The sequence below is a fragment of the Agelaius tricolor genome, unplaced genomic scaffold (assembly GCF_023055355.1).
Source record: "Agelaius tricolor isolate 1412-34295 unplaced genomic scaffold, bAgeTri1.0.p SCAF_26, whole genome shotgun sequence".
Classification (NCBI taxonomy): Eukaryota; Metazoa; Chordata; class Aves; order Passeriformes; family Icteridae; genus Agelaius; species Agelaius tricolor.
In genome coordinates this window covers 2,908,112-3,052,290 of record NW_027269286.1, presented here as the reverse complement: position 1 = coordinate 3,052,290, position 144,179 = coordinate 2,908,112, and the positions used below count along the sequence as shown (strand labels likewise).

Here is a 144,179-nt window from a genome sequence, read left to right as displayed (position 1 = left end):
TAACATGGCGAGTTTGGCTCTGATATCTGTTCTGTGGCCATCCCTGGAGCACTTCAGTGAGGAATTTAGAGAATGTTGGAGTCAGTGTTTTCAGATGATGTGGAGAGGGATGGGCTCAGAAAGTAAGGGAAAGGGGCTGTGAAAGAGGTCAGCACTGAGTGCTTCATCTGTGAAGTAATTGTAGGAAGAGCTGGAAAGCAGACATTTAGGCACTGAGGCTGTGTGTGAAGCAGTATGGGGTTTGGGAAATATGAGAATCAGAAATCTGTTACCTGTATGGGCTGGGGGTCTTGGCTTGGGGAGCTGGGTTTTGAAGAAGGGTAAGAAAAGGGCTTCCACCAGAACAGGAGAGGAAAACAAGAGAGGAAAGGGCTGTTATGCCATGAGCTTTTTGGTGTTAACAATGAGTCTTCTTGACTACTCCTAATCTGTGTGGAATTTCTTGGAGCCCTAGGGAAAGTGCTGTGCTCAGGCTGGGATGTGTCTGCACACCCCTGGGTGCTGTACAAGAAGCTTGGTCCTGCTTGTGAAGCAGGACTGAAAGCTGTGGCTGTTTGTGCTGTGGCCCTCCTCTCAATACTGCTGTCAGGTCTGCTCTCCTGCCACTTCAGCAGCACCTGGCTATCTGGTGGCCTCCCAGAGCTGCACCCCCAAGGAGTGGCCTGCTAAGGACTCTGCTGAATGGTGACTCATGAATGATGGTGACATGTCCCCAGGAAGTTAAAGTGATTATCCCAGTGTCACTGAGTAAAGAAAAACAGTAAGTAAGAGATATATCAGTGTTCAAAATATGTGGAAAACACAGCACAATGAAATTCAATGTAGGTAAAAATAAGCCAGTCCTGTAGAGGTGATGCAAGGTCTCCTCCCACAGAAATGAGAAACTGGTGGATTAGTAAGCTTGAAAAACTGGGATGGGGGCAGGTAATGGAGATGAGACTGCTCTGATGAACCTCGTCTGACAACTGATCAGATGTGAGATTAGGTACTGTAATGTAGAGCACAAACAAGACAGGCCAATGAACTTTTCAGCTGAAGACTCAGAAGCTGTAGATCACTAAGAAGGAAAGCCCTGGTTTCGCACTCTTGGCTTCTGGCATGGAATAGACTGAACCCCTCCTGTGCCCCAAAGTACAAACATATACATGCACCAAGCATGTTACAAGAACTCCAAGGCTGCAAATTCCAGCTCTTCCAAATTAGGCCAAGTGTGAAGGCTCCTTCTGGGTTTTAATTTAATAATAATTTTCTGTGTCTATTTCCTGGCACAGCCTTTAACTTCCTGATGAAGGGCTCAGAAGCACTGCTTACTTTAGTGTACAGGATCAACATATCCTTCTGCCTCATCCTGTGCCAAATCTGGCTGCTTGTCCCAATCTTTCTTTCCATGACCAGCCAGCTTTCTTTCCTCATTGTAAATTCTCCTGTGTCAAATTCCCGCTTCCTCATTCAGCAGGTGCTCTAATGACCTCCCAATGCAAATTCCCCAGTTGGTTTTGACTGGAACTAACCTGGTCTAGTGGAAGGTATCCCTGTTCATGGCAGAGGGATTGGAACTAGATTGTTTTAAGTCCCTTCCAACCCAAACCATTCTATGATTTTATGATTCCCACCTGGCATTGCATCACTTTTATTTTGTCATCTGTTTCTCTTTGCTGAGGATTTCTTCCCTTTCGACATTCCCCATCTTCTGTTGTGCTCCTGGTCATCTCTCCAGATTAGCTCCAAGGGCCAAACTCCTTCTGGGGCAGCTTGTCTGATGGCAAAGTTTTGCACAGTATGAATCTGCCCAGTTCTCACATACAACACATCTCTTTCTCAGGTTGTCCATTGACTTTCCCTCAGCAATCTGTCTCATAGTCAGTCATGGGATGTGAGGAACTTTCCCCATCTCTTTCTCCAGACTCAGGCTTTTTTGTAATTCTCTCATTCCCAGTTGTCTTTCCTATTTTGCTACACACTTTCAATTACTGCCTCTTGATCTTGTCCAGTTATCAAGACATGGGAACTTTTGATAGAACCTTGGAAAGGAAATAGCAGGACTGTTTATAGTGGAGAAAACAAGAGGTGAATTTAAAAAAAATCCATGCTCCACTTTGCTTGAGAGGGTAAGTTTCCCACCACACGTGGGTTCCAATGCTACTCAGACTCCCTGATTTCCTTGGGATCTGAACCCATCTGGGTGAGCTGCAAGCAAGAGCCCAGGATCCTGGTCTAGTGTGGGGTTTGTGCAGAGCAGCTGCCTGACATGAGCTCAGCAAACGTGTGCACACCTGTATAATTTCTACCTGCAGAAATCACCCATGTCAGAGGCAGGGGCCACGTGGTCAGTGAAGCCTCACATAGCATAAGAGTTGCTACTGATTAAATGAAAAAGCTCAGCCAATTACAATGCCCTTCCTCCTGCACTGCTATCCAAAGCCTCCCCTCTGCAGGGAGAAGTGGGGACCATCTATCTCCTCTTGGCTCTACATCCTTCTTTATTCCTGTCTGCCCTGCAGACCTGCTGCTTCTGAATTGATGCTACTGGTTGTCCACTCATCACCCAAAAGTGTCAGTGTTCTCCTCTGTCTCTTCTTTTCCATGTCTAAGCTGGGGTAATGTTATACCTTGTGGCAATTTTGAGGGGAGAGCTTGGAAAAACAATGATTCCAAGACAAAGCATGTGGCATTGCATCAGTTTTGGGAGTCTGAAATCCAATTGCAAGTGAGACTCAGAACTGAAAATCTTCTCTGTTTTTGCCTATGTTCCTTCCAGTTTTTGCTGAAGTAATGAGTGTATAAACCAATCTTATTATAAGGTTCATATTTTAGTTGCTGTTCTTGTATTTAACAGTTCCAAAAGGAAATTCATTAAACCTTGGTGGAAGAGGGAAGAATCACAGTTTTGTACTTGTTGATTGTGAAAGCTGAAAGCTGAGGTTGGAGTCAGGTTTCATGTACTTTTGTATGTAAAGAACATAGTTTAATTAATCAGAAATTGCCATGATCACATAAGAACTGTTTGACTTCTGAATCTATGCCAATAATGTAGCAAGATGGCACTCAGCAGCTTGAGTAAATTCTCTAAATTGCTCTGAAAAGGTTTTATAAGTGACAGACAAGCTTTAATGATTCTAGATACAAACTTAGCTAAAATTCTACTCGCTCTGAATGGGACCCTTCAAGGAGTACCCTGTCTACTTTTTAGAGAGCCTCACATGAGTTGCGCTTACATACAAATCCTAAATTCAAGGGAACAGAAAGCTGAAAAAGCCACTGGTTCTGAAGGGCTACAGAGCTGGCTTTTTGTCCAGCCAACAGAGATATAGGGGCTGTGTTCTCTAACCAGTACTTACACAGTGCTTAATGTGGACACTGTGACTATTTGTCTCCAAAGGCTCTGTGGGGAGCCAAGCCAAACTGCTCCTGTCTCCCTGAGCTTTGGCTCCAAAGCTGGAGTGTTAAGGCTATTTTAGGTAGTCTGAATATAACCCTAAGCATGTGTTTATTATATTAGCAGGTAGCAAATGGTTGGAATTAACAATGGTACTAAGTGTAAGCTGTGGGTTTTAGAAGTTTTCAGAACTCCACTATTAGACTAGTACTGTTGGAATTAAAAAACCAAACATAACAAATATGCAAATATAGCCATACTATCAATCAGACCTTTTGAGAGGGTGGGCAAAGAATGAAGACAAGGATGAAGTGCTTGAGTTAGTGTAGCCTGAGAGATAAACAACAGGGCAGATGTGTCAGACATTACCTGCTTGACAACCAGAATGTTTACTGGGTATCAAGAATGATGAATATACAACCATCAGTTAAACTAATCATTTTTATTTATCAGCAAGAAAGCTTACTGTGCTGTTCCATGTCAATAGGCTACTGATGTAACATAAAGTGAGTTCTGTTTTCATACATGAGTGTTGACTTCTCCCACACTCCTCCAAAGAAGCAGCGGCAACAACAAAAGGGAAGGTCTGAGCAGGTCTTCACATCATGGAACTCATTTCTGCAGAGGTGACAGGTGGGGGACACAGGGGGGACAGACAGGTGGGGGACACAGGGGACACACAGGTCCCTGCCATGTAAGGTCACCCCTGAGAGCAGCACTCTCCTTTTCAGGGACCTCCACAACACAGACAGCTCTTGAGCCAGCCTGAGGGCTGGTGGCTGAGAGCCAAAAGCAAGCCAGAAACCATCCTGGTGGTGCAGGTGATGGGGAGGGTTGCCTGATACATAGGTGCAACCTGCATGTCACCATTGGCAGGACTATGGAAGTCCTCAGGACAAAGGAAGCTCAGAGAGCACCTCCCTCTTATGTGAAGCATCTATATGAACCTGACTCAGAACTTCTTGAAACTGGAGTTATTTAGGTCCGAGGTTTTGCCTTGGGCCCCTCTCAGTGTTGACTTTAACTTACATTTGGACTATATAGGTCAATACTATATTTTTTAAACCCTAGAATGCACCTACTTTTAGCTACCAAAGGAGACAATTTTGATCTATTTTTCAGAAAAGGGTACAATAAGGATAGGCTTAAACCTATTTATCCAGATACTGTCCTTTGGAATTATTACAAATACAAAAATGCTCCATGTACTGAATTTTGTCAGCCTTTCTGATGACTTGTTAGCAAATGAGCTGCTTCTTCACAGACTAGCATCGATTTGTTCAGCAAACTTCTTTAAATGCAAGAGATTTCAGGAATCTCCATTTTAAAATTCAGTTTTAGGTCAGTCTGGCTTATTATTACTTTACTTTCATAAGTAATGGTACTAATAACCAGTTGGAGTATTGATAGAATAGCAATATAATTAGTAACACTGTTAGCTTTATTGAAGCATATTGCTATTTTAAGTATTTTAAGTATGCTATTTTATTTTCAGAGCATCTGGAAGTCCCAGATATATTGGGACCTTGCAACATAGAGTAGTGTGTAGCCAAACAGCAAATTCTGAATTCTGCTACACAAATCTTGTGATCTTGGTAAGGCTTTGTCTGGCAATATCTATAAATTTGTACAAAATTCTGACTATAGTATTTTTTTCGACTGAGGAAACATATTTGCCTTTAAAAAAAATCTTACTCCATTTGAGGCAGGATAAATGCCAAGTGGAGGACAAAACTCCAATCTACACCTTTGTAAAATTGCTTCTGGCCAGGATGGGAAGTGTCTCATACAACCATTAGGTGTGTTAGCACTGATGGAGCCCTGGCAGATGTGCATCACAGGATCCCCCGCCCTTGCAGCTGGAGCTGCAGCAGAGCAGAGGAACCACAAACTCTTGTTGCCACATGAAGCAGCACTGGTAGGACACTGCTACAATGCCTCTACTTTGCTGAGGTCCCCAGGTGCAGAAGAGTCTGATTCTTCTCCTTGAAGTCATCTTCAGCTCCTTCTGTTTCCAGGAGCTGCAGTTTGGGATTACACATTTCCTCTCCCTTCGCCTTACTGTTTGCATTATTTTTTTGTGAAAAATAATTTTATAACTGAGAAATGCAGTTTTGAGCTAACTCAATTTAATTTAACTTCAATTTAATTTAACTAAGTTTAACTTAAATTAGTGGAACAGATGTGATTGAAAACTTCCCTTAGAAAGATACACGAAATAATGGGGAAGCAATATGCAACTCTTCATCTAGTAGATTTGGATATGTGTTTCTTTGCTTTCTTATGGGTCCTGAATGTTCCTTCCTGTCCTTCAGTTGCCAGGTGGTTTAACATTTTGAGATGGCTTCTTCCCTATTTCTCATGATTAGCTGTTGCACTTTGCACAGAGTGATTAACCAGAACAGTGAAATGATGTCTGGATCCCTCTGTCCCAGCTTTAATGATCTGCTGCACAGTCAGTCCCTGGGCCCTGTTTCCCTCCATGGAGCACTGAGCTGTTCCACAGTTCAGTGGGAGACTGGGGAACAGCTCCTCATGGCTCTCCAAGGACCCTTGGGCTGTGGAGCATGTCTTAGCCTCAAACCCCACACACCACCTGACTGCAGGTCACTCCATCTGTGCAGCATTTTCATTAGTTTCATTAGCTACCTGCCTTTCTGCCACTGGATTTTATCTATTCAAGAACTATCCATGACAAAACTGACAAACAGCAGGTAAGTTCTCAGCCTAGTTTGCTGTCTGGTCTCTCCTCCATTTGCTTTGCCATGTGCCAGGTAGTAGCTACACTAAAGAGACAGTTGACCTAATAAAAGTATTCTTTATCTCTGCTTAAGGGGAGATTAAATAGAGGTGTATACATCCCGTACTGAAATGGAGTTCATCACATATTTTTTGGAATGATAACAGATTCACCCTTGAACAAAGACTTTAAGGTGCATCTGAGTATTTTTGTTGACATGGCAGTCACTGTGTTGTCCCTCCTGCAGTCCTGTTGCACTGACCTTTACTGTACTCTTACTGATGTTCTCTCTTAGCTGCCTGCATTGCTGTTTGGCACATTTATCAATAAAGTGACGTGAATTCTAAGAGTTTTATGGGCTAGAGTCGTGCTGCTATTCCTAAAAGTACGTTTTCCTCAGATTTGTAGAAAATGATAGCTGCAAAATGTCAAATTTAGAAGGAAGTGGGTGGAAACCTGAATTTTGTCACTTACTGCTTCAGCTGGCACTAAACGAGAGTTTTCAGCTCCCCGCTCCCTCCCTCACCTCCTTCATGGCAGCAGAGTGTGATTGTGCCTAAATATGATGCTGTGACAGGGTCACAGTGAGCTCCTCTTCCCGTGCTCCAGGTGGAACACGGTGTACAGAAATGCTCATGCACAAACATGAGCGCTTCACACTTGCAAGCGTTACATCCAGCCATGGTTACAGGGGAAGGGTTTCCGTGATGCATTCCTGCTCTTCTGACACAGTTGCAGCAATTTATATGCATGCTGAGGTTGAGGCGGGGGAGTCTGGGGGAGCAGCAGGTGCTTGGGGAAAAGCTGCTTCCTCTCACACACCTCTCCAAGCCCTGCACAGAGGGGATGATGTGGAATGGGGCTGCCCTTCACTGAGCAGTGGGAACCCGGTCCTGTGATCCCAGTGCCTGTTATGGTTCCTTGTTGCTTGAGAAGGGTGTTTTGCTTTAAGGCAAAGGTTTTGTGTGTGGTTCACAGAGACTGTGAAAGCCAATTTGGGAGTATTATATAAGCAGAAGTAGAGATATTCCAGGCTCTGTGGTTTGAGAGGATGATGTGAGGAAAGGCTTGAAGCCTGCTGAAAATTGGTGAGTGCAGCCACGCCAAGTATATGGACACCCTGAAAAAAACACTTGGCAGGGTGCCCTTCTACGGTTTGTGGTACTGATGCAGGAGCCTGACTGGTGCCGTTGGGTGGGGATTACCAGCTCCCAGGAGAGGTCTGGTGGGTATCCTGTCTGCTGGGCACTTGTTCCACATGCCATGAACCAAAAACGAATGTCCTCCAACTGTTCAATCATGAGTCACACCTTTGGGCCTCTTTGTCAGCTCTTTCTCACATTGTTCCAGGGTGCACTCTGCCTATCCTTATTCATCCCCTCCTGAATGGCATGTCTTATTTCTTTTTCCACCTGGGCAGGCTAATTTAAGAGCCTCAGTCAATATTCTAACTCTATTTCTGCCATACAGCCTTGAGAGAGCTGTAAGGACCATGGTAACAGCACAGACTTCATCACACAGCCCCTGCTATGAACTACACTCTGTGACCAAGTGTGGCCTTCAGTACCTGAAGGGAGCCTACAAGAAACAAGGTTGGAGAGATGATTTATAAGGGTATGTAGTGACACAACAAGGGGGAATGGGCTCAAGAAAGAGGGTAGGTTTAGATTAGGTATTAGGAGGAAATTCTTTACTGTGAGGGTGGTGAGACACTGGAACAAATTGTCCAGAAAAGTTGTGGGTGCTTCATCCCAGAGACTGTTCAAGGCCAGGTGAGATGGAGCTCTGAGCAACCTGGTGGAAGGTGTCCCTGCCCATGGCAGGGGGGTTAGAACTTTAGATGATCTTTAAGATCCCTTCCATCCCAAACCAGTCTATGATTCTGTGTGCATGGAGAAGTCTCGCCTGACATGCTCCCTCAGTTGTCCATCCTGCCCAGTGTTAGTGGATCCTCAGCTATGACATAGCTGGTTGTGTAGACTGGGCTTCATGACAAAAGTCAACCTGTGGAAGGTATTCAGAAGAGATCCATGCCAGTGCTCGATGATCTGAAAGCCTTGTGCGAGCAGAAAATCTGAATGACAGGCCTGATTTAATGGAAAGAAAAGAGGGCTGGGAATTAGTGTGGTAACAGCCTTCAGATATCTGTAAGATTGTTGTATTATGGAAGAAAACCATCTGCTTTCCAGGTCCATGGTGGGGAAATAGGTTCTGAAAGAGCAGCAAGGAAGGTCAGGGTTAGATCAGTGATGGGGAGAATGAAATACTGCAGGAAATTGTGTGCGGAAGCTGAATCCCCAGCTTCTAGGGTAGGTTGGACCTTCACAAGTATGCAGAGGTGACTTTGCTTTGGAGAAACTTAAGGACTAGCTTAATTATTCTATGTGAGAAAAATAGCTTATGTGATACTGAGTGTAGGATTTTATAGGTGTAGGAAGTGAACAGAATCTGTACAAGTGTGGAGGACCAGAACGCAGGGAGCCCATTTGCATGCTCACATACAAGAAGAACTCCTTAAAAGTATATTAGGATATACCCCTAGCTTTTCAAAGCCCTTTTCTATGTCATCCTTGCACTCTGAACAAGTTTTGGGAACATTAGTGTGGTTTCTTTGGGAAAGGCATGTTACAAACCACCATGTGTGGGTACTGAGCTGAACTTCCTAAAGGTATGGACTCCATATAGACTCAGTGTTTCAGCATACTTACATCTACTGAATCAGGACCAGGAATAAACCAGATGAAGATCTGGTGTGAGCAAATTTTTTACCTTGTTTATGTAAGATTTGGCATGGTTGTCAGTAAAGTCCATCTCTTTGTGAGAGCAGAATTTGTCTATTGGAAAGCAGGCATGGAAAGTTTTAGAAGCAGTCATATGAGCTTCAGAGATGAATGAAGTTTGTGAGTAAATGATGCTATGCTGTGTTTTATTAGTTGGGAACAGCCAGTGGGAACAAACTCACTGTTACAGAAGTTGCTGGAGACAGTCTTCATAATCATGTCAGAATTTCCTCACCTGTCTCAAGCGTTTTACACTGATGTGGAGAAATGTGAGAAAGGAAAAAAAAACCCAGCCAGACTCATCCATTTCCAAGAGGAACAGTGGGGAAAATAAATGTCAGTATTTAAAAGCTCTGTTGGCCTTTTATCAGAGAATTTTTGCATCCCCCACACTGTGACATGGATTCAAAATTTGGCAGGATGGTGGTCTTGCATCAGGGATGTACCTTAGTATCTGTGTGGAAATCTGCCAGTGCTTGCAAAACTCTCATCTGTTTATAAATGACTGGTTTTGTGACTTACATCCATAAAAGCTTTGCTCCTTCCTGCATGGCAGGAGCAACTGAGGGGAGCAACTGAGTGAACAGGAGTTTTCCTCCAGCCTGACTGCTGGTTCCCCTGTCACATCCATGTCTGAGAATGGACATTGGGACTGGACTCCTCTTGCAGTCTCAATGCTCTTGCAAAGGGGAGCAAGGACAATGGATCGGATTTGGATTTGGATTTGCTGAGCGAGAGGGCTGGTTGGGGAAACTTGGGGTGGGAGGGCTGGATAGCCAGTGGGAAGGATTGAAGAGGAAAGGGACCATTTAGGAGGAATCACTGTATGACTAAGAGGATGATGGGGCTCTGGGGAGGGCTGAGGTAGGAAAAAACATAATACAAAGAGGCTTAGGAGCTAGAAGGGAAAGCAAATGTGTGTTGTGGTTCTCATTGCTGGAGGAGAATGTGATTACTTCCGTTCTCTTGCTCTTATGCAAGAAAATAAATTAAATATAAATAAATGCATTTCCTGAATATGTGCATAGGAAACAGAGATAGAATTATTCTCATATAAGTATGTACCTTCACCTGAACTAGACACCCACAGTCCCTTAGTATGCAATGGAGGCAATTGGCACTTGTTGGGACTGACTCACCTGATTTACTTTAGACACCTTGTTGAAGGTGAGGTGAATCTCACCTTAGAAAGGCTTGTTTCTCTGCACTGTCTGCCAAGAGCATCCCTCAGGTGACAATTTCATCTGGAAATGTCTCCTCTGTAGAGATTCACAGCTGGGTGAAATTAATTCCATCCCTCAGTCAGGACAGCTGCCAAAGACATGGCAAAATGTTGACCTGAGCCTGGGCACTGTGCTGGGTGGGATAAAACACAGCAGACCCAACAACCTGGCTGTGCAGAAGCCTGTCCTCATGCCTGGCTGGAGGATGCCATTCAGGGATGAACACGCTCCATTTCAGGCTTTTCCCTGAGAGGTCCTGAGCTCCAGCAATGCAGGTCTCTCTCTCTGCAAGAGCTCAGAGCAGGATTCAAAGGCAATCACATTGACTTCGTACCTAATTCAGTAGAATGACTCTACCAAGTCAAGAGCATTCAGAACAACAAAATTTAGCTATCTTAGTTCAATTGGCTTACAAATAATTTTTTTAACTACAAACTCCAGAATTACTGGGAATGGTGCTTTCTTTTTCTTTCTGTCTCTGTATGCATAATGGGGGAAAGGGAAATGGAGGCCAGTGTGCAGTCTTCCACTCCTTGTTTTTCTTACATTTGCCTGATATTTTCCATTAATTCCTGTGTTTAATGTTTCAGTGCCTTTGTTTTCCTTTCCTCTCTTTTGGGGAGGCTAATGGTGAGGACTATGTTATTATTAGGTTTGGCATAAGTTGATTAATCTTTTTCTTCTCTGCCTCTGTGTGATTGGGATTTGGTTTTTCCTGCCTCTGCATTGTAATGCTGTGTTTGTTTTTACAGTCAGTACCTTGCTGTGCAGTTTCTTGAAGGAGAAGGAGAGCAGGCACGTTCCTTGGCCTTTGTTTTGTGAGACTCTTTTGGTTCCCTTCTGTTTTAGTAACCTGGCCTGCATCTGTCTTCTGACCTTTTCCTCCTCCTCCTCCTTTTTCTCTTCCATTGCTGTTGGACTGATGAGAATTAGTCCCCTCTCTAGGACTGTGTTAGTGCTAGGATTTCAGGTTGGATTGGGTTGACTGAGAATAATGGTTGCTGAGGGAAATGTTTGTATGGGAAATGCCAACAGCTGATACCAATGCCCCCCAAAGCACTTTGTAAGTAGTAAAAACAGGTTTGGTCCTGGTGAGATAAAAACTGGGACATTTGGTCATTATTCACTTCAGCTGAGACAATTATGAGAGACTGCAGCTGGCTAGAAGCTGCATTCTAAGGGTTAAACAAATGAATTTGTCCAGTTCAGCTCCCAGTGTTGCAGTTTTGGCTTTGTTGGGCTTGAGGGAAGGGCTCTGCCTGCATCACCCACAGCCCCCGGGGAAGCATGACCACCCCAGCTCCACCCAACACCCAACTTTTTCAACTCCACATTCATTTCACACTAGAGAACAACATGTTCCCTCCACCAGCCCAGCCCTTGGGTCTTTGTTCAGACTTTCACTGATGGTGGTATGAGTCTCTTTGCATAGAGAGTGGGTGATAGAACCTTCTACTTGAAAACCTCTGGATTGCTGGATCCATGCCAGCCTCCTCCATAAATCACGTCTTCCTCCTCCCCACTCCCCACCCCTGGAAAAGCAGCCTCCCTTCAGACTGCCTGAGTGCTGCTGGGGGCTGAGCCTGCCCTGAGCATCCAAACAAGTTGCATCAGTGCTGGTACAGCCCCTCTTGTCATTAGGAGCAGGGATACTACCAAGGTCGTCTCCCTCTAGGCACTCTGAGGGCTGTGCTGTCTAGGAGGCAAGATGGAGGGGGAAGAAATTGTTGTCACCAGAGCAAAACTTCCTGGATTTGCAAGTCCATCTACCTACTCGGATGACCCTAATCACCATAACATCTGTATAATTAAATCCTATTTCTAACTTATCTTTTTCTCAACCCACCTTAAACTCCTTGCCATGCTTGATTTCTCTTCTTTGCCTATCAGTTATCATTTGGCTGTATAAAGTATCTGGCAACCCAGTTTTTAGAAGGTGAAGTGTTTATTGTCCCCTGAAGGGAGGGAGCTCTGGGAGGCAGGATGGCAGCCAGCTCTTTCCTGGCAGTCATGGGAATGCCGATGTGGAGCTGCCAGTCGGTGGGTGGGCGTAGCACAGCTGCCTCCTTAGGCTGGGTCCAGCCTGTTTGCAAATCTGAGTGAGGGGAGGAAGCTGAGGGTGACCAATTCTCCTTCTGTGCCACAGTCAAGTCCCATCTCTCCCTCCAACTCCTTTCTGAAAACAAGCTGGCATCTGTGCTTTGGTGTATCAGAGAGTTATAAAGCCAAAGCTAACAACAATTTTCAGAAAAAGTTCTTTGCATGGTGCACGTGAGCGGCACAGATTTTTCTCCCATTTGTCCCAAGCTGTATGTGTCAGATGTGATTTCCATATGGCACCTATATCTCTCCTACTCCCACACTGGATGTATGCATTGGTATACCAGTGTCTGTGCTGAGCCACAGATAAATGCGTCGCATTCCTTACTCAACTGGAAACTGTGTGTGCATGGTGTGTGTGTGGAGGTGAAGCCTGAGGAATATAAAAACAGGCATATGGCATTTTTAACTTATTGCACGGATAAAAAAGAGAAATAAATATAAGGCAGCATTCTAAAATGGCATCAGCCATTGAAGCAAACTTACTACTGAGAGAAACCAAAGTGGAGGCTGCTGCATCAGCCTACAGTTCCAAGCTCAGCACCTTGCCCCTGTAGCTTTTGGTGCTCCATGCATGACAAGATTTCAGACTGTGTCCCCTCAAATGAAGGGATACGCAGCTCATTCTACCACACTGGCATGGCTTGGACATCCCAAAATGCTCCTTCCCAAGCATGTGGACATCTCTGGTTTGGTTTACTGAACTGAGGTTGTAGTTGGTTGAGCACAAGGCTGGCACTTTTGCCCAAGGCGAGAAGTGTGCTTTGTACTTGCTGTGGACCTGATTCAGTTGCCTAAACCCAAACGTGTAGTGCCATTTGAGGCATTCTTGGGTGCTTGGTACAGCCTCTGGCTGTCACTTAATAGCGTATAGTTGTCACTGTGCCAATGCCTCAGATGCTGTTGGCAGCTGGCAGTGCCTTGTTCACCTGTGCTTAGGCAAACCAATCTAGCTCTCAGCCTTGAAACAGCAAGTTGTGCTAATGGAGAGGCTGACACTCATCAGACAAATGGTCCAGTGAAGTGAGGGTCCACAAGTGTTTTATACTGAAGACCTTCAGTGCAAAGAAGGTTTTGAGCAACCTGTTCAGATGGAAAGTGTGTCCCTGCCCATGGGAGGATGTTGGAATTAATTATCTCTAAGGTCCTTTTCAACCCCAAACCATTTTATGATTGCATGAAAGAAGAAGATATAAGAGACCATGGAAGTGGCAGGATTGGTCCCTTACATGACAGTGTGAGTTTTTCTATATTACACATGAAATTCTGGTGCTGTAGTCACAGCACAGAAGAGCTACTCTCTCTGCCAGGAGGTACCTTCTTTCTTGGAAATACGTTCATCACATGTCGTAGTAGATGCCCCTAAGTATGGTCTTGGATCAAGCAGATTGAAATGTGGGGAAATCTCTTTCTCCTCCAGCAAGGAATTAACCAGAGAGACTACTTACAGATAATGGAAAGGAAGTAGCCTGAGAAAGGGCAGGGGAATTCCAGGGCAAGAACATCCTTATGGGGTTCATGGGAGTCCTGATTTGCCAAGGCAGTGGCTACAGATGGGACTGCACTGCTTGCACAGGGCTGGGGCACCTGCAAAGGAATGCCACCAGCAGCAGACACCAGCAGGTTCAGGTGCCTTGTTGAGTGGTCACACAATGAATGACACAGTCTGGGAGATGCTCTTCTGACCAGTGCAATAGCAACACTTACAAGAACAGCCCAGAATAAGGCACAGCAGCTGAAGAGCCAGCCTGAAGAGCAGCTGTATATCTTTGGGAAGTAGACCTTGATCTTTGGGAGACTCCCCTTTTTAAAAGGAGGATATTCAGCCTGGGTCTTCCCCCTGCATGGGAGACAATGGCTTTTTCTGAGCTCTTTTTTCTCCTAGTTGCCCAAAGATCTTTCTCTTGCTGCTTTAGAGAGTACTTGGTCCAGGCTAGGTTTTACTGGCTCAGGGCTTGAAAGAGGGAGAACTGCTTGAACAAAGGCCTCTTAACCTAGGAAATATTAAATTCCTTTGGTCCCTTTGGAACAAGTGAAGCTTTTGGTATTTGTTCAATGGATTTGAAATAGCAAAGGGAAACCTTTTCTGCTTTTGCCCTGGAGTTGTTTTTCTAGGCAGACAGTTTGAGGTTCAGATATGGGGTGCCTATGTGAGGAAATAGGCAACTCATGTGATAAAGTACTGGTCTGTGTTATGATAAATGCAAAAATATTAGGAAGCAAGAGCAAATAGATTTTGGCACCTGTCTTTATTTATTTTGAAATGCCTTGGGGGGGAAAAAGAAAGACAATAAGAGACAAGAGGTCTGGCTGTCTTGGGGAAAAATGGGGCAAGGTGCCAAAACTTGCATGCTTTCCACCATCTGAGTAGGGAAGAAAGCTCCCAGAAACTTGCTGCCCAGGGCACATTTGTCCTCATTTGCGATGGAAGTTGGAGAGGGAAAAAAAGTGTGTAAGAGATGAAAGATGCACAGGTGAGCCTAGGATCTGATGTTCATTGAGACCCATGGGCACCTAACTGGCTGTGAGAGTAGAGCTGGGCAGGGCTAGCCTACCCCACAGTAGCTGCCAATGCTGCCAGAGTACATCTTTCCCTCCCCAGATGGTCCCTGTGCTATTCAGACTTCCAGCATCCCTGCTTTGGCTGGCCCAGTGCTGCAGCCTGAGAGGAGAAAACTTTAATGGCAGTGTGGTCACACAACCAGGAGCAGATCAGTGCTTGTGGGGTGACCACACATCACTGCAAAGCAGGCTGAAGAGGGAAACACTTCCAAAATAAAGGCTGTGTTGCAAAGGCTGTAATAGGACTTGGGGTTCCTGTCCCTTGTTGGGAGCAGTGCAGTGCATGTGTCAGAACCCAGGACATTCCTCTGGCTGCCCTGGAGGACTTGAGATCCTGGCAAGGGGCTCCGAGACCTTGGCACGGAGTCAAAAACACCTGTGCCTTTGATTTCAGCCCACGGAAAAAAATTACCAACTTTGTGTGAAGATTTACAAACCATAAGATTTTGAGTAGAATGATAGCTAATTTTTCACAGGGTGAAAAAGTAGAATTTTGGGGATTTAGAATGGGGGTTCAAGAGGCAAGATGGAGGAATCTGGGCGTGTCCTGTCCTTCTTCTCCTTCTTCTTGTCCTCCATCTTCTGCTGTGATGGTGACACTTCTGGATTGGTTTGGAGTAGAGACAGACTGTCTAACATAGGTGATAGGTACTGGAAAATTATTGTAAATAAAGTACACGTAGTTCTTAGTATAAAAAGCTAACACCACCCCAAGGGTGGTCAGCGTGCCACAACCCAACCTGCCAGACAGACCTCTGAAGGTCAGAGAAAGAATAGATAAGAGAAAATATCAACCTCGAAAAGCAGAACCGATGAATCTCAACTTCTTCTTTGGTCATGGGGCTGGGAAAAAAGAGACTTTCTAATACCTCGGGAGCCATTTCAACCACAGAAACTGGAGATGAGTGAGGCTGGAGACAGCCCTGCCATGCTCAGGGTGGCAGCACGGCTGCTTGTCTGAAGTCATGTGGCGTGTTGCTTGCTGCTTGGAGCAGCTCTGGTATAACAAGGTGTTGCTTCCTCCCAGTGGATCTACAACCAGAATATGCAATTATTAACCAAAGGAGTTTTCCTTGGTTAATGCAATCAAAAATAATGCATTGAAACTTCAAATACGAGGTGCTGAAATGTTAACTAATTGTTGTTAGTCTGTAAAACAGCATGGCTTCAAATGCACTGATGAGTACATGGGCCCATATGGGCCTCTTTATTGGTTAAATGTCTAATTGTTTTTCTCTTTTTATGGTATGTGAATTGTTTCATTACAAGCAGCTGAAAGATTTGAAAATCACAAAGAAATCTCTAGGCTTGGATGCAAAGCCACTCAACAGTGCCATAACAAGTTACTGCAAGCCATTGAAGGTCCATGAGTGCACTTTCAGCATTTGACAAATGCAATGTATTTTTATTATCTAACCTTAGCTCACTATGAAATAGAATTCAGTCAGATGACTTTGCATGTGCCATTGGCCAATGGGCCCAATTTAACACACTGGAGGTCACTTAAACTTGGGCCTGAACTCAGCTTTCACTCTCTAATATTATGTGGAAAATTCAGTGCTTCTTTTATTTTTGTGCAAATCTGCCCAAGGGAAAACTTGCTTCTGAGTTTTGAGTTAGTAGGGATGGACCAAGAACTGTTCCTTCATGGAAGTTGCAGAATGAGTTGTAAAATTCAATGTACCCTGAAATGTTTTCCCAAAGGGTCTGATCTTTTCAAAAATGCACCACCAAAAACTTGGTATTGAACTCAAATACATTCACTGCAAAAATCCCCAAGAGACCAACACTCAATATAGTAATTTCACAAAGAGCAATGCTCCTGGTGGGAATTTTTCTCACATGCTGTGAATTCTGTGTTTTGCTGGAGCAGGTCCAGGACAGACGAGTTAATGCCCTGTGTAGTCTGTTTTCATATTGAGCAAACCCTGCTGAGAAGCAGAAAAATAGTGATTTAACCTGATAAGCTTGCAAAAGGGAGCTGACTCACTAAGTGCCATGAAAAAAGGATTCCCACACTGTGATACACCTGAAAGTCTTGAACCTGTACAAGCTCAGTTCCCCACCCTTTTCCTGGAGGGCTTGGGGAATCACCAGATACTTCTCTGGGCCAGGGTAGAAGCTGCTACCTTTATATCACAATACAACTCCTTCCTTCTCATGGTTGTGACCATGCAGATGAAGATGGCCTGTGCTGGTGCTATGTTTACAGGGCCAGATGGGACAAGACATTCCAGCAAAGCTCCATACCTACTTTGGATGAGAGCAGGAACATGGTCATGTTATTTAATTTTAGATTTTATCAAGACTTAGAGGAGGATCAACCATGTGGAAGGATTTAGTTCAGGATATTTCCCAGTGAGGATACTAGATTGCTGCTTTGAAACTAGACCCAGAAAATGCTGGTCTTGCCCTCCACTAGGAAAAGAGCAACACAACAAATGTTGGTTTGGATCTTACCTACAGCACAGTTTGAAGCTCAACAAGAGTCACTCTCTCTATCTGCTAAACGCCCCTTCCATTTCCTTTACCTGTCTAGAGCAGACCAGCTGCTCCAATGACAGGGGACAGATGGACAATGTTCATGGTTGTGATCAAGACTGGACTTGGCTTTGCTTTTGCTAATCATAGAATTATTAACATTGGACAAGGCCTCTAAGATTATCGAGTCCAACCTTTAGCACAGCATGTCTGTGTTCACCAGTAAACCATAGCACTAAATACCACATCCAAACATCTCTTGAGCACTTCCAGGATGGTGATTCTGCCACTTCCTTGGGCAGCCTATTCCAATGGCTGGCCACCCTTTCAGGGAAAATGTTTTTTCCTTTTATCTAACCTAAACCTCCCCAAATGACCAAAATGGTCACTGATGGTACCTTGCTTCGGTACATGGAGCATGATGGGCATGACCAGGCCCAGGAATTTTCATGTTCTTATACTCTGGCTTTTTCTCAGAAGGGGAGCAGACACTTGTCTGGCTTCCCATGGGTTGTAGTCAGGCTGTGGTCTCCTCACCAGCACCTGGAATGTTGTAACTTGGTCTTGCCCCTTTGTCTGGAAATGTTGCTAAAGTGAAGGGGTATATTGAGGCATGTTATAAGAAGGTTTACCAGAAAGTATATGAAGAAAGTTTGGACAGTGCATTTTAGGCCAAAGAGTAGCTTCATCTGACATGCTCTTTGGAAGTCTTCCCTGTGAAATTACGGGTACAGGTAAATCACAGTTCTGGACAGAACACAGCTCTTGGGTAAGCTAGAGATTTTCTGCTAGAGATGATTCTGGCTGTTTTCCTAATTACAAGTGCATTTAAGCAACTTGCCTCACAGCTTCATGATCCAGCATGAAGCTCAGTGGTTAGTTCTAGAGGAGGCCAGCAGTCAAATGCCTGTGAGAGGAAAAGTTACAAAAATAACAAACGAAGCAATTTTTACTTGGAAACTGTTCTCTGATTGAAATTTTCGCATTGAACTGTATGCTGCTTGTCTTATGCTTCAATAAGCTTGTCTTGAGCTTGAATATAATCTTCCTCTGCTTGGCCAGAACAGCACCTGCCTAATAAACACCTGATGATGGGTGATTGCCTGTACCTTCCCCAGCAGCACCTGGTTATCAGCAGTTTGCTGTGTATCTGCCAGGCAGCTGGCAGGCTGCTGCAGAGCAGACCCTGCCCAGAGCACTGCTCTACCTACCACGTGTCTCACTTGCAGGCTACCAAAATGGTGAAGGGCCTTGAAGAGAAGTCACACAAAGGGTGGCTGAGGTCACTTGGTCTGTTCAGCCTGAAGAAAAGGAGACTGAGGGAAGAGCTCATTGCAGTCTGCAAATTCCTTGTTAGGGGAAGTGGAAGGACAGGCACTGATCTCTTCTCTGTGGTGCCCAGTGACAGGAACAGAGAGAGGCCTGAGGTTGTGTCAGGGGAGGTTTAGGTTGGATATTTAATAAAGGTTCTTCACCCAGAGGGTGGCTGGGCACTGGAACAGGCTCCCCGGGGAAGTGGTCACAGCACCAAGCCCAGGAGAGTTCAAGAAGCATTTGGACAGTGCTCTCAGGCACCTGGTGTGACTCTTGGGGTGTCCTGTGCAGGGCCAGGAGTTGGACTTGGTGATCCTGTGGGTCACTTATAATTCAGGACATTCTATGATTCTGTAATTCAGTGGGAAGAGAAAAAGAGAAATTAACTTCAAAAAAAGCAAAACCTGAAATCTGACAGAACTAATATAAGTCTTGTTTCAAGACGTGTTGAGTGTTTGTAAAGGAAGCAGAGGCCAGGGACAAAATTGTGGCACTCACACAAGGACCCCCAGAGTGAAGGCAGCTGCTCTGGCTTCAGACCTGTGCTGCTGCCTCAAAGTACCCCCAGCCCCCAGCTTGTTAGTCCCTAACCAAGGTAATCCACCTATGAAAGTCAAGTATGGCCCGTCTCTATAACGACCTGTTGAAAGAGAGAAAAATGAATCTTATTTTGTAAGGTATGTTTCTGAGTCATCTGCACAAGAAGGTATAAGAATCTTGGTGCAATTTGTGCACACATTCTTCTGGCTGTGATATAAGGTGCAAAGTGATGTTTTTCTCCTTGTTGTGTGCTCTTACCTCTAACAAATCCACAATACTTACTGCATAAGATTGGGTCATTAGGTTATCTAAGTACTTTGTTGGAAACCCAGGGCACACTGTCACATTACCCAAGGCTAAACTCAGTATTTTATACTCTGCAGTCATCTCTGGTCTTGTTTTACTCATTAAGCCCAAAGAGCAAGGTGTTCCCACAGTTCATAACCCTGGCAGGATCCTCAAGCAATCTGGCTTGGATTATGATAATTCAAGGAAGAGCAGCAAAGTTGGTGGTTCTTATGAGATGTCTCAGGGTTGTCCTCTGGAGCAGACAGGAGCAACACTGTTGTCATACTCTGACCCAGCAAATACATCTCATAGATGATAGATATTCATTAGGAGCCAAACCCAGGCTGAAGTCATTTGGGACAAGGACTGAACTGCTGCAAAACAGTCAAATGACACTTGAAAGTGGGTGAGCAAAGCCAGCAGCCTGTGTCCTGAGCTTTGATGCTGCCATGGCAAGCCTGGCACACTGTGTTGGAGATAGAATGTGACCCTCCAATAGGCACCTTTTGTCTGCAGGTCCTGATGGGACATGTCCTTTGCTCCAGCTGGCTGGCAGAGGCTCTGGAAGGACAGAGGCCCCAGTAGTTCACTGCAAGCAGAAAAAGACATGACTTCCCTTGGGGCACTGTGGCATTAGGTGGCAAATGATCATGGGTGCTGTAAAAAGATTTTCATGGAACTGCCTTTGCCTCTGTCCCAAGGAAGAAGCTGCTAGATGGAAAACATTTTGTTTCTAATCTGTTTTGAGTATATTATAATACATGCATACTTGAGACTTGTAGTTCAGCTTTCTCCAGGATACTGGAACACATGTTTAAAAATGCACAAGAAGGGGGAAATATCTGTTTCAATGTTAATGCAGAAAATGTGCACAGAATTGAATTATCTAGGGGATTAGGAAATGAGAGGTTCTGAGAGGTTTAAATACCACTGTTTGGATTCACTTGCTGACCTGTTGCCAAATGGACTGAAGAAAACTGGAATGGGATAAGATGGGAACTTGACCAATTGCCTGTGCTTGTGCCCAGAACTGCGGATCCCTGTGCTTCAAGAGAGAGATGTCTGTCTTGGAGGAAGTGTCTCTTTTGAACTAGTACAATAGGACATTGTCTCATGATGATGAAGTGAAGAAGTAGGTGGAGATTATGCATAAAGAGGCTACATCAGTAACCAGACAGCTGATTCATAGTCTTCCTTTCAGTCTCTTGTTGGTGCCTCTAGTCAAGCCAAGCCCTGGGTTGTCTGTGTCACCGTGTGCACAGAGCACTGATGTTCAGCTAAAGCGTCAAAATTACTGTTGAGGGAACCCAGACACTCCAGGGTCTCAAACTGTCTCCTGAAAGGTTCCTAAACCACTGCTGGCTTCTGACTGCTTTCACCAATGAACATATTTGAGCACTGGCCTGCAGAAACTCACAAGCTCTTAAATAAGGGAAGGTCCTCTCCCTTGGGAGGGTTTCCTTTTGACATCATGCTTCTCTGTAGGAAAACCCCTTCAACAATTAACAGTAGTCAACAAATTATTTGATTTTGGGGTGTCTGTGGACACCAGCCCTAATAATAATCCAGCCCTAGCTGATATTTCTGGAGGTTTTGTTCCCATTTTCTGTACCATGGGTTTCTCAAGGGAGAACAGGTCATCAATATCCCCCCCACTCTTCCTTTATGCTCTCCTTGTGACAGCCTGTGTGTCTCAAGCCATTCTGTGGGTGGGAAAGGCAATGTTTTAGAAATGCAGCCTAATTATAAGCAGCTGATGACGACTGGACTCTGGAGTTGTTTTCTTAATTGGTTAGGGCTCTGACTTTGAAGGTGGGTGGCTTTTGTGTCTGCTTCTGCCCGGAATAATTTTTGTGTCACAGCAAGCTCACTCCAGGGTATGTCTTCACCAAGCAAAGCAGTGACAATGTTGAAAACAGCACACAGCTGTTCCTGATGATGAGCTGGCATGGTCTCTCATAGGCACCTACCCTTTAACTCTGCAGGTAGCACAGAGGGGGAGCAACCTTAGTGTCTAGGTCCTAGAAGATGTGTGTTATGTATGTACCCGTTTCATCCTTCTACTGTCTTCAAAGACTGATGAAGACATGTGCTGTTTTGTTCTCATAAAAATGCCCTAGAAGGGTGCAGTATAGCATGAAGACAAGGTGCTGGAGACAAGAATATGGATTTTGGTGCTTCTGCTCAGTCAGTATGAGTGTATTAGCCTATGCTGAAAGAGCACAAGAGGTTTCCACAGACTTAGGGCTGCTACAGAGGGACAGTGACTACTGGCACAGGGCCCACGGGAGCTGGTGGTTCATCTTCTCTCTGTCACTTATCAGGGAAGGACACTACAAGCTGAACAAGGAGAATGGTGCAGCGCTGCAGCAATACCCAGTGGAGTATGTATAAGAAAGGATCCCAACCTGTGTAGTGTTGGATGTCTGATACCTGCACTTTGTGCTGGATGTGGCTGGACAGGCCAATTTCTGACAGTGCACAGCTCCTTGGTGCCAGGTCAGGTGCAAGGAAAGCCTACAGCTAAAAACCAGAAAAGGTGTTACACCTGGTGTGAGGGCCCCTTCTAACTCAGCTTTTTCTGAGATTCTGTGTGTTCTGGGTTTTCTGGTGGATGAAACTCGATGGAATTCACCATCCATTATAACCACTTATACCATTGGTGTTTGCTGTAGCAAAAAAGGAAAACTTAGCAGTAAAACCCCCTCTCATTTTTTTAACAGAGGTAATTTGCTTTTCTGGGAAACTTTGGTGATCTGTATTGGAAAAAAAAACAAGAGCAAATTGTGCAAGAAACCCAAAAGAACACTAGTCCAAGCTTTCTGACACATCATGTACTCAGTGACTGCAATGTATTTTATATTTTACACAAAACCTATTAGAGAAATGCTCATAGTCTGTTTAAAAATAGCATTTCCCCACTTCTTTTTTTTTTTTTTAATGTGCCTTACTTTCTAAGACTGAAATGTTTTTCCCCTCAGGCTAGCTGTCTCAGTCTGGCAGGGAATAATAGTTTATGGCCAGTAAAAATGTTAGCTGAAAATATCCATCAAAACTTTACATGTATATAATAAGATTGTGGTTTTAAAGTCACTATATCTGTTACCTGGAAAAGTGTCTTCCTTTCTTAAAGACATTACTTGTTTGTGAGAGAGAGGGTGCTTCTGATCAAAATCGACTTGTAATTAATTTAAAGAATGTTCATTGTATTTTGGGAATTTCTAGAAGGGAAATGGGCAGTAAAGAATTTGCATCTTTCACTGATGTCTGATCTCAGCTCTGTGGAAGTTCTAATTCTAAGTGTCAATTTTCAGCTTATGCATGGTGGGTTACTGGATATTCTGTATCACCTGACTTCTATGGCACGGTGAGACACTGAAGTGGGGAAAATCTTGTCAGGTAGTTATTTTGCTCTGTATTTGTATGGCTGTCAACATGAAATTTAAGTACTAATGCTGTGTAAGTCAACTATTGTAGAAAGAGCAGGTGAGGCAGTCAAAATCAAGTGGCTTACTACATGTTGCATTATTAAGCAGTATCTGCCTTTTTCCTCTGTAACCACAAAACATATGCTTAGAAACCAATTAATCACACAAATATTTGTGTTTAATTTTGATATACATATATACACACACACATGTAAACATGTATCTCCCTATAATTGGAGATGTATGTATATGCGCTTATTTATAAATGTACACAACACAAATTCATATCTGTAATATGAATTGAATGATGAACTTCATAACTGGTAATATATTTACCTATGCCATCACTATTTCTTCAGCCTGGCTTACTTGCTTTTCCATGATGCAGTGCATAATTTTTAACAAATGTACCTTTCTCTACCATTTCTGCTTTAAAAACCCTCAAAAATATTTGTGAAGTTTGATTGAAGATAAAAGCTCCTGGCTGAAAACAAGTTTCTGGTACATGTTGTTGAACTGGGCACTACAGTGCAGTGAGTGGTAACCAAAATTTTGCATTCCAGGCATAGCACGTCTTTCAATTGGTGGCAAAGACGCTGAGGAAAAACCCAAGAGGTAATGGGGGGAAATAGCTTAAAACTAGAACAAATTGCTGGATGACTCTATTGTCAAAAGGTCACATTCTTTCTGTAGGCAAATGTGTGCAGCTCTGCTGAGGTCAGAAGAAGGAGTATGAGGAAGAGGAAGGCATACTGAGGAAATAATCCTTCCTATATGACCTCTGGGAGCTGCTGCTTGACGTATGTGGAGCACAGAAGAAAGGAAGAACAGGAAGGGAGCACACACAGCATTCTCAAGTGGAGAATTTTTCTGAGACACTTCCAGCCTCCCACAGAAATGCTGGTTGGAAGGGACCTCTTCATCTCATCCAGTCCATCTGCCTGCTTAGAGCAGGACTGTTGCTAGTGCTTTGTTAGCTTGGTTGGCTTTCTTCAGTCAAGCCTTGAAGTCTGTCCAAAATGGAGACCCCAAAACTCGTCTCAATAACCTGTTCCAGCACTGCATGCCCTGCCTAGTTGATTAAGCCTTCCTACTCGAACCTCCCAATCTATGCTTCTTGTTTGTGACCTCTCTTGCTACAATCTACCAGTACTAAAAACAGTTTTGCTCCATCACCTTGGCAGCTGTCCTTCCAGCAGGTGGATATTGGATTGTCTCTTATCCCGGTCTTGAAAATGGCTGCTGTAGGCAAGTGCAGAAGGCGGTCATGGGGGCAGTCTCAGCTGTGTAATAATCATTCCTGTCAGCAGGTGGTTTCTGCAGCTGAACCCCTCTCAAGTCATGCCTTGTGTGTCAATTAAACTAGGCTCACCTACCCCATGAGTGTGACTGCAAATGGAAGAGAATGATGGCTGGCACCAACAACACGGATCACAGCCATTGATTTCTTCCAGGAAGTCCTGTCCAAGGTGTGTCAGTTGGCAAAAAGGTAATTCATTAACAACAATAATCTGACTCAGCAGCGTGCTCTCCAAACTAATCATCTGCATTCCCTTTGCAATCAAGAGATATGTGTATCTCCAGGGGGTGGTTCATCATCCCCTAAATGGAGTCTAATGGAGACAGAATGAACTACCCTCTTACAGTATTTCTCTCCATCATCTGCAGAAACTTTTGTTCAATTACATGCTGGAAGTAGCTACTTAACTTTTAGGGTGCTAGCATTAAAGTGAAACTGGTCTCTCCCAGTAGAGCTGGATGTATACCAAAGAAAATATTTATAGACAAAGACTTGCAAACTTGCTTTGGCTTTCAGAACACCTTTTATCTGGTTTCCTGAAACACTATTTCAAGCAATATTTTATATGAGAATATTTTACAAGCAAACGTGTTATTGTGGTGCACGTACTCGTGTGATCCCTGCCAAACTGCAGGTGAAAGCTTGGCAGGTGGTGAAGTTTGCAAACTCTGATACTGTCTCTAAGAAACTGGTTTCAGTCCTACCTTCTGAAGAACTCTAGAATTGTTATCATCCAGGTCAGGGAGTGGGAAGACCATCATATGTCTCTGAAGACCAGTCACTCTCTGCAATTTGCTTATACTGAATTCTTACATCCTTACCCATAGAAAGCAGGCTGGCATTTGTTTGTGGAAAATATTTGCTGGGGTGTTACAGATAACATGCTATTTTCCAAAAATCTATTCCCTTTTAGTGATTGCAATTCAGGCAGAAGAAGAGGATAGCTTGGTTAGATAGCATGCAAATGGCTCACCTCACTCTTGTTCTTGATAACCTCAATTCTGTCTGAAGTAGTTACTGGAAAAAGATGACCATTTCCTTGACTTCTAAGCCATCTGTCCTTAATCCTCCAGCTAGTATTTTTATTAGCATATTTTATTTTAACCTATTTCAGTTTATTCTGTTTTATTGCATTTCAAAGCAAGTGAGTCAAAATCTGTGTCAAAGAGATTGTTCTCAAAAATTGATTATTGCATTTTAAAAATTTTTTTGTCTCTATCACCCAAACAAGCTGGAATTTAAAGAACCTTCCATACTTAGGATTAATTAATAAAATTTTTATTATTTCTGAATGCATGTCAGTGCTGTGACAACCAAGGAAACATGACTGTTTCTACTACTACATCCACCACTACTGCTTATGAACTTTTCTGTAACTAGCTCACAGCACTATCTACCTGGGTTTTCATTATGTTATTATTAAAATCATGGAAATAGCTCATGCACAGAGAGCTCAGCTTGTAAATGACATTAAAATCATCACTATTAGAATCAGTTTAGAAAAGAGATTTCATTTCCCTTGTGACCAAACAAACCCTAAACCAACAAACCAAACCATTAAAAAAGTGTAGTCTCTTGACTTCTGAAAAATTTTTAACTGCTGTTGAAACCTCAAAAACCAAATACCAGCATATTCTTATTCTGAGCTGTGGAAACCTCTTTCTCATTCTTTTTTCAATTAACATTGCTTTCTTTTTGGGAATTATGTACATTTTCCATGTAAGATCTGATAGGCTTTTAGGAAAATCTTCTCAGGTATGTTTTCTTGCACTTGCCAAGTTTTATTCCAGTGAAAAATAACGTAAAAGAAACTCTTAGTGTGGGTACTTGAAAATAAGTATTACCATTTTATAAGAGGTGTTCATCTTGCTTCCCATTTTTCTTAAGCTGTGCACACTGAAAGCTATTTTCTAGCAAATTGAAACTGTGTTAACTTCCTCAGCCACATATTTCTTCTGTATTCTTCTTATTCCTCTTCTTTTTCCCTCCTCGTTATCTTGCCTCTTGGCTATTTCAGATAACCAGTGTAATCCTGCTCATTCAAAAGAAATAATTTCTCAAAAGCAGTGGAAAATCTCAGTTTATCAGTCTTCCAATAGGAAGCCTTATAGTACATGAAGCTCCTGGATCTCCTCAGCTTCAGAGTCACCTGCCAACCATCCTGGCCATCCCATGATTGTACTCCTTCCCAGGACCTGCAGTTGTGAGGAGGTTCATGCCCTAAGAGGTCCCAGCAGCCCAGTGGTCCTTTTCTTTTGAGATGAAGATTTTTTGTTGTTCTTCTTCTCTATCCCAATCCCTGTGGTGTCCTCCTCCTCTTTTTCAGTCCCGTTTCTTCTCTCAGGGGTTTCATCCATGTGGTGCACACTGAAGGCATGCTCTGTGGATCCAGATCTGTGCTCAGTGCTCAAACTGCTGTAGCAGCAGCTCTCTAGACATGGGATGGGAAAGCTACTGGCTGAGACAATTCCATGAATTAAGAAAAGCCCCAACCATGTCTGAGAACTTTTCACAGAGGGCATTTTAGTCTTGAACAACTAATCTGCACTTGAGGCAGATAAAAAGGCATGAGTCTCATGTTTTTAGTTTTTGCCAGCTTCCTCTTACTACTTAGTATGCTTTAGAAAAAAACCCAAAACCATCACAAAACCCCAAACACCATCAAGAGAGGTTCAGAATAGTAGCTTCACAATATTGAGGTTTTTGGTGGTAATCTCTGGAGACAGTTCCCTCCACAGCCACTCTTTCTTTCACCAAAGCTTTCCTCCCCTTTTGCCATTTTCATCCCTAAAAGCCAAAAGCAAGGAAAAAGAAAAGAAGGCAGTTTAACCTGAATTATGTCATTTATCCAGGGCATCACACTGTTTTACAAATAGTTGTGTTGCTACAACCGAGAGGTCAGTGACCTGCATGGCAAAGGCAGGAGAAAGGAGAGAATTTCTTAAGCTGATTCTGCTGCCAGAACCAAAGTATTGTGAAACTGTCACACTCTGTAAACACTTTCTTCCAAACATTAACAAGTGGTGAAAATCAGTGGAGAAGGCAGCTCCAGACCAGAATGCTTTTGAAGGCTTGATGGTAGTTGCAGAGGCTTGTGAGAAGCACCCCTAAGCCTCAGCCATAGTCTTTCAGTGCTGTATTAAGACAACAGAGATTCTGATCCTTTCAGAGCAAAGTCATGTCTCACACCAGTCCAACAGCTGCAAAACTGAAAAGTGTGGATTATATTCTTTAATACACACATGACCACCCAAGTGCAGTAATCCTACTGGTTGGAACTGTGCAAATGAGGCTAACATCTGACCACAAGGGCATAAGAACTGCCAGCATATCCAATTAGGAGGATAAAAGTAACTGCCCTCCTGGATCACTAATTATTTTCAGTGCACACAGTGTGATGAAAACCCTTCCAAAAGTCAATTCTGTATTACAGCAGTTTGACTTACAGGTGGTACAGAATGGAACATTACCAAGTGCATTGCAATTAATCATGCTTTCAAATGCACCGACTAAATCTGGCTGTGCAATTAGACAAATAATAACTGAAGGGAAAGGTTATATTTTGGAATTACACATTAGAATAGATAAATATACCTTTTGCCTTAGCAGTTCTTGTGTCATGGCAGGCATCTAGTTATGGTGCCTTGTCTGTTGCAGATAAAATGCTTGTGTAAATGCAGTTTCCACATCCATTTCAATGCAAAAGTGCCATTTTCATGCACTCAGCATAAATAAGCCCTTCCTTTAATTTATTTGCATATCTGCCTCAAATGTCAAAGGGAATGACATTTCAACAAGATAATGACCAAGCAGTAACATCAAAGAGCCTGAGTTGGTAGCCTCTGCTCTTTTCAAACAATATTGACTCAAGCCATGGATGTCACTGATTTCAGTCCAGGTGTACCAAAGTGACCCCTGCATGGTGAGAAAGCAGGTAAGTGTGACTGACACATTCACAAAAATTTGAAAAAATTCTTTTTTTGGTCTCCAAATTACCCTCCCATTTATTCTGCAATTCTTGAACCTAGCCAATATTCAAAAATGTCCCACATATGTTCAACAAATTATCTTGAAAATATAATTTGAAATAATTGGTTTAGCTCACAAGTTTGAAGCAGTCAGAATAGTTGGGTATCCTTGGGTAAAGGAAATGGTGCAATGATGGGAAATTATATCCCTATCACCAGGCCCTTTGTTGGTGGTTTCCCACAAGAACTATTCATTTTCTCAACTTTTTTAAATATTCAGAATGTGAGTGGCCACATTAATTTTAATTCAGGTGCTAGCAACAAGGGATTGACGCCAGTGCCTTTCCTGTCACCCTGGTAATCTTGTGTCTTGGAAGGGCTCAAGTTGGCTGAAGATGAACTTGAGCAGGCAGGAAGATTGGTGAGCAGAAGGACTATATTCCTGTAGCTAAAAAATGCTCTTGAATTCCTACCTACTCAAAGCAGCATCAGTGGATAACTGCAGGAACACTGGAGCAGGTTGCCCAGAGAGGCGGTAGATGCTTCCTCCATGGAAACATTCCAGGTCAGGCATCTAAGCAACCTAATCTGTTTGAAGATATCTCTGCTCATTGCAGGGGCAGTAAAGGCCTAGATGGCCTTTAAAAATTGCTTGCAACTCAAACTGTTCCATGATTCCATGAAAAACAGTTCCCATGGGCTTTTGGGTGGATCCAGAGTCCAGATCCTACCCTTAATAATAAACTTAATTCAGTTATCCACGATTTCACAATGCCTTGGATGGACTGTGACAATTCAGATGGTCTGGGAATAGAGGCCTCTAGCCCTCTACGGAACAGAGCCTCTGCAGCAGCACAGGCTGTGCAGAGCACTTTGGACTTCCTCTTCACATTCTCCACCATGTCTTTGCATGGATCATCAAATCAAAATCTCCTGCTGAGGCCCGCAAGAGTACTGAGATCATTGACTCCTATGGAGTGCCTACTGCCCACTGACTCCGAGCAGGAGATTTATTGTTCCTCTCTTTAGCTGCCTAACAACCAGGCATCTGGAAAAAGCCAACTCTTTGTAGTTAGTGGGGAGAGGAAGAGGCATCTGCTCTCTTTGTTCCCTGAAGAAATCTGTCTCTCCCTATGAGCAGTTGAAAGAGCTCAGCGAAGGTACTAAGCTTTTAGATTGATCCAGTGAGGAGAGAGGACAGAATCCCAACAGAAGTCAGTGTGAATGAAGTGCCTAAGCTTGCCCTTTCTGGATGTTCCTGAAGGTTGTTTGAATTACTGAAGCTCCTGAGTGGTCACCCTTGTCACAGATTTCACTCTGCTGGAATAATGTAATTCCTGGTCATTGAAACAAGCTTCAACTTGCTATCTGAACATCTGGAATTAATTCCTCCAGGAATTAAGGCAAGTCATGAATCACACCTCCTTCTGCTCCAAGTGTATGGTCCAGTTCTTTACTAGGTCATTTCTTCGGCCCTCCCTGTCATAAATACACAGCAGCGTGCCGATTAAAAAAATAAACAGCTAGTAAAAGTGCCTGTGCAAGAACAACCAAACAAGAGCAAGACAGAAACCTCCAAGCCCAACAAACAAAAAGTCACAGATTTCCAGTGTGAGACACTCCACAGATTTCACCTGCAGAGGGGATGAAAAAGAAAACACCTCAGGACGGGTATTAGTGACACTAAAGGTCTGGTGGGGAGTTATGTATGCCCAGCAGAAGAACCAGTAAAAATGGAAGAGGCACTGAAGATGGCAAGAGACTGATATCTTTCCAAAAGATGTGAACTCACCTGGAATTTGCATGAATAGTTGCAGAGAATGTTTTTCTTTACTTCCAGGGCTAGAAGCTGTCTCAAGATCTTATATTTACAGCAGATTTCGGTTTTTTTGGTTGACATTTGTTTGTTTGTTTGTTTTAAAACTAATTCTTCTTTATTCTGAAGCTTAAAGGACGTTCTGTGTGATTCTGTATCTGTGGAATACACTTGCAGGATGAAAGATCTGGAAATGCATGTAAGAACCTTTTGGGTGCAATGGTAGCATTTACCACTCTCTACCCAGCTGCAGAGAAATCAGAATGTTTCTAATATTGCAATGAGCAGAGAGCTCTGGCTGTTTAACTGCCACTGAGCACTTCACTTTAAAAATGGATAGATTTGGAGCATTTCCCAGATGTCGCATTGTCACTTCTGATTGACATGCTGGAAGAGGAAGTCAAACGAGGAAGTGAGTTCAGGAATGGCGAGGGTGTAGTGGGTCCCTCTTGCTTGCAGGGAGCAGCCAGGAATCTAGCAGCTGGCTGAGGGTCTGTGTGTGGGGTGCAATCAGCCTGTTGATTTTGGGTGCCTAATTTAGATGCCTACTTCTTCCCATTGCCTATATAAGGAATAGAGTCTGGCAGCCATGGAGCGTGGGGAGCCCGAATTGCCCATCAGTGTCTTACTAGTTGTCATGGCAACGCAGGCAGGCACCTAGAGGAGATGGTCTGAACGTGGTCCCGGCTGACTTGCAAATACACACCACAGCTTGTATGCAAGTGAGACAGCTGTACTGAGCGTATCCTGGCTGGAGTTCATGCTCCAGCACACTGACAACTGCAAGGAGACCTGGTTTGAAGCTGCCCTTTGCGAGCCTCAAACAACAAATCTTTGTCTTTCCATCTGGTTTAAGGCAAACTTAAGCATGGGGGACACATGGTGCTGCAGGAGGCAAATTCTCCACCCGCGTGCCTCTGAAGCTGTGTCAGTGCTGGGAGAGAAATGAAACTGCTTTGTTCATGGGACACACTCCAACACGAGGAGATACCTTCCTGAAGACAGCACTACATCCCATGCCTTCCTCTGTAAAATTACAAGATATGCATTAAGCTCCTTATGGAATTGATCAGTTAATTAATCAGTTTATCTGCCTCTGCCCTACATTTAAATTTAAATCTTCATGGCAATTCCATCCAAATCTCTTAAGCTGTGCTGAAAAAATCAGCAAGCAGAAGAACCACCACCCTGTACATTGCTACTCATACAATAAGGTCCATTTCCTTTATTGAATTTTTTGTGTTATTTGGAGATGCTCTTGCACCTGCAAAGACTAAGTCCACTCTTATTGGAACAATTGTGCAAGTGAAGGAATTGGGCAATCTCATAGTGATGCAAACTATGTAGTTTTCTATGAAGGCATTAACAAAGAGTTGCAAACATTCAGAATTAATTCCAATAATGAGCTGGGATTTAAAATCTAAATACTCAGTTTCTAGCTGCATTGCAAATTCATCCCCAGAATCCACTCTGTATTACTCACCCCCTTTTGCACCCTTCGACAATGGTAATGGATTTTTATTACACTCAAAAAAATAGCAAAATACTTTCATTTCAAGTACTGTTAGCAAGGTGCTTGAGCTCAACTAGGAGCCTAACATATGGAAGCTGCTAAAACCCAATTGTTTTGTTTTGTGCAATTGTATATTCGAGGAGAGCTCTGAAATTCAGAGCACAGGCTCAAGTCAAGGCAGAATTGCTGGTGTAGGACTTGAGCTCTGATCTGTGCTTGTAGCTGTTGGGGAGCCTGCATGGGTCTAGAGGATGCTGTAAACTTTGCCTTGCTGCTTGCTTTGGACCTCACTGTCTTCTTGCCTTGTCTTAAGCCTGTACAAGAACTGCATTCATCTGAACCAAAAAGTAGTCTCTAATTATAAAGTCTGAAATGTATATGCCTTTCAGAATAGTTTTTCAGCTATTAATTTTCAGATCATAATTTCCAAAGCCCTAAAATACTGTGCATGGATCAAATGGATATATTGCTGTAGAATGAGATGCAGTTTGATGTCTCTCAGTTCAGGAAAAAGGGATTAAAATTGTTCAGACTAGTACATGTAGAACTTTATAAGCCTATAAAAGATTTTTGTCTCTTTCCTGCATATAGATACCAGTTTTGATGTTAGCAATTTGGCTTATTAATAACTGATTTACATTTCCCAGACACAAAATTGCTATCTGCCACAAATTTATAAGAATTTCATATTGTAAAATTCTCTAGCACAGTGAAGCCTTTGTGATTTAAACACAAGGAATTTGTGATTAAAATTTTAATATGATCACTGCAGTCTCCTGAGATGCTTAAGTACAAGAAAATGTTATTTCCTGCATCTTAGAGTTCATTGTGATGGATGCATTTAAATGCCATCAATGGAATTCTATCTGCTCTGAAAACTAAACAAAACAGAAAGTCCTGCAAAGCAAGTAAAGAAACTGTAGGATTTATGGTATCTGCTGAAGCATGAAGACTAACCCACTACCCAGCATTGTCTCAGTTCAGCTCTGAATTGTCAGAGCAGGCTCTACAGCTCACTGCAGAAACCAAAGATAGGAGGGGCAAGAAAAAGACAGGTGCACAGCTCCATTCTGCTCCAAGGAAAAGCAAGGTTTGCTGGATATTGTCCAGCTTACTTGAATCAATTGATGAGCTGGTTTGCTGCTTGTATCAGCTGTTAACTCGGAGCAGGGCCTATGCCAGTAGCTGGGGCTGATGGGTGGTATTGCTGCACTGCATTCCTCACAGCCCTGCTCTCTGCAGAGGGGTTGGTATGGGAGCTGTCACTGGAGGTCATCCTTCCTAAGGGAAGGTCTCCATCAGGCAGACCTGAAGCCTTTGCATTGCTGAAGCCATGCTAGTGCTCTGCGGACATGCAAATAAACAAACTGAGTGCTATCATTCAATCTACAATGCCTTTTCTCTACTCATTCATATCTCTGTATTAGTCCTGTTGTGACTGGGTCAGACTTAGCCTTTCTGGGAAACTATTGGAGGATTTCCTATCCACATCTTATTCTTGGTGAGTACATGCTGTTCAAAAGCTTGGAAGAATTGGCTCGCCTTCAGCAATGTTGTCCTGCCTGTTAGGGGGATGGTTGGAGACGACATTTCGGTGCACATTCAGCGCTGTTATTGGCTGTGGCAGCACCCACAGATGTTGGCCAGGACTTGCAAAGATGATCTGTAAGTGCACAGAAAACTGAGCAGGCTCCTGTTGCTCCAGGGTGAAGGCACAGGATTTAGCATGGTCTGGTGACTGTCCTTACAGCTGAACTATGGGCATTTCCCCTGGTCATGGGTTTGGCTGGCTCTTGCAAGTGGGGTCCCCACAAATTCCAGAGTGTGACTCATGGGACAGCAGAGACTGCTCTGCATGAAGCCCTTGGGCAAGGGTGTTTAGCTTGATAAAAGCAAAATCTTTGTCATTTGCTTTTAGAGCTGCAGATAAATCCTGGGCCCTTTTCTTTACTAAAAGAATCCAAGACCTTCAGGATAGTTTCAAAGCCACATTTAGACAACTGTGATCACTGTTGAGTCCCTGCTCCTGTGTAAGAGCTATAACCAGCTCAAATCTTTTGATGAAATCAGTCATGTAGGAAATGTATTTTTCTTTTCCTTTTCCCAAGTAAAAAGTACCTGTCATGTTTCAGATGAAAATATCTCTCTGAAGTTCAAAGACCCTTTCCCCCCACTCTTTTTCCCTTTCTTCCTGCAATGGCAGATGGTAACAGGATGAGGGAAGGTGTAACCATGAACGCTTTTCAGGTTTTGCCTCTTGGCCAAAGCAGTGTGGTCCACAGTGCAGTCCTCTTAACATTTTCAACTATGCTGCAGACTTGCAGAGTCACCTTGAGGAAGGTCAGGAGCAGCATTCTCAGGCACAGAAGGATAATGTAGGTAGGGAAGGCACTGCCTGTCCCTGTTCTCTCATCAGGTGAGCTATGGCAGGGTGGTGCACAGGATCAGGCTAAGCTGTCCTGATTGCTGATCAGCCAATGCTCAAATACCAAAAACATTAATTTCCACAGGCTTATGGACTTTCTACAGCAAAGATGAATTTCAGAAGTATTTTTAGTCTTGAAAAAGCAGTTGGATGGAAGATAAAATGTTTTTATGTGTCTGTTTACACATGCAAATGTTGTTTTCTTCATCACAGGAGTTTTTTAACAGACTTCTTAAGTCATCTTAATGAACTAAAATGGAAAAATAATCTTCAACTTGGAATCTGGTGGCATCTACACTGAAAAATGGTGCCAGATATTACCTGTTGACCACATTTGAAGAACCTGAACATGGTTCTAGTTAACTTCAAGTATGCTGAAAATAAGCCGAGGGTTTAATTTTCAAGTTGCATTATCATGGTCATGTCACTCTCCTAAGTATCACTAAATTGTTCCTTTATTTTTTCCTTTGCCAAAGAGGTAGGAGAGTGTTCTGCTTTCTGGAAAAATGCCTGCCTAGAAGTAGAGGTCCAGATCTTTAACAAGGGTAAATTGGCAAAACCTCACTGATTGTAATGGAGCAATGCCGATTTTTGTCAGTTCAGTATCTGGCCCATCAGATTTTCAACTGTTATCACCACAGGCAGAATTCAAATTGACACGGCGTGGGCTAACATGATTGAGTGCAGAACAGGCTTCCTGGTTTCCTAAATTATTTTAATAACAGAAAGAATGTAGATGGAATGCCAGGCTAAGATCTCTACCTGGATAAGGGCCCAGATTTTATTCCATTTTTTTTTCAAATAAGCCTGTTCCAAAGTCATTACTTTTCCATTATAGAGTTTGTCATGACATGGTCCTCAGGAACAAAACTCTCAAATTCCTTTCAGAGCTGCAAAATCCCACAGCTTTAGATAGGAAGTATTGTCTTGAATAGGTCCTGTAGGATAAGAGGTTTATGGAAAGGGAGAAGGAACCTATGTCTCTCCAGAACCTGTAATAGATCAGATTCTAAATCCATCTCTGTTACATATCTGCTCCAGGTATTGCATTTCCAGTGGCTCTGGTGGGTCCCTTCTTCTGTGAACCACCCAGAGCCACCTGGAGTCCGCCAGCTCCCAGGGATCCCAGTGGTCTCAGGATCCAACCCATCCGTGGGGGCACATTTCAAGGTGTTTGTGGTGCAGCCACGGCTGCCCGATGGTGCCTGGGGAATCAGGAACACTCACTCTGCCCTGGGAGCCCTGATGCCTCCTGAGGTGGATGGCACAAGGAAGGGTGTGTGCCCCGATGGTGTTGTCCTGGTGGGACAGATGGAGGAAGCATTATCCACTCTGAGCTTCAGGCAGAGGTGCCATGGCAGAGCAACTGCGAGCCAAGCTCCCGTACGAACAGTGTGGGCTCCAAGCAGCGTGGGCTGAAATGTCTGTAGGAATGGTGGTAATCTACACGTAAATAAATTTGCTCATCGAAGGAGCCAAATTAAAAACAAAAACATAACAATTTGATTTTTCCCCCCTAGGGAAAGGAGTTGTGTTTTTCCTCACTTGAAAGGATACTGACATTTTACTTTCATCTGCCCTTGTGTCTGAACAAAGGTAGCTCATTACTCGATATCTCAACTCTGATTTGGGGTATATATTTTTTTATTCCTCTTAGGGATTCAGAGGGTGGTAAAACGTCTCTTTCATTTATTGGTATGTCTCCTTCTTCTTTTGACCAGAAATGCAAGGGTATCCTTTTCTGTGAATGTCATTTTCTCTCTGGGCTCTTGTACTTTAATTTCCTAGATGTGAAAAAAGGAACAGAAGATGAATTAGGTATTGAAACAAGAGGATATGAACATGACTCTCTTCTCCTATAGAACTTATTCTTTCAAAGAGAAAAAAACATTTATATCTCAGCAAAACAGAATAAACTACTTTATAAGTCAATTTTAATGAATAAAATATTTTTATCATTCAAAAACTTTTTTTGGGAGTACAAATTTAGTTGAAAGACAATTCAAAGTCTTGGTGCACTTACTGTTCCCATGTATTTTTTGTTCTCCCACATACTGTCCCAGCAATCTGGCTTTACTTCTGAAGTTATTAATCTAGGGTTTGTGGTTTTGGCGGATAACTAACTATTTTATTATGCCTAAGACAGCAGTTCCTTGATGTTTAATATCTTGTGATACACAAATACTAATTTACAAAGGCAAGGTTTGGTATCTAGATGAAGGGGTCTTGGGTGAGATGAGTTTGTCTACCTCTGCTTTCAAATACACAAGGATTAGTGTGAAAAAAAAGAGAAAACTCTCTTCTTGATGAAGGAGGGAACTCATACATTGCTAACATTAAATTTCTTGGATAGTTGGGTTTTTTTTCTCCTTAAAGGTTTATTTGTATTCTACTATGCCTGATGGCACAGGGTTTTTTTTTCTCATCCAAGTTTTGTCAGTGTATTTGTTTCCTACCTCCTGCTCAATGATGGCTGAGCTGTTCTGAGGTTAAAATGATCAGTGCTAAAATGCTACTGGTGGTATGGGAGTGGGACACACAGGTCCCTTGGCACTGCTGACCTGTCACCTGCTCCTTCACTGGCCTCCTACACTACCAGGCAGGTGTAGTCACCTTGGCCAAAGGGCTGGTGTTTGCACTGCTAAAGGATCACGTTATTTCGCAGTAATTCTTCACTTCCCTGAACCATGATGAGTGCTTTCTGGTGATGGTAGCATTGCCTGTTGTGGAGGAGTCAGGCCATTCTTAGGTGTATCCCAAAGAACGTGGAACTCAGCCTGGAATAGCTACAAACCTGCTTTTCAGCATGTATAGATTATAAGTTTTCACCCTCCCATCCTCTGAGATCAACAGAGGTTTATGATTTTTTCTTCCCAAAGGTTGGGCTTGGATCTGACCACTGTTCATCAATTCTTCAATTTTCTCCTTTGGAAAGTGCTCACATAGGGCATGAAGACCTGAGCAGATGATGGGGAAAGGCACAATCACCACTTTCCTTGGCTACAGGTCCCTTGAGGCCCCTGTGAGTGCTGGAAGCCTGGATGCCAGGAGCTGTGCTGCTAGTCCCAAGTCCAACGTTTGTCCCACTCATCCAAGGGCTTCTTGTGACATCCTCCCTAGTAGCCAGAGCAGGGAGTGTTCACTGAGCTATGCTGCTCAGTAAACACACATTTCATGGAAAAAAACTGAGAGACTTTTGTTGGAAATTTTTCATGAATTATTTTTATTTAGGAAAACATGATATCATTCTGATGGCAAGAAAACAAACTGACAGGCCAGCTTTCTGTAACTCCTAAAATATCACCTCTTATTTTTCATCTAGTAATATGAAAGAAGAAAGTGAAGAAATGGAATAGCCAAGACCAAACCCTATGTCTACTTAGCTTTTGTTTCTTTTTCTGCCTTTGGCCTGTGCTTCTAAAACAAGAAAGATGAAGAGAGTGTGCAAAGGAGCATGTTTTCCCCTTGCAGTGTGAAAACTCAGAAACTGAAAAAGAGTAGCTAGGGTTTTTTTCTGATTTTAAAATTACATTTTCTGGGGGGAAAATGTCTTTTAAACCAACCCTCTGTTTTTCAGTGAAGACATGCAAACCAGTTTGGCTCACCACATTTCATGGCTCAGCCTTCTCCGACCACAAATTATAGACGTCATAACAAATGTCAAAAATACAGCAGAACATAATAAATTATATATGCAGAGACACAAGTGCAGTCAGTCATATATACACAGGCATCCATGTGTGTATATATAGTCACCTGTGTGCGTATGAATGTGTCTGTATAAATATATCTCTGCATGTGCACAGCTATGTGTGTCTGTGCACAGATGTAAAGTAGATGTGTCCCTGCTTGCAAGCCAAGGAAGTCACGGAGAGATTCTGCTTCAGGAAGGTCTCCTTTGTCTGTTGGGGAGATACATTTCCATGAAATGTTTACCTGTGGCTGTTTCTGTTTTTACTGGCCCTGTAAAGATGTTTTGACCAGAATAAAATCTACCCAGCAGTACCGTGAACCTGCGTTTCCACCACTGTTTGGCATATTTGTTACCTGTGTGAGGAAATCTTGAAAGCTTTGCCTGTTTCATAAGAGTGTGGCAATACAGCCTAGGAATCACTCTTGGGTTGTGATACAAAAACTCAGTCCTTAGAAGTGACCCTTTCAGGTAAGAGTGGAAACCTTCACACCTGCCAGTACATTTCATCAGGCCACGAGGAGACCAGACAAAGGAGGAAGGATATGTAAGCAACAAATTCCTCCCATTGAGAAATGCCACAAAAGCTGGAGTAATGTTTTGTGCAATGCTGTACAGCAGCCAAGCAGAGACAGTAAAGAGGAACTCTTTATTTAGTGGGCAAATAAATTCAAGTGAGCTGAATTGTCCAGTTGAATTTATGTTTTGGCTGTTTTAGCAGTTTACCAGTGCCCATACAAAGTCTTGAAAACAAGTCTAAGTTAGTCTTGCATACAAGGTGGTCTCTCACACTGCCCTCAATACCAGAGCAGCTGTTCAGCACTAATTCAGGCACCTTTCTCGCTTGGCTCAAGGCAGAGGGAAGGCTCAGGTGCTGGCCCCTGCCCTCCTCACCAGCTTCTCTCTATGTTGCACACATCTCAGCTCCTCACTTCCCAGATGTGTTCTGGATGCTGTCACATACTGCTAAAAGCTCTGCGTTTTATGAAAAGTCTCTATGGGTTTCATTGCAGGCAGGTAACTCCTTGTCAAATGGACAGGGGGTTTCTTCAGCCTGCAGCCCCCATGCATGAGATGTGTCCTGAAGAACAAGTTTCCCTGCCCCTCTGCCTACAGCTGTGCTGACTGAAAATGCCACATCCTCCTCATCATCCTCATTTTCCTAATTCCTTCATGGGACAGCCAAGCAAAATGTGATGTGGAAATCTTTGGCTGAACACTGAGTGACCTTGTGTGTCCTCCCAGCACGACTCTGGACTCATGGGTCTCTTTGGCAGGGCTCTTTCTCTCTGGTAGTGATGTGTTTACACTGCCCCAGTTCCAGTGCAACTTCAAAGGCAGCTGGTCCTGGGATGTCTGCTTTGCTTTGCACCATCTCCAATCCCACCCTGCTTCTTTGCAGCCACTGTTTAAACTCAGGCTAATTGTGATCCCCAACACACTGCTCTTAAAACAGCAGCTGCATCTCCTTTTATCACTGCAGGGATGTCTCACTCCTAAGGTAATGCCTTCCTATTTGAGTTTCAAAGAGGTAGCTCAAGGATCAAGAGGAGACTTTATGAGGCACTGGCAGAGTCTGCCCTCAAATAGTATGATTTCAGTCTTTCCTACTACTCCCAGTTTTGAAGCCGTTCCTTTGGTTTTCAGTTTGGGGCTGGGATAGCTGACCTCCTTTCCACACTGCCATCCCTCTGACTAACATGTGCTCTGCAGACAACAACAGATTGGGAATGCTGGTCTCTCTCTTTATGTCTGGATCCTCTCTTAGCACCCAGCAAAAGTGGAGATGGACTTTGCAGTGTGATCTGAATGTGCCTGGCCTCTGATGGCTCAAAAAGAAGTGAAGGGATGAATGATCTATCCTCTAACATCATCAATTCCAGAGGCCACAAGTCCCTTTCCAGGTACATCTGTTTTGATAGGAGATGGACTAGATGATCTTTAAGGATCCCTTCCAATGCAAACTATTCTATGATTCTATAAATGTGCCCCTAGAATGAATGGCCTTCATGCACAGACTGGCTTGCCACACTGTTATGGTGTGGAAAGTTCCTGTGTCAAAAAAGGCTCTCTTGATTAATTGTATTTCTGCATGATGTTTATTTTGTATTTTTTTGTGCAACCATCCCATGTCAGACATTGTCAGAGCACTTGGGGTTCCTACACTAAGAGGTGTGCTAGCCCAGTACTTTTTATCCCTGTTAAGTATCAAAGAGGAATGTGAAATTCTATCTGTTTTTAAGACACTCGTTGAAATCTATTTTTGTTGCTGCTAAAAATATGTCTTTATTTTGTGGTAGGAAAGAACTTCTTCTGGCTGGGCAGCTGCTCCAAGTGATCCATAAATGTGCTCTCAGCCTCAGGTACAGAGCAGTGTCCCATGGCCCCTGGTGTGACCATGCAGAAAGCAGTGAAACAGCTGTTGGCAAGCCTGACGTACAGTTATGACATTTTTCCTTCCAGCCAGTTGTTTTTGCTACTGAAAAGGAGTTCCTGTTTCCAGGCAAATGCTACAGCCATCAGTCTACCCTCCCATGTGTAAGATAGGTGCAAACCTACTGGAATAAAAACCTCCTGAATGAGCTAGGAGCAGAAAGGCAGGTTAATCCCAGACTCAGGACTGAGACAGCTGTGTGGGTCAAGAAAACAGGAGTTCATAGCTTCAAGAAAAAAATGAAAATAATATTCATCCTCATCTGACCTGCAAAGTAAGCCTCCCTTAGAAATGCAGGTCACCTGAGATTTCAGGAGAGCCTCCGTAAGGATCTTTATAATGTGGCTGAGGAGGGCTTTCCTCAACAAGAGAGCCCATGGAGCAGCTGTGAACTGCACCAGACCAGGCTCTCTGGAGAATGGAGCATCTGACTATTTCCACTTTTCTGACTTATTCTTTCTAGCAGGTGTCTATCCTGGCTTCTGTCTACCCCCACAATTCACAGAGCGGGTGCATCTGCAGGCACCTGTGGCAGATTTGGAGGGACTCCCACAGGGATTTGCAGTTTTCCTTGTTTCCCAGCTATGCTTCAGGATTACCCAGAAATTCAGCCCAGTCAGGTAATGTATGGGGTCCCCTGAGAACACTTTCTATTCCCTGCTCTTAATAGATCAGAATTTTAGAGTATAGTCAGATACTAGCAAAGAGGCAATGCTGGTACTTACCCGAAATCATGCATGACACAGTCATCTTTTTAGGTCACTAGGAAGAATTTTCATTTGATCTAAAGGTGCTTTTTTGATATTACTGGCTGGTAGAACATTCGTTTTATTAGTGGAATAGTCAGGCTGTAGAGTCTTACAAAAGCAGAAAAAATACTTAGAGCCCTCTTCACTGAGGGCCAGCTTGGAATGTGACGCAAGTGCTGGGTCACACTTGGAAATCACTCAGTTTATCACACATGCTGGATGTGCCAAATTTGTAAAGTCAGCTGGAATGGGTGGTGCTTTTAGTTAACTTAATGATACACTTCTCTCCAAAACAAAAAGGTAGTTTTACTCAATTGAAAGTTCCTAAATACCATAGGCCAAGTAAAGATACCTTTGTACATATTCCTTTGTTGAAAAACCTCTAAGCAACTCCCAGCTCCATTTAAACTGCTTTTATAGGTTAGGTGGGAAACATTGCTTGTGGTGCTGAAAATTAGATTTTAAGATTTCTCATTCCGTCTGTAACACTTCTGTTTCTAGAGATTTAAAACAGTTTTAAAACAGCTATTTCCAGTTTTGCATTCTGAAGGGGACAAGCCTGCATGGGAATGTCATTCGTGCCGTTATGTGGCTGGACCATGAACCTTACAGCACATAATTTGCTCCACATTTCAGTGACAGCTCTGATGCAATAGAAAAGTCAGAGGGCAATACACACATTGTATGCAAACAGGAAAATAACTTCTCCTGGGATCTGTTAATAAATGGTAAATGGCTTTGCTACAGCCTGTGTTCGGTGATAACAGGGTGCTGTAACAAGAACTGTACTCAGAGAAAGGTTCTTGGTTGAATTAAGTCTTTGTGAGTAGGGACAGACTGAAGGCTCTACGTGCCTGCTCAAAGACAGAAACCTATCAAAAAGGAAAAATGGGAAATTAAGAGCATGAATAAGCAGTCCATGCTGTCTAAGACTGAGTGGCATGAGAAGCCTGGTGTAGAACAAAAGCTACTTAGGTTTATACCTGTTTATAAATTAAGTTACTTACTAACTACAGCTAGAGGCAAAAGTAAACCAAATCCTGGCTTGAGAACATCTCAGTGCTTCAGTGTGAGGGCTTCTTATCTTTGGATGTTGGGAACATTGTTACTCTTTACTTTTGCTTCTGGATCATGCTATTTAGTGACCTCTGAGGTGGCACCCAGTCGCTGTAAGGGTGCTCCTGCATCCCTGAATAAAAGAGGGCAGGGAGTAAACCAAGGATGAGTCCTGGCCACCCACACTGCAGAGGAAAATCTGGGAACAACTCTCTCTAGGACTGCTCCCAGCCAGACCCACAAGTGAAGCAGCTTTGGGTAAGGTCCCCCACATATCCCATACTATCCATCCCAGCCAACACCATCCCTTCAGCACCTGCAGCACCTTCCTCACCTCTGGGCATGCAACACCCTCCATCCACCTGGTCTGTGCTATAGAAGCACCACTCTGCTGGCATTCAGGACTGTTGCAGTGTGATGTAACAGCCTGTTTCAGCTATCCCAGTTCTTTCCCCAGGTGTGCCAATACCCTCTCCCTTCCCCTCCCCTTGCCTCCTGCTGAGAGCTGTCTGTCAATCTTGGCATTCCAGAAAGAGCATCGTGTGACTGGAGAAGTTCAAAAGATGCCTCTCAGCCCTGGGGACATTGGGCCATCCAGGTGCCTTTTGTCCTCTGAGACTTCCCCCCCTTTACCTGGTTGGTGGGATCCCTACCCCTTCCCTCCCCCTCTCCCTGGGGTTAAAAGACACTGCAACCACGCGGTTCTTGGTTCTGTTGGAGCTGTTGCTGGATTCAGAGGCCTGTGGGCCAGGAATAAAGCTCTGGATCTAAACCCTCCATCAGAACCAACTCCTTTCCTTCACCTCGCCTTGAGGCCTCTCCACCAGAGGTAAACCTGAGCTCCTGCTTGCCTGGACTTGTTCCAAGTGCCCAGCTGCAATATCCAGCCAGCCAAAGGTGTCTCTGAGGTGAAACCGCCACAGCTGCTGCCCTTGGTCAAGCAGCAAGGCCCAGACGAGCCCAGGCACGTTCCATCCGGCAATATTGGGATTTAATTCCAATACAGGACAACCCTTGTGTTATCCAGAATCTATAGTTTTATCTTAGGGCCAGTGGGGCACCAGATAGAGCCCAGGAGAAGCTCATGGCCAAGCACTCCCTGGGGTGGTGACAGGCAGGCTGTTTAGGGGGCAGGGGCTTTTAGCAGGCTCTGCATGAGCCAGACTGTGTCCCTTGGCCAGGCAGGAGGCAGAGGCATCTCTCGTGAATTTATTGGTGTGAGCATAAACTTTCTGTTTGGTTGTAGCTTTTGTCTGTCATTCTTGTGTCTCATTTGAGCTCTCTGGCATGGCTGCTCTCCTATAAGATGGAGATGATATCTGTCATCTGCTGCATAGGCAAGGGCAAACCTGCTTCCATGCATCAGAGAGTTGAATGAGAAAGGAAAGGATTAAAGTTGCTCAAGCAAAGATAAATCTGGCATTTTTCAATTTTACAAGTGAAACATTGTTCTTGTGGTATAAGCATTGTTGTCACAAATGCTTTCCCAGGCAAGTGCTGAGTATGAGACCGGGTCATACACTGCTTGACCAGGCACTGCTTTTTCTTGGATGAGCAAGTGCTGTTGCTTGAGTCATTCTGAAACAGACAAAGGAAGTAAGAGAGAAATCATGAGGGAGGATGCAAATAAGGGTATGGGTCACTGCTGGGTTCCCACAGACTCTGTGCTCTTGGGCAGGTGGCCTTGGATAGCGTTTTCTAGAAAAGTGCCTTTCATGCCTGCTGCAGCTTACCTGGGGATTTGGGCCCCAAATTACACTGAAGTGCTCCCTCTTTTCCACAGAAACCATAGTGTGGGGGGGCAGAAGAGACTTGCTGCACACTCCACTCTTGCCCCAGTGTAGTGCTAGGATGTAGCTGGGGTATGTGTTTGAGTCTGGGTGCTGTGGAGAGACACATTTGATGTGATAGGGGGAAGCAGGAAAAATAGCCAACTTGTTTTTACTGAGCCTGTAGCTGTGGTACAGCAAAACCTAACCTTCCTTAGACAAGTTTAGTATCAGTGATGGTCACTAACTTGGGAAAATTTGCTTTAGTATAAAAACAACTCTAATCACTGTATCTCAGATTCCAGCAAGTGAAAAACCCCTAAAATATCACAGAATTATAGGTTAGTTTAGGTTGGAGGGGATCTCTAAAGATCATTCAGTCCAACCTTCCCTGCAATATGCAGGAACATCTTCAGTTACATCAGGTACCTCAGAACCCCATCCATACTGACCTTGAATGTTTCCAGGGATCGGTTATTCAGTCTCTCTGGAAAACATGTTCCAGTGTTCCTCATAATTAAAAATATCTTCTTTATATCTAGTCTAAATCTACCCTCTTTTATTTTAAAACCATTGCCCATTATTCCACAGCAACATGTCCTGACAAAAACTTTGTCCCCATCTTTTTTATAAAGTCCCATTAAGTATTGAAAAGATGTTCAATGCTTCCATCTTTTCACCTGACAGAGAGTACCTTGTTCTGTTCCCTGTTCTTCAGCTGCTCCACCATGGCATGTAGGTAAATACAACCTGTTCCAGTACTTCACCACCCACACAGTAAAGAATTTCTTTCTAATATCTCACCTAAACCTACTCTCTGTCTGTCTAAAACCATTCCCCCTTGTCCTGTCACTATAAAAGTTGTAAGAAGTCTCTCTCCATCTTTCTTGTAAGGTCCCTTCAGGGAGGCCACAATTAGGTCACTCCAAAGCCTTCTCTTCTCCAGGCTAAAGAATCTCAATTCTCTTATCCTTTCCTCATGGGAGAGGTGTTCCAGCACTCTAATAATCCTGGTGATCCTTCTATGGACTCACTCCAACAGGTCCATGTCATTCCTGTGTTGGAGGCCCCAGAGATGGATGCAGCACTGAAGGTGGGGTCTCACCAGAGCAGAGCAGAGCAGAGCAGAGCAGAGCAGAGCAGAGGGGCAGAATCCCCTCCCTCCCTTGCTGGCCCCACTGCTTTGGGTGCAGCCCAGGACATGTTTGGTTACCTGGGCTGTGGGTGCACAAGGCTGGATCATGTCCAGCCTCTCACCCACCAGCACTCCAAGTTCTTCTCCATAGGGCTCCTCTCAATCTGTTCATCCCCAGCTTGTGTTGATACCAGGGGGTGCAGCACTTTGCACTTGTTCTTGTTAAGCCACATGATATTCTTTCCTATGTGCCCACTTCTCCAGGTCAAGAAGAGAGATTCCTCCTGGTTTCTAGACTACTGTTAGCTTCATGCAGGCCTCTTCAAAGGGAAGAGGATTAAATCAGTCACTCCAGATTTTCTGCTGAGCTTGCCTGTACTCACTATTCCCATGATCCTTTCAGATATTCAACATAACTCACTGCAGTGAGGGTGGATCTGTCTTGCACCTCTTTTTATGCCCTCTTCCCTGTCTCCATTTCTTCCCTGTGATTCCTCTTTGGGCCTCTGTTGTCCCACATGTCCAGGGTGTGGAACAAGAGAGATGCAAAGGTGGTCTGAAAGGTCTTGACTGATGCGAGAGATAAACCCAGACTGGGCACGATTTAGCAAATACCATGGAAGAAAAAGACAGGGATAGGGCTGAAAACCACACCTACAACCAAGGGGCTGTTCTACTGAAGAAGAAGAGTTTATCCCTTTTTGGGTGAGGTCTGCATGGTTTTCACTTCTTCTAATTTTTCAATTCATAGTATCTATCTGGATTGAGATGCAGTCCCGGCATACAGATCCCAGTTCCATTTTTGTGTGCTGCCTCAGATTCACCACTTCCTGTGTAGGGGCTCCTTTTCTGTCAAGAAAAGACTGTTGCCAGTGGGATTTCAGGTTGGCCTTAGTGGTCCAGGAAACCAGTGCTCTACCTGGTTTTGTTCAGATGTCTTCTGTTGTTTCTTGGTACTTCAGAGATGATTGTGGCATATGACTCAGACAGCAGGGTCAGTATCCTCTTTTTTAAGGGTTTTAGGGAGTGAAGAGGTGGCAGATTTAGAGAAAGAACTGATAACAATTTTCATCTACACTACACTTTTTCTACTTTCTCTCCCTTTCTTATTTTTCAGTGATTTTCAACATTTTGCTTTATCCCTGGCTTTGTCTGCTCATGCATTTACCCTAAAGCCAAGCAGCCACTTACCAACAGACACGTGTGACATCTGTGTGTCTTTTATGACCCAATGCAAATCCGCTTGCTGTGAGAGGGGCCCCTCCTCACCTGGATGATCACAAGTGCAAGGAGGCGTTCTCAGCCAGTACACATTGCTTCTCAGGAGGGCTGCGGAACATGTGGTGTTACCTTGTACCTTGTGCATCGTGACAGCTGAGCCATCACGCCTTGTTGGCCTGTGGAAATGTGCTGTCTTCAAGAGGATTTAGGATAGCAGTGGTTACTTCCAGGTTCTGGCTGTCGCCTCAGATCCTTGATGTGTTTGGGAGCAATAAATTGACTGGATATTTCTGCTGTCTGCTGGACGGCAATCAACTGATGCTGCACTTTGATCATGTCGGATGTGATTTTGTCCACTTGACTTCGAATGTATTTACAGACACAGGTTGCATCTCTGCCTGGTGTGGCATTAGCATTTTCAAACTGTCTGATTTTGAGATGGGAAATCTACATGTGTCCTTTAAGTAAGAGAGTCTAGGCTTGACTCACTGTCTTACCATGGAGATAGTCCTGCAGCAGAAAAATTCATGGGGTAAAGTGTAGGGTAGGAAGGAGGATGAGGGCAGCAAGCTCCTAGTGACTTACAGGGAGGAATTGAGCCTATGTACAAAGCACACAATACAAACCTGTGCCATGCCCTTGAGGACCATGTAACTGGCTCCTGCCCTATGTACCTCAGCCTGAAGTTCATGTATTTGCAGCACAGCCTCTCCATCATCACTTCATGCTAAGGCAGCTGCTTGAATCATCACCTGCCATTTAAGATCAATTGAAAGAGTCCATGCAGGGATATGTTTTAAGGAGACTTTGGTACTTGTGTGCAGGTGAGGATGAGTAGCTTGGCTGCCAGTCTTTACCAGCCACCTTCTGCTACTTGGTCCTGTTGCATGATCTGAAGCACAGAAAATGCCTCCACTGAGCTGCACAGGGTACATGGAATAGGCAGCTCAGACACTATAAAATTTGGGAGGTCTCAAGGGTCTTTAGGTAGCCTCCACTTTCTTCCCCACTCAGGTATTTTGCTCTGCTTGGTTGCTCCTCCAGCACCCATGCCTGGAAAAGAATGAGTTTAATTCAACCAAAATGTCTTTCTAGACATTCTTTTCAAAAGATCCTTTGGGTGCAGTTAATGAGTTAATGAAAAGAGAGAGATATTATTATGGTAAGGTTTTCTTTTTCAGAAAAACACAGTTGAATTCTAAAAAAAGAGAAGAAAACACAGGCTGAATATCACAGGGAGAAAAAATCCTGGCCATGAAACTTATCTAATCTTCCAAGGGAAATGGTGGAAACCTTATCACATAGGACAGTAAAATAGGCAACACAGAGCACTAGAAAAAATGTTGTTGTGAAATTCCCTTCAGTGGCAAGTAGGTGGACTGTTATTACTTTATCTATCTTTTACATTTATCAATCCTTCTCAGAGCTATCCTCTGCATCCTAAAGAAATATCCTTTGGCTGCTTTGTCTCACAAGTAATTAAGTAGAAATGAGTATATCACTAAGTACATTTCAATATGTGTCCTCAGCTGGCTGGAACTCAACCCGGGGATTCAGGATCTGCTTGTAATTAACATTCCATAGTAAGACTCCACACCCTCTTTTTGTCTCTTCCTAATTATGTGTTGGAAATACACATTTCTCCTACCATTAGTGATTTCAGCAGAGAAGTTTTAGCTGGGCTTTAAATTGCCCTCTACCTCAATTTAAATATTCCCTGTTATTTTAGGTTTGTAGACATTACACAAATAAACCTTTTCTCAAGGCGTCACAGGGAAACAAGCCACTGACTCAAGGAAAAAAAAGCCAACCCCGAACCCAACTGCTGAGCTGCCTTGTGGGTTGACAATATCACGGATTTAGGCTGTGAACTGTTGGCCCTTGAGGGTTTCAATACTGGTAATTAAAGGTGTCACTCCTAATTAGCATGAGAGCCTGTGGATGTGAAGAGTAATTGTGAATCGGGCTGCTCAGAGATCTTCTTTCTGTGAAATTTTCTTTCCTGCCAGTTCATTAGAGCAGCATTTTCATGGCAATACATCTGCTGGGGTGCTTTTCATCACCAAGGTTTGACTGCATTAGAAAATGGAAGAACAAAATGCTTCAGCTGAGGATGAATGGGGGCTTTAACTTGGGTCTATCAGCAAGGGACTGAATGGCTGCATCTCCAGGTGTGAGAACAAAGTTGTGCCCATTGTGAACTTGTCTTTAACAAATTTGCCAGTGATCACACTGCTTGCCTGTTCTGTCTCTTTCCTTCAGCTTGTCCAAAGGCTCATGTTCCCTGAGCCTGCTGTGGCCAAGGTGAGGCACAGTTCTCACATCTGTCTAGGGACAGAGAGCAACAGCATCCAGACTGAACTTAGAGAGAAGCCAGAACATGCAGCCCTGGGTGCATTTTCAGGGTGACACATCAATCCCTGTGAGGGTCCTGAGAGAGTGCCCAGGGATATGTGAGGAAGCTGAAGTGTCAGTCTCCCCTCTGGTAGGTAGGAAATGGATGAGGTCCTGTGGCTGAAGCCCCCTGGCTCTGGTCCCACTGGAGCCCCTCCAGCTGAGTACCGCTACCATGCAGCTTGCAGAGCTGTGCTGGGATAATGTGTGTCTGAGGGCAACCAAAACAGTTTGTTCCCAGACTCCACAGAGTTTTTAGTGCCCTTGACTGTAATGGTAATTAAAAACAAACAAATCTGGATGAGTTTTGTGGGGTTGCCAGATCCCACAGAGATACCTCAGCTTTCCTTTATGTTTTATATGGCAATGGCAGGCCTGGTGGTGAACTCTGTGCTGCTACTAGTAAATGGTGACATATGAGATGTCACTCTGGAGACAGTGGGTGAAAATGTGGCTCTGCTGGAAGCTGGTGGCAAAATACATGTTGACTTCAGCAGAGCCAGAGCATTTTGTGCAGTTGTTTTCCATGCATAATTCACATGGAGCAGGGGTGGGGGGGAACGACTGACAGCTACCTCCCAATACTTCTCCTTTTCTCTAATGATTAATAAGTTAACAGTAAGAAAAAGACTTTTTTTCTGGAATGGTTCACATTTGGGAAATCCAATTCTGACCTACTAAGCCTGCTCTGACTGTTTCAGCCTTGAGGCACATTTGCAAACTGGCCTAGGGAAGCTGGTACTTGTTATTGTTGCTTCAAAGACTGTCTATGTGGGAGAGGGAATGAGAAGTGTTGGGATGAAAATACCCTAGCTGTAAAAAGCAGTAATAATTACTGTCTACATGTGGGCAAGTCAAAAGGGGTTATTACCAAAAGAAATTTAAACTCCTGTTTGCAGAGAAAACTGCCTGAAATCCAACATTATTCATCTCTCCTGTGTGGATTGTTTTTAAACAGTTTTCTTCAAACACCACATTTGTAAGGCAGAGTTTAAATGGATCAAGACAAAGTTAAGGGGCTTGGCATCAGGTAAGTGATGGTGTAATGGGAATTACAAAAGAGAGGTGTGCTCCCAGGAGCCCTGGGGTCTGGGGGGCCAGCAGAGCTGCCTCCCATGAGAGTGCACAGCACACACCCTCCAGTCAGACTGCGTGCTACTCATCTGGTTTTGCTCTGGCTGCTTGAGAGCATCAGTGTGCTCACAGAGCAGCTGCTCTTTTTAATAGAGCATTTTGCTGTACTCTCCTGAAACAATTAATGGATTCATAGGTTTGAAAAGCATTATCAAATCATCTATGTGATTTTATATAGATACTGTGCTCTTCCACGTATCTCCACCTGCATTCCAGTAACTTGTGGTACACTAGTTCATACTTTCTCAAAATGCATCTAACCTTCTTCTGAGAATATTGCTGTTCAGTACATCACATAATTTCATGTTAATTATTTTCACTCAGCCTATTCTCATTTACTTTAATGAAAATCCTCTTCAGACTTGTTCATGAAAATGGGAGGAGAATCAGTCCGCCCTGATGTCTGTGAGGATAACTTCTAATGGAGAGCAGTTGTCTTGCTGCTCTCTGGTCTTCTGCTTTCATGGGTTTTCACAGAAAAGCATAAGAGCTCTATAATTTTTGTGGGGCTTGGGCTGCTCTGCTTTTTCATAAATTAACCAGTTCAATCCCAATCATGAAGATTGAAAATACTCATTGAAAAAGTTTAGCGTATGAAGAGAAGTGCTTCTCCATCTCCTGTAATTAAGAAGAGAGTTTCCTAACCTACAGTTGGATGTGTGAGAAAATTCCTGTGCCTGAAAAATACTGGCTGATGATGCCACATGCCATTCCTTCAGCCTCCAGTTTTGTGTTAGAAGTTCAAAGAGGTAATGCCTGTGTAATACCACTGCCTCATTATAGCTTCTACTGACAGAACACCATGCCACAATTCTGTCAGCTCGGAGATTAAGATATTTAATAGCGTCATTTGTGTTGTCTTACAGCAAGATTCAATCAGTTTTTCATTGCATGCATTGTTGGCTATCATTTGATTGGGCAACGCCTAAATGTACATTCAGTTTGAAAAAGCTGTTGCACAATGCCATATTCCCTGTTGCTTCATGGAAACTTGGACTTCCTCCTAGCTTCACTTTCTGTGAGTTATACGCTGCTGGGGAACTGTCTTTGAATCAGAAACCAGTCATGATGAGAGCATCTGTTTTATTTGTGGTTTTGGGTTTTTTCTCTATTCCAGGTCCACAAACTCAATCCAGTGACACATGGTTTTCATTTATATGGTTATCAAAGCCTATTTCTTCATTCACAAGGCAGAAGCAAGAACATTTTCCTTCCTTAAGGTCCTTGTGTGTAAGTCTGGCAAATACCTGCCTTTTATTTTACTGTTATGCATTCTTTTTTCTTACCATCTGCTAAAAAGTTTTAGCTTATATAACAACTGTTTTCACAATTTTTATCACCATAAATTAAAAATCACCTATAGACAGAGATTTTCTTGCAGTCTCTATTTGACACCCACTTGTATATGAAGTAACCTTGGCAGCTCATGGATTCAAAAATATCCAGCTGCTTTACCGATCTAATGAGAGCTGTATTTGTAGACATGAAGAAATACTGCCCACGAATTTTGCTAAATTTTTACAGATTCTGCTGATTCAGACTGGGATGACCAAAGAGGTTTCACAGAGTGCCTTTCTCGTGCTCTCCATCCAGCTCTGGGGGATGCATAGGTAGTGCTCCTGCTCTTCTATTCCCATGAGTATCACTGCCTTCTCTGCTGCTGTCCATGAAGAGAAATAGAAGCTCTTGGGTTCAATTTGTCATACCCTCACTCAGATGACCAAAGGCATCCAGATGACTTGCTTGCTAAAAAATTATCTATTAAAGTGATTATAAAGGGATATTAAGTCACTGCCTCATATTTAGGTGTCTTTGGTCTTGACATATTAAGCAAAGGAGGCAAATCCTACCCAAGCATCCCAGCTGAGTGGACTACAAGTGCCTGTTTATTCTTTATACTACTGCTAGCAAACTCCTGGGTGCCCCTTGTTCTGTGGGACCATGGAGCCTCTGGAGTTCACAGTCTCACTCATAGAAATTGATGAAGAGCAAGGGTGGGACCATGAGGCCAGGAGCATGGAAAGAAGGTAATTTCAAGTTAGTGGCTGAGGCAGTCTACACTGTGCTGACTCCAAACCACCCTACAGAGATTTTGCTGAAAGCAAACTAGACAGCTGTCCTTCTGAGCTTCTTCTGACCAGGCTCTCTTACAGAATCAATTAGGTTGGGAAAGACCTCTGAGAACATCGAGTCCAAGCTTTGACTGAACACCACCACGTCAACAAGATCATGGCACTAAGTGCCATGCCTAGTCTCTCCTTAAAAACCTTCAGGGTTTTTAACCTCCACCACATTCCTGGGCAGTTCATTCCAATAACTAATCTTCCTTTCTGTGAAGAAATTCTCCCTAATATCCAACCTAAACCTCCACTGGTGCAGCTTAAGACTGTATCCTTTGTCCTGTCATGGTTTCCTGGAAGAAGAGACTGAATCCCACCCGGCAACACCTTCCTCTCTGGTAGTTGTAAAGAGCAGCAAGGCCTCCCCTGAACCTCCTCCAGGCTAAACACCTCCAGCTCCTTCAACCATTCCTCATAGGAACTGTGCTCCAGACTCTTCCCCAGCTCCATAGCCTTTCTCTGGACACACTCCAGCCCATCAATGTCCTTCTTGTAGTGAGGGGCACATGACTGAATGCAGGTTTCAATGTGTGCCTTCACAAGTGCTGATACAGAGGGACAATCCCTGCCCTGGTCCTGCTGGCCACACTATTGCTGACATAGGCCAGGGTGCATTGGCCTTCTTGGCCGTCTGGGCAACTCTGACTCATGTTCAGCTGCTGTTGACCAGCACTCCCAGGTCCTTTTCCATCAGGCAGCTCTCCAGCCACTCTGCCCAGCCTGTGGCAGTGTATGGGTTTGGTGTGGCCAAAGTGTAGGACCCGGCACTTGATCTTGTTGCACCTCATGCTGTTGGTCTCAGCCCATCAATCCAGCCTGTCCAGATCCCTCTGCAGAGCCTTCCTGCCCTCCAGCAGATTGACAAACTGACACAACTTGATGTAGTCTGAAAATTTGCTTCCTGGTGTGTTTTGTGTCAAGGTGGCTCTATTTTGCAGTGGGCCCGGCTCTGAATGACACTGGACTTCCTCCTCCAGGGGCCAGATGGCCAGTTGTGGCAGTCCAGTTGATCCGTAAAATAATGCAGCCACTGGTTTAGCTCTGGGTGTAAACTGTAGGTAGCAATTTTCTCATATAGCCTTGACCTTCTGAGGCTCTCTTTCCTCTCATGAGTGCCACAGTGTGTGTGAACACAGTGAACTGGGTTTTCTCTTGTCCCAGCATCCTTGTCATAGGTCTGTCCCTTTTGCAATATCGCTGTACCCAGCAAACACTTTCCTCTGGTTGTCACCTGCAGTGTGTCTTGTCTGAGTAAGTGATCCCTTACAATACTGGAAAATTGCCAGTAGGTCCTCAAGGGAATTGATGTTTGTGTCATCATCTGAAGATTGCTTAAATGGCCCAGATATTAACTTGCTGCCAGCTGGTCACTTTGAAATCAGCGGGGCCTTTGAATCAACAAGCATTTACAGTCTCCAGTGTTTGCCCTATGCCATGAACTGAGAAGCAGTTGTTTGTTTTTCCTGCTTTCTTCCCCAGCTTGCATTTGTACCCTAGCTGTGCAGTTGTCATGCTGCTTGCACTGCACCTGTATGAATTTCTTCACTGTCACAACGTGGCAGCTTTCCTGGGTACTGGTGGCTGGGCTGCCACAAGTGGTTGACAGGTTGGGGGGTACCTCCTGCTGTAGGCAGGAGGCAATTCTGTGAGTAAGGCAGGAGTGAATTATTCCTTGGTGTCCACCCCTGTGGTATTAATATGTTCTTCAGTTGCAGAGAAATCAGCTGGGAAGAGGTGATATATATACAAGATCCTCTACTGGGCAATGGGTGTTGTTGGATCAGATGATCTTTCTCCACCTCCTTATGCTCTCTGTAGTTCAGTACCATGCTAATGACTATACTATATGTCATCTGGTCTTATTGATGGTCACTAATTGCTAAAAATAGAGCAAAGATGGAAAAAAACAGCCACTACTTTAATATTCAGTATTCCTGACTTGAAACCTTTGTCTGATGAAAACTAAAGCATATGCTGCATCTCTTGCTTTGCACGTTCTGCAAAGTCAGGGTATCCCTGGCATAGATTGCTGAAGGCCAGGTTGTTTTAGTTAAAAATAAACCCAGAGCAACTGTGACAGGCTTGTAAATTAATGTGGTGCATTCTCTGAGCACCAGCTCCCATCAGGGTTACTCTGGAGATCTCTCAGTGTCGTCCATCATCAGAGTCCTATTGCTCTAATGATGCATTTCATGTTAAAGTGGCTCCAGTTGCTGGGAAGAGATTCTGCATGTTCAAATTGTAAAATGTATTACTGTTGTTAACCTCAGGTGTTCTCTCTCTTCTTACATATGGTGCCTTGGAGAATAGGCCAAACAGCTTCCACAGAGAAATCCTACTTCATCCTTTGGCTGCATTCAAAACAAAATGTTTTCCTTCACTGCAGTCTTTCAAACTCAGTCAAGATCTTCTGATGATGTTTAACAATGAACTGTTTTATAAAGCTGACATTCCCATCCATATTAACCTTTATTAAAAGGCTTTTAGGCTGGCCTTAAATAATGCAATCTGCCCTTGAGACAGAGGTAACCCTGTGATTGCCTTAGCCAGCAGCACCATGGGAAAAGAGCTCTGACTCAGTCTCACTTCAGTGGCTGGTTCCCCTTCGGTCCAAGGGGAATTCCTATATATGAACTCTTTCCCAGACATAGGTTATTTCCCTCTTCACATGGTCTCAGCAGTGCTCCCTTGCAGACTTTGCTGTGTTTTCCCCCTCTTCCTCTTCTCCTGGATTCTGTGCTCCTCTTCCCTGGTGTGTGAGGCTTTGTATCAGTGTAAACTGTTACCACTCCTTTAGACAAAAACATCTCCTCTGTACATGCAGAAGCAGGAAGTCAGACGTCTGAATAGTCTTCCCACAAATTTCAAGAATTACTCACATTCATTGTCATCTTCTCTGGGCTGCACTGCCTGGGGCATCTGTGGGTTCTGACGAGAGCTGCGGTCACACCCATTCACTGGAGGAATAGCTGAAACCTGTTTAACCCAGGGCACACACCTGACACCTGTCATCTGCATGCCCCAGATTTTGTCCCTGCCTCCCATGCCCCACGAGGTCCTGAGCATCCTCCCAGCCCACCTTTCACACCTATCCACCACTCTGTGTGGTAAAGGGCCTGAGGGCAGGCTTAGATGTGTTTAGAGGTATTGCCCTTGTGTTTTCTGCCTGCATGGCTGGCATTGGGTTGGCCACAGCTTGTCTGCCTTCATGGTTTTAATTGCGTAGCGTTCCTCTGTGTGCTGGGAAAAACCCAGCTCTGCTTCGCCAGAGAGGCCACGAGGCCATTGTCAAAATGGTCACGTGGGACGTGAGTCTGTGGAGTCTGTGTTTGAGCCCTGCAGGCTGACTGCATGGGAAAGCATGGAGCCTCATATGGGGTAGACATGCTTTGGCTCCTTACCCCAATGATCCCTGAGTGGGGCTGGTCCTCAGAGCAGGCTTGGATCAGGACCTTTGGGTTTTGTGAAACCATTCAGCTGCATGGGCTTGACTGTAAAGATCTGCCTGCTCTGATCAGTTTGAATCTTGCCTGCCCTCTTACCTCTGAATTGGCCAGCAACCTCATTCACCCTCTTCTGAATGCACTTGTGATGCTTCAGAAGAAATACCTGGTTCAGATATTGCAGATCTTCCTGCTGTCCTTGCTGGCGGGTTGGTGTAGGTCCAGCCATGAAGAAATCTTTGGTGGATGTAGCCTGAGTTTCCTCAGTGGTCTGTACCAGAGATCTTGATAACATGCAGCTGATCATGGTTCTTCAAACCAGAGGCACATTCCCTAGTGTGGGAGGATCATCCTTCAGAGAGAAGGATTAACTTCAGGATTAACCTGCTGTGAATAACATATCAGACACGTGCTGAGTAGTGTGTGCTGCAGTTTGACAGCAAAGAATCATCAACTGAACATCACTGTGCCAGCTAAGTCATAGCACTAAGTGCCACGTCCAGGCATTTCTTGAACACTTCCAGGGATGGCAACTCCACACTTCCTTTGGCACCCTGTTCCAATCCTTTACCACCCCTTCCATGGCAAAATTCCTCCTGATGTCCAATCTGATCATCTTCTGGGTCAGCTTGAGTCCATTTTTTCTTGTCCTGCTGCTTGTTGCCTGGGAGAAGAGGCTGACCCCCACCTTGCTATAGCCCCCTTTCAGTCACTTTTAGCGGGCAATAGGTCTCCCCTGAATTTCCTTTCCTCCAGCCTAAACAACTCAGATTCTCTCAGCCAGATTCTCTCCCCATATGACTTACTCTCCAAGCAGTTTGTCTTATACATCACAGAATTAAGGCCAGAAATTCCTCAGCTCTGTCCTCCAGGCTGCCTTCCTGGAGCATTCCTATATTTCAGACTTCTGACAAACACAGTGATGGTGGGAGTGGATGGTTCAAGCTGTCTCTGAACATCCTGCTGTCCCTCTGTTACCTTTTGCATGAGAAGCTGCTGTAACATACATTATTTGGAATGCAAGGCATCTTTGCTTCCCATCCAGTGCAACGACCCTGCCCAAGGCCAGCACACAGGCACTGACCCATGTTGTCAGAGTAATATAAGTAATAATTATTTGAAGTTTGTGAACCCACGGGATGAAAACCACATGCAGTATTTGCTATAAAACTGTTATGATTTGAGAGATTCAGTTAAATACTGACTCAGTGGTTAGGATATGTAGGCTGGGATTATGGCGATAAACAGTTCAGCATTACATCAGTTAGTCAGAAGCAGCAATGAAAAAGGGCCCACACTATTTGTAATGCCTCCCTGATGTCATTTAATTGGAAGGACTTGGGCTGCCAGAATGCATGTTGAGATGGCCCATGCATAATCTCTGGTGGGTGGGGGGCAGATTTCTACTTTTATGCCATTGTTTTTGCCACAAGTAATGTTATAAGTGACTTTTTTATCCTTGTCTATCAGTTATGTTTTGCATAATGAAGTTTAATTATTAGGTATGTATAAATCTTATTCTGGTGGGAATAAGTTGTATTTACCATATTTACTCTCTCCATGACTGACTTTTTCTGTGAAAGGCTTCAGAAAAAAAGTGTGCTTGCCTCTGTTCAGAATGGTTTGTTGTGCAGTCCAACACACTTCCAATTAGTCACTAGAGTGTAAAAATCTCCTGTTGACTTCAGATCTTAAAAGAGAAGAAAGATGAAGCTTGTACAACACTCTGAGGCACCTCGTGTGATTCTTGGGGTTGTGCAGGGCCAGGACTTTGACTCCTTTTGTGTCCCTTCCAACTCAAGACGTTCCATGCTTCTATGAAAGGAGACATGATTCTGGCTTACAGGCTGCCCATCACCTCACTTCTTGATACAGAAGAAGGACCTTTAGCTGCCAGCCTAGGAAGCAAGGCTAGTCTGCCAAAGACATTCTGATTGTTCATATGTCTGCTTTCCATTTCCAGCTATTAAACAACATGAAAAGACAACTGTCAACAGTGCAAATATTTCCCTTGTTTAGTGCTGCATGTGGTCCTGGACTGTTGGCATCACTGCGATGTCATTCCTTCAGAGGGGCTGTGGCTCCTGGAAGAAGCTGGCATAGTGGAAGAGAATTCTATGTGAGATGTTGTATTTTTTAGGAGAGATTCTTACACCTGATGTCTGTGGAAGAAAGTGTAGCTATGAGTGCTATTTCTCACTAATGCATGGCTGCCAGAGTCTGTGGTCAGTGTGGGTCAGCAGCATTTGCCTCTCTATGAGATGAGTCCCTTGGCTATTAGGCCAGATCCACTTGGACTCAGAGGGTAAGTGGTTCCACATGGCTTACATGTGGCTGTCTATATGGCTAAACTTCTTTGCTGTCAGAAGCTGGGTGGTCTCACCCATGTTCTCTATGACCAAGGATGCTTCATTTGTGCCTAAATTATGCCCAGGCACTGCCTGAGAAATCAAGCAAACTGTAGTAGGGAGGATGGGAGCCTTTAAACTCTTTTGATGATTTCGTGTTCATGTTTGAGTACTATGCCCTGTCCTGGATCAACTTCCCAACACAGGTGTAGCCTCTGAGACTCTGGATGGCCTCTTCCCTAATTTCAGATTGCAGAATATAGCAAGAAGCTTGAAAAAGAGGGTGTTAGGTCTGCTCCACTACCTAATCATATCTCATGTGACTGGGGCAAGTTTTGGTGGGATGCCTTTCTGGGAAGAAGGTGCTCTGTGATGCCTGACCTATTTTTGCCTCACCACCAAGGGGTGAAGTCTTTTCTGTACCCCATTAAAGATGAGAAGTCTGTGTGAAGGGGAGAGGGAATGAACACATGGCTAAGGCTTTTAGCTAAATGCTACGAACATACATATTTTTACAGACTTTGGTCACAGAATATCCCCAAAGTGTCTTAAAATAGAGAGTTTGGAGCAAGACAGGAATTTCTGGAACTCCATTGCTTAGTGTTTGCCATTTTTTTCTGTACTAGACACCTCTATTTCCCAGTGCTTTCTGAACATGGTAAATTACCCTCAGGTGGAAGTGGGAGCTGAACCTAGGAAAGATTGAGAAATTCAGATTGAGCAAGCAAACTCCCAGTCCTCTCACCCACTCAGTTCACACTGTCTTCGAGGTGTCCTTTCCCCCTTCACATATCCACTCTCACATAGGTTCTCTGTGTCCTTAAGGATGAGACCCCAGCTGACTTTTGCTCACTCCTAATTTAAACTGAGGTTCTGTGGTATGAAACTCCAAATTTGCTCAGCCATTGGAGGTGGAGATGCAGAACTTTTTTTCTATCTGATGGCCTGGTGGGCATGGATGTGTTCAGGAGAGTAGAGACAGTCTTGTGGCTACTGGGTGAAATCTTGACTGGTCTCAGTGCTAGCTCTGCATGACCTGGGAAGGAGTCTCCCTGCAGCCCCTGCACTGTGGTCATGGTTGCATCGGACATTGCAGCTTTGCCAGTCCCTGAATGGTCCCAAGGACTGCTGGGCTGTGCCCTGGGGCTGACTGTGCTTGTGAAAGTCTTGAAGAGGCAGATCAATGCTCCTCCAGCCTGTTTCATTTACCATAATGAAGATTGCTCTGTAGGAAGAGAAGCAAGCCTCTTGCCTATTCAGGAGTTTCACAAGCGTGGTGCACTCATGTTTCTGGTGGTGGGAAAGCCCCAGAACGTGGGTTGGAGTGAAGGGACAGTGCAGGTGACTTTACACAAGTCCTGTCCCTACCTCTTTGGGTAAGCCTGAGTTGCATGAAAATCTATTTTCACTTGAATGCTTCTGTCTACAGCATTTAGATATGTGATGGCTACAAGGAGTGACTCAGGTCTCTCCAACCACTGCCCCACCTGGTATCTGAAAATGGTCTGAACCAAGAGGAGATCCTGGGTACTGTTTCCTGAGAAAAATGCCAAAACCAGGTGGGAAATGGGGATGGGTGCAGTCACAGTGACAGTAGCAGTGCCATGCAGGCTCTTTACCTTCCTCCCCTCTGCCCACCCATGGCAGTGAATCTGCTTCTGACATACAGCACACACTGACCACATGTGCCAGAGTATGCCAACAGGGCAGCTGGAAAGAGGCAGGAGCTGGAGAAATAAAGATTTAATTTGAACAACTAGATGCTGCATTGCACTGGGCTGTGTAACATTATGACACAGGATACACAATCCATTACCCATCCAGAGGAAACCAGTGTACACAGAGCCATGCATGGAAGCTGTTCCAGCTGATGTCATCAAAACTGCCAATCCCTAGCACAGCCCACAGTGAGCTGGCTTTGGGGGCAGAGGTATTCCCAGAGATTAACATGGCAGATGGAAATAACTGAGACTGCTATAAATAAAGAGTGATTATTTGTGAGTATTTGATCTAAAGATGTCACTTTCCCTTACCTCCCTCTTTGAACAGTCTAGGGAGAAGGATGACTCTGAGCAGGAGCTGTGCAGAGCTGTAAGGTAATGTGAAATTCCTGCCAAAGCTGCCTCTCACTCTTCATTGACTCCAAGGGAAACTTGTGGAGACTAGCCTTAGCCTTCCTAAGCTAATGTTAGCCTTCATGATTGTTGCTCTAAGCTCCCTCCGTAGTCATTGAAGAGAGACAACAACCCACCCATGAGCTGCTCTTGCATGACCTTTGGAGACTTCATGTTAGGTTAGGTATAGAGGGGAATGCTCAGTGAAGGCAACTAAGCAGGATCCTCTAAGATGGTGGTGTGGATCCTCCCTAAGATCTATTGTGGTGCCTTTGGATCTGTTTCATTCTGTAGATCATCCTCCAGATTAATTTAAGTGACTAACAGAGCTTTGCATCTCTGCGGACCTTCTGATAGTTTCAGGCCAGTAGAGCATGACAGATACCACCATGAAGAAGAGGGATTGTATGAAGCAGACTTTGCCTGGACGTATTCTTATTTTAGTTTTCAGTGCAGAAGCAAACTTTTGGATCAGATCTTCTGGAAGAAAAATCAGAGATGTTCAAGAGTCTCTATTTGTCATCCTGACAAGCACAACTCATTTTTCTCATCAATCAGGTCAGTTTTCAGCCCCTGAGGGATGATTTTAGGCTCCAAAGCGTGGAACAGATTGTGCTGGCTGTGTGTGTAGGGCAAACTTACTCTCACCCTAGGGGATAGTCTTGGAAGACCTCTGAAGGATTTCCAGGAGGAAATGAGACACTGTCTCTGTCTTGATTCAGCTCACATTCTGGGTCTTAAGGACATGGTACTTGCTGTTATATCTGTGTGCCTTTCCTCCAGATTTGGGAGGCTGGTGTTCTTGCAAGCTGTGGGGACAGCAGTATTCCTGTATCCCAGTGATCAGCAGGGCCTAATGAAGGACAGGCAAGATTTCATTGGGTGATCCTTCATGCCTTACATGTATTAAGTCTGATTTCACTTCACAGCCTGCCCCATACGTCTTGTGTTTATTTTCTGGTACGGCTCATTCCCAGCAGCCCATGTGCCTGCTCACATACCGCTGCAGAAGGCAGCTCACAGACAACAGAGGAAATAGCTCTGTTGGCATGTCTTTCCTATCTCAATTCCACCCTCAGACTTTTCCCTAGTTTTAATCCCTGTGGCCTGGATTCCTTAAGAGTCTCCAGAAAACCTCACCCTTTGGTACCTCCCAAGACTTCTCACCCAGCAGTCCAAGGGTTAATATCCTTGGAGCATTGTGTTGAGAAGCAGCGCAAGTCTGTTCATGCAGTTAACAGTGCCCTTTTATTATTGCTTCTATCTCTCCTATCAGATGTCTCACTCTTTACAGAGTTGTTATTAAGATAATTAGTTCATGGGGGTTATTTTATTATTGTAGTCTTATTTGGTTTGATTGCATGGTCAGCTGATGCATGTCATAAAAGTAACAAAAGCATTAAAAAGTCGCGCAGTTGGCAAAACTGAACTGTCAGTGTCATGGAGTTCAGAGATTTGCAGACTCCATAGAGACATGGGTCCTTCTGTGAACCTTGGATTTCTCTTCCTGGCATTTATTAGCCAGGAAAATGATTGGCATTTCCTCTTCTGTGTTTTAATTTTCTCTGCTTGGGCTGTATTTTCTGATCTTTGCTTTAGCCTGCAAAGGAAGGCAGATTGATCTTGTTTATCTTTGCCAGAGATTCCTTCGTTTTGGGAACCACATAGGAAATAACTTTGAATGAAGGCAGACAAGAGGCTTTAAAAAGCATCTATCAAGTAATCAAGTGGGTCCATGTGTCATATTTCCTGACCATTTATTGCCTTGGTATCTGCCATTGGCACATGTCCCAGTGCTGTCAGAGTAGTACAATCCTATTTTTATTTACATCCAGTGTTCTCTATTCAAATATTTTATCCAGCTTTGTCAATGCTAAATCCTAGCGATTTTCATCTTCTTAACCTTTTGAGTTTTCCTTGTGCACACTCCTGACACATATGCTTGTGAAAATTGTTTCTTTCTTCAGCCCTGGTCTGAGAAGCTGCTTTTCAGCCCATCCTAGTAAGATTGTTCTGAGACCTGTACAGTGTTGTTTTTGTTTGTGTTGGTCTTCTCTAGGGTCAGGTTGAAGCTATGAGTGGAATATTCCCCAGGGTCCTAAATTCTGCCCAATTTGCAGCCATGTCGACCTGCAAATATTTCCTCCAGTTTGAGATTTTTGGCATCCCAAGTTTCCTGGATGTGCTTACATCATCCCTGTGCGGAGGAGGACTTGGCTGTACGGCTTAGAATGTGCTCTGTGTAATTGAACAAGTTCCCTCAAAAATACCCGAGCAATTTTACTGGTTCTTGTCTGGGGTTATGAGGTATTTGATGTAGCCCTGTGGGCAGGAAAGGAAAAAGCCCTCCCAAGAGGCTGCTCCTGAGCTGACTTGATAACTTTGGGGTTTGAAATAGTGGGGAAAGAAAAATCTGAAGTGAGAAACAAGTTGTTAAAGCAAAGACATGCACAGACATATAATAAATGATACATCTAGATTTTTTAGACTGTGGCTAGGGGAAATCAATCCCTAATGCAGTAAACAAGCTCCAGTGGGTTACCAGCAGACAACAGCCAGAGTAACTTGGTTCCAAACATGGGCACCACTGCAGTCAGAATTTGGCCTCGGGAATTTTGTATTGCAGTTGCTGCTCCAAAAGAGGGATTTTAGAAACAAGCCCTGCTGCATGCAAAGAATGCTTGAAAGTCCCTTCTCACACACTGCCTTTTCAAGGTGCACTGCTAAAGCTCAAAGCACTGAAGAGGAAGGCTCCTGACAGCTTTCCGAGGCTCTGAACTTTGGACATAATGTTTTTAGGTCATTGCTTACAAGCCAAGAGCACCAAGCAGGGCAGACAAAGGCGTATTAGCTGGACCTCTTCTCAGTCTCCTGGGAGGGACAATGGGTGCAGTTCACAAGCAGAGGCACACAGCTGCAGCTTGCTGGTTGGGAGGCTGCACACAGAGGAGAGATCAGAATTCAGAGCAATTAAGCACGTCGCCTGATTGTTACTGACAGATTAAAAAACCCCTCTGCCAGCTTTACACATTTGAGGCCTCTTGTCTTTGTGAGTCAGGAGGCAGTTCCCATCGTGAGACACGCTCTGTAGTACAGGATGATTTTTGGCAAAGTCCGGGTGATTGTGAGCCAGGCGGGGCGGGGACAGCATTCCAGTTTTATAACACAATTCCATAATAGGAGACAGCATTCTTTTCATATTAATGTTCATACAATAGGAATTTTAAACTCCAGCTTTTGGGTTATATGGGGGGGGAAAGCCTATTTTAATTGCCACAAAAACTTTATTCTATAATTCAATGAACACGGCTGCTGGTGGACCAACCACAGAGAACGCAGTGGGTATTTTGAAGGATGCCTTCATTCCAAGAAACAGCAGACTGAAAATCACTGATCCAGTTATACACTAGTTGATGTCACCCTGACCTCCTCTTTGGATGGGTTACAGGCCTTCAGTTTACCTGCTCTGACCCCAGGGGAAATTCATGTCATCACTCTGCACACTCCTTGTGAGCACAGTGAAGTACCTAGTGCTGCTTCTCCAGAGTTATCAGACCAAAAGATGTGCAGGCATTTCCATGCCTTTTAGTAGCAAAGGTTTTGCAGAGTGCAATGTGGGGCTGCTCCAGGACCATCCCTGCCATGCATTCCACCAGGGACATTTTCTGCCATGCCTGTTCTGGTGGCACAGAGAGGAACCTGAGGCTTTCAAGATGTTACTCATCTCCTGACTTACATCTATCTTGCAGCGTCTTGCTGGGCAGGTAGAAGTTTTAAAGATAAATTTCTCCTACTGGGGTTTTGACTGATCTTTGAGTTTTGCACCAAAAATAACCTTGTGGTTTCAAGAGCCCTTGCTGCTCTTAGCTTAAGGCTGCAGTTCGACCCCTCACTGTAGCTCAAATACCTCACTGCTGGCATTGTTGTTAAAGGGTGGGGAGGATGAAGGGACTCTAGGCTTTTCTCCTTTGGAGTGTGTAGTAAAAGAAAACACTTTAAGGACCCTAGAAACACCTTGGACCCTCCCTGGGCCTCATGGTGAAAAGGCACACTTCATTAAAACCTAGTTTTGGCCCTCAAGCTGACACCCCTTAAACTAGTGTTTGCCAGGATGCCTGGCTTTAAGCACACCAGAGATATGAAGGGTGTTTCTCACTCGTGGCATTTATAACCGGGATTTCACAGAGGGCTTTGCTGAGCCAGGCTGTCCAGAGCAGATACAGGGAGTGCCACTACTAGTCACTAGAAGTTCACATTGTCCTAATCTAAGCTATAAAATTCAGCTTTAAGCGAGCAAAGACATGTGCTCTGAAAAGGGCAGAAGGCTCAGTACTATTTAGAGACAAATTGGAACACCCAAAAGAGGAGAAGAGGGCTTGGTTGTTCTGAGAGGTTGTTCTGTGCCTTGCCTGAACAGCCATGGGGCTGTGGGTATCAGTGAGGATTTACACGTATTGGGGATGAGAAGACCCTTGGAACAATGGTGGAGTGGCATTTGAAAACAGAAGAGGGAAAACCTCATTGAGTACACACAGGATAATCTAGTGAATGCCAAGAGTGGTCTGGCATGTGTGTCCCCACACAATGCCCGTCTGAAAGGGGATGTTCAGTAGTGACCATTTCATAATGCTGGTTTGATATTTGCATACTGCCAAATGATAGAGAAAATGGAAATTCTCGGGGTGTATGTGCATGCAAGACAGTGCAGCAGTAGGGCAGTTTTTGGTTTTGAGGCTTGGTGCTTTGGGTAGCTGCAGTTTTGAAGTGTGGTAATAGAGAGGCTGAGAACTTCTTAAAGAAGAGCTTGGAGAGGAAGGGCTGTGTGAGAATACTTCTTCCTGACAGCTTGGCTGTGTTCTTCAGAGCAAGCCTGGCCGTGGTGGCACTGAGCCTCTCCAAAGGCAGTGCATTCTGAGCTGAGGGTGGTAGCCCTGGCTCAGGGTGAACTGGGGATGGCCAGCTGGGGAATGGGGTGGATCAAGGCCTGACGTGACTATAGCCCAATCTTTAACAAAGAGACTTCCTGCTGGAGTTGAAATGTCTTGGTGTATTTCCCTGCCTTCAAACAAGAGCTCTGTGCTCCTGACGTCACTTCCCCTGGCTGCCCAGCGGACAACAGGATGAACCTGCACTGACTCTGAAGCAGACATTCCACTCTGTCACTGGTTATTGTGCTCTTCCATGGGGCAGGAGATTTTGCTACCACGGCTGTTTTTGAGGTTTATGCTGCACACACACTTTTCCCCTCTGCCCCCCAGCAGTTTGAAAGGAAGCAGCGTAGGAACGTGTGTGATGTGCTTGCAGGCACACAGCAGCAATGTGACTCATCAATAGACCAGCCTTTGGGAGCTGGTGCCTGTTACAGCGTGAAGCCAGCCTGCTTCTTCACAGAGCTCCAAAAGGCAGCTGGCTATGTCAAAAGGGCAGAGAATAAAGAGTGTAGTGTAAAATGGAGACACAATTAGGCAAAGATAAAAAGAAAAAAAAAAACCCAACCCTATAACATTTTTCATCTCTTTACTGAAAGTTCCCTCGGGTAGTGTGTGCTGAAACAAATAGTTCTGCATCTTGCTGGTATAAAAATGGCACATAGATTTTGCAATAATGCTAGGTTATTTTTAAACATCTGAATGAACAGTCATAAAACATCTACCTTGGTATGGACCAAATTCATCATAGGATATGTCTTTATCAGTTTGTAGCACTGAGGAAATAGCATTTAAGTGATATCTCTATGAACCTGTTCCCTTTAAACCTTCAAGTGTTTCAGCTTCATTTTATGTCTTGTATTAAACACTAGTCAGTGAGGAGCGAGAGGCTAATTTATTGCAAGTCATTAATCAGGAACCTTGATACGGTTTTGTATGTTTCAGAGCATTTTAAAAATAATCTGGTTTAGCACTGTCTGCATTTTAGAACTGGGAAAATTTAGGCACTTATTTGGAAAGACCAGTAAATATTTGGTGCCTCCATTTGATTTCATAAAAGCACAGAAAAGATGCAAAACTTTGCAATGACACCATTGCTTCTGCTTATCTAGCAGGTGATACTACAGTAAGTCCCAGTAATTTGGTTATTTTGGGTGGTGCAGTTGTGCCTGTAGCTGTGGGTTGCTTTTATATCACTGGAAATCTGTGCTGTTTCCACTCAACAGTGGAACTTGGAAGACATGGAGAAAAGTGTATGTCAAACATTTGAAAACAAATACTGTCCTCTATTTTGACATTGCTTTAAACATTAGTCTTATTCTGAAATGACCACAAGAGTCAGCAAGATGTAGATTTTGACATTTCTGATTTCGCTGTATTCAGAGGTTTTTTGCAAATATGATTGCCTTATTTGATTTCTCTACATTTCTTTAAATTTCTACAAAGAAGGCAAATTCATGAAAGTGAGTGTCCTTATTTGGTTCCTAGTTTTTACCTGTGCTGCCCACAGCTGTGTTCACATGTCATGGAATAGCAAGGTCAAGTTGTAAAGACAATTTATACTGTTGCCCAGGGTTATCACCACTTGGTTATCATTCAAGGTCATAATCTGCTTGTCATTTATCATGTAACATTACCAAGGAAATAGTCACTGTAAGCATAAATAACATTAATACTAATAATTCACTACACTGACAAACCCATTGCATATTTTGCCACATTTCCAAGCCTTCATTAAAAAAAAAACCAAAAAACCAAACCAAACAAATCTGTTTCTTTTCACTTCAAAGGTCAAGTGTCTGGCTGCTCTCTTTCTGGACATCTCAGACAGTTTGCAAGACCAGTGCCTTAGTGTGGTTACTGGTCCTATGCCTTTGGTATTGACATTCAGTAGAGAAAACTCTTCAAAGTATCCAGAAATATTTTGTTGTAAGCTGTGCTGTCTTGGCACTACCACAATAGAAAGAGTTAGCCAGCTGCTAGGAGAAAATGTTACTCATGAGTAGTTAGTTAAATGATATGACAAATGACAAGGTTTGAAACAGATTAGTCAACCACTCATCATCTTGGTTTGTCCTTCTGACAATTTTCAGAGTGTTTATTTGATTATCTAAAATTATATTTTGTCCATAAGCAATATTTGGTTGAGACTGGTAGTCTCAAGACTTTTCCCCTCCTTTTGTTCTTCAGAACGCCGTTAATTTTCAGTCAGTGTTGACGATGGAGGACATATCCTCTGAATAAGCCTATTTATCTTTTATGTACTTCACAACTTCTACTTCTTTTTTTATCTTTCTTGAAGGATATCTTTTTTTCAATATCTGTTTGTCACTGGAACTGGAGAAAATTTACATTGACAAGATCTCTAATATTCCACTGGTAAGCAACTTAAACCTCGATGCTTTCCCTAGGGTGAGTGAAATGGTGTGATTATACTGTATATTTGTGTACCCTTGTGATTTATCTCTTTTTTAGTCTGTTGTTCCCCCTAGTTCCCTTGAGATAAGTTAATGTTACCCACAAAGGAGCATGTCCCAGCCCATCTGCTTGTGGGATGTGACAATGATATGCATCTGAATGATGAGTTCAATGAAATGGGGCCCAAGGAGTCACTGTAACCCTTACACTCTTGGTATTTATTCCAGATTAATCTATGTCAGACCTATGTTGATTAGTTAGTTGCCTTCACAATGAAGAACAGGAGAAGACATTCCTGAACTTGTGAATTTTCTGAGGATATTCAGAATGGACTGCAAAAAGAAATTAAGACCTCTTTTACGAGAATGAAGTCCTCAAAACATTTGAATGGACAGGAGCAGTACATTTCCTTGGGCAGGTATTTTCCTTTAATTATCATGTAATTTGTTTAGACAATTTATTAAGGATGTGTTGGAAGGCAAGTTAGAAGTGAAATTATCTTCCTAGTTTAAAACCAGCTTGTTTAACATTTATTCATGCAGGGCTGGGCCTCCAGATGGTATAAATTGGCATAGATCCATTTAATTTAGTGAATCTATGCCAATTTCCAGCAGCTGAGAATCTTGTCCAGTAAGTCACTTTTAGTCCCATGACTTATGTTCAGTGCTAGAAAGATGGAAAGATTCAGCCCTCAGGGTGATGACCAAAAATTCTTAACTTTACCAAAATGAAGCATTCTTTATCAGTGATAATCACAGAGCTGAGTGAGCACATGCACAGTCTACTCAGAACAGACAAAATGCCCTTTTTTCCCATCTGCCTTTCATTACTGCTGATGTTACAGCTAGAGATGAGTTTCACCTTAGCTTTAGAGGTCAACATGATAAGTTTTATTATAATAACAGGGCCCTGCCTGGTGAGCCTGGGAGTACAGGGGTTGTGAACTGTGCTCCCACAGTACAGAAATTGGAAATTACCAATGAAGTTATGCCATTTAGTCCATATCTGGATCTGGCCCATATGATATATTTGCTTCGGGAACTCATCCAACCATCACAGCAATTGTTACTTTATCATCTCATCTATTATTGTACATAACTTTAGACACTGGTTGTGTTGTAGAGATCTGTTATCAAGACAATGACATTCAGACCACAAATGTCAGAGTCCTCTATGATAAAATTGTGACCCAGCACAACACTGGCACCTGAAACAAAACTCTGAGAGAGCAGAAGAGACAAAAGTCTCAATTGCTTTAGAATAATCAATAAAATAACACTTAGATTTTTGGAGTAATATGTTTCCTCACTAAAACTACTGTTGAATGTGTTGTGGGTGATCCTGGGTGGCAGATAAATATCCACCCAGCTGCTCCCTCAGTCTCTCCAAGTGGGATAGGAGGAAGAAAATAGGAAGAGAAGAAGCAAGAAAAAACTCATGGCTCTAAATAAAGACACTGATTTGAGTATTGAAAAGCAAAGATAGCAAACATTCAAACACTTAAGGAAAGCATCTCCCCACTCCCTTTCCTATAATTTTGCTATTGATATTACCACAGATGACACTCAGTTCCTTTGGCAAAACAACAGGCAGCGCAGGACATTAGGGTCAAGGGTAGTAGTAGTGCTTTCTTTCTGCCACTCCTTGTTCCTTACTCTTTTCTTCTGTTCCTCCTTCCTTCTTACTCTTTTCCTGTGTTCTGGTGTGGGTCCTCCATGGGCTACAGCCTGCTCATGGAGTTCCTGCTGTAGCATGAGTCCTCCAGGAGCAGCAGTCCCTTTGGGTGACTGTTGTGGAGTCAGCTAGAGCTGACTGGGACTGGCACAGGGCAGCCCTTTACCTTCTCCCATAGAGGTCACCCCTGCAGCACTGCCTTCCTCCTCCCCCCTGCTACCAGAATCTTGCCAAAAACAATCCAATACATTCTATAAGCTTCCCTCTTAGCTGAGCAGAACACTTAAGACAAGTCATTGTGTGGTAGGAATAACACTACATACTTTATTTATGCACTGCATTAAAGGTCTCTGGTAGGGTATCTTAAGAGATGGGATATGGGGCCATTGTATCCATGGTCTGACTCTGTGTGTTATGATAATTGACCTAATGTCATGTTGCCCTACTTTGTTTCAGTCTTTCACTGAAGATTGTGGGGATTCCAGAGGTTGTGTAGAACCAAGCAGAGGAGCACACAGCTGTCTTTGGAAGTGGAGAAGCATGGTCCCCTCCTGGGACCATGGAGGTGGCAGTGTTCAAGCCAAACAGCTACAGGGTAAGGCTATAGCAACACATAATTTTCATTTGTTAACGATAATGCTGGAATGAAAAAAAATCTTAAAACCTTTTTCGATCTTCATCCCCATGACCAAAAATCACCACCATTTCAATAACATTAATCTGCTCGGTTATTAAGCTGTTGAAGGAGTAGATTTTATTTCTCTCAGCTTATTTTCTACTCCTCTTCTAGCTTTAATAGCTATCTGTTTAATATGAGACTTGTTCCATTTCATTACCTTCCTCCTGGTTTTTTTCTTGAGGTGGAACTAATGCAATGCAAATTGTGATGCCTGTCTCTGATTTTTTCTATTAAGCAACTTAGGATTCTGTACAGCCTGTGTTGTTGACTGCAGAGCTAGAAATATATTTGAATTTATGATGAAATCCTGGAGTTTGCAGTATATCAAGTTTGGTGGATTTTTTTTTCAAACAAGTAATAATATTCAATGATATTCAAGTCTTTGATGGAGGCCTTTTCTGCAAAGCATGTTATACACACATTTCAGTTCTTTTATTTCCACCTGATGCAATTCCATAGCAGCTGCCATACAAAATTTATGACATGGAGCTAAGCACAGTACACGCTCAGCTGGGCACTGAAGCTGCAGCAGTGCAAAGTGAAGAAGTTTACAGACACTGTTCAACTGCTGTCTGGGGCTGGTGAAACCAAAAGTAGGAAATGAGTTCTATCACATCAGAAGCACTGGGAAGGTAACTGTTGGCACATTCTGGTGCCTGGAGAGCTAGAGTTGCTTCTGCAATTGCTTCAGCAATCAGAGCAATTTCCTCTTCAAGTAAAGAGGAAATAATTTTTGGATTAAGCTCTGCAACATGTGTGTATGCTCTTCTGAGTACATAGTCTGGTGCTGGAGATGCTGCAAATTGCTGCTTTTGAAAACTATAAATGAGCTATGGTGTATGTCTCCACTAAGGCTTTGGATGTATTTTTTCCTCACTTTTGCTTTTATTTCACTGTATAAAATTTAAAGGAATTTTCTAGCCTGTTTTGTTCAATGGCCTGATCAGTCATATCAAATATATGACTCCTTTCACCTCTGTCTTAAAAATAGAGCTTCTTTACCTTAGTATTTTGAAAGAGGGGATGTTCTGCAGTCTTATTTTTTTGATGGTTAGGGACTTTATTCCTAAGTGACATTTTCAATGTATGTATAGCCAGACTCTCTCCATTTTAAAATCAGTTACTCTTTCCCTGCAGCAAATGCAAGAATCTAAGATGTTTTCCCTTGAGGTTTCCTGCACTTTTTGCAGAAAGCAGTACTGCCCCTAGTCCACTTTTGCTTTAATGCTGGGCCAAACTCTGCCCAATCTACAATAGTGGTGATCTTCCTGGTAGCAATAGAAGAGACTGATGTAGTTCTATAGTCACATCTGGGGGGTCTTCTCCTAAATGAAGCACCAGCTGACTTCTTTTAGTTTTGCAGTTTTAATCTTTTCTGCTGCTTAGCTCATCTCAAAACTTGGCAATTCCTATCCTTTCCCAGTACTCTGTTGGCTGAAAACTTGCTTTGCTGATTGATAGTTTTTCTTTTGTTTTCCCTGTGTCCTTCTCCTTATCTGTTGCAGAGGAATGGATTCACCATTAAGGTGTCTAAACCTCTCCTAAAAGCTGATTTCCTTCCTTGGAATATGGGGATCATCACCTGGATTAAATCTTGACTCCTTTACTAGAATGTTCCCCTCATCCATACCTAGAGATGACTGTTGGAAAATGAGTAGAAGTCACCATTTAAGGAAAGGGAAACTCTAAGGAGGTTTGGAAATACAGAAGAAACAAAATGTGTAGAATACAGGAATTTGCAATGCAGCAAAAAACATTTTTCAGGTTACTATTTCCAGGAAGTATGTTTTTTGCTTTGCAGCAAGGCCTGTAGGAAATCCTAGACCATGAACATGGTGTTAGACCATGAACACACTTGGTAACCATGTCTGAAAGGAAACCCTCAGGGCAAATCTGACTTGTGAATACCCTGTGACACTGAAGAGAACCTCAAATAACCCTCATGATTCAGGAAATATCAGAGGATACAGATAATGCATGAATGAATTTGTCTAGCGTATGGAAGGAGGATGAGCCTGATTCTTGAATGGGACAATCCACTTAATCAGAAGAGATATAATGATGAGAAAAACCCTAAAGAAAATATATCTATTCTTGTGCTGAGTTCAGGAAAAAAAAAGAAAATTACAATCAATATCTCTACATATCTTGATTTAAAAGATCTTACTCTTTATGTCAATGACATAGTAAGCTTCCAGAGAAAGTCAGAGAAGTTCTACAAGAACTGAGATGGTCAAACTCATCATCTTCTAACAGTAACACAGTTTGATTCTTTTCTTAGAAGAACATGTGTAGAGGCTTTTGTTAGGGTAAATGAATGGGTGGTCTGGGAAAGCTGAATTGTTTCATCCTGGAGTTGTCTTAGAGATCATTGCATGCTTCCTTGTTGTGAGGATGAAAAGGCTGTGCAATATATGGAATTCAAAGCTGTGTGAACAGATAAAAAACGAGAGGAAAAGTATCAGCAGACTATTTTCCTATTTGGATTTTGTATTTCTTCAATCTCATTTCAACACTTAAGAGATGATCCAGATGCAATCTTTGGCTGAGAAATTTCATATACAGGCTGATGTAGAGAGGCTTTCTATTTAGAAGCAGTTTGTTTACTCTTTCTCCTAATGTTCACCACTGGCTATTCTCAGAAGACGTTTGCCAAATTCAGTCTTTGTCTGGCCAAGTGCAGCTGTTCTAATACTGCATTCTCAACATTCCTTGAGGATGGATGTCTGCAGTCTTGGTCTGTGTGAGGAGTTATAATGCCTCTAAGAAGGAGCATTTTCAGCATCTGCATAAAGTCAGCTCAGGCATGGGTTGTGCTGCCTATGGGTCCCAAATGGCAGGATTACGTTTGGAAGTGGAGCTTGCAAGATGGGAATGTGGAAGCCCTTCTACAGAGTCCAAACTCAAGACTCAGACAGCTTTTAAGGGACAATGGGAGGAAATACAAAGCACTCCAAGGAGAGCAGGAGAAATGCACCTGATGTTCTGCAAGCTATAAACAGTGCCGCATGACCCAGATCTTTTTTGGCTTTATGTCACAGGCCAGCATTGAGTCCTCTCAGGACTTCTTTGTCCTGAAAGGACTTGTTACAAGAGTTTTAAACCAGTACTGTGGCAATTGGTGTAGGAAGCTGCTTTTGTGACAAGTCCTGACTCATGCTGAAACCACTAGGAATACTTGAAGTAACAGGTTGCTAGCTTGGGCAAAGATTTTGAAATTTGCATCTACTGCCCCCTAACTTTGTACTTGTCTGGGATCATTTTTATGAGTCATTGCTAGTTTTACCACTCATGAATACTGTGATTCCCCCCCAAACTCATGCCACTTAATTGTTATGACAATTCGTAATTCAGATATCACATTTATATGTGTGTGTGTTTATGATCAACCACAACATGTGGTTAATATAGCTGTTTAAAATAAATTACTGAGGTCTTCTGAGCTACATAAAAACCCCAAAACTCTAGCATTTTTGCTAGTTTCCCACATATTTCATTATTTTAGTCCTTTTTGAATGGATTTTGATCCATATTGATGGAAAAACACGTGAGCAAAGCAGGTCAAATCCTTGCTGAAATATTGTCAGGGCAAAATATGTAAGGCACTGAATCATACTAAAATTCACAATGTGTTTTTAACCATATTTAATAGGGTGGGGATTTTTTTCCCAGCTGAACCACAGGGGTGTCAGTGGTGCTGTATACCTGACATGGAAGTCAGGCGCCAGATACCTGACAACAGTGCTCTGGCTCTCCAGCACAAGCATCTCATTGATGTTTCCCCTTACTTTGGAATAAAGATGGTTTTAAAAATCTGGCTGTGGTATGAAAACTGTACTATTTGATGCTTGATGTTGAAAGAACATAATCAAGCCTGCCAATTCACAGTACAGTGAAAAAATAGAGATTATTTGAGGTTCAAAACAATGGAGATAAAACTATGGTTCCTATGTTGATGTTTCCATGACTTTTGACCTGAACAATGGGTGACACCCTGTAAGAAATGCCAGGACAATATTACAGTCCTAATTAAATGCTGATGTTTTACTTTGAGAGAATTTTTATGTTATTATTTAATTTTTAAAAATCCAGATAGAGGAAATTGCTCAACGAAGGTCATGATTTTAATAATGTAGGGTATATATATTTGTACCTCAGTATGACCAAGTGACCAACACAACAAAAAGCCATGTTATAGATACTCTGCTGACTGGAGATGCCACGATAGTATTGCAGTGCTGCTTCCTTGTCAAGTGTCTGAAGTGGAGGTGTGCTGCTGTACAAAGACAACTCAAACCCAAGTCTTTAAAGCTTGAGAGACACTCAGTTTCCATTAAAACAATGCTTGAGAGGGCATTAAGCCACTTGAGGATCTCTGAGAATTTACACTCAAGTGACCTATCCAAAGTCACAAAGGGAAGCAGAGGCAAAGCAAAGGCCTCCAATCACTGTTTTGTGCTCTGAGTAGTACTCACCCTCTTGTTCAGTAACAAGGTCAACTCCACTCAGGAGTTCAGTCCCAACATCGTGAAGGACTTGACAAGTGAGCTGTTTGCTGGGAACAAACAACCCTAAAATTAAAGACCAGAAATAAGCAAAAATGCAGAGCATAAGGGTAAATGTAAATTCATTTGTAAGGCCGGTATTCTTTGTGAAAAATCATGGGTCATTACAGTTTTCTCATCTGCTCTCTTTTGAACCTGTTAACTTCTAGTATCATCACATAGAAGAGAGAAGTAATCATTGCCCTTTATGTTCATTATCATTTTTGCCTCTACCTTTCCTACCAAAAAAGAAAGAACTGAAGAAGTTGTGTCTCATGTGTATGATTGGCCTGGTTTCAGATTGCAGATCCTCATTCTCACTCTGCCTTTCTCTGCTTACAAGTTCTCTGTCTGGTATTGTCTTCTCATAAATATGCTAACACACCAACAAAATCACCTCTCAGTCTACATTTAGAGAAGCTAAACTAGTAGATCTTGCTAAGACTCTTACTGTAACGCACTTTCTGCAGACCTTGAATAATTTTTGTGGCTCTCCCATCAATGACATCTACAAATTTTGCCAGAAGCAATTCTGTATTAGACCTTAGATTGTTAGAATTCTGCAGAACATTTTATCTGTCATCCACCTGTTCAAGATGGTGAATTTATTCAACATTTATTCAATGACCAGCATCCATCTCTTTTCAAGATTGCTTCAGATTTTCCCTCCACAAATCCTTTGCTCATTTATCATCACTTTGTTCACATTACCATAGAATCATTCAGCTGGAAAGAGATCTCTGGAGATCATCTAATCTAACTCATACTCAAAACAAGGCCAGTTTTAAAATTAGAGCCAGCTATTGTGCAGCACTGCACTTTAAAGAGTGTGTTGTGCTAAGTCAAATGCATTATGGTCTACTCTATTTTACCTTCACCAACCAAACAATGCTTCAGTGAGGATATGAACTCTGAAGTTCCTTCCATACCTATTTTTCTGTGTTTCTAATAACCTGAAAATTGTTTCCCAAAACCTATTCTGCATCATCTAGTGGACTGACATTTATTGTATTTCCCATTAACTGAACCTCATAGAAAGAAGTAAACAGGAAACTATTTGGTGGGAAAATTTGCACTCATTTAGAAACAGAGGAGTTTTTGCTCAGAGTTTTGCATCATTCTTCTCTTGTTTCCCTCCTTTTCCATGATAATTGTGATTTTTCTATTAGTTTCTCAGCATTTCCTTCCCCTTGCAACTCTTAAACTTCTTACTGTTTGTATTTCATCAGTGCTCTCTTTGGAGATCTCAGGAGTGAGGTAACATAAATTGACTAACGTTCACAACACACAGTCTATACTATGCATTAGCTCTAGAGCCATAGGTGTTTTAGCTATATCCATATAACATATACTGGCATATACTGCATTTTCTGTTTTCAAGAAATTACATTTATTTTTGGGGGGAAACCAGTGCAGAATCATCTTCATGATCAGAGTCCAAGCAATGTCACAAAGTGAGACATGCTGATGAAAATGTTTGCTCTATATACCTGGCTGTGTTAATTTTTGCGCTCCATCCCATAAACACTGTTTTCAGACCTCAGGCTTTTACTGAATGTGTGTAAACCGAACTTTAGTTTAATTGATCAGATGACTACTACTATTGTGACCTACAGTGAGGGAGACTCCAAAAGGGTAGCAATGCATGGGAGCCCTGCAGAGCTACACTGAGCAAAAACTCAGCACATGGTTCTTCATCTAGAAACAGCCTGTATGATCTGACTTAGAACAGCTACAGTGAGCAAAGTACCACAAAGTGGAAGGAAAGGCATCAGAGATGTAAGAAAGACCCACAATTCCTCAGGGACTCTGCCTGAAGCCTTTGGCTTATGCCTGTGCTAACAAATTCCATGGGACTAGGCCCTATTCTCTGGCCAGACCAAATGGCACAGCATGGGTCACCTTTCCTCAACTCTCTTCTTTCCATCTGGTAACAGGTCTTATCACTACTGCCTGGTGGGCACAGAAGCAGTTCCCTAGTCCTACATTTCTGTCTGACTAATTAATTAGCAAAAATGACTAATTAATTAGCAAAAATGATGTGATCCCCCTAGTGGCTAACAAGACAAGAGGTTACCCTTATGGTCTTTACCTTCTGCCTTTAGAGCTGGAAATGCCATCCTTTCCACCCCACAGATTTGGGATTCAGCTGAGGTGTGAACTTCTGCGACCATTTAGTTCTTCAAAAATCTTCACTTAGGAGAATGTCCTTCCTGTAAATGTATGAAGGACCTACGAATGTATTAAGTGGCTTAACTTATACAAGTACACATGGAACCTATACATCCTATAAAAGGCTTATTTTGCCCTTTCTACTTCTATTTCTAGTTTGCAATAAAGCAGATTGATTCCTTTTCACATTCTCTTTTCTAAAAGGCCACTTCCTTTTGCAATCCCCCCCATCTTTCATTCCAGATGATCAGTGAGAAAAAAACCCAGATAATTGCCCAAATTTCAAGTTAGGCAATTTTAAATGTCATTCTATTCAATAATATTCTTAAATTACATTAAGAGTACTCTGAGAAAAGGATGGAGGTGGATGAGTTTGGAGCAGAGAGGCCAAGAAGATGAAAAGCTGGAGCTATTCTTTAATGACCATTGTAGTTCCAACTTTCTTTCCAATCATTATTTCAAATTTTAAGTGCTAGGTCTGACCTGTGCTATTCAGTTGATTCAAAGAACATAGAAAAGATTGTGTAGATTCTCATCAGTTGTTGGTTCTGACATTAAGCAACTTGTTTAACATCCCAAAACTTTCAAGCAGAGTTAGTAAAGATTAGTCAGATGACAGCTTATGTTTTTAACTTTACAACAGGGTCCAAAATGTTCTTACAGTCTTTTGAATATCTGTGGTAAGGACAAAAGCTTGTCATCATGGTACACCAATGGAAGCAGCTGATAGATTCTGTGCCTGGTGATGATCAGAAAAAAAGCTGTAGTTATACAGCTAAAGGGGAAAAATGCTTGTTGCTCAGAAGTGGTAGGCTTTCTCCTTGTGTTTGTATTAGCAGAATTTCTATTAGCACAGCACAGTTCATTTGTTACCTCCAAAAGCAAGAGCAAGCAAGTTTAGACTTGAATTTCTTTCATTTTATATAGGCCAGAGGCATAGTATTACTGGAAGCTTTTTTAGTGCTCGATGTGCCACAAGGATGTGAGGCATGAGAAAGGGTGTGTTTTGGAAGACTGTAGCTGAGCTGGGTAAGGGCCACTGGCCAGCTTCCTTTTCACACCATAAGTGCAGCTGGCTTGTTGTACAGACCCAAGGCCAGCTACAGATTCAAGCTGCTAATAATATGTTATTTTTCTCCTTCAGGCCTCTTTACAGCTTTAATTAAATCGTACTTGCATTTGCAAAGTTTCACTTCCCGGCATGTGCGGTTTTGTCTGTTCAAATGCTTTTATGCCAGTAGAAAAATTACAGATCTGCCTTACTACACTTGTTAAGGCATGGGCCCAAAGCTCATCCCAGGCAACTCTCTTGGAGTCAGCTCAACCACAGAAGTCTTCAACCCAGAGATGGTTTGCCCAACAGAAGAATATGGGAAGGAAAAAAGAGTGGGGAAAGGAGACTAAGGTTTCAATAATTTCTCTTTCAGTCCAGGTTCACAAAAGAAAGGAATAACAGACCATAAGTGACAGGGTTAATGGACTATCTATCATTATACTGTTCAGTCTCCGTGCAATCACAGTCTACCCCACAGAGCTTCTAAAAACTTTGACCTCTGTCAAAATATTTTTATCTCTTACAGAAATGATGCTGAGTTTCCACTTACATGATCATTCAAACCTTGGTCACAGAGTAAAGTGACCAAATTGTTTACCTTTGGATGCACATGGAGCACAATTGGATTACAATGAATTTCAGGAACTGGCAACCAGAGTGTATTTGAGGTGAGTGACCTAGAAACAAACTTGGTATCTCATTACTGTAAGCCATCCAGTATGATTTACTTAGTGGGACAATTTGTGGCCCATCCTGCTTTCAGAAACTGCCAAATTCTAATGGTTTTTGACACTGACCCGTGAAATGTTTAGCTAACACTTTAAATGAGGAAAATGACTAAACCAATGAGAAAGCTTTAATTATATGGGATTATTCTTAACATGTACTAAATTTTCCATAACCTCAGACTTTAGGACTCAGCATTTCTGATTTCAGTAGTTTGCAGTCAGATAATATGATGTCTGTGAGCAGAAGGGATAAATTTAGATCTGAAATGAATGACATACATTGTAATGAGGTGCAGGCAAGGTAAGGGATCATCAGCAATGAGTTATTTAGATGGAGATGAACTGAAGTTTATCCAGGAAAGATGAGGCAAAACAGTGTGTTTGAGAACAGATATTCCCATCACTTTAAGGAAATCACAAACAGATTTGTGATTTAGAAAATGGCTTGTAAACCATTTTCAAAAGATCATTTTGTAAGTGGTAAAGATATGGCAGAGCTAAACACATGGAATTAAGGAATCCGGCAGCTCCATGTTAAAGGAAGACGTGGCAAAGAAAGATATTTATTTGCAGATCTGTAAGAGTATTTTAATATAAGAACTATGCAAATATGCTTATATGCTTCCAGATAGGATTAATTATTTAAAAATTTTGTTGGGTTATTATTCTGCCTCAGGCCCCTTTACAGGGCCCCCTCCAAAAAAAATTACTATTGACAATCAAATGGCTGGTGCTCCTAAGAGACAGAGAAGTCAGTTTTGATCATGAGATACCTGTTGTGTTCTTGAGTGCTGAAGAAAGGGAATAAAAAAGGTCCTAAATTTACTAATTTTTTAAAATAGATTTCATATTCACATATCTTTTCTACCTGTGTTTGGTATGACTATCAAGTGTCTTAATATTCATAAATTTTGATTCTTTTAGCTTAGTGTTATGGGCATTATGCATGTATCATATTATATGTCATGACTAATCTGGTCAAGAATCTACACTGCCCCCTACCACATGAATTTTCAAATAGTATGGAGGCTATCATTATTAATAAATTTGAGACAAAAGGTCATGTCAAAAATGTCATTCTTCAGAGTAGTAATACTTTGAGAACTTCTGTAAAGACTGCTGTCTCAGTTGAGTAACAAAGCTGAAAACTGAGCAGCCAGCCTCCCCCTTCCTCCTGTGCTGGGTGGTGTCATTAGCTGACTTTCAGTACTGACACAGAAAGTGAAGAACCACCTATCTACTATCAGGAGGTTTTCCCTGCAAGAGCTCATGCAAAAAGCGCTCTGGGTGACTATTAGATGATTCACCGGTTATCGCTGTCTGAGTCACGCATCCCACTGAGTGGGTGAGGCTATGAACTTTGTCTTCTGACAGGCTGGTTTGCCACAATGAAAATTCACTGTGTGGCACCCAGAGCTGTCACAAATCCGTGTGAGGAAGGCATGTGGCAGAGGGTCTGAGGACCAAAGTTCATCATGGATGTTCTTCTGGAGGTGAAATTGTGCTTCGTGGGAGCTGACTGGCCATCTGCCTGCAAGGCTCAGTGTCTTTGGCACACTTGGCTGTGGTGGTGGCAGTGAGGAGCCTGGTACAGGTGTGACTCTGAGAACAACTGATGGAGAGCTTCTTACAGCTAAACACAACACAGCCAAGTTTTATCCTCGAAAAAAGAAGTTGAGCTGCCTCTGTTTATCCTGAAAATGGGGCGGGAGGGGGAGGAGGGGGGTTTTGCGATAAAATGTGTGGGCCGCAGGAGGACTTCTAGGACATAAAATTGAATATAAGGGACAATAGGTATTAGCCCAGTGGCAGAGACAGGGAAGTAGTTATTATCCAAACTAGCCTGCAATGTTCAGGTTCTTGACCTGTGCCATTAGAGTGGCAGGTTCTTAGACCTGTGCCTCCACGTGTCAGAGTGGAGGAAAAGCTTGTGGAGTCCAGGAATGGTGCAATGATTGGAGAGGTAGAGACATGTTAATACTATGTTAGAAATTCTGGAGGAACAGCAGCCTTTATTGTGTATGCTGTTCTCCTGCTCACATTTGGGCTGACCCAAAGCTACCACCTGCCAATGGTCAAGAGCTCCTTTCAGGAGTAGGAAATGCACTTCCTATTGATGTGATGTCAGGAAGAGCAAGTCTGCTCCAGACATTAACTCCTGCAAATATGTGCTGGCACAGGAACCAGAGCTGGAAACCTTAGCCTAACATCAATTTGCACTGTAGTCACTTACTGAAACTGGGGGAAAAAACCAAACTGCAGCATACATCATGAACAATGGGCCAACAGCATCCTTCACTTGCAGTAGCTGTCTGGGAGGGGAAGTGCAGTTTTCCATGAAGATGCTCTAAATTTCTTTTTTTGGGGTTTTTGTTTCTGAGCTTGGGTTTTTTGGGGAGGGTTGCTGGGGGTGGGGTGATGGGGTGAGTATAGTGCTGTTTGTCAGTTTTGCTAAAATAAATATTTGTCATTTATATCAAACTTACCAGCCATATTTTGTGTCTCCACTGAAGTCTTCAGAGTCACAATATCTGGCATCTTTTGGCTAAACTAAGTCTTCTGCCACTGAGGTTTTATCCTCTCCAAACTTGGAGAATGCAAGAAGATATGTAGGTTTGTTTGCATCTGTTTGTAACTATTTTAATGGTTTCTATGTGGTAACAATTTGAAATATTATTGCTCTTTTCCATATAATTTGCCTGTAATATAGCAGCTAAATATATCCTTTCTCAACAACATAAGGGAAAGTTGCAACTACTGCAAAAGTTGTCAGTCCATGGAAGAGTTCTGGGATGATTATCCTGCCTCACAGAGCATTGTACATGCAGCCTATGTTTTATTATTTTTATGAGAGGCCAGGTGCATAGGGAGAGGTAATGGCTTGTATTAAATGATTGATGTGCTAGGGAAAATGACACATTTCCAGGCACGCACATCCTTAACTTTCAATGTGACTAATGAGCACTAGATACAATACCAAAAGAAATGAGTGACCAAACACTGAAGGTTGAAAGCAAGGAGTTTTAAACTTGACTATTTTTTTTGTCTTTATTTTAGAAATTTGCTGTAATTACCTGGTTGGGGTGATACTGCATGCACAGAGCCAAAAGTTGATTAATGTTAATTTCAGAGCAAACAGAGACAGGAAAGGCCAATGTGCTCCACAGCTAAAAATACACTTTCACCAAGAGACATGACATCTGTGGATTTACAACCCCAAAATTATTTGTGAATAATGATTAGCTGCCCTCATATAATTACCTTGCTTCAGCAGTGACTGGTTATCCTTAAAGGCACCAATTGCTGTTGACTTTCAGACCAGAGAAGATAATCGAAAACCATCTATAAGTCCAGGTGAGTCTTCTTTCCTCTTAGGACATAGGACTAGAATTGTGCAATAAAGCAAGGGTATTTTCAAATAACCATCACAGAGATGCAAACACCTTTTTTTTTTTCTCCCCCAAAATTAAGTTTTATTAGAGATATTTGGATTTTTCTTTTGACAAATTGTCTCCTCATTTATTTTATGCTTTGTCAATACTCATTGCTCTGAGGGGAATCATCTTATACACAGAATACCACTCTAGACATGAGACAGAGCTAAAAGCTGGGATGGACTGCTTCAGACATCTGGTCTGATCTCCATAATCTGGGGTTTGTGGTTATACTAATGTATTCTGTACCACCTTCAGATTTTGCTGTAGAGATGCAGCACATCCCTTAGTCTGGGCTTTTCACATGAGGGATAACCCACCATGCCCTTCATTAAGATTTTTCCACACCATCCTATCTCCTCAAGGTGGTATGTATAATCAAATCAACTCCAGACTCCTTCTGGTTGTATCAAATGCATGGGAGGGAAGTGTAGTCACTTGGGATGAGATGTATCTTCTGCTACCTAAACATGAGAAACATCTAGCCTAAGGTAGTTTTCTCCAGTCCTCCTGCAGTCAATGAAGAAGATGACTCATTCAGTAGACTCATCCAACTTGTTTTAGACACCTCTCTTAGAGTGGGATGAATCATTCTCTGGAGACACCTATCTGCCTCCATGGACTGCACTTCTATTTTGGACTAGGCACCTAGATCTTTGGTGGCTGAAATTAGATGAGATGACTCTCACCATCACTGTTATGCAGAATATTAGCTCCCTTCTCTAGTTTCACCATCTTTTTTTTTTTAAATACGTCTACCAAAACCGAGTAGAATTTGTAAATGTCTCACTAGCACTATAAAACCCTGTTAATACTGCTTCCCCACTTCTGCATCACTTCCCCTAGCTTATATACCCAAAGACGAAATTAGGTCCTTTAGGTACCACATTGTGTGAAAAGCTCACATTCTGCTAAACGCTGGCCAAGATTGCTGGCTCCATGATTCAGTCATCAGTCTCAAAAAATGTTGATGTGTTACATATTCTCCATTTATATTGAGGACTAAGCATGGAAAAATAAAAAAGCCCGCACTTTTGAAGGTGAGAGAGAAGCGGTATGACCTTTAAATAAAAAGAATATGATTTACCTTTACCTTCCATAAAAAATACACCATGCATCTTTATCAATTTCTCTGTCTAATATAAGCTCTACAACAGGTTAGAATATGCTTTTGAAATACATCTTATGCAACAATTCCTAGTGCTCTTTGAATCAAGAAACATGTGAGGAAGAGAAGTTTTTTTGTTCCCACTTGCAGGTAGTAAATGATTGGCCTGGGGGCTTGAAACAGTCTCAGAGCTCATCCACACTATTGTTTTTCAACATCTTATTCTTGCTGTTTGGAGAAATTTAAGATTTTTCTGTCCCAGTTGTAGTCAAGTGCAAAACAACACATAAAAGATGGCAGAGGTATGAATGGCCAAGTAGATTCAGCAGGAGCAAGAATCAAACATGGTAGAGAATACAAAGAAAGTAAGTAAAAAGTAGGTTTAACTAAGAAAATACTAGTAAGCACTCATTAAACCTGTTAGAACTGAGCAAATTTAATATCTGACTTTTAATGTTCATCTGTCGTTTGTGTAACTTGAAATAATTTCTCTTTCCTGGTTGGGTAAGATTTATAGCATGAGAATGAATATTGAATGGAAATTTCTCTAATGTGGAGACTAATTCCCTTGTTTACTGAAAATACTGATATTCTGCTAATCCCAAAAAACTTACATAACACTGAAACCTGATTTCCATTGTAATCTGAAAGCACACCTAAAAATTCTCTGCTGTGAGTGTCTATATGAAATTGGTGAAGTTGCTTCATCTGTTTTCATTTTGAAACCAATCTTGTCTAAACCTTAATCACTTAAAGACAAAAAACACTCATTATGGCCTGGTTTATTTGCAGAGAAATGGCTCCAGTTCTCAAGTCCTAATTACTGGTGTAATAGAAAATAAAAAAATCTGGGGCATTTTTTGCAAGGGTATGAGCTGGGCAGCTGGATTAAGGAAGATAGGGCTACTTGCCTTCAGAAAGTCAAAATGTTATCCTGCTCTCTAACTTGTGTTCCTCTAAGGAAGGAGTTTGCATGTTTGCAGTTGCTCTGTTCACCATCAGCCTTGTAGTCCTTTGGTGCACTCAGACATGAGCACAGTCTTTGGACACTCATGGAGTCAGGGAAATTGATGGAGAAAGGAAGCCGTGGGGCTGGAAACCAAATGACAAACCTCTGCCTATCAAAAATCTTCAGGGGAAGACCTTTGCCTAGGATTGAGGTCCTGCTATCTGACCCTTCTCAGCCGTGAAATTAGCTTTAGCATGTGTACTTTTGCTTCTGATTTTTTTTAACTGCTCGCCCCAGGAAGAACAGAGCCAGTATTTTAGATTGAGAACACTAGGCTCTTTCTTCCACATCTGTTTTTCCTGCTGTCAGATGTCAGCTCTTGCAGCTGAAGTCACCTGGTTAATCATTCCTGCCTGGCCAAACTCTACCCTCTCTGCTCGACCTGTTGGGGTGCAGGACATATAGCAGAGAAATCAATTGATTGAAGCACCTGTGATGTATATCAGAGAAGTGATCACATCAAAAGCTGCTATTTCTAAAGGTATATTGCTGTTTGATATTTCAGTGAGTTGTTTCCCCTGGTTTAGCATTCTCAAGCGCAGTACCCATATCCTGTGGTTTGGTTTTGTGCTGTTGGCTTTGGCTGATTTTTTATGGTACAGTCGCTTCATTTTTTTCCTGCAGCTGCTCCTTAAAGTCGAGCTCCAGGCAAGTGACTGAAATCCTCTCTCCAGCCTGTGTGCTAAAAACCAAAAGTCCAAACAGCACATGGGGTTTGTGTTGGCTGCAGCTAGCTGTCAGTAAGTGTACGGGACCTGGGCATCTGTGTGTCAGGCCCACACTGCACTCAGTGTGCAGAAATGAGCTGGCTAGTGATACTTCTTCTCCTTATCTTAGAATATCCTTCAGAGGAGGTAACACTGAAAGACAAAAAGTGCCTGAAGCAGTTTGCAGCACAGTGAGTCTGATTTTTTTGGCTTCAAACACAAAGGAAAAATCTGCATGAATTGCCCTCTGTGGAGGGGATGCTAACTCTGATGGCTCCTGCCCAGCACCCAGGCAAGGAGGATGCAGTCCAGCACTCTTCCACAGCGCTGCACTGGGCCTTTCCTCCTGCCCTGTGACCCCACGCTCCCTGCACAGCTGGCTGGGGGACACTGATCTGCCATCCATGCTGTGGGGCAGGACCACCCACAGCAAGAGCCTGGGAAAGTAGCCAGGACAATTACTCATGGCCTGTATAATTGCTAAGCATGTGGAGGGCCTTGCAACTCCCTTACAGCAAATGTCACACTCGACTGCCCAGCATTCTCCTGTGCCACACCAGCATCTTCTTTGCCTCGCTCTTCTAGTCTGAGTTAGTAATTTTGGCTTTCTTCCTGCAGGTTCCTAAGAGAAATAGATTTTTGTAGGACAAAATTTGCCTTATGCTAATGAATGCCACATATTTTGCACCCTATAAGTGCAAATTGTCTTCTACTGACTTTGAAGAGAACTGATTTTGTTTTAGATACCTACAGCTGGCCAGGTGAGTTCAACCTGCTTAGGTTACCAGGTATTTTCCTCTGCAAATATTTCTGTGGTGGTTTTACTTCCTAGGCTATGCTTTGGGAGGTTGCTAAGACACTGAAGTGAAAATTTGCAGTTCTTATGGAAAACTCTTCAAGTAAGACAAAGATGCTCCTTTATATCCAAAAGCTAAATACTTAGCTCAAATCTCCAACTATGGTCTGGCGGTGTTTTAAAAGTTCACTCTTATTTTCTAAGAACCTGATGCTGGCCTGTTACAATCAGCCCTGGTGGCTCAGAGGAGGCACTTTAAAAACACTTTCACAGTCTGGACCAGAGGTAACATTTCTGGGCTGTGAAAGGGGCCAAGGGCTACAGCACAGAAGCACTTGTAGGGCCTAGAAGACTGCACAGTGGAATTATGGAGATAAGAAGTGGTAGCCAACTGGCAATACAAACAGCTCTCTAACTCTGATCCTAACCAATGAGTAGACAAACCTATTAACTCCTGGATGAACAGGGTACCATGCTGGGAAATGCTGATAGCTGGAGAGAGCTGAGGCTCACACCTCATTAGACAGTACAGATGTTGGTGATCTTGGGGGTGCCAGAGCTCAGGTCCTTCTCATTTGCTTCTGCAACACAGATGGGGTGGTATGCACATGGAAAGAATTTGGTGTGGATGGAAATTTGGGTTTTGTCCCTATGTAGATGTTAGCAGAGATAGGAGATGGAGCTGGATGCAATATGGCACAGGAGTTCTGTTGCTAAAGAGGTCTAAAGACAAGAGGGCCAAGTAGAAAGTTTGTGGGTCACACAGAGAGAGGGGAAAAAAGCAAGATTTTTAGCATCATCTCATCACACATCTCTGATCACCTGTTTCTGAGAACTCAGGGGGGAAAAAGACGGTAATTTTGTAAAAGCTGTAAAGAAAATAAAAAACTGTTTTAGGACAGATAATTGCATCTGTCAAGGAAGGAGTTAAAGATGTGGAAGCCTGTACAAGGGAGGAAGAAGAAAATGGGTGTGTAACAGGGCACCTTTGGAATGGCGTATCCAGACCATATTCTTATACCAGAGATAAGGCTAAAGGTTGTGATGAAGGAATTTTGTTTTATTGTGCTAAGTGGTCAACACAGCAGAATAATTAAAGGCTGGAGAGAAGGAATATGAGAGGGGATGAGACTGCAAGAGCTTTGGGGTGTCCAGATAACTGTAATTGTTGACATTTAGCTCTCAGAGAAGATGCAGTCTAGTTGCTACTTGAACACAAGAATGGCACTGAAATTTTGGAGGCTGTGTGGACTGCAGATGTGACACATGTCAAGCTGCTATGGACACGAACAACAAACCCATCTGAAAGCGTCTTGCTAGCAGATTCTCTAATTTACAGTGCTCTTGAATGGATGTGACTGCAAGCTGCCTTTCTTCCAGTCTGTCAAGTCCACAACATGCACTTAAATGTCTGTGTATAATTACTCTTGGTTTTCTTGAGCTGAAGCCAGGCTAAATAGATTTGTTTCTGAGAAAAATTGCTCACAGTCCTGCTCACAGGCTGCTTATGACTCGGGTGGTTTGGCACTATAGGAAACAGGACTTCTCATGTGTTGCCTCTGAAGCGTTTGTGGAGTTTCTTGACTGAGACTGAGAGGATTTTTATGTGAAGAGGGGCATCATCTGGGCATGCAGTGTGGGCATGTGTGCAAATGAGGGTTTCTGTGTTCACGGGCACGTGTACACAAGACTCCTTATGTAATTCTTCCCAGAACTGCGCTGCTCATCTGCCCTGCGCAGACATGGCCGCACAGAGGCCTTTTATTGTGCTCTATAAATACGCGCCCTTGTTGTCCCATGCCCTTGTTGTCTTGTTGGTTCAGTTTCCAAGAACAGGATGGATAACAAACCGCCTATTCTCTCTTTATCTCTTTTTTCCCTCTTCTTGGATCTCTTGAGGTCTTTTTCTTCTCTTCAGTTTTCCAAAGAATCTAAAGCATTTTTGTGGTTCTCTCTGTAATGATACCATGTCTAGAATGCCTGGCAAACCACAAGATAGAATATGCACACATAACTGGAGTATTTGCTATAACATCATGAAAAAATTTAGTGGCATTTAACTAAATTAAAGCCATTTTCCCCAAGGGGATGTCCTATGTCAACAACTCCTTCAGCTGAAATATCTACAATCTGGCCAAGCCAAGAACCATCCCAACACTACCTGCTATGTTGTAACCTACCCATAATCATCATGTTTCTTGCTGCCTTCCCAACGATTTGATGACCAACCAGTTAACAGCTATTCCAAAATAAATGTATAAATAGCATCAGTTTAGGCTTATGATGTTTTTTCCCCATACAATCAATATTGTTATCTGAGAACTACAGATCCTGTGCTTGAAAAACAGAATGACATTGGAAGTTTCCGTTAGGTAATTGGTCTTCACCAGTTCTTTTTGTCACTTCTCCCTTAGTGAAAATACTCATCACCACAGGGTCCATGAGCTTATATCCCTGGTGCTTGTTAATGGTTCAGCCCTGCACCAAGCCCTGTTTGAGCACCTGTGGCACTGCCAGGCTCTGATGTCCAAATAACTTCTTGTTCTTTGGAACAGGAGCAATAAACAATGGACAACCTGTGAGCTTGGTTCCAGAACACTGCAATGTACTTGGACACTGCAAAGGTATGCAACCAAGTTTGCAGATCCCCAAAGCCTGGATGTGTTACTTCAGTTCTCCCTGGGGCTGCTATCTCACAAACCACCACAGAAAGCATGTGTCTGATGAGTCAGAGGGATTTTCTTGCACAGAAGGAACTTGAATCCAGCTCTTTTGTGTCCCACGGCGGTGCCCTAGCAACAGCAGTTTACTTTCCCTTTCTCTTTTTGCTTAACAGGTTTTAACATGCTTCTGGTTGTCCAAAAAGCCAGTTGCATCTGTGCCTATGCAGTCCTTTCCCCATCACCAATTTGTCAGTGTTCTGCCTTGTAACCAGTCCTGCCTTTACAGATGATCTTAGAATAAGGTATGACATACAAATCCCCTTGTTAGAAGGGAGAAAGATGTGGAGAGAAAAAAAAAGACAAAAAAAAAAAGAGAAAGCTATGATTATCTAAGTATCTCATTTTAGCTTTGATACGATAGTACATGCATGCAATCATCTAAATTACAATTTATTCATGCATTACAGTTGAATTATATTAATCAGGAAGCAGCATATTTTTAAGCAGAGCCCTGTAATGCAGCTTCATAGATGTTTTTCCTTTGTGCTATTTAAGTGGTCTTGTGTAAGTCTTGCAGAGGAGTTCACTTTGCTCTTGTTGCAGTTCAGATAAGTTTAACAAAGAGAAAAATAACTCTCCTTTGTGTTTCAATGGATGAAAATGAACTCCTTATTTCTGGGAAAGCTAAAAAAAAATTGTCAAACTTTCAAGAATCAAAGGAAATGAATAGAAATGGTAGGAGGAATTTAATTTTAAGCTGTTGAAAATAGGACTCTTTGGGAAGTTGATAGAATTTTGTAGCCTCAGAAAGCCTATTTAAAACAAGTACAAAAGTGCTACCAGCCCCCTTAAAGTTTATTTCAGTATGAAAATCTTTCTAGTAAATAGAAATAACCAAGTACTGAGATTTAGGAAGGTATATATAATTCTGTATAAATTTCAGATAACCTCTAAAATGGGATTTCCTCTGCCTGAACTTCTAAGACACTTGTAGGAGATTCCTGAAAGCTTTTATGGCCTGTTCTGGTTTGTGATTACCTTATCTGTATGCTTGTTATCCATCCAGTAATGCATATTCAGTGAAATTTATGGGATACCCCTGCTGAGATAACAGAGAAAAGGTAACAACTGCTGGGAGATTTCCAGGTAGTTGCCAGTCACAAAGGGATGTGAAGAATATTGTCAGCTCCTGCAAGCATCTTCTGATGTGAATCCCAATGTTCCTAAGTTAGGCCAACTCTCCTGTTGGAAAAGTTCTTGCCTTCTAGAAGAAATGCTCTAGCCAGATACCGGACAAGTTCTCCCATTTCTGGATAAGAGTCCTTGCCCAGGTATGCCTAGGACTTCTCCACAAGTCAGTGTCAATCTTCCTGTATTTTTTAAAAATACATATGTATTATCACTTGAAACAGTGTTTGCATTTGGAACTGAGAAGGTAAGAAAGGATGCTGAAAGGAAAACACACACTGAACAAAGCTTTCCACTGAAAATTACAAGCTTTATCATTAGAGAGAACTAAAGACTTCTGCAAATTTTAATTTTTAATAGACATAATTTTACAGAATGGTAAGCATATTGTGGAACAATGAGAAGTTTTAGGGGAAAAAATTTAGTTACTGCCTGAATTGTGTATATAGCTTGCTGAACTGAAGCAATGGGTAGAGAAACAATGTACAATGCTTGGAAGTGACTTCTTCCACGATTATAATGAAATAAAATAAATCAACCTCCTGAGAAAACAAGGTTTGTCAATTTATTCACCCAAAGATTGGCCTGAAGCTGCAGGAAGTGTTTTGGCAGCAGCAAATTAGTAATAGCACAGAGTTGTTATTTACACCATTAGAAGAAAGAGGGTCAAGGACCGATCCTGGCCCAAAGCTAAATTGTATGTGCTGGCCTACATCTGTATCAGCCAGGGCCAGCCTTCTCTGTGGCAGATGTGGCTTGGGAGAACTAGCTGAAACTGCCCAAAACAAAGCCAGGGAAAGCAGGCAGCTGAACAGCATGGCCGAACATTGACACTTTTAAAATATAGTATTACAGATACACCCAGAAAACAACTGGCTTTTTTTTTTTTTTTTAATATAGAGTCAGTAATGTATCCAGAGGTGGTATCACCATCAGCCTCAGGTGGATCACCTCAAACCTTAGAATGAGTTGGAAATTTCAAAATGTATCTAGAAAATCAGTTTCCTTGCAATTTAGATTCAGACACTCAATCACTGAGGCATTAATGTACCACAAAGAAATGTCTCAGTAGCCCAGGCCACATTCCTCTCCACAGAACAGTCTATCTTTCATCTGTGGATGAGGTTCTTTATGGTATGTGAACTCTGACAGAATTCTCCCTGTGTTTGCTCTTCCTTCATGAATGGGGTATCCACAAGCTTTCAGAGAAGGCTGATAGAGCTGAACAACCACAGTCACTTGGTAGAGAGTGCTGGTTCCTTCTCTAAAAACCTATGCCAAAGGACATCTTCATATGCCCATTCCTCCATTCAATATGGAACAATGTGTTTAAAACATACAGTGTTACAATAGTTAATTAGAGTTTATGGCATTTTCAGGAAAAGCAAGAAATTATGATAAATACATGAATAATGACCTGGGAATGGATCAACTGTTTTGTCATAAATGAATGTCAATGAAGTGTAATTTTCTGCTTTAGGAGGATTCCTGCACCTGGTAATATCCTTAATAAACATTAATTAAAAGGTTAATCTGTTGTAGAAATTGCTTTTCTCTGAAGCCACCTGAAATCAATTTGAACCCAATTACAAGCAGTTATCTATTGTTTATGTGGTTAAAGATTAGAGAATACATTTCTGCTTGGCAGGAGCCATCAGAGTGGGTTTTGAATGTCATGATCAGAGGTGATTCTGAATATTTGAATGCACTTTAATGAGCATAGAAAAACCATTAGAAAATGTAATCAGTCATATTTGATGATGACTTGACCTTGGAACTTTGATAACAAGGGGTCTAATCATTTCTGTCTTAAGTACCAACAGGATTTGCTCTTGAAATCAATTGACCATTGCTTGCTTACTGAGAGGGTAATCTTCTTTGGCAAAAAAAGTATAAATTGCAAAAATACAGCAACTTATATAAGTAGGTTCAGAAAAAACTGAGAGAGAGTCTCTCTCAGAGACTTGTGAAATATGAGATGCAGCTGAAAAGTGATCAAAGATAATACTCTTCAAAGACATTTGGAGACAAGCATCACTTAGTAATTCAGAAAGTTCTGCTCTGCACATCTACTGAAGACTGAGCTGCAAACCATCCTGCAACAGCAAGGGTGTGTGTGTTGCCTTATTTTCATGGAAAGGTGTTTGAGGTTGATAAATGCATAATTTGCATCCATTTGCATCCCCTGTTGATTGAAACTTGTTCTTCCTGCTGGACAGGAAGACCTGAACTTTCACACCTAACACATCTGGGTAAAGGAGCCAGCTGAAGAAATAAAGGACCAAGGTCTTGCTGCCTTTTCCCACAAAGGATGGGAAGAAACTTGTGCCTCCCACTTTAAAGTTATGTCCATATTTCTCATAATAGGTTTTCACAGAATTACTTATCCTTTAGGGCCTTCACTGCCCTTTTCTGGACTTGTTCCAGCACCTCAATATCCTTCCTGAATTGAGGGGCCCAGAACTGGACAGAGTATTCATGGTGTGGCCTTACCAGTGCAGAGTACAGCAGAAAAATCACTTCCAGAACAAGTGGGTGCTTGAGCTTGGCTGTAGTTTCACCTGGATGAGTAACCAGGCTGAAGCCAGTGTATGCACACATTTAAGCACAGAACTTATGCCAAGTGACTTTGGATGTTGAAGATTTGGGCATCTCTTCCATCATCAATGGAGGGAGGGGGTGGGAGGGGGAGGAGGGAGAGAGAGAGAGAGGGAGAGAGAGAGAGAGAGAAAGTTGCAACTTGAGAAAACACTTTTCTTACCCAAAGATAGGCATTAAATAAAACTGGAAGCAATTTCCCTCTGGAAGGATTGAATTTTCTCTTCATTAACAACTAAAACAATCTAGAGGAAAGAGTTTAGGATTTGGCTGACTATGGGTGAGATTTTTAGCACTTAGATTCATATACATAGCAAATTCCAGCCTTTCTGTATTCACTGAATTCTGTATTTAGGATGATGATTTTTGAGAAGCCAACAGAATTAATTTAGGCACATGAGCTTGAGCAATAGATATCTCAGATATTTCCACCAGGTTGTCCTATCATAATGAAAGAGTCTCAAAATAAATGACTGCCCACTTGTTTGGAACAATGATATTTCTGTATGTAATCAGCAACAACATACTCAAGCACACGCATTAGAACTCTTGTAATGACCTGGAGTAGTTAGTGGTAAAATGCAGGCATGTCATGAGAGCTAAAACACACTTTCTTCACATTTGTGATATGGTGAGGAGGAATGCAAAATTAAAATCTAATTTTAAAACCCCCTCATTCAGCCTTAAAAGCTCTTCCCCCAAGCCTCTGACCACATAGAAAGGCAATTTTCTTTGTAGGCATCATGATGCATTTCTTGGCTATATTTTGTGTCATTTGATAACATTGGTAATATCCAATTGGATTCTTAACCAGAGAAATTATGACTGGTAGCTTCAGAGTAAGTGAAAATTGGCAAAATCATAATCAGCTTGTTGATGGTAAAATTTTCCATTCTGTGATCCAAAATGCTGAATTTCCATTAAATCAGGCTGTATAAAATTTCCAACGTAGATAGAAGACTGGAATTGAATGAAATAATTATGAATGACCTGGGTTATTTTATTTATTTATATTTAATGTGGGGATGTCCTTTGAAGTGAGCAGTCTGACAGACAACCTCAATGAGTACATCTCAACAACAAAAATAAGTACAGACTGTACTATGTTCAAGCTGGGCAAGCACCAACAGCACCTGAGAGGACAGGAGGCAGGAAAAAAAATCTGAACATTCATTTCTCACAGTGAATTCCCAGTTCAAAGTGCCTGAGAGCTATGCAGTGATTTTGTGGAAAAGTATTGTAATTCAGTTCACACAACTCTCTGTAGGTGTGAAATGTTGGCTGTACAGTCCATTGACAGCTACAAGAGGAACTTACCCTCTGGCCCATGCTTGTTCCTGGGAGCCACAGTGGTGGTATGTCCCTGGCTGTAGTCCAGCACAAGGGCTGGGGGGACTGGTTGCTCTGGCTGTTTAGGGTTTTGGTGAGAAAAGTGTCTTTTTTTTATTAAACTTCAGCAAATTATGTAAATAATGTGAATGAAATCTAGGGAGGAGTCACCTGCTTTCTTTGTCAATGTACCAACAGATCCATCCATCAAGGTCCATCCCATTTTAGATCTTGATGCTGTCATGTACAAATCCCAGTTTCAGTTTAAATTGGTATTATCTTGTGTATTGATACCTTGATATGATTGCCCAGCTACCCTCACACTGCACATTATAATGCAGGTTTTTACTTGGTTTTACTACATCACTGGGCTGTTAAAGAGCAAGTTGACATTTCCCTTGTCAACTGTCTGTCTGCAATATTGCTACCCTGCTCCAAAGACTGCTGAGAGTTTAAGGGAAGATTCTGTATTACATCTTGGTGAACTTTTTCTCTCTGAAGTTCTTGCATTCTCAAAAGACATGGGTAAAAGGCTTGAAATTTGTCAGGAGGGGCCATTGAAGCAGAAATATACCTTTTGCTGTGCCCAGGATAATCTGCAGCAAGTTGGCCAAGTTGTAAACCTTTGAAAAATGATTTGTAGACTGCTGGCAGCAAAGGACTCTGACCACATAGAGCGTGTCTCCCTATGGAAGGAGGGATGGAGCACACACTTCCCTGCAGTCATGGGCACAGGATGTACTAGGCTCATCATAGATCTCTCTGGGTGTTTCCTTCCTTCTTTCAGTGTGGCCATACTCCTCTCCATCTGCTGATTCTGAGGAATTGAGGGAGAGGGTTGTGTGGAGGGGAGGGCCAAAGGAAGCTGAGATGAACAAGGGAGAAAATCAGCACGTTGGCTGAAGGCTGAGAGAAAGCACCAGGGAGGAGAAGACAAGCCTGAAACAGTGACAGGCTGAAGGTGATGGGGAAAGACAAAAAGAAACAAGCCTGAAGACAGTCAGGCAGGAGACTGCTGCTTTGTAGTGGTGTGGGCAGAGACCCCCAAACCCTTGGCACACCATTCCCCAGCAATCAGCGATGCTCTGCAGAACACTCTGGACAGTGTTGCCTCTCCAGCAGCATGAGCTCTTGAAGGGCACAGTAACCCTCCATGGTGCCCTTTGGGCACTCAAGGCAGGGCTCTGGATGGGAAAGCAAGAGGTCTCACTCACCCCAGCCAACATGGACAGAGGGTGCTCTAGGCTGCCTTTTGCCTGTTCTATCCACTTCTGCCCTTCTTGCCTGAGGAACGCTGACACACAAAATGGCCTGAAAGAGCATTTATTCAGGCCACAAAGTCAAGCATTTCAGTGGTAGAAAATGCTGCAAACACAGTTGCTGAGCAACTATAGGCCTGAACCTTAATTAGTGCACACACCTTAAGAGCCAACCATTAATTACACGATCACATGCCATTTTTCCCCCCACAAGTTACAAAAGATTAATTGGCTGAGCAGTCCTGAGCATGTTTTATACAGATTCCTTGGACCTCAGCCCAGCTGTTACCCAAGAGAGGTATGCACAGAGCACATGGCCACGTACTTGTTCTAGCAGACCAACCTGTGCAGAGTGCACAAGGAAGGGTTTAACCCACCACATACATTTCAGTGCCAGTCACAGAGTTTCTGCTAAAATGCAGTGCTGTGTAAGAAGCTGTCTTTTTTTAAGTTTTCTGAGGGATCCATGAGGATCCAGCAAATCCATAAGCAGATTTGTTGTCACAACAAAGCCCTCTGAAAACAGTGTTTGGTTCTCTTGCCAAAAGAAGACCCTGGAGCTTTGGCTGGGAGCTAATTGGCTGACATCCCTTGCTGCTCCTCCTGCCATACCAGCAACAGGTAAGGGTTTGGTCAGAAGTGGGGCTAATCCTGTGGTATTTCACTAAATCTTCAGCCAAGGGTTTGCCAGCAGCAGCTGGGTGAACTCGGTGTGACCTTAAGGGATGTCTGCAGAGCCAGGGGAGCTGTCACACCCATGGTTCAGTATGTACTGAAGCAGATCATCGTCACAGTACGTAGCACCCATCTAGGTCAATGTACACAGTGCACTTAGAGGTGAATGAAAGACTGGAACTGGCAGATAAGAAGCTAAATCTGATGTGCAGGGGTCCTTCCCCATGGATACTGATCTAACTTGGGCTCGCTAATGTTTGCATAATTAACCACAGTGACTTAATCCGGGCTTCCCTGAATCTTCAGAAGGTCTTTCCTACTTTCCCTTTTGCTGTGTAAGAAACCCCAGTCTTACTTGTTTATGGGTGAGAAGGGCTTGTTAAAAGATAGCATCCCTGTGTGAATGCAAGCAGCGTCACCAGATCCTGCTCACTCAATGGGGATATGTTCTGGATATGTTCTGCGAAGATGCCAAAGCATCAGCTCTCAGTTTGTGGGTTTTCCATTAGTCACGTGCCCAGGTGTCAGCTAGATTAAAATAAATAAACACATATCCTCACTTGCACCTCTCCTACAATCTAAGCCAGGCCCTAAGATTCATATTTCAACCCATCTTCACATTACTCTTGCTCCTATTTCATGGGAGGTAAACCTTACTCTGCCCTTTCTCCCAGGAGCTGCTTTACTAATGTGTTCTGTTTCCTACTGCTGCTGCCTCATCACTTACAAATCATGTTACTGACGCTTATCTTGGCCACAGGCTGCATCCCTTTTCCTTCCCTCTTTTTAGCCTTACATCCAAAAGTAGGAGAAGAAGGATAGCCAGTGCTGCTCTCCATTCCAGGTCTTAACCTGACCTCCCACGTTCCTTGGCTCTTTCCTTAATCTACTCCTGAGGTAAATGGTTTTACAAGAGATAAGGGTCTTCTTCCCTTTTGTTGAGAAAGTAAGAAAAAATATTTTCAACAGCTCAGGGTGAGGATGTCTTCTCTTTGACTCCCTTGGTAACTTCTTCAGTGATTTACTGGTTTCATGCAAGCTTGGTAGTGGGACAGCCACAAAGACAATTATCTTCCCACGTAAGTCAGCCCTCCCCACTCCCCCATAGTTGGGGGCAAGAGTGACCACTCTTCAAGTACTTGAAAGATTTTCTACAGCTGTTTGCTCCTTACAGCTGATTTCTTTACCATTGAATGAAATAACAACCAGTGTGCTGCCAAAACAAGGAGAAGGAGAAAGACTCTATGGAAGAAGGCAGAATTTTGTTCATGCACGTGAAGGAAACAGAAAAACTTAATATAAAATGATTTTAAGCCCTTCTGAGACATAAACCCCTAGACACTGCATTCTTCATTGTTTACCTGGTGGTATTTATGGATGGAAAGAACCTGCACCTTTATTATCAGTGATGAGACATATCATCACAAGTTTTTAAAACAAATCTCTCCCTCTCTCTGTCACATTCTTCTGAAATGGTGCATATCCTTGAAGCATTTGTTTCTCTGAGAACATGAGGTACCGCCAGAAAACTACTCAGATCATTTATTACTCCTGAATATTTAGAAATCGTTAACCTTTACACTCTCCACCCAAGGAAACACTGGGAGAGGCTGTAGCATTTTCTTAACTCTTTCTCTTCTGCTACTCCTTTTAACCTCTCATTCTGTGGCATATCTGCTTATGACCAGTCAGCTTTATAGATGTTTTGTGATCTGGGTGATTCAGCAGAGATACAAGGATATGGAAGACACAGTTTTGCTTAGAGGCAGAGAGAGAACAGATTTGAAGGCTGTTTCCACTCTTTACAGCATTATTATATTCAGATGTTACCAGAAATGGTGAATAGGTTCAGTTAAAATGCACAACAGATGGGATCTTTGCCCTGGAGTCTTTTAGGGTCAAAAGCCAAACCTATTCCCCATTCTGCTATTTCATGTGCGATTAGAAATGGAAACAATAAAACAAATCAAGAGGCTCTTTTCCCTCTATTTCTTATAGACAAAATCCATAGACAGATTTTAAGCCTGAAAAACCCCACGTACAGTCAAACTTTCCCACTGTCTGATAAGCAGTGGAAGACAAAAGCTGACTAGGTGAACAGCTCCTTATTTTCTGGAATGAAGTCTGAAGATCATTTCCAGATGCACCCAGTTCCCAGCACCACACAGCTGGATCCCCCTTGCCTCAAGCCCAGTGTGAAGTGTCACTTTGGCCAGCTCAGGATCCGGGCTGCAGCCGGCAGAGACCAGCGATAGAGGCTGACATTTGCTCTTTTGCCCTGCCTCCAGGGCACATTAAGGACCACACCAAAAGCAAGACCCCTTCTCTCTTTCAACCCTTGCATGAGTTATTATGAAGAGAAAACCAGTGCATTCTTAAGATTAACATGGTTTTGAAAGGCCATTATTATTAAGAATATTGTTGGCAAAATAGCACTATTTTTCCAAATTGTTTCAGGGTGTGAATTCAAATGATAGGTAAGTGGAGCCAGGTGAAATCCTTGGGATACTGGTTGGTATTGTGTAAAACTTTTTGTGAATTAAGCCTGAAATCTAGCAAAGACTTTCTGCCAAAGACAAAGAGGGTAATTCTGAGAAATTGCAGTCAATGCAGTGTGATGATTTCAAAGGGAAACAGCTCAACTTTTCAGTTTGAAACATTTGTTTTTGTTTTGAGGTTTTCCTGCCTGCAATAAATAAAAAGGGGTGAAAAGTTTAAACACAAAAATGAAGTGTTTTGTTTCAGGTCGAACCAAACACTTTGCTTGATCCAAACTGCAATTTTTGGGTTTTATTGTTTTACCAAGAAAATACAGTTTAATTTCCTGTCAACCCAAAACATTTTTTGTAATTGCAGCCTTTCTGTGCTGAATTCAAAAGCCAGTTATTCCGACTGCTCTTTAGGAAAAAAAAATGTCGAGAATTAATTTTTTCTGGGAAATGAGGTGAAGCTGCACAGAACAGTACATGTGTGGGGGGGAAGGTGATGAGGGAGCAGAACTGGCGATGAAAACTGGCAATTGATGAAGGTCCAACTAGTGCTGTAAGGAAGGGATTATTGCCGACCAGGTCTTGGAGCCACCCTGAATAGTTATTGTTTTACAGCAGGACAGCAGCTATGGGGCTGGACCCCTTTGTCACAGCCCAGCTGTTGGCCAGCTGAGCACTGCTGCTCTCGCACTGTGCCCTGTATGCAGGAAGCTGCTGCTGCTGCTGCTGCTGCTTGTGGCTCCGTGTCCCTGACCCATTTGCAAGTCCCCCGAAGAGGAAGTGCCACAGTCTCTCCCCAAAAGTGACAAATTGAGTAAAGGTATTGGTGGCACCAACTGGATCCTCTGGAGAGCTGGGCACAAATGCCATTAAGTAAAACCGTGGCTGTGAGACTGCATTGCAGCTCAAATGTGTCTCAGAGATTGCTTCAGCTGATGAAGTATTTGGGATTATGCATTACCCTGTAGGGCACAGAGAATGCCATACTCCTGGAGTGAATTCAGCCAGCGGCGTTGTAATTACACTAATTACACTCTAGCCCTCAGCCAGGGTAACGAGTTGCTGCTACGCTTGCTTGCATTATGCGGCACTGTAATACATGTCATGGTATTTCTGTGCGTGCGTAACCCATGCCTTCCTCTTGCTATACTTTGTCATGGTGGTCCAAAGGTAGGAATATTACTAGCTCCATACACTCCTTCTCATTTATTTTACTCTTGTTAAACTGTCAGATGGACCTGGGAAGTAAAGGGACAATTTCTGGAGCCTTTCCTCTGTATGTGTGTCTGTGTCTTTTGCACAAGTGCCTATCTACCAGAGGAGCTGGGGCCATCATTCTCTATGGTCACTGTCCTCACTGTATTAACCAAGAGGAACCTTTCCCCCAGCTGAGCACAGGGCTTAGCTTGTCTCAACTGGAAGCCAGACTGGCTATCTCACAAATTACTGTGCTAAAGAAATCCTTACAAAGTGAGGTGTTGGTAAACAAGAGCTTGCTGCTCTTATGATTCACTGCCTTCTTACGCACCTTAAGAGCAGATTTCTCCACCCTCTCATGGCTGTGGGGAACCGCAGACACAGTGGAACCAGTGCCCTTCTGTAAGTGTCCCCCCAAAGCATGAGAGGCTGCAGACAGCATTTTGTACAGCAACAGAGGTTAGGGGAAAAACACAATGCGTGACAGTTCATCAAGGCAGGAAAGGAATCCTCAGAAAGGCCTGAGCAGGGTCAGATCACGTTCGGTACTGCCCCGTGAGAGCCTTGCAGGAGTGGCCACGGCTGCGGTGGAGGCGAGGGAAGGCAGCCAAGTGCCACTGGGCAGGCGGGCAGGGCGGCTGTGGGCAGGGAAGGGTGAGGCGGGCAGGCTGGGCTACAGGACAACACTGGCTGTGGGCTCCCTCAGGGAACTCCAGCCAGCCTCTCACGCTCCAAGTGCTCCGGCTTCCCTCTCCAGCAAAGGAGAAGATCTAGTGCTCTTTCCTTCACTCTGGGTGTCACAAAGCTTCAATCCATAGAGGTCCTGCTGTAAAACCCTTTACCACACAAATGGAGACAGAGTGATGTGCAATTGGCTCTTACAAGCTCAGTGGGCTCATTCTGGAGAGGGAAGGCCGGTGGATATGTGCTCTGCCCAGCTTCACATGGCATCTCCATGCTAAAGTCAGCTGCACGTGATGCCTGCTCATTCTTGAAAGTGGTATAGTCACATCAGTGTGGCACTGAGCCTAGCTAATTAGCCCTTCTTGGCAGGTCTAATTAGGCTGGGCAGGGAGCCATGCTGATAGAGTTGTATTTTCGTGGGTTCCAGCTCTTGCTCACTCCTAGTCAGTGTGTATATCTCCGCACCATGGTGCAGATGTCCCACAAACTCTTCCCATGAGCCCAGGACCCTGGCAGCAAAATCTGTGGAGAGGCCAGCTGAGGACTGAAGAGAATAGCTGGATCTGGCAGGCTGGAATGCTGCTTCTTGTTTCTAAGAAAAATTTTTGGAAGAAAACAGAAAAGAAAAAAACGATACAGATTTTTTCGCTGCTTTTTTGACTTGTGGCAATGTTTTTTGAAACTACCCCACACCCTGGGGTCCCAGATGAGGTCAGACACTTATGCTCAGCTGAAACCCTTTGTGAGTTGGAGGCAGTGTCTCTGAGGTCAGGGTCTCTAGGGGACTGGCAATCCTAATAATAAAGTGAGTCTGTGCATTCCCTTCACATCCCTTGCTCGAGACTTTGTCCAGTTTTTGCACTGAGGGTTAGATGGGTCCCAGTTTGTAAACAGCTGAGGATCAATCTTGATTTGGCTGTAACCACTGCCGTGGCACAGAGCCGAGGTAGTGTCTCCTTGGGGTCAGTCTAACCTGAGGAGGACAAAAAGCAAGGATGAGAAATGAAAGCTGGGTTTCCCCAGCTGTGACAAGACCCAACATGGGGAGAGGCTGGAGGAAAACTTAGCAGAATCGGTTGACAGGGAAATGAAGAGGTGGAGATGAAGATGGGGTGAAGACAGGGTTGGCAGTGGAGGCAGGGGGTTCAGATGGCCACCCTGCTAGATCAACATTCCAAACATGAGAATTGAAAGGAGAAACTGTCACAAAAGTAAACAGCATAAGAGAGAGGGCCGTAATGTAATGCTTGGACTGGCCATTGTCCAGGTGTCCACCCTCTTATCACAAAACACATTGTGGTCACACACAGGAGCAGGTCCTGAGCATCTGCACCCAAAGCACCTAATGAGTGTTTGCAGGACGAGCTGAGAGGGAGGCTATGGCTCTGCAGGGCGGAGGGGTGGGAAGGAGGCTTTCAAGCACGTGGCAGGCTGCCTGGCCGACACAGCATGCAGCAGGGAGGAAAGGCATGAAACAAAAGCCTTCCTGCAGGAGCAGAGAGAAAAGACCCACTGCTGACAGAAATGAAACAACACAGCCTGCTGCGCCGGCCAGCACTGCTGGGGCAGGCTGGGCCAATAGTTGTAAAAACAGTTTTGAAGTAGGAAATGTAACATGACTACAAATTGCCTCTCTTCCCTGCTCCGAGGCTCCCACCATGTGTAACAGGACACGGAGCAGCACGGCAGGGAGCTGGCAGAGGTGCAGGCAGGCCCTGCCTGCAATGGCATGGGGCACCCTCTGGACAGCTTGGCACCCCACGCCTCCATCTCTTCCCAAAATACGTAACTGCTCCAAATAGAAATATTCCCAACACCAGCATTGCCCCCTCCCTAGCAGTGGGGAAGCTGGTTTTGTTTGGAGACTATCCGCCAAAACCAACAATCATACAGTACTGTCAATTCCCACGGGGTCCCACTCACAATGGCAAAACTGGACAGATAATTTACAACTCATGTATCTGTTATGGAGACAGGACACAGGCATTTTTACCAACAGGTCATCTAAGCCCCAAAGCAGAGTCAAAACACATGGTGAAAAATACATTTTCCTCCTGTTTCCATGCTGGCTGTGACGCAGCTTTTGGCTGGGCAGCATGATGGTGGAGGACTGCAAGTTCTGTAGTTGCAGCTCTGGATGTTGCCTAATCTTTGTCTTCTGTTTCAGTGGATCTTTTTACTAAAATATTTGCTGTGAATGGAAGCAAAGGAAAAAATAAAAGTTGACTGGAAAGGGTTTCTCCTGCACTGTTTACAAATTTTGCACTTTCTTCAGAGACACAGAAGTTAGAGATGGAAAAGCCATAATAAGTCATAGAGGCTGAACTTCTCTGAGGCTTTTAAATCACTTATCATGCTGACAAATGACCTCCAGGGAAACTCTGTGTGGCAATTCCAGATATTTCAGCCCACCAAAGTCTTTTCCATGCCATCCCCACAGCAGCTAGAATTAAGAAATCAGGCAATAAACTGTGACTAAAGAAAAGTCAGTCTCCTGCTGACTGCTCTGGGAAGGAGCAAGTGCTGAGAGAAGGAAGCATAGGAGAAATGGGAGTAATTTAGGTTGGTCTTTTCTGCATCTGTCAAAGCTTTTTGAGGCTTTAATGTCCACGTAAAAACTGACCTGTGGTGTGGTGAAGGGTCATCAAAGTTCTGATTCTAGGATGAAACCACTCAAGGTCAGGTCTGCAAGGAAATTACACGCATACATAAGCAGGTAGGAATTAGGAAGACTTGTAAAAATGCTAATCAGGCTGGACACTCAAGTCTAATTAAAATGCAGAGGAGGCAGACACAGGAAAGCAAAAGCAATGCAACTTGTATTTTCCACAGTAGAACAATTTTGAAGATGTTTAGCAGCTTCTCATTTCCTCCTTCCTCCTAAATTTATCTTTCTTCTTCTTCATTCTGTCTTTCCTGGGATTTCCTCTCCCTCAAAGTCCACTTCTATTTTTTTTTTCACAGCACTTTGTTTAAACATGGACGATCACTGCTAAATAGAACAAAGACACTGTTGACTGAATCTCACCTCGTATTTCTCACATGCCAATCATGGAAAGAAAAGTGGTGCTGCACAGCTGATGAGACTGAGCTGTATTTGTTGAGTCTGTGAACTGTTTAGATACTATCTCAGACCACAAAGATACAGTCAGCCCTGTAAGGGTCTTGGAAAAGACTGTCCTGGTGGGAATCTGTCAGCTGAAGAGTGAATTAGTCAGCTGACAAGGGGTGTTTCACTTGGCCTTGGGAACTGGTGGCTGAGTCTAGGTTGGATGTTCTGTTTCAGTGGAGTTACCTATCCCAACAGTAACTCCATAGGACAGTTTGTACCACGTATTTTATACTTCTTTGACAACTTGAACTTCCTTCTTCAGAGAAAGCATCCCTTTCAACTCAGTCCCTTTTTTATATTTAGCTGTTACATATCAAAAAGCACATGAGGAAAAAATATGCTTAAAGAAGGTGAAGTAGGCTGTTACTAGTGCAAGGAGACAGCACAAAGATCCTCAAACCACACCTATGTGGAAACTGACATTTTCTACCTAATGCCTGTACAGGTAAGTTACCTGTGGCATGTAGCTCTCTTGTAGCATCTGGTCCCTCAGTCCCTCTGAAGCCTGGGAAGGAGCAAGTCATGGAACTGGCATGGAAGGAGCAAGTCATGGAATCTTGTCTTACCACTGGGACAGGAGAACCTGAACCTAGACTTCACAAGCAAGCAAGGGATGGTGTTACGGCTGCACAACCATTCAGTGTCCCATGTTATGAAGGACAATAATAATCTCTAGAGAACTGGCATCCTTTTTTCTCATCTTGCCCTTGCTGTAGAGGGCAAAACACTAGCCCAGCAGTGTTGCATACCAAAAAATATTTCTCTCTGCCCCTGCTTCATCTGCATTACCAGTTGCTTCAGCTGTATGAGAGGTGAGAAGACATTGCCCTCACTCTGTCCCAAACTGCTTTTGTGCCATCAGCTTGTTTGCATGAAACCCTACACAAGGGCCCTGGAGGAAAATATTTCTTCTGATTTTGTTCAGAGGACTCTGGTTTAGCAGGTCAGAGAAATTAATGCAGTGGGACAGAGAGTACCAAAGGAAGAGTGGGAGAGAAAGGGCAAGTGGGTACAGATTATTTCATGATGAACTTTCCATGAAATAGCAAGACATAAAGACAATAGGAGAGCTGGGGACAGGAGGATGTTAATTTATGGCAGAATGTTGTTATTGCAGCCCTTCTTCAACCAGTCATGTTACAGGAAGATAAATAAAGCCCAAGCCAAATCTTCCCCTGGGCTAAGCCAGCTAGCTTGGAGATTTATGTGCAACTTATATCCAGCCTGATAATTCCGCTGTGTGCCTGACCGAAGGTCTCCCCTTGCAGGGTAGGATGTTGCTAAAGGCACCAGTACTCAGAACTGGAGCACAGCAGGATGCTGCCTGATGAGGTCCTCAGTAAATTTCAGTGGCCAAGAGCAACTTGTTGATCTCTGTGAATCGTTGCTTTCGGTGCTGGATATGGGGCTATCTCACAGTACAGCAAACATGAGGCTTTTTTTGTCAGTGACCAGAAAAGCCAGGCTCTGTTTGTTTGGCTAGAAAGTGCTTACACTAGCTTATTTTTTTCCCTTGAAACTCAACTCTCCTAATTCTGTACGGGAGGGCTTTTTTTTCCAGGCTTTTTAAAGTAATATCAGTATTATGGCTAATGAGGCAGTGGAAAGCAAGCTGGTCCATTCGCTGTAGCTAATGACTCCATTCCCATGAGCCTAATCAAAGATTTGTACATTTAATTGCTGTCAAGTCAGCTCCAGCCACCTGCCATTTCTGCCACACCTGAGCTCCCTTCTTTGTGGCCTGCAATTCTAAATGAATCCATCTCTTTCGCTAAGGGAAGGAAAACAGAGCTGCCAAGCAACCCTGAAATGGTGCTTTAGCCTTAGAGCAAAGATCAAACAGTCTGCTTTGCCACTGAGAAATATATGTGTTAACTGACTGTGGCACAGATTTTTCAAAAATTTATTAGTCTCCTATTGGAGATCAGGGATGTGAGAAATACACCCTTGTCCGGACATGTCCTGGACTTGAGACAGACCTCTGTCAGAGGCGAAAGTGATTTTTGTTGGCTCACCACTGAACAAAAAGTTGAACTACATTTATTATTGGTTTTCTCCAAAAAATGGAAAAATATAAAATATCACTGAAGCCATTATTCCATTTCTGCAGTGGACTGATGCAGTATTTTGACCAACCTTTGTCTTCAACATCACGATTCCTAAACATCCTGCCTTCTCCATAGGGAATTAATGCAGGAAATGTTTTGGGGCCGTGTTCCCATGAATGTAAGAGATAACTCCTGTTCATTGTTCCAGGGGAAAAAAATAAAAGGGAAAAAAATCCATTTGCTGTTAACATTTTGTGAAAAGAAAATGTAAACCCAGTGTTGGGCTTTAATGAACTGCTCTTTTTTTAGCTCCATTTCCTAGTGAAATGAGAATTATGGGATCATGTGGTGTGATCATTCTGTCAGATCATCCCTCAGTAATTGTTTTTCTGTTCTTGGCCAAGTTGAACCCTAAATTAAATAGGAAAACAAATGTAATAGAGCAACATTACTGTTTCAAGAAGGTAAGTACACAGGTGGAGGTGTAAAAGTCCACAAATACCTCCTATGAATGATTCAAATAGAGGAAGTGTGGCAAATGAATTCATATGTTGTCAGTAAAAGAAGAAAGACAATACAGGTGCCCCAGCCACAGAAATAACTTTAGTTGGAGATTACCATAAACCACAATACACAGATCTGTGGAATATGAGGCATCACTGATATCCATTCTCAGAGTGCTACTTCATTTCTCTTCTCAACACATCACAAAAAGCAAAGACACTTTAAAGATATATAAAATGAGATTTTTTCAAGTGGCTTTGATCCAAATGCAAGCTGACATTCCCCCCCCCCCCCCCCCCCCCCATTGTAACAATGTAGAAAGGCTTTATATTAGATTTTAATACAATTTACTCCAATGTTAGGACATCTTCCTCTGCCAGAGGAGTTTAATTGGCCATTAAGTCCTGTGAGTTTTTGCATTGTAAATTGATAGATGCATAGATTAATTTACCAGGAAACCCAAAGAATAAGTTAAAGGGTCTGAAAACAATTAAAGGGTCTGCAACTATTTGTACCAGACTGAGAGCTTTAGCTAAAGTCTGATGCTCATTTTGAGACAGGGCTAGCCATTTTTGTACCCTACTGCAATATAAACCTAAAGAGAACTCAACTTCTTAACCATTTCTGGAAAATGTGTTTAAAGCTTCTGATTAGAATTTCCTAAAATGTCTTCAGGAAAAAAACCCAAAGCTGCCATATGGGAAGCCACCTCTTTCCTTTCCTCTGAGCTGTCAGATAACAGAGTCACATGCACACTGAGGGGAAACAGATGCAAAGGTCGACTGGGATGCTGCCATGCTAAATTCTGCAATGCCTGATACCTTGGTTAGCCTTGGTGAGCCACCTCGTAAAGATAAAAACTGGGTTTCTGTGCTTTCCTGTATTACTGAAACAGACCAGGAAAGGAAGAGGACAGCTACTCTTTCCATCAATGGCTGAAGCATCCTACTAGACATAGGAGAGCTGTGTTGTGCAAGTGTTCACACTCCCCAAATATGTTTCAAAAGATGTCTTATTTTCTAAGTAGAATAATAAACATAGGGCTGGGGATTATTGCACTTCACCTCAGTCATCCATTCCTTTACACACAGCATGCTTAAAGCAGTCCTGAATGCATGAAATCTTGATGGTTTAAGCCTTTCTTTGTAAAGGAGGAACTGAGGGCTCAATTTACTTTTGCTTGCCTACATTCAGGGTGAGATTTCTATCTAGTTAATTAAAGTACATAAGAAAAGGATGAGGTAAGTGGTGCATTCCCTTCAGTGTCCCTGAGAAGCTGCCACTGAATCTTGCGTGGGTTCTAGCTTGGTCAGTCTGTGGGGAAGATGCCCAGAGTGAGCCTCACTTGGTCAGCAATCCTGGGGTAGCAGCAAAGGAAGCTCTAGCTCTTGGCAGCCAGCTGGGTTTAGCCCCAGCGAGGTGCTGAGATGCAGCAGCTCTGCTTTGGCCTGTACCTCTTTAGGGTTTGCCTCCATGTAGCCACATGCTGACCATGCAAAAACCTGGGTCCCTACTGCTGATCCAATGGTTCACAGGAATGCTACCAAAGGTGGAGCTGGGCCATGACAGGAAACACTGAAGTTCCTCCTAGTGTGTGCAAGGCCATAGTGTTTGCAATGCTGCTGCAATGTAATAATGAAGCATTTATGAGGAGGCACGGTTTCACATAGTCAGTTGCAAGACAGAGGTCTTTGACCTTTCTCAGAACTGTCTTGCAAAACCTGTTGCCACAAGATCTTTGTGGGATTCATGGAAAGGCTCTTCAGGGATATTGCTTAACTGGGAGCCCTCTAGTCTGTTTCTCTTGGTCTGTTTGCTCAGTGCATAGGTGTGGAGCTATTCAGGGCTTTGGGATGAGTGAGGTAATGCTCACAGGAGGAGCTTCCCAAATTACAGAGGGTGCACACAAAGCTGAACAGAGACTGTAAGTAGGTAGATTCAGGGCCTCCTCCATTTCCACAAATCCCATCAACTCCAGCCATTAATTAATGTACTAAGGTCAGGACACATTTCCCTGTGGCCTCTCTGGGAAGGGCCAAGAATTGGGAAAGAGGTCATGCCATCAAGACCTGGAGTATGGGTGAGGATGTTATTTTCAACTCCAAACTTGTTCCTAGAGTCTCGTTCTTCCTTGCCTTTATCTTCATAAGGAGTTCATAAATGAGGATACAGAATATGCAAATACCCTCAGCTAGCAATGAGGAAGACCTTCATGGAAGGAAAATATGAGAGGGCCTAAATGAACTGCCTTGCTTATTTGGGAGATAGGAGTCTCTGGATGCAGGTTCCCTTTAGGGGTGGGTTACTGTGCTAAAGAAACCAGAGGTGCCACAAATCACTGACTCAGAGGTTCCATAAATCCTCCCAGATGCAGAGAGGTGTCTCAGAATCTGATTAGGGCATTCAGGAGAAGCAGGGGTGGACTTCTTCCCCTGCTGTGTCCCTGGTGAGAGGGACACATTCTCTTCCGCTGGTCCAAAGCGCTGTAGGACCAACAGCAGAAGGACATAATACAGGCCCAGCAGCTCTGCTGAGCCAGGAGAGTGTCACTAGTGCCTTGTGAGCATGGGAAAAGTCAGAAGCAAACAACAATGACAGCATGGGCTAGGCTTTGTCCTCACTTGGACGCTGATACACCACTCTGCAAATCCTTTCCCATTGCAACCTGCAGAGCTGGGCATTTTTGTGCTGAATAACCAGCAGTCCTTAAAAAAATTATATATACTAGCTTGGTTCTTTGTAAGTACTTTTGTTATTCCTTTTACTTCTCTGGCTGTGTTTGTCTTTCACTTGACACCATTGTCAGTGCTGAAGACAAATACACATTTGTTTTAATTTCCTCCTTAGTGTACATATAACTTACAATGGGAAAGGCTGGAAAGTCTGCAGGATAACCTCATAGATATCTAAGTCCATTCTAAATGGCAATGAAAACACAATCTCCTAATCAGGAGGGAGAGTGTACCTTTAAACGTGGTCCAAAAATGCTTTCTTGGATAGTAATACAGTAACATGGTTTTTGTTCAACTCTCAGCCAGGGGTTCAGATTTCTCCCTGGGGTCCAGAAGTTGAAAGTCACAAGGCACTTGGCGTAATTTCATAAAGACCTCAAAGTATAGTTCCCTTCTCTCTAACTACAGGAGCATATCCTCACAGTCAGCTGTTCCTGAATCACTACCTAAAGCACTGCAGGAAATTGATGAGGGAACAACAGGACAACCAGCTAGTGCATGGCAAAAACAGGGATCTTCTCCCTGGAGATGATTGGAACCGCAGCTTTCCTTAATTGGAGTTGAAAAGAATGTATTTTTAAGAGAGAGGATCCTTAGAACATAAAGGCAACATTATTAGCTCTTCTACAGCAGCATTCAAATGGTAATTTAACCTTTGCCTGAGCGAAAAGATTAAAGGAAGTACTCAGAGCAATCTTTATTTTCTTCAGTTACTCCTTGCTCACTTGCATAGCAGCCTCTGACTGCACAGAAGCAGAGCTATGAAAATTGAAGCCTCCAGGAGGTTCATTCCACTCTTCCTCCTTTTCCCCTGTAATTTAGGCACCTTCTTTCCTCCTAGGAAAAGGGAAAATTTCCCTCTAGGGCTGGTGAATGCTGCCACAGAAAGGAATAAGGAGGGAGCCATGGTGAATGGACGGGCCAGGACAGTCCAGCTCCATTTCCTGAGCTTTCCAGTGTACTGTCAGTGTGACTAATAGCTCTTGCTCATGTGGAAAACTTCCACTGACATTGTAGTTTCTACAAAATCCAAATTTTCCATAACTCTCTTCTTTTTCTGTATTTGTTCTTCAGGAGAATTGACCTCTGTTTTGTTTTGGTATTTTTTTAGAAGTGTTCCATTAAACTGTCTGTGCATTCTGAGAGCTGTAGCCTGTACTAAGGGAACTCTTGCAGACACATTAAGGGAAGTACAGGTTGTCTAGGAAATTCAATCCAATGGGTAAAATCAACAACAAAAGGCAGTGGAGTACCAAGACCTCATTGAAGCATTGAGTGTAACTTAAGCTGAAAGGTCCTTCAGTGAAATGCATTGGCATACAGAACGGAATATTTGGATTTGGAAATAGTCAAACACTTTCTTTTAGTGTATAATATTGAAATATCTTTGTATTGCATTTAGGAAATAATGGGGAATCATTTGAGGGGGAACTTGAAATTCTTCACATAAAGCATTAACTTGCATTTTGATTAGAGGCAAAACAAATAAGGAGAAAATAATCTGAATTTCTCTTAATTCCATGAGTCATTTATTTGACTTTCACTTGAATAAGAACATTTAACACTCATAAAAAGCTGATAGAGATCCCCAAGGCTCCACAGGAAGCTGCACAGAGACAGTGTGGTACTGACCAGGAAGGGATACTGGTCCATCTTCAGCCCATATTTGCCTTACTGTCACCAAAAGACATTCTGCTTGTGGTTAGTAAGAGGGCAGAATTTATGACACACAGTCTCTGCCACAGCATTCAGTGGAGTGCACTCATTCAGAGAAATTAATTTAGTTTCAAACCTAACACAATGTTGCAGGGGAAAAACAAAGTATTTCCCTGTAGGTCAAAGGATCCTAGAATCTTTTAGGTTGGAAAAGACATTTAAGATCATTGAGCCCAATCAGACTATGTCCAAACAGACTCTGTGACCAGCTCAAAGTGGATCAGTTTGGCTGGGTGTACCCAACAAGCTCTCATCCAGCCAATTCCTAGTGATGAGCACCCATTTCCCAAATATTGCTGAATTAAGTGCTGATTCCTTTGAGGGCAGTCCAGCAAAGAAGCTAAGTGTGGGAAAAACATATAGATTTGCCAGAGGGACTTCTAAGGGGATGGCATTGGCCAGCCTCTGCCTTGCTTCTCCCAGCTCCAGTATGAACCACAAGGTGATGCACTCTCTAGAGGAGGGTCCAGTCAGTTTGAGACAGACATCGGGCATTTGCAAGTCCAACTATGAAGTAGAAATGATTTTATGGGAGAAGGGAGGAGTGTTAATAAGACAGGCTGAACAACTTTAACAATTATTCCATCTACCCCACATTGCCAAGTCTTTCAATCACCATTTACACGTGGAAGAATGCAAACACATACTGGAGAGTTAGTGTAGTCAAGGCAGTACAAGTATATAACTGAGTGAAGAATTGTGGTGTCCTTTAAAAGAGAACTGTTAGAATGGGAAGAATGGAAAAACTTTGTGTATATGCATCCTTCCCAAGTGCATCAAAAAACTTTTCCAATGAGAAGGAAGCATTTCACCTCAGAATTGATTTCAAAACAATTTGCTATGATTTTTATTCTGCCAATAAATCCCTTCAGTGTCTTGCTCCATACACTTCTTTTCCTTCCCAAAAGAATGGTCTTATTTCATTACTATTGGTTATTATTGTTATTAGCACTATGCTGAGGAGTGTTAATATGCATCAATTCTTCAAAACATGATTTTGCAGTGTCAGCTGCATAACAGCTGGGTTCTAAAATGCAATGTAAATTCATGTAGGGTCACCTTTCACAGCCTAAGTTTGGAGCAGCAAACCCAGGAGAGCTTGCAAACATCCACATCCACATATGTTCTCTGACCACTTCATCCCATCCTCTCAGAGCTGGGCTCAGGTGAGCACACTGGCACCTCTCCCCTCCATCAGTCCTGGTGCCCCAGGAACTCTGCAATAGCACCAAGCATGGGTTAGAAAAAACCACTGAGGCCTGGGGGTTCCACTTGCCATCACACACGACCAAGCTTCCTATTTATCTCTCATACCTTGGAAATCTTGTAAATGTGATGCACACAAATAAAACCAGAAGTGGGATTTAGGGCTGAATACAATGAATATTGCAAACCATTTTTTAGCTTTGGACTTTGCCGCTGAAAGCTGACCTATCAACACCATCATATTAATCTTGCTTAGCCTAGCTACTCCCAGATTTATCTGACACAGCTATTACTAAGTCTGTGTGCGTGTATGCCCAGGAAACCTCAGCTGAAAGTAAATTATTGCCATTTTCTACAAGTGCAGTGCCTCCTCAGTCTTCAATTTTCCATCCTTCAGAGAACTTTCTGGCTCAAGGATTCTTTGGCATTCAAAACCAATATAAGTGTGGAAACGGTATGGAAACACACTGGTGAGGTGATAGGGTATAAAATTTGTAGAAATGACAGGGGAATTTAGAGAAGGAATTTACAGGTATAAATTTGGGGTGACATATGAGTGATACAGAATTATAAGGCATACTCATTGCCCTATTAATACAGTATCTTACTCTTACACTGACCTGTTTTGAATGAGCTTTGTCATTAAATTATGTCTTTTTTATGCAATCTGATGATATATAGCCAAAAAAAAAAAAAAACAAAAAAAACCCAAAAAAGATCCCAGCCTTGAAACCTGCCTGTGACACCTTTTTTGTAGATGAGTAACACTGCTGTTTGGATGCCCAGTCTGCATCAGGGTTGTAGTGTCTGGTTATACAAAACAATATAATCAGGTTTTGTTTTACCAGGTTAGTGACAGTACTTTGCTGAGAATTTTTTACTTTGGATGTCCCTGTTTTTCAGAGGAGCACTTTTGAGTGGACCACTTTTCAGCAGAACACTCAATTTCCCTGGAAACCTGCAGATGACAGAGGGAGCCAATATCCCTCCAAGGCAGGTTTCTGCTGTCTGGGGGCAAGGCTTTAAGATTTGTGGCTGGAGCCACAAGAGAGTTTAGATGCTGTCTGCAAAAATATGACTCTCAAATGCTCAGAGGTGCTGCCACCAGACCCGGGTGGCACCTGCCATCCCAGTGGCCTTTGTGCTCAAGTAAATTACCACAGATTCATCAGGGTCTGCTTCTTCACACAGCAGCACTTCAAACTTTCAAGAACACCTTGTTCAGAAAGAGGAAAAAGAGATCTTCGTGAAGGGACACCAGGGAGGAGACATGAGGAGAAGCTGCAGGACATGGGGCAACACCACTCATGTATGAATCTGAGACTGAGTAGAGCAAAATGAGCTGCCTTCTGAAACAAAGGCTAATGATGTGGGCAAAAGGGAAAAGAGCAGTAAGAAAGAATGGGGCACTGAAGCAGGTTGTAACAGGTAGTTTGGATTTTATCTCTGATTTCAGTCATTATTTAATCAAATGGGACCAACCTATCACCAGCACAGCTCTGTCTGCATATATTCAGAAAGGAATCTCTCTTGACTACAGTGGTATCACCTCAGGATCTGCCTTGTCTGTACTCTCTAGTACTGTTGTGTGTTGTCTGACTTCCAGCCCAGCTTTGCAGTGAGAGCAGAAAAATTTATTGGAGTGATGAGGGGTCATCAAAACCAGTTGTTGATGGCAGGTTTGTGACTTACAGCTTTGCCCTCCTTGTCAGTCCTGCAGGTCAGTCCTGTCAGGGCCTGGGAGGCATGGGCTTGGTTCCCTCCACTGCCTGAGAAATAGAGGTATTTAGTTGTGCTCTAAATGTTGAGCTAATGGACAGGAGGATGATGTGGATGTGAACCCTACCTTCTTTGGTGGTTGTTCTTTGGGAGAGATTTTAAAGGGTTTGAATGACTCCAGAAAAAAAATAATAGAACTGTGGTTTCTAAGTGAAAGGAAACATCCCCTTTTCAGACAAAAATAAAGTACTCAAGTCCTTACCAGGATTTAAGACTCAGCTTTCTCTGTGGCATATCCCATTAGTGAGGTAAGGTGTTTTTCCCATACAACTTGCTGGCAATTGTCCTTTTACCCCCATTCACTTCACAGGCACCCTCAGCATCAAACTCATTATGGGTCTGGTCTACAGCAACAGAAGAGCTATCTTAAGCCTTTCCCCTACTTTCTGTAGTAGTGAAGAGACTCCTGAGACCAGCCTTTGGTTCCTGGAAGTCATCCTTTTGTTTGCAACACACAGAAGAAAGATTAAGTGAAGCACCTTCTAAATGCCTACTCTGGCTGTAATAAAAATGGCATTTATGATGGAGTAGAACTGCCAGAGTTTACATGTGTGATGCACACACATGTCTACAGATAACCATGATAAAACCGGAGTCAAGCCAAAGAGACCTTAGCCGAAGGAGAGAAAGCATGCAGGAAAACAAAGATCATTGCAGAAAGAGTCCTTGAATTAACCTCTCAGATTGTTACCTGCATATATTTATAACCCATGCTGGTGAGGAATCACAGAGGGTTTGTAGACACCCACAGCCCCTGGATACAAAACACAGCAGCTGCTGGGTGCACTGCAGAATCTCCCATCTGACCAAGCTCAATACAAACTGAAGAGCACAGGAGAACATGCAGGGTTAGACCACAGAGTTTCAGGCTGCAATGTCACAGCAAATGGAGTGAGATGCTCCAGCTACAAGCAAAGAGAAGCCACTTTTAAAAGTCAGTAAGAGGTAGACATTTCCGAACGCCAGAATATCTCCATGGTCAGAGTCTGCATGGATTGCCCAGCAATACTCAGGTGCCTCAAAAGCTCCTTATTACCTTTGTGGCTCTTGCTGCAATTAATCCCTGGAGTAAATGTCCTAAGATAAATGGAATTGCAGCGGGGCTGCCCTGGCTGGGTGACTGCCCAGTGGTGCTCCACCCAGCCCTGCATGCCTAGCCTGTTACTCATGCTGAGCCTTGGACTCGAGGTTTGCAGCCTCCCAGCTCTGCCTCTGCTCGTCTCTTCTCCACATCATTTTGGTGGGTTCAGATCTCCGACCCCTGTGCAGGCCTCTTCTCCCCCTGTGCCCTGGTTTGTCTCCTGCCTCTGCTGCCATGTTTTCTTGGCCTGCATGGTGGTTCTGTGGTCGTGGGAGCTGTAGCTGCAGCTTCATGCACAGCTTGCTTCTGCTCTGTGCTGAAGTGTCCTCGGTGCAATTATGTCCTTGCTATTTCCTTGCTGTCCTGAAAAATAGCAAAATTGCCATGCTCAGACCAAGGACTAGTGATCCTTAGTAGCCTCTGGCTTTGCATCTTCTGATCCTCTGTCATCATCATACCAATTGTCATGCATTTTGCATGAAGCCTACACATCCTTCATGTTCCAAATAGTCCTCCTCCTCCTCCTCCTCCTAAAAACCTGTATTTATTAATTAGGAGTAATCCCTGTTAATTATGAGGAAATACATACAGCTCTGCATGTCAGCACAGAATATTTCACTAAGTATATAACATTTGGCACCAAAGGTTTTTGGGAGAATTAAATATGAGAACATAATTGTTTAAGCCTTGAGTGCCCAGGATGTCCACCAAGATAAAAGTCACTTTTCAAGGTCATCTCAGACTTTGTGACCTTTAGGCCCACTCTAGAATTTGAAGACTTTCTGGTTAAATAAGGTTTATAATTGTTTGAAAGAATTTGGCCTCTGGCAAGTAAAGGTGAAAAGTCATCTATGTTTGAATGTTTTCTGTATACAAACTTGGCAGCTGCCCACGATTTTAAAGTTGCCTACTGTACTCACAGCCTCAAGAAAGCTGTGAAAGGCATAGGGACTCTCTAGAACAATTAGAAAGTCATCAAATGTGGCATTAATAAAAGACCAAAGGGACAGATTAGGCCTCTCTCTATACAAGGGTGTGTTGGGAATTGTTTTGTTGAAGGCTATGAGGTTAGTCTGGATCTAGCTCTGAAAATGAAGGTTGGAGAGCCTGGAGAGGGGAGCAGGGTGTACCACATTTATATCCCTGCTCACACAGCTGTACAGTGGCATATGTGAAGCTCATTTTGGAGGCAAGTCCTGGTCATTTATCCTGTCACCTCCTGTTGTCAGCAGTGTGCCCAGTGACCATCCTCGCTGTTCACATGTAAACCCAGCAAAGACTGAAGTAGCAGGAGGTAGATACTGCTGTCAGTAATACCAGTACAACACCTTGGGGTGAGAGAGACAGATTCTGAGCACAGTTGTGCAATTCTCTTACCCAAATCACTCTGCTACCTGCAGAGGTGTGAGAGCCGAGAGTCACAACGGTGTGACTGAAGTCAGCATCTGACACATGAGGGTTTCTCTGACTCATCCAAGGCAATGCTGATTCTCCAGGTTCACCTTAGTGCATTTCCAAATCAAAATTCATTGAAATGGGCTTAAATAGACACAATCCTCCATGTGGAGTGATTCCATCTGTTTAAGGAAAGGGACAAGTCAGGTCTGTGGATTATGTTTTCTCTTTATTTCCTTGTAGGTTTGCAGTGTCTCTATCCCCTGGGTTAACTCCTACTAGCACAACTACCAGGAGAGTCAAAAGATATCCTGATGTTTCCACATCTGTCTGGATCCTCTTGTGATAACAGCACACATGGGAGACCAGCATGGGGTAGAGCTCTGCCTGGTCTCCCTGTTCTTAAAGGAAGGAGCGGTACACTGTTAATCCCGACAGGCTCTGAAACACAAACTATTTCCCTGAAGTGGATTGCCATGGGGGCAATAGCCCTGTACTCCCACTCCTTCATGCCAGCACTTTCTGTTGACATCATGTTGGATGTGCTACCAGAAGGCACTGGGAACACTGGAATATTTGAATGCTGCCTGTCCACCCCAGCTCCTGCTGCCCCTCAGCCCATGATGGAGCTCTCCTCTCTGAGATGTGGCTGGCAGCACTCAGAGGCCTTTGCCACGTGCAAAGCAGTGCCAGGGAGAGGGTGATGTGCCTGCTGAACCCAAGCTTGGAGCAGCCCAGGACTGCCAAGTTCACTTGTGGGGCCAACCTGCAGTGGGTAGATTTGTGTGGGGAGAACATGCCTCGGAAATGTCTAATTACTGGATTGGGGTTTTACTTCAACGAAGGAGAATGTTTTCACCAAGGGATTGCTCTATATATTGCAAAGCAAGGCTGGATTTTTGAAATCTTTTTTTTTTTTTTTTTTGAGGGAGCCCTTTGTTAAAATCTTGGCAGCACATCTCTGCCGGGAAGACAGAAGTGCTCTGTGCTGGAGAGTGGTGTTGGCACATCTTGCCAGGGCGTGCAGAGGTGGCGGGGAAGGCTGCCATCTCATGGTGAGCCTCGCACGGCTCCTGCACTCTCAGCTCACCTTCCCTGTTGTCGGTCTCCAGGCCAGGTTGCACCTGAGGGGACTTTTCTCAACAAGTCTGTAGCTGCAGAAGCAGCCTATGTCTTTTGTCATGGCTTTTGTGCTTTAACTTTGAGACCAAATCTGCCAGAGCCTAGAGTTTTCTGGTTTCTTGCCTTGTCAACATTTTATATGAGAGCAAAATGGTAGTTAGTGAAAAGCCATGGGGGCAAGGCAACCAGACATCCGAGAAGAGGCTGGCTGTCACAGATGGTTTTAGTGGCGACTTCAGGCTGATATGCTATTGCCTGTGACAGCAGCTTTGCTGAATCACAGTCCTGAATGGAAACTCCCCTGAAACCGCCTGTGGGTTACAACTCATAATTTTGGGATTCTTGGGTATTCATCACTAACCTTCTGCCGCAGCTCACACATCCCACGCTCTCGCGCTCACTGTCTGCCCTCCGCCCACTGAAAATGTACCAGTGCTCACCCAACACAAGCTGGATGCTGCCTCTCCACTCCATGGGATGTGGCAGTTCTGTGGAAGGCTCCATAGTGTTTCCAGAAGTTTCCAGAAAACCCTGGACATGAACCAGAATGAAAGAGTCCTTGCTGATGAGGGGAAGTCCAGCATGGCAGTGTGGGAACAGGCAAATGGCCAGCATCCATACTGACAGGAAGGAGGATGGAACAAAAAAGGGGGTTTTTAAAGGTGATAAAGGTCTCCTGTTCAGGGAAATGGTCAGAAATTTTATCACTGAAAGAGCTTTGAATGTGTCTGTGATGAGGAAAGGGAGAATCTGCATTTTAAAATGTTGTTTAAGTCACACCAGCCTTAACAGCTGTCTAAAATACATGCTGAATATGCACACTCTGGACATGTGCATGAATATGGATTCTCAGAAGTGAATGGCCCCACCCACCACCAGCTCCCATAACCACACTCCTGAGTCCCACATGTGGACATCTCTATCACAGAATGCTTGAAGGAAGAGGATACAGTCTTTCAACTTAGGTTCTGGCTGGAGAACATATATTGACTTCTGATTTTCCTCAGAATGTAGGTTATTTTATTTTTAAAAGTTGCTTCTTGGAGTGGTGGATGCCAGGGTTAGTGGGTAAGCACAGGATGTGAATCAGACCACTCTCAGCTGAGGGGGTCCAGGCTGCTCTATCTTACACGTTTCACCTGTGAGGCTTTTGAGTGGTCATAAACAAGAGAGAGACGAAGCTAAATTCCGCTTGTTAAAATAGAGTAATATTTTATAAGGAATACGTGTTCAACCCAAAACCTTCACAACTTTAATTTCAGCCAGTAAACAGAATAAAGATGTCAAAAGGCATTCCAGAAATGGAAAGAAAGGCATTCTATTTTACACCAGGATTTTCCCAGTTTCTTTTGTGTTTCTGCACAGATATAGAAGGTCAAGCCTCTCCAGGTGTCTTTCCATGTTGTATCCTAATCACATGTTTCCGTCCTGTCTCCCCAAACCCTTCCTCTCAGTTCCAATTTTACCACTTTTCAGCTTGGCATGTTTGTTTATAATGACCCAAATCACTTCCTCTCCTTCTGAAAAGGAAAAAAAAAAAAAAAAAAAGAAACAACACCCATCCATTTTTAGATAGTAGCCACATGCTCAGTTGAATCTGCACACTGGGAAGGACAGAGCAGCGAGCAGCTGGGAGTGGGCAGGTGTAGGAAGCTCTTAGTCAGGTTTGTCATGGAAAGTCATACTGTGCAATTACAGGGCACAGAACAGGGTAGCACACGCTGCCAGGAGAGTCCTGCAGTTGGGCTGGCACAGTGTTGTTACACAGTATAGATTGACCTCAGTGGATTAATCCAGCCTAAACCTTCCTGTGCTCTGGTGGCTCAGCAGCCCATTGCTCACCCCCTCCTCAGCTGTTGCCAGAGCATCCACAGGCTGTGATGGTGGATAAGGCTGAAAAAGTTGAACCACCCACAAAGGGATGATGTACAGATAAAGAAGCAGAATCACAGAATCATTTAGGCTGGAAATGACCCCTGAGATGGAGTCCAACCTTAGACTGATCACCACCTTTGTCAACTAGACCATGGCACTAAGTGCCACATCCAGTGCTTTCTTGAATACAGAGATAGGTAGATATAGAGGGGAAGAGTTCAGTTGTGCTTTGAGTTCAAATGACTTCACTGGGTCACTTTAGACTGCAGTCCTGTGACCAGTGTTTCTGGGAGGCAAGGATGGAGGGAACAACACAGATTTATATCCCAGTGAGTGGAAATGAGGATCACTGGAGAAAGCAAAGGTAATCTTTTGCTAGGCCTAGGAGCACTCTCAGGATGTTTCTAGTGAGGATAGGGGCCGAGAGATGGAATAGATGAGGTGTGACCTGCATGGCTCCCAAACTTGCACAGGGCCAAGCACTAAGTGTATAAAAATCAAGCTAGAGCACATAATGCTCAATGTCCATCATATGAAAACTGACATGCAGTTCTTCATGTCAGCTATCATGCAGCCAGGAAAAGAGGGAGAGTTGTCATCTAGGATTCTGTATTGATAATAGTTCTTCCTTGCTGGGGAATGGCCTTGCCTCTTAGCTCTGTGGGATGACAGAGGGGGCAAGATCAGCCCTGCCATCCACACCATGCTGTGAGGATTCCTCAGAGGTGTTTGTTCAGCAGAGATATTGCAAACACGGTGTCTGTTGCAGACAGGAAAAAAGCTTAAGTCCCACCAACCACTCAAGGTGTAACTTGGTGCTGATGAGATTTTCTTACTCAAAAAGGGGGAAAAAATGAAAAAAAAAAAAGAGTAGGATTATTTTTTATTCATGGGGACTGTGTTATGGTTTGGCAGGGGAGGAATTTAGAGAAGTGATGTAAAATAGTATATGAATAGTATATGCTATTCATATACTGCAGCATACACTCCCTATATATACAATATACAAATCTAGCATAACAGGAGCAGACTTTGCACTAGTTTTCTATGAAAAGCTTCTTTACAAGAGGGTTTGGGAACAGCAAGAGTGATTAACTGCAAAGAACTTTTCCTCTTGGAAATACTACTTTACTTCAGGTTATTAGGAGAAACAGTTCTTCCCCATACACACTCACACAGGCAGCTCTCCATTTGGGATTAAGTCCTGCAGTGGTCTTTCCTGGCTCAGCTGAGAATAGAGCTCATGTTTGCCTAAGTCCATGCTGATCCACCAGGCTGCAAGGACTCTCCAAGGTGTCAAGGGTGTGACTATCTACCTTCACTGTGGTGGGTGTGGCTTGACCATCTCTCTGGAGCTGCCTGCTCTCGCTGTGTGGACTGCTCTGGGAGATAGCAGGGCTTGGTTTTTGAATATTTGAGGGACATGAGAACAGGAGCTGGAAGGAGAGCTGAATTAGGTGATTTTATTGAGAGACATGAGAGAGAGAGAGAGAGAGAGAGAGAGAAAGAGGAGAAGAACTGTGCTGTTGGTAGCCAGGGAGCTGCTGGCCTGGCTTGGCCATCTTACCAACCCTCACTCCTGTGCATCCCACAAAGTTCCAGGGTTAAATGAGCTAAATATAAGTTGCTAATGCTGCATCTTACATTCTGTTTTAAAACAGCCTGGACATGTAGTAAGGTACACGTGAACATCTGGTTCTTCTCTAGCTTCTGGAATGGGGGTGAGAAGTCAGCATTCATCAGGTGTTGAAAATATTGGGGCAGTTTGGCTTTAGCTGGCACTGAACAAGAAGAGGCAAATCCAAAGCAAGCATGTGGGGGAGAGGTAGGAATTGTTTATGCTCTGTTCTCCCATAAAAGCAATGGCAAAGTCAGGGACATAGAAATGGGAAACCAGCTCTTTTGGGCCTGAGCCTAGCAAGACATTCCCAACAAATCCCAGTGTTTCCTGCAGGAATCAGATCAGAGCTGAGTCAGGTTAGGAAACTCTCTAAATTTCCATATCACTGAAAAAAATCTTCTGGCCACACGAGCATGAGCTTTACCAAGAAATGGGGATCATGCAAAGGCAATAATTTCAGACCAGCCTCAAAAGGTATTACCTTGGCATTAGCAACAGCTGGGCTTTGGAATATTTTATTTATTTTTCCTCACTGTAGAACATTAGTCTTACTTGCTGAACTCCTGGGGTGCCAATCACACCCAGGCATGCTTGACCTGGCCTTTTGCACTCCCGTGTGCAGGACAACATGGGGCTTCAGGGGTCCTTTTGGGTCTGCCAGCTCTGGAGCTGTTTTGCAGCTGCTGGAGGGCTGCCAGCTTGAAGGCCTTTTAATGAGTGGTGTCGTGTCTGGCAAGTAACTTGCCTTCAAGTGAATGTGACTAATCATGAATCTTTTCAATAACGCTGACGACCCAGTCTCTCTTTTCTCACTCTGCCCAAGCCCTCTGAAATAGGAGTAAATTGGCCTTATTCTGGCAGAGGCAGGAAATTATGAAGAGCCCCTAAAAGGCTTCCAATGCACCATGCCTAGGTTTTGCTTTGAGTGTAATTATCAGAGTTGTTGTGTGTGTGTTTTGAGAGCAGCTAAATAGCTGCAAAGGTCTGAAAGATCGCACTCTGTCACCAACTCCCGGATCATTTGCCTGAATGCCTAATTTCTGTACTTCACTGGTACAGTGTGCTCCTGCAAAGGCAATAAGCTGAAGCCTATCAGAGTTCACAACTCTGTGTTAACTGTTTATGTTTGTTTTATTGGAAATGTCCTTATTGCCTGAATGAGCAGCAGAGCCAGAATGGGGCATTGTAGTTACTGGTCTGTGCTACACTTCACCTGGCTTATTTGATTGGAGAATGAAATCTTTGTCTCATTAATGAGTTTCCTAGATGTATAAGGAAACAAAAATGTAATTGTGCTTCCTATGATATGCAGAAGTATTATTTGTTCTCTGAGAGAAATGGTGAGGCATTTTCCCCCCAAATAAAACACACTGGAAAGTAAGTGCATACAGAAGAGAAAGCAGAAAGTTTGGGAAATTAAACTTGAGGAGGAGAAGAATGGGAAGATATCAGTAAATGACAGGTGAAAATCTGCTGCTGGGAAAGGAAAGGAAAGGCAATTTTTTGGTGAGGGTATAATTCTCAAAATTGTTATCAATATCATTTAATGGGACTTCAAAATTAAATGGTATCATTGGTCTTAGTCATGCTTCTTCATATGGCATGGTGGATGATATATCTTGAGTGCTGGGGATCTTATCCACCTCTTTTTTATCATGTCTGCATGTACTACCTTCACAGCAAAACATATAAATCTCAGCAGACAAAAACATAGCTCTTGTTCACCAGTTGATCCCTAGATCCCCATTGATAACCACACTGGTTTTCCCTCCTGGTTTTCTTTTTCATACCTTTGGTTGTGTACCTACCATTTGTGTGTCTGCTTGATATTTCAACATCCCCCCCCCCCCCCCCTTTTCACTGCACTTGCAGAGATCTGGAATAATTCCTGATGTAGTATAGGTCTGCTCTTCCATTCTCTTCCTTCTTTTTCTTTCTAGACCACAGCATTTTCCCTCTAAACTGGAGAGACGTGGAGTTGACAGATGGACCACTTGATGGATGAGGAATTCTCTGGATGGGGGCACTGAAGGAGTTGCAATCAATGGTTTAGTATCCAAGTGGAGACGAGTGATGGGTGGTGCTCCTCAAGGGTCTGTATTGGGATTGTCAAATTTTAACATCTTTGTGAGTAACATGGAGAGTGGGATTGAGTGCACCCTGAGCAACTTTGTTAAGCTGTGTGGTGTGGTCAACATGCTGGAGGGAAGGGAGGCCATCCACAGGGGCCTTGACAGGTTCGAAAAGTACCTAAACAGAGCTAGAGAAGGACTTTTCACAAGGGCATGTAGAGATAGGACAAGGGGGAATGGACTTAAGCTGAGGGAGGGAAGGTTTAGATTAGGTATTAGGAAGAAATTCTTCAGTGTGAGGGTGATGAGGCACTGGAAAAAGTTGCCCAGAGAGATTGTGGACTCCCCATCCCTGGAAATGCTCAAGACTAGGCTGGGTGGGGCTGTGGGTAATCTGGTCATGTGGAAGGTTCCATGGCTGAGGGGCTGGAACTAGATGAACTAGATCATCTCTAAGGTCCCCTCTGACACTAACAATCCTATGAATCTATGATTTTGGCACCTCTTCACGGAACCAGCCAGGAGGACAAATGGAAAAGTGATATTGTGTTGTACAAATCCTACCAATCAGAGCTAGCTTAGTGGGTTTCTAGTAAGTGGATCAGTTGCCAGCATTGAAAAATCTTTGCAGAAGGAAAAGTGGGACTTAAGTTGCATTACTCACACTTAATGATTTACACTGTTTACATCATTCTGTACTTCAGGTGGAATTGTGCTTTTTTGTCACAATTTTGGAAGGAGGTGAGAGGACAGAGGTTACAAATTTGGGGGAGGGATGCATGCTGCTCTCTTTGAAGTTTGCTGCCAATCTCAGCAGTTTATTGTATGAGTGTTTGTTGGAAGGAAAAGGTATTAAATGCTAAAACTCAGGAAAAACAAATCACTCCTGTATATCAAATGCATTACCAACTTAATGGAAAGAAGACAGTCCAGAGAGGCCATGGAAGAAGAAGGCTTTGCCTTAATAACAACTTAAGAAGAAAAGAAATTAAAACTCTACGAGAATCAAAACATCTGTGTGTCTCCAAGAAATTTCTATGCCTTTCCCTTGCTTGCCTGATCTTTTCTTTGAAGTTTGATTGCTATCACTTCAAGACAGAAGAGATTTAGCAATTTTAGAGGCTATATCTCTGCTTACCAAATAAATACATTAGCCTTTCCCTAGCTTTTCTTAGTCAAGATACATTTGAAGCATTTTTGAGATCTTTATTGTTCAGTCTTCTAAGCAATCACCTGTTCAAATAAAACAATCAAGAAATCCCAGTTTGCCTAATTTGTATTTTTACTATATTCACCAATATTTTCTCTCACAGCATCAAGACCCCAAGTTTATTGTAATGCATTTGCTTAATTTTTCTTATGTCTTTTTTTGCTTCAAACACAAAACGTGTCCAGATTTTTGCATTACCAGGTCCCTGTGCTGTGTCAGTTTGGTATAGTTAAGTGCATACAAAATTGAGGCAATTTCTGCCGCTGTTGGTGTGACACAAATGCATCTATCTGCCAAGGAGTCCTCCCCCAAGAGATACCTGCATGCTTTGCTTCTCATGGAGATGAGAACTTACGGGTCTCAGATCCTAGGATGTGACCTTCATATACCCTGCCGCGGGAATGGGACACAGGAAGAGAGAGGACAGGAATAGGTGTGGCACTTAATGTGTTATCCTGACATTGCAAAAACATCAGTAGAAAAGGATTTTATATTGTGCTTCCATTCATCTTCACCAAATTTTATTGCAGGGAAGATCTCTCCCAAGCCTAATAAATGTGAAGTTAATTACAGGCCAGCGCAGGATTTCAGCTAGAGCTAAAACCTCAGTTACTGTTTCTGCATCATCAAACTACCAGGGAAAGGCATTGTGCTGATGGAGACTGAGCTTGTGCTTACTATTTTGGCAAAACTACTCCAAAACAAGTCCTAAAATTAGCCCTTCCCAACACCTGTCATTGCCCTGGGCATCAGCCTGTTCATGCTGTGCTTATTGAAATAGCTGTCACTTCTGGAATCCGCATTTCTTGCATGCTTTTTATCACTTTTACCTCTTCTTTAAATTTCATGTCTTCTCTTTCAGTACTCCTTTAGGTATGTGTTTTACTGTGCAGTGAGGATACAATAGAAGCAATGTCTGTACAGGGATTGTCCTTTGATTGTAAGGTGTTGGGAGCAGAGCCAGTGAGGCTAATTTTATTTCTGTTGAGTTCAATATGTTTACAAGGATGTGAGTGCCTGGAGAAAGAGAATTTTCTGTGAAGGATTTTTTTTTTCCTTTTTTTTTCTTTTTCTTTTCCTCCTGAGGCTTATTATGGAAAAACTTGGGTGAGAAATGAGCACCATTTCTCCCTCAAATTTGATTATGAAGGAATTTTTACAAAGTGAGAGGCCTTATTGGTGGATGGAGCAGGTTCTCAGGTGAGTACAGGTATTCAGAAGATGCATTTGGAGGTATTAACATGTCTAAGACCTCAAATGAAAAAAATACATACTATTTCCTTTTCTGCTTTGCTTTCCTCTCATAGAAGTGCCTCTTCCAAGGGTGCCAGAAGATATACCAGTGAATATTGGCCTAGTGGTGTATAACACAGTTCCCAAAAGGCATGGCACACATATCGTTAGCCATAAGAGATCTACATCAAAGTTATAGACGAATTACTGAAGTAGCCTAACTTTTTTTTAATGCTCATGTATGCAGCTCTGCACAGAGCTCCTGCCTCTATGTATGTAGCAAAGTACCTCCTGGAGCCCCACTTGGAGTTACTTTGAAGTGTGCCCTAAAGTATGGCTGCAAGCATATTTATGCTACTTCCCCCCCCACCTTCTTCTTCCTTCCAGTTAGATTAGACTCAATTTTTGATAGACAGAGTCTTATCTAGTTTGTGTTTGTTTTCAGAACAGCAGTGTGCAAAACACTGAGGAACAAGCGGGCCTGGGGAAAAAAATGGAAATCAGGGAAATGAAACTACACTTAGACCTGAAAAGATGAAAAATTTCTACACTCCTCCACTTGTGTAAAGCTTAATATTTCAATTCCTGATTCACTGGAAAGAGGAATACCCGATGAGCCCAAAAATGTGTGAAAGCAGAAGACTGCATGCACAAGGGTGTTCCAGTCACACAAACATATTGCTTGGTTTTCATTCTTGAGTTTTGAAAAATCACAAGGAATCTTATGAAAATGACAAGTTTATTTCCATGCCATGTGTAGTATACATTGCACCTTGTGTGAATTGCTGTAGGGAGGCAAAGTACTATTCCTGGATCTGCAGGGCACCCCTGAGCTTTGATATATCTGCTCTTTGATACTGTCAACTGTGAGAACTCTTCACATGTAGGAAAGGCAAAACATCAATGCTGAGTGTGACATGCACTGATCTTGGAGGAGAGCCTTGCCCAGAGAGCATTTCAACAAGCAGAATTTTAACTGTTTCTTTGGATTCTCCCAAGACAGCTATTGGTTATGGATCACTATGGAGCCTGGAGGGATCACCCTCTGAAAATGATGCATTTATCACTGTAGGGTTCCCTGGGTTATCTAGGGTTCACTTTGTTTGGATTACTCCCAGTTTACACCCTGAAATTAGAAGCAGGACTGACTTGTGAGTAACTTCCAGTTAAGTTTCTTGGTATGGCCAAATATCCTGTGAGTCACCCTGCAGAGTCCTGCTGAGCTTTGTGAAGTTGGAAAAGGGAACGAGGTTTCCACGGAATAGAAACCCTTTTAAAGCTGGGCCCAAGCTCTCCCTTAGGATGAGTGTGAACTCAGCTGCAGCAAAAGAGAGTATATTGCAAATAGTCCTGCAGCCTCTGAAGCCAACTGCCCTGGTTGTCTCTTGTGTTCATCTGAGTTGCACATAGTTCAGACACCCTGTTTCTCCAAAATGAGTTTATCAGTCCAGGAGTTGAAGCTCACCCTAATTCCCTGAGTACTGCTAGTAGAAAATGAAGAAAACCATAAGCAAAGCAATGTTTTAGTGACTAAAGCCTATTTTCCTTCCAAATTGCATAGAACAAGCCAATCTAATGCAATTTTGTGAGCAGTTAAAAAATTGAATCACTTGCACTGTTAGAGAATGCAACTCCAGTAGTATTTTATATGATGTCCATGGGAAATGTTTTGTAAATAACCAAGACTGATTATTCAAAAAGCAAAGATATCAGTAACTCATTTTGTTGTCTCTTCTGTTCAGAAATTGTCTTTGCTATATGTTCATCATTAAGTCCTTTGTGACTAAATATAAGCTTTAGTATAGTGAATAGTTGCAAGAAGGTGGTTTGTTCTATTTTTAATCCCTTCACCAGATCTTCTAAAAGTCTCTGTAATTTTTCTTGGTAACAAGAACTCTTGTTTATGCTGTGGTTTGAAACTGTGATGAAGACCCGTTCCCCTTAGCCTTAAATACAGCCAGAAGGCTGTAAGAAATCTCTTGGATTTTGTCTACTCCTGTTTTCAAAACACTATAATCATAAGTGAGTGGAGCTTTGCAAGCAGTAGGCTGGCTGGGCATCTTTTGATCACTTGGAGTGAGTTTTAATTTAATCTGGCACTTGGAGTTGGTAGCATCATGTCAATAAAAAATTAATTGCTTCAGGTATTTTTGCGGTTTCTCATTTTGTGAAGCCTGGCTTATTTAGAAGGAGAGTTAGTATGAGCAAAGTAATCACATTTAATGTGGTTACATGCTGGAGTACAGCTGACTTTGTGCCAAACTATGGAGCTCATAGCACAGGGCTACTAACTGGGGGGGCATTTCAGAGAGGCTTTGTGGGCTGATAAAGAGGTCTGCCTACTGCAAAACTAAGAGAGCATCCCTTTTATTCTCTTTGTGCTTTTCTGGACAGTTCACGGGGCAGGTGAGTGGCTGCATGCCCTGAGGCCCTGATCAGCAGAGCACAGCTGGAATCAGCTCTGCTGCCTGTGAGGCTGAGACCTGAGCATACATACTCACATCCTGGCTTCTTTTGGTTTGGGAGGGGATGGAGAGTATCATGCATTTCCAAAAGTCTCCTAATTATGGCACCTTCCAGGATGAACTATCCCTAGTAATCTCTTCAGTGTATTCTGGGATTTAAGGCTATCAAAGCTACAAATTAAAGATAAAAGATAACATGTTGGAAACTTAATAATAGCCAGCCCAAACAGACCCAGGGATAATCATATCAGTGCATTATTACAACAACAGGAGATGTTGCATGCCCTGCATGCATATGCACTCATATCTCACAAATGAGCCTGCCTGTGCATGGTCCAGCAACTGTGAACTGAACTTGGCCATGGCACCAGAGGTTTGTCTTGGTTTGTAAGACAAATTTTGGTAATTTTTGGTAATTTTTACAGAAGTGTAATATTTGCTAAACTGACATTTTATACGATGGTATGAAAGACAATGTGTTACTAGCTATGTTACACTTTGAATGACTTTGTTATATATTGGGGTTTAAACTGGCAGTGTGCACACAAATAAATGTTTGTCAAAGTTTAAACTGAAATATTTTACACCATCTCTTCAAAACTTTTAAATTTACCCTCTGTTCATTTCCATTTGGATCTCCTAGTGTTTCAAGTTACACCTGAGGTAATCTGACTAAACAGAGTAGAAGGAACCTTCCCTCTTATAACTCTGTGTGTGTGATGTAGTTATTTTGTGTCTCCTGTACTCTCCCCTCTTTTTCTCTGTTGCTTATATAGCAAAAAGGGGGAAAAGAACACAAATCATGATAAAAAAATTATAATCCTTGGAGAACATAGAGATGCAATATGGTCCAACTATATTTCAGCATTTCTTTAAAACACCACCAGCAGGTTTTGTTTTGCACTTTATTTTTTGAGGCACAGCTTTGTCAGTTTGAGTCTTCTTGGCTCCATTTGAATTAATGCAAAACAGTAAATAGTCTTTGAAAAAACAAAAATTCCACTAGGAACAAATTCTTTTGACTTGACACTTAACCTGCACACTTCCTCTGGCTCTGAGTTCCTCAGCCCTGATTACTGACTAACAGAGTATAACTTTGGACTAATTTGAAATGCAATTGCAGAACACACTAGAGAAAGTCATTTAGCGGTGTATCAAGACAAGAAGGGCAGACTGTAAATCTAATGACTTTCTTCCCTTCCTAATTTCTAAAATCCCAATGTCACCAGTATTGGCAATATCTGACACTCAGATGTGGCAATGTATCAAGTGGTCTATTAATATGAAAAAATAGTTTTTATAAAAGAGTAAGTCTCTCAACCTTCTTGGATACATAGATGAGCTGATGAATGCTTTGAACAAAGCTCACTGTTTACTCTTTCATTCTTTTTCTGCTTATTAAACCAGTTTAATACAAAAGCAACATATTAAAACCACCTACTACACCAAATATAATTCAATAGTATCCCTTCAAAGATAAGCCCATTGGAATCAGCTCATCTGAGGCAGCATTTTGTAGCCACAGAATATTAACACATAGCTTTGTCAACCATCACGTGTAGCTGGTGAGTGCCAATGATTTTGACTTCATAGTGCAACCATCTCAGAAAGCCAAAACTGAAGAAATGCAGGTATTTCCAGGTAACAAAACAAGTCTGATAGTGGCCTTGAGCCGAGAAAATCTGGCATTTTAAGTGTACCTTGGAGAGGAGTCTTGGGAGAATTCACATCCTCTGTTTTGAATCCTTTCTAAATCCCCAATGACACTATCTTGAAATAAATCTTACCTGAGGCAGGTGTCCCCTCCAATATACCTATATAAGTTATTTGTTCCAATATGCACAAAGAGCACTTTGAGTTAAATACTTTTCTAGATGGCTCTTACAAGCTGACAGCATTAAGTTTCATAACAAACAGATGTTCATATTTTATAAGCCTCCTCCATAAAAGACTTTCAGTGTTCTCTATTTCAACAGAGGCACAGTGGAAAATTGTAAGGGGTTAGAAACAGTACTCCTGTGGGAACCTGAAATGACTGAGTTTGGCTACAGCAAAACACATCTACAGCTGTGGAGGCGTCGATAGTGAATGGTGGGAAGGGGTGGACGGACAAGATTAGAGAAAGGCCAAAGGTTGAACATCCTGATGCTGGAGGGATTTCCACTGGGAGTGGAAAGAGGTGGTTGCCCTGCTTCTGTGGAGGCACTGGCTTCCAAAGTGACATCTGGGAGAGGCAGTTCAGGGCTGCTTCCTAATGCCAAGACAGGTAAGAGCGCAGTGAGTGCAATAACATCCACGTGAGTTCAGTGGCAGTGCATCCTGGAAGGCGGGAGAGCTGGAGCAGCCTGGCAGGCTGTGCTGTGGGACTGGGGGAAGGAGAGCAGAGCAAGATGACACCTCAGATGCATCACCCTGGGGCCTCTGGAGCACCAGCTGTGTTTAGCACTTGTGGGCCCCTTGGGGCACAGGCCCAGCCCAAGGGGAAAGCACACAGTGTGGAGGGGGGGCATTTGTTTCAGCAAATGTTGCCAATACCAGGAAGGAGGAGATTGTTCCTCCCTGTCCTTGATACAGGGCTGAAACCCCTCATTTTCCAAATTGGCATGTTCTTGTGTGCTGCTTTGCTGCTGCTTCCTGAACAACCCTCCTCTACTACTGAAAACTGAAATAGCATCTTTACTTTTCCATCTTTTTGAGGCAAAATGTCCAGAGGAGTCAGAGGAGCAGCTAAAGGTGTCTCTTTCCACACTTCTGTCTTGAAAGCAATGTAGAGGCAGTCCCATGTCATGCTGCGCCCCCAGAGCTGATGTTGCTGACACCTTCCCTCCACAGACTCCTCTTTTTATACAGCCAAGCTGCCAGCCAGATCAGGGGGGCTTATCACAACGAAGCCAATCTGTCTCTAAGCCAGCTCACAACCTTTTATTTCTGCTAGCTCAGCTCATCAGTCAAGCTGAACAAATCAACCAGAGTGCCAGGTGTGAGGGAAGGAACCGGAGGGCATGGCCAGGGCTGGCAAAATAACTTTTCTGGCAGTGACACAGCCCAAAAATTGTCTAAAATTAAGATGGAGCACCAATGGAAAAAGATTATTTGCCGACTCTGTGCTATTTAAAGGTCTCCAAAATATAGAGGGATTTTTTTGAATTTATTAAGTCAGCATTGTCTAATCCTTAGGCTAAAAAAAAGAGGACTTGGTACCTTAGAAATATAATAAAATCTTGTCAATGTGAAATGTATGGGCATTCCACAAAAGAATTCACGGGAACTAGGATTTCATCCTTGAAATAGGACCTAAGACCTGGATTTCTTGTTTTGGATGTGTCACTTCAGCTACTCTGTATTCTTCCAGCTTCTTGACATCAGGAACAAACCTAATACTCCTGAGTTTTTCCTTCTGAAGACTTGCAGAAAGGCAATGTAAAATTTCCTTTGCATTTACATTTGACTGCTCATCCTTAACATTTACTTTGAAAAAGACTTTGTCCCAAAAAACTTATTTGCATGAATATTTATGGAAAGCAAAACCAGACCAAATGCAAACACAACTAAGTAGATTCATTAAAAAAATTTCAACTGCTTTTGTATAACTACTTCACAGCATTTATCTAGTCTGTCTGGTAAAATGAAGCATTTTAGATTTTTGAGAGAAAAATAATTTTTGCAACAGATACTTTCCTGGACAAACAAGTTTGAACAACCCATTCTTTCTTTGTAATCTTTTCCTGACTAGTTACAGATGGAACAAGAACTAAGGAAAGAGGCAAGAGAGATTCTTACCATTTGTTTTCTTACAATCAGGGAAATTAAATTAAAATAAACCTTGAAAATTGCCTTCTGTCACTTCTCCTAGCTCATGAGGACTTCCCAGTGCATATTTTCCATTGGTTTTGTTCAGACTGCTGCTGCTGCCAGGTCGTGCTAAAACAGAGGAAAAAAAAGCTGTCTTTTGAAAAAAGTGAACTTTTCACATGATATGGAAGCCAGTCACTTCACAGAGCTCTTGCTTTGAGGTGTCTCAGGAAGATATCAGCTGGAGAGTTATGGAACAAAGGAGCAGTTGGTTGTAATAGCAAGAGCTGTCAGTACATGTGCAGATATTTCAACTGTGAAATTCTTGTCCAACAGTCTCCTGGCAATCATGAAATTAGTCTAAAATTGCCACCTGGGCTCTCTGTGAATGTTCCTCTGAGTATCCTTACATCTATCACTGTAAATGTAGAAGACAACTTGCTTAAATGAAATGTCCAGTTCTGAGCTGGGATGAATCCCTCTTTTTATGAACTCATCATCTTTAGGTGGAGTATGGCAGTAAAGCAATACTTATATTCTGGATTAACCACAACTAAGACCTGATTCAATCCAAGTCTCACAAGAGATGTGGTTCCTGCAGTGCTCAAGTGGTGTCAGGACATGCTAACCTCCTCTATAAGCTGGTAGGATGAAGCAGAGTGAGTTCCTCATCAGACTCAGCTGGAATCTGTTTAGTTCTGGTTAAACCAAATAAAACTTTGAGAAAGCAGTTTAGGTTATACATATATATATATATATATATATATATATATATATATATATACACATACACACACACAAAGCTGGATTATTTCGACAAAATTCAATTCCCTTTTCTGTGTTAGTCTGGAAGGGAGCTGATCTCCATAAACACAAGCTGAAATGAAGAGCTTTTCATCTTTCATTTATCGCTCCATTCATTCAGAATGAAATGGAAACTGCACTTGGCCCTGCACAATTTTACTGTATAATATATGCCTGCCATCATGACAGAGATCAAGTCCAGAAAATAACCCACGACCACTATGGATCTGAATTACATTCCTTTTAAATAGCAAGAAGACACTGGAGAAAATCTGAAATACTTCAGGAGATGACAAAGAGATGCTTTCCAACATTAGAGATTTTATTCTCCTAATAAGGAAAAGTCATATTGTACAACTGTATAATCTCATCCCCTCTGTAAAGCATATAAAAAGTAGACCAACTCGTCTTTTCTTATACCTTATATATTATGTTGATGTACGTCAGTAAGTACTAATATGTTAAGTTACTACCTTTGTGCAAAAATGGATAAAGCAAAAACCATTAGAATTGACTTGCCCTGAGTCAAGCCTTGTTGCAGTGTTCAGATGCTGTATTTCCATTAAAACAATAAAAAAACAATGTTTCCAGATATTATCAATTAAAATTTTCTGTTTAATCTCTGTTGAAGGCACAAAATCAACATTGTCTTAGTTCTTTGAAAATCCTTGGCCCAGCCAGCTCTAGAGCTTGTCTTTGGAAGGTCAAGTTGAAGAGAATTATGTAAAAGGGAAACACTGAGAGTGGTATGGACACACTGCCTATATGTGGCATCCCCACAGCCTCTGTATGAAGGGTCTGTACATGGGTATGTGCTTTGCTCACAGAACACCAAATTTACTCTGAGCATTCATCACCCTTTGTTTTTTACCTTGACTCCTTCTCCCCATGGCACATTACCAGATACATCATCATTCCCAAGGGTTAACCCTTTTCCACAGTCAGAGGGGAAGCACAGAGACAAAGGGAGCTTGAAAAGAACCAGCCTCAAACAAAATTCTGCAGACTTCAAAGAAAGTTTTTGCAGGTGAAAGGAAATCAACATTGCTGAAAGCAGCCAAACTGGTATATACACCAAGCTGGAAGAACTTTCTATTTGAATAGTTTTTATTTTTCTAATAAGGAAAAGTGAACTGCATGCCAAAAATAGCATATAGCTGTGATGTGAATGAGCCACTGTTCCCATCTTGCTGAGAACTCACTGGACTCTGCCTGCTTCAGAGGGCTTTATAATACCAGGTAATACTATAGCCTAACATTTTGCTCATGACGTCTTTACAAGAAAAGGGACTTTGAGTTCCTGCTAATGCGTATGTCTACCAAATAAAAAACAGCAGGAGAAAATTGCGCTTCTGTCTTACACTGGTAGGGCTTCAGTAATTTTGGCAACTTTGTGTCAAGGAAGGAGAAACCAAAATCATGCACCTAAGCTTTCCAAATCAACATCAGCAAAATTTATTGCAGTGTTTGTCCAGATCCAACCTTAGCAATTGAGGCCTTTTAACCTATGCTTCATCTAAGCTGCTAGTAAGCTGGAGTGATAGAAAACAGTGTAAACCACTGAGAAAAGAAGCAATTGTCATGTGGACACCGAAATGTACAAATTGTCATTCCAATTCTATCGAGTGTGTAACTGAACAAACTGAATTATGAATCAATACCACGGTTCAGTGTCTGCTCACCTCTTCAGGAGAGAAGCTGCTTCTTCCAAATTACACAGTAATTCAATTTGCTCTTTATAAATGACAATGGGCTTTAAACATGGCAGAATGCCCAAATGCATGCTTGTAGGCTGTACCCTCTTGGTGGATTTGTTGGAAGTAAATTGAGGGCTTCCCTTCTCCAGACAATATCTACAGATCTCTCTAAAGCCCTGAGAACAGCAGATCTGAAAATCTGTGCCAGCTAGAATTAAATTATTTTGATGGGGATGATAGTTCAACAAAACCTGCACCTTTAACACCTAGGGCTTCTTCCGTATAATAGTGGTATAAGGTGGTACAAATTTTGTTTCATTGCTCACTTTAATGTATTTAAGTCTTCTCAGGTACAGATATAAGGGCTCTTGATAGCTATTTATGACCTTTCTAATGCTGCACTTAAATTGATACAAGTGGTTATGTTGGAAAAGAATTCTAGGATTATCCAATCCATCTGTTAACCCAGCACCACTGTGTTCATTACTAAACCATAATCCCAAGTGCCCAATCCACAAGCTTTTTCTACTCTTTCAGGGCCTGTGGTTTCACTACTTAACTGAATAACCTGTTCCAATGCCTGACAACACTGTCCATGAAGAAATTTTTCCTAATATACAATCTAAACTTTCCCTGGTGCAACGTGAAGCAATTTCTTCCCCTGGACACACTCCAGCATCTCAATATCCTTCTTGTAGTGAGGGGCTCAGAGTTAACTGAACTCAGGGTTTGAGGTGTGGCCTCACCAGTGCTGAGTACATGGGGCAAAGATTTAGTGCATGGGGAGATACCAGACTGGCATCCTGTTACTAGTGGGTTCTGCAGGGCCCCATCCTTGGCCCTGGGCCTTTCAACGTCTTTAGTAATGACTTGGATGCAGGACTGGAAGGAATATTAAGCAAGTTTGCAGATGATATAAAACTGGGAATGTTGACTGCTTCAAAGGCTGGTAGGCCCTGCAGAGACACCCTGACAATTTAGAGGACTGGGCAATCACCAACCATATTAAGTTCAACAAGGGAATGTGCTCAATTCTACACCTGGGATGGGAAAACCCTGGAAGTATGTATGGACTGTGGATTGAGAGGCTGGAAAGCAGCCCTGAGGAAAGGGATCTGCGGGTCCTGGGTGGTGAAAAGTTGAATCTGAGCCAGGATGGCCAACCCTGTCCTGGGTGCATCAGGCACAGCATCACCAGCTGGGAAAGGGAGGGGATTGTCCCTCTCTGCTCTGCACTGGGGCTGCCCCACCTTGAGTGCTGGGGGCAGTTTTGGGTGCCACAAAATAAACAAGACATTAAGCTGTTATGGAGTGTCCAAAGAAAGGCAATGAGGATTGTGAAGGTCCTTGAGGGGAAGCCACATGAGGAGTAGCTGAGGTCACTTGGTCTGTTCAACCTGGAGAAGAGGAGACTGAGAAGAGAGCTCATTGCAGTTACAACTTCCTTGTGAGGGGAAAAGGTGGGGCAGGCACTGATCTCTTCTGTGTGGTGACCAGTGACAGGACCCAAGGGAATGGCCTGAAGCTGTGTCAGGGGACATTTAGATTGGACACTAGAACAAGCTCCCCAGGGAAGTGCAAGAAGTGTTTGAACAACAATCTCGTGCACACGGTGTGACTCTTGGGGATGGTTCTGTGAAGGGCAAGGAGATGGACTTGATGATCTTTGTGGGTTTCTTCCAACTCAGCTGATTCTGTGATTCTGTATTCTGTGATATTAAACAGAAATGGCCCCACTAGTGAGCCCTGGGGAACACCACTTGTGATTCTGTAATTGTGTAGTCCCTAGTAACTAATAGCATCAGTGTCATTCTCATCTTTTGAAGACTAGCTGGAGTGTGACACTCGGAGAGGCATATCAGTTACTCCATTTACAAGATTCATTACATTATCTGAAGGATTTGACAGGCTTTGACTAGCACAGTTAAGTATTATAGCTAAGGCTTTTTTCTTCAGTAACAATCTACCCTAATCAGAACTAAAATCTTAATCAAGCAAACCTTCCAGCTCCCATCACACACGGATTCAAGGCTTGAAGGGCAGTCATGACCCGGAATTTGTCTTGTGGTCACAGACCAGACAACACATTGGGCTGGAATCCATTTGTTTCCCTGTAAATTGAAGAATATCTGAACACAAATAGTGTAACAGGTGGGCTTACTGTTGCCTATGAGCCTTAAGATTTAAACCCAGTATGCCAATCTCTTACACCAAGACACTTCTTCAGTATTTGCCAAATACTTGTTTGAAGAAAAAGTGAGATTCACCTTTGCTCAGAAAAATATGGGCAAATGGATGATGTTCATACAGGCATCCACGGTGCTTAAAAAAAAAGGAACTGATTTAAGTAGGAAGATCCAGATCTCCAGACAGTAAATGCTCTTGTTTCTGAAATGTATATACTTTAATTTTTTTTTTTTTAATGAACTGTCTTATGAGCTGCTTCTTACAGAATCTGGCACAAGTGGAGAATTCATGTTAATGTACAATCTGGACTTTTGTAAACAATGTCAGTAATTCTGTTGTGACGACAAGACTTCACTTGAGGCATAAAGGAAGGTTCTGTCAGTGAATACTCAGACTGAGAAAAAAACCCGGTCTTGTATCTGGGCAATTCATAGAAGGGTAGTATTCTATAGATCTGAGAGGAGACATTGCCAGGTCCTCTAGGAAAGAAATTCTGAGCCCAGAGGACAGAGTGTGGAAAGGTGTGTTAATAAAGATTAAAAAGGCAAATATAAAGAGAAAGGAGAGCCAAAGCTCAGGAGGGAGCTGTACAAGATGAACTTGCCAAGACTGAGAAAAGAGACATCACATAGAGCTGTACAGAGATAGTGATCTTTTCTACTCTGTAAAGACAGTTGAGATGTCCAAGTTTGACAACTACAGGACATTTATGGCAGACCTCACACAGCTGATAGCTTATGAATACTCTGGGAGATGTTCCCATAAGGAGATAGTAGTGGCACTGTGGGCTCCTATGTCTCCTTTCACATCTGGAAATTAGGATTACTCACCTGTACATATTTACTGCAGCTTATGGCCTTTTACTTTGGCCATGTATGAACTCCTCATAGGCTACTTTTGGCCCAGAAGTCACACTACACTGTTGAATCTTTTAACACTCTCTAGCTGTGGCATCCTAGAGACAATGGAAAGGTCTCAAAAGCATCTCAAGCACAAGAAAGGGGGAAAAAGGCACTAAATGTCTGGAACTATTTGGGACATTACTTTTTTTCATTTATATGCACACACACACACACATATGTATATGGATATACACATACCCATACTTAGTGGATTTCATAGAATCCTAGAATGGTTTTCATTGGAAGGCACCATTAAAGATCATCTAGTCCACCTCCCCTGCCAAGGGCAGCAACACCTTTCATAAGATCAAGTTGCTCAAAGCTCTTTCCAACCTATCCTTAAGCACTTCCAGTGATGGGACATCCACAACTTTTCTGGGAAGCCTGTTCCATTGTCTCATGACCATCATGGTAAAAAAAAAGTTCTTTGTTACATGGAGTCTAAATCTGCCCACTTTCATTTTAATACCATTGCCCCTCATGCTGTCACTACAGGCCTGGGTGAAAATTCTTTCTCAAAGTCTCCTTTGTGTATTGAAAGGCCACATGAGGGTCTCCCCAGAGCCTTTTCCAGACTGAACAGTCTTTCTTCATAGGAGAAGTTTTCTATTCCTCTGACCATTTTGTGGTCCTCCTCGGCACCTGCTCCAACAGGTCCATGCCTTTCCTGTGCTGAGGACTCCAGAGCTGGATGCAGTCCTCCAGGTGTGGTCTCACCAGAGCAGAGTAGAGGAGAATTGAATTACTCAGCCTGCTGTCTGTACTTGTTACAGCTGGCCGCAAATGCTCACTGCTGGCTCGTGTCCCATTTTACACTCACCACTATACCCAAATTCTTTCTTCAGAACAGATCATTCTAGGATTCTATGATTCTCAATTCATTCTTCACCCAGTCTGTACTGGTATTGGGGATTGTCCTCACCGAGGTGCAGGACCTTGTCTTAACTGAACCTCATGATCCTCATGTAAGTCCACCCCTCAAGCCTGCCAAAATCTCCCTGGATGGCATCTCTTCTCTTGGGTGTGTCAAGTGCACCACTATATTTATGAAGATGTTAATCAGCATTGGACCCAGTACTTACCCTTGGTCTTTGAGTCATTGAGTGGACATCCAGCCAATTCCTTACCCATCTAACAGTTCTTCCATCAAACCCATACCATTCCAATTTAGAGGTAAAAATGTTGTGGGGACCTTATCAAGGTATTACAAAAGGCCACAGAGAGGGTGTTTGTAGCTCTTACCTTGTCCACTGATGAAGTCACTTAATCTTAGAAGACTACTAGATTTGTCAGGCAGGGTTTGCCCTTGGTGGAAACTGGCTGGCTCTGTATAACCATCTCCCTGCCTTCTGTAGGTTTCAAAATATCTTCAAAGTTTATCTGATCCATGATCTAAAAAAAAAGGTAGTGCAGGGGATGAGCCTCCCACTGGAAAAGCTACCTGCCTGATTATGGTGTCTCCTCTATCAGATAAATATGTGCTTCCTGAAATTTTACCCTATTCTCTGTAATAGTGGACTAAATCACAATTTTGAATCTCTTTTGGCTTGAAAGTAACAGTTAAAATCAGATTTTAATTGTGTCTTGACATTTCAGATTATTGTGTCATTAAATAGTTACCAGCCCAGACATATAGTGAGGAAATGCTTTGTGTTATTTGGACTTCAGTGGTGTGACAGTAGAGAAGAGGTTGGGAGAGCAAGAGCATTTCCAGTGTTGATATTTGTGTAGTAACCCAGGGATTTGCTTTCTTCCTGAATAGTGGGAATGGATATACAGACTAATTTTTCTTTTTGAAAGACTTCATTCTTTTCACTTTATGCTAAAATACTCCAAAGGTGCAAAAGCAGTCAAAGTTTGAAGGGAATGTCAGCAGATGTTTACATGAGAGACCAGAAATTATAGAGCAAGCTTGAGTGCTATTTTCATTTCAAAAGTGTGATGCACTTGACTCTATCTCTCAGTCTTTTGAAGAGAATTAGGTCAAGAAGAAAATGTATTTCTCAAGGACCTACTTAGGAAAGCCTTTTACTCAACAACAATGACAACATAGACACCACATTTATTTTAACAGACAGTGTATGTTGCAATGCTGAGCTTCTCAACACCTTGATGATAAGATGGCCAAAAGACACAACACCCCAAGAGGCAGAACAGTGATATGTGGTAATCACTGTTCACAGGATCTGCATGATGTTCCAGACAGTTTGGGGGCTAAGGGATATGAAAGCTTGGAGAAGGATAAAGTGGCAAGAGAAAATAGCACATGAAGAAGACCAGGGAAACCTGAGTTAGGCCTGAGACAGCTCACAGTCATGTATCACTCCCAGGGTCACAACACAGCATCTGTCCCCACGCTAATACAACGGAGGCCCCTTGCCTATGTTTGTCCCTTTTACCACTTTTCCCTCAATGAACTGAGAATCAAAGCCTGTCAGAAACTAAACCAAGCAGCACTGCAAAATTTCTGGTCCCCCATGTAAATACTGTCTCTTGTATTGTTAGGGCTGCCTCTCCATCCTTACATTTCAACCTTGAGCCATGTTTTGTCAGAGCAGAGCCTGCTACAGGTTATACAGGGTAGGTACAATCACTTTGGTTTTCACCAATGCAAATCACTGTTTCTGCTGGCTAGAATAGCTCCAGCTAATTTGAAAGCAAGAGCTAATTTTCAGCAAAAAATGTGTGAAATCTGCAGGCATCTGATAAAACTAGAGCAGACTTCCACAAAACACTGAAAATAACCTTACTATGAATATTGTAAGAAGCCTGGGAATGGAGTTTGGACATGCCCTGGGCTCAGTCCAGAGCTTGCTGGGGAACAGCAGGGGCTGAACCTTTAGGCAGTTCCCCCTGCACTGCACCATGCCTAGGGGTGCAATTGTCCTGCACATTGTGCACCCCACATCTGCCTTTTCCAGCCCACAAACACAGTGCAGGATACAAATGGCACAGAAAGACACTGACAATTACAACTGCAATTCTTGTTCTCATTTAACACATATTGATGTCTCATCTAAATAACAACCAAGGCAAAATATTTTTTTTAAAGGACTACACTGCTCTGCTTCCATTATACCCATCTGTCTTCAGACTCCTGTCCCTATTACCGTGGAGCTGGGCTGTGGTTTCTCTTTGTTGTCAGTCCCAAGCTGGCACAATGGTCTCTAACCTGAGTCATTAATATCAATTACTGTAAGGGCAGCTGCCTTGTTCTCCTTGTCAGAACTTCAGTATGGAGGGTAATAGATGGTTTCAGACTGGCTTCTTGCCGAGAGGGCTCCATTGTTTTCATCTGTTACATGCAAGAAAGAAAATAATGGGATTAAATGAATTTGACTAGAGCAAGCTCAGCATAGCATAATATTTAGGCTGTAATTTTGCTCTTCCATAGTATGATTTTAGATCCCTAAATTTGCTTTAACATGGATTTAAAGCTTATTTAGAAAGTCAGTGACTCCTTTCAAGCTTTGTAACCTCCTGTGCTGGGCATGTTGATTTCATTTATATTATATATATTTTACAAGTTTTTAAAGAAAAAATGGAGATCTGTTATTTCCAGACACTGACATTTTTGCAGCTTGGCAAAGCAGTGAGTATTTAATACAGAAATTCTCCCTTCTAAAAGATGTCACGTGCTTCTTTTTTCCTTATCTGCATCTGTAGCATCTTCTGCCAGTTCTGCATTTTTACCAGTCACGTAAGGCCCACACACCAGCATAGCAAAATGCTATGAAAGAATCAAATAAAGAAGAGTGGAAAATATCTTACACAGCTCTTCATCACACACAAGAGAGCCACAGTGTGCACCAAGGAAGAAAAATTTTGCTGAGAGAAAAGGAGACAAAAATTGACAGCATAATATATGCACTAGTAAAATCAGTGGAAAAAATCCAAATTATTTTAATCAGTGCCAAGAGGTGGGTCCCTGTCTTTTATTACAGAGATTTTAGGTTCTTAGTTCAATTTAGAAGCGTGGCTGACAGAGTCCCTTGGGAGGCAGTCCTGAAGGGCAACGGAGTCTAGGAAGGTCGAACATTCTTCAAGAAGGAAATCTTAAGTGTGCAGGAGCAGGCTGTCTCCATGTGCTGAAAGATGAGCCGAGGGGAAGAAGACCAGCCTGGCTGAACAGAAAGTTTTGACTGGAACTTGGGGAACAGAAGAGCTTATCACCTTTGGAGGGAAACTCAGAGGGACTACAAGGATAGCATGAAATTATGCAGGGAGAAAAATAGAAGGACCAAAGCCCAAACTGAACTTAATCTGGCCACTGCTGTAAAATGCAACAAAAAATATTTCTATAAACACATCAGCCACAAATGGATGTCAAAGAACAATCTCCATCCTTTATGGGATGTGGAGGAAACAGTGACAAAGGATGAGGAAAAGGCTGAAGTATTTAACGCCACCTTTGCCTCAGTCTTTAATAGTAAGACCAGTTGTTCTTCAGGTGCTCAGCCCCTTGAGCTGGAAGACAGGGATGAGGACCATAATGAAGCCCCCACAATCCAGGAGGGAATGGTCTGCAATCTCTTATGCCACTGAGAACCATACAAGTCTTTGGGGCCCAGTGGGATCCATCTAAGGAAACTGAAGGAGCTGGCAGAAGTGCACACCAAGCCATTTTCCATCATTTGTCAGCAGCCCTGATGGGGAGATGTCCTTGTTGGCAGGAAGCTAGAAAATATAATGCAAGAAAGGCTGAAAGAAGGATTAGGAGAATTACAGGCCTGACAGTATGACCTTGGAACTGGGCAAAGTCATGAAGTAGATCATCTTTTGTGCCAACATGTGGCATGTACAGGACAACTGGGAAATGAGGCCCAGCCACCACTGGTGTATGAAAGGCAGGTCTTGCTTGACCAGCATGATCTTTCTATGAAAGTGTGATCAACTTAAAGGATGAGGGAATGGCTGTAGAATGTCTTCCTGGGCTTTAGTAAAGCCTTTGACACCATTTCCCACAGCATTCTCCTGGAGAAACTGGCTGCTCATGGCTTGGACAGGTGCACTCTTCACTGGGTAAAAACCTGTCTGGAGGCCAGGCCCAGAGAATTGTTACATCCAGAATGAGTTACATCCAGTTGGCAGCTGGTCACTAGTGGTGATACCAGGGCACAGGATGGAGGCCAGTTCTGTTCAATGTCTTTACCAACAATCTGAACAAGGGAACTGAGTGCATCCTCAGTCAGTTTGACATTGGGCAGGAGTGCTGATCAGCAGACCAGTCTTGATCTGTTATCTCTCCAGATCTACTGTTCTCTATGGAGCCCTCCATAGGGAAATTCTACAGAGGCCTCTGGGCAGGCTGGATTGATGAGCCAGGGCCAATTGTACAAGAGTCAATGAGGTAAAATAACAGGTCCTGCACTTGGGTTACAGCAACCCTGTGCAACACTACAGCCAGGGAGTGCCTGGAAAGCTGCTCAGCAGAAAGGGATCTGAGGGTGCTGGTCAACAGCATCTGAACATGATCCAGAAGTGTGCCCAGGGGGCCAAGAAGGCCAATGCACCCTGGTCTGTATCAGGGATAGTATGGCCAGCAGGACCAGGGCAGTGATTTTTCCCTGTACTCAGCACTGGACTCAAACTCTTTGTCCAGTTCTGGGCCCCTCACACCAAGGACATTGAGGTGCTGGAGCAAATCCAGAGAAGGGTCTGGAGAACAAGTCTGATGAGGAGTAGTTGAGGGAGTTAGGGGTGTTTAGTGTGGAAAAAAGGCTCAGTAAGGACTTTACTTCTCTCTACAACCACCTGAAAGGAGGTTGTAGCGACATGTGGGATTGGTCTCATCTCCCTGGTAATTTGTGATAGGACAAGACAAAACAGCTCAAGTTGCACCAGAGGAGGATTAGATTGGATATTAAGAATATTTTCTTCACCTAAAGGGTTATCAGGCATTGGAACATGCTGCCCAGGGAGGTAGCAGACTTGCCCTCCCTGGAGGAATTTAAAAGATGTGAGTATGTGGCACTTGGAGACATGGTTTCATGGTGTTAGGACAATGGCTGCACTGGATAACCCTAGAGTTCTTTTCCAACCTAAGTGATCCTTTGATTCTCTCCTTGCTTGGTGTCACCTGGCGTAATTCCATCTGTCTACCCTTCTGAATGTGTAGCCCACGTGAAATGCTAGCTTTACTTCAACATTGGATTAACTTACTAAAGAAGAAATTTACTATATGAAATGCTCAAAGAGAACATGAGGCTGAATCTGGCTCTGCTGCAGATGCAGAGACTCCACAGAAGTATTGTAAAAGAGCTATTCATGTTTAAATGTGCTGGCAGAAAAAGAGAGGTTGTGGCATAGAAAATAAAAACTATTTAAAGCATTTACGGAACCCCAGTGAGGCCAGCTTGGAGAAGTTTACATTTTCAGTTATAAATATTCCTATTTTCCAATTCACATAATTACTACAGCAAAATGTATATAATTCTGCAATGACTGACATAGCTTCTTTGACTTAATGAAATTGCTGTTGTATACTATTGCTGGGAATCTATCAGGGTAAAATTTTGGGTAACAAAGATTTCTTGTGCCATTGGATTTGAAGAAGGCTGTATGGACTATCATACTAGAAAGACCAACATCAAAGATGCTAAGGTACAAAAGTGATCGGGTCTAGATCAATACACTGCTAAATTAAGTAATGAATTAGGAAAACCACTGGGAAGACCTGCACCATGGAGAATGACTTCATAGGACTTCGTTCCTGTGGTCAACCATATGACGCCAGGCTGGTCTGCTAAATGACAACTCTCCAGGTTTGTTGGGGTTTTTTGTTGTTATTGGTTGCTGATGTTTGTTTGTTTGTTCTTTTAACGAAGTAAAGATAGGCAAGGGAGATTATTTATTAATTCAGTAAAGCAGCAGTACTTGCAGACATGCTTGCCCTATTATCTCAAAGAAGCCATTACTCATGACAGCAAAAGAAACCCCATATACAGGTTTTTTTAGGTTTCACCTCCTAGCTATGCACTTCTTGTATCAAGGAAAATTTTTTATTATGTGTGCAGAGTCAATCTGCTACAATGAGCTTCAGCAAAACCTTATCAAAAGTTTTAGGGCAAGCATAAATAAGTGAATGTGGTTTTCTACCTATTAGGACCTCTAGGACTGTCTATTCATGGATACACTGGTTCAACTGGTCACATTTCAGACTGTACAAAGAGGAAAAACAAAAAGAGGAGAGCTTTTCCCTACCACTGAGAAAATTGAGAGGTCTGACATGAATCTAAAATTTCCTGACATCTTCCTTCCTGCTATCCAGGCTGTCAGTGGAATAACAAATAATTTTGTACATTAAATTAGGGGAGTAGGTTTTTTATATCTTCTAGTGGGTGCTGTGGATGGATTTGTAACCACCTCAAGTAGCTGAAGGACTAATTAAGAGTAGATGTTTAGGCATAAATTTTTCTGTAATATAAGACCTCGCCCAGCTGTAAAATCTATTTGTGCAGAAAAAAAACCACTGTGAGGTATCTGAGGATCTCCTGGAATTATGGTTACTATAAATTCAGAGTAAGAAAGATCCTTGGCTGGGTTTGAATAAGGGGAACAGCATTTGGTCTTCTTAGACGTAATGGAATTTGTAATCAGAGACATTCTGCCATCACCATTTCATCCTGTAAATGTACAGGCACTTTTACAAAAACAAGTGTAAAAATAGTGGAGCTGAAGGACATAAGGCAGCAAGATGATTTGTGGCTGTCCCTATAGCTTCCTGTTCATGTAGCATGAAGGAAGATAAAATGTCAAAACAGAACCAAGAAAAGAAAAAGTCATGAGAAGGGCCATCCTTTCTGTCTCGGGAGCAGATTTACCCTCCCAACAGCAGAGACCAGCCCTGGGCTCTCTGTGTATTTTGTGGAGGAGCTTGAGGCAAAAAAACTTCATGAAGCTGCAAATGTGGCAAAGCCTCCTGGAAAGTAAACACCACACAGATAAAAACAGGTCCATTGAGTATTTCAAGAGGAAGAAAAATATCAGTTATCTGAAGGAAAGCAATTTATTTATGTTTCTGAAAACAAAATGAGGGTTTCTCACTAAGCAGCTCAGCAAGCTGCAAAACATCAGCAACTTCAAAGAATCAGGGGCTGCTGTTGGTTTGCTGTGTTCAGTAGGAGTGCTTAGTCTGCTCCAAGGAAAAGGCCTGTTCCTGTGACAAGAGCCCACCAGCCCCATCAAACCTGCATCATTCCCAACTCCCTTATATCTCCTGGATACTTTGAAGCCACAGCAGCAGAAAGAAAGGGCTGCTAGGGAGTGCCTGTGTCTTCTGGGTCAGTAAGCCTGTTTGAGGTAGTGACAGCCACGTTAACCTTTATAGTCCCTGCAGAGACGTGCTGACCTCTGCCAGTTGCCTGTGGCAGCAAGCTGCTCTTTGTCATCTCTTGTGCTCTTGGCTGTGTCTTGGAAGGTCCCTGCTGGGGAGTTCCCCATGTCCCTGGTGCAATGCAGGCATCAAATTGCAGGTGCCACCAGTTCCCCCTGCAGATGCCAGGGAGGGAAGTGGAAGCACACAGGTCCCAGTAGCCAGTCCCATGAGGATTTCCATGTGACAAGAAGTTACAGCAATGAATCCCTGGTGGCAGCTGTGGTAAAGGCCTGGGGAAGTTGGGAAGGGCATCTCCAAGGGAGGGTGAGTTGCTGGGCAGGTGTCTGTCTCACTGAGGTGAGAGGTACAGAGAAGAACAGCTGGTGCTGCAGAGCTACTTTTCACCCTGCTCAGGAACATGCTCCAAGCGGTGATCCCACACAGAATAATAGAGTGGCTTGGGCTGAAAGGGACCTCTGAAGGTCATTTAGTCCAACACCACTGCAGTAAGCAG

The 144,179-nt window shown here is 43.0% G+C and overlaps 1 long non-coding RNA gene across 2 annotated transcripts; it reads left to right on the top strand.

Annotated features, from left to right (window-relative positions):
* Positions 1-66,374: 66,374 nt before the first annotated feature.
* On the top strand, positions 66,375-122,299 carry LOC139600260 (uncharacterized). 2 transcript variants are annotated; one of them, XR_011682464.1, is made up of 6 exons: positions 66,375-66,769; positions 67,036-67,226; positions 68,939-69,077; positions 77,458-77,599; positions 84,536-84,678; positions 120,927-122,299. It is a non-coding gene; the product is annotated as an uncharacterized lncRNA (long non-coding RNA). The 2 variants fall into 2 exon arrangements; XR_011682465.1 differs by lacking the exon at positions 84,536-84,678.
* Positions 122,300-144,179: the final 21,880 nt, after the last annotated feature.